The 144179-nt window shown below is 44.9% G+C and overlaps 1 protein-coding gene and 1 long non-coding RNA gene across 2 annotated transcripts; one reads left to right on the top strand and one right to left on the bottom strand.

Annotated features, from left to right (window-relative positions):
* Window positions 1-60728: 60728 nt before the first annotated feature.
* Window positions 60729-131474, top strand: MAU2 (MAU2 sister chromatid cohesion factor). The gene is made up of 19 exons (XM_040417414.1): window positions 60729-61006; window positions 63057-63074; window positions 64007-64072; window positions 66662-66757; window positions 66840-66934; window positions 82927-82954; window positions 89601-89756; window positions 93240-93386; window positions 97074-97164; window positions 97852-97955; window positions 98040-98117; window positions 98346-98411; window positions 103377-103460; window positions 107454-107503; window positions 123523-123600; window positions 124014-124125; window positions 124784-124874; window positions 126189-126316; window positions 129656-131474. The coding sequence occupies exons 1-19, from the start codon at window positions 60755-60757 to the stop codon at window positions 129728-129730; spliced, it is 1815 nt and encodes a 604-aa protein (XP_040273348.1). The 5' UTR covers window positions 60729-60754; the 3' UTR covers window positions 129731-131474.
* LOC120989362 lies at window positions 65631-71880 on the bottom strand. Its single transcript, XR_005776257.1, has 3 exons — window positions 71776-71880; window positions 66399-66400; window positions 65631-65650 (listed from the first exon to the last, which is right to left on the bottom strand). It is a non-coding gene; the product is annotated as an uncharacterized LOC120989362 (long non-coding RNA).
* Window positions 131475-144179: the final 12705 nt, after the last annotated feature.

Below are 144179 nucleotides of genomic sequence, written 5' to 3'. Positions count from 1 at the left end.
TGGTAACCGATCGGAGCCCCAGGATTACACTGCTGGGGCTCCGATCAGAAGCTGCCACTGCCACCAATTAGGAGGAGGGGAGGGGACCCTGTGGCCACTGCCACCAATGATTTTAATACTAGAGGGTTGAGGGGGGGCACTGCGCCACTAATGTTTTTAATACTGGGGGGGGGGGGGCGCACTGCGCCACCAATGATAATTAACCTTTAATACAGGAGGCGGGTGCCAGTAGCAGAATCACATAGCTGGGAGCTGCGATCAGCGGCAGTTAACCCCTTAGGTGCCGCTATCTGATTCTGCTGCCGACACATGTATTTTTATTAAATGTTAACTTTCATTGGTGGCGCAGTGCGCCCGCCCCTCCTCCTCCCGTCTCTCCTCATTGGTAGCGCGGCACAGGGGGGAGGGAGAGAGTGACTCCTTCTCCCCTGTCCTGCTGAGAAGAACACTGTGCGCGCTGACAGCAGCGCGCTCATGTTCTCTGATACTAGGCTGCGCAGTAGCCGTATCGATACAGTGACAAAAGTATCGATTTGGTATTGATATTTAGATACCCGCAACAACCCTAATCCAGAGGTAGGACTGGTTCATGGTTCCATACAGTGCTCAGCCTTATTCTATGACTGTTATACTCCATATTATGGCAAGAACCACTCAAGTATAGAGAAACGACAGTCCATCATTACTTTAAGACATGAAGGTCAGTCAATCCAGAAAATTTCCAGAACTTTGAAGGTATCAAGTATTCAGTATGAATCTACAATGTAGAAAAAAAAAAAGAAAAACCATGAAATTAAAAGGTGTGGCCACACTTTTGACTGATATTGGACTTGTACACTGCCAAGCCTAATATTCATGTGTGTGTAACCCTAAAGTTCTGTGCCACAATTCTGTGTGTAACCATTAAAGGAGTCCAACTTTTTTTCCATCATGTGCACTGCTGCAGCCAATGACTCAGTGGTGACGTGTCCCCAAGGGGCATGTGACCCAGTGTTGACATGCTGCTAATAGTGAGATCACAGACGTCCATGCAAGCGCTGTGTGACAGCTCATCACACAAGTCTGGAATGGTGGCCAAAAAAAAGGAGAAGAAGCCTCAACTTAAATATCATCATGAGAAGCGTTGGCTCGAGTTTGCAAAAAGGTACAAATAGTGGACAGGAGAAGATTGGAAACGGGTGATTTGGAGTGATGAGACGAAAGTCAATAGACTGGGCTCTGATGTGTGCAAATGCGTCTGGAAGAAACAAGGGAAAAGGGGACTAATGAATCAAGAAATTGTAGTAACTGTCAAGTTCGGTGGAGGAAGCTTGATGATATGAGGTTGTTTCACAGCCAAAGGCATTGCATACTTGACCAGGATCGATGGTGGTCTCAATGCTGAGCTATATATACTACAAGACGAGTTACTTTGTACACCTGAGTACAACCCAAAGCATACGTCAAGAATGGTAAAGAAATGGTTCAATGACAATGAAGTAGAGGTGCTGGATTGGCCCCCACAGTCCCCAGACCTCAACCCAATCAAATACTTAATGTAGTTTGAGACTGGCACTCCTCCGTATGGGATAAATATCAATTGTGGCAGTAATTATCTGAATGGTTCACAAGATTTAATATCACATAAGATACAATCTTAAAATACAAACATATATTGAGACCCTAAATTGCTGCAGCAAAAATGTTGTTAAAAAATCCCCAAAAAATGCTTAAAAAAATTGTGCATCTAAAAAATCCAATAAAATCAAATGTATCCAAACGTCCAAAAGGAGGGGGAACCATACGTCCTGAATGAGAAATAATAAATGTTCTTGCATAATCACCATTTTAAGATTGTACCTTATTTTTAAGATTGTATCTTATGTGATATTAAATCTTGTGAACCATTCAGATAATTACTGCCACGATTCATATTTATCCCATACGGAGGAGTGCCAGTCTCAAACTACATTATTTATACTCTCCTTTGGTTTGATTTGAGTGAATCAATCGAGACTAGAGCACCCATTCCAGAATTGTCAGAGGGGTGAGCATTTTGTCTATACTATATACCCAATCAAATACTTGTTGGTAGAGTCGAAGAAAAATTTGTATTCTTACCCAAGTGAGTCGACCAGTATACACCAACATTGGGACCATGTAGAAGAGACCTGGGAACAGATTTCGGTCGAGACGTGCTTTAATCTGATCAAGAGCATGCCCAGAAGGATTCAGGCAGCATTGAAAGCCAAAGGTGGATTTACAAAATACTAACAAAATAATTAAAATTTTAGGAGCAAAACTGTAGCAATGCAGTTACATGACAAGAATCTGCATAACTAATCATATGCTATATAGTTGCAAGTCCAGTTTATGCATGAGATATCCATAAAATGACGGTACTCTCACGTTTCAGGCTGTAGTGGATGGCGAGATTTTGAATGTCTGTGTTTTATGGATAAGTTGTCCAGAAAAAAAAAAATCTACTTGGCAACCATGTCCCTAAAGTGCACGTGTCCATCACTGACCTCTGTGCTGAAGAGCTGGCCACTTACTTGAGAGATAAGACTGGTAACATTCAGCAGGAAATAATCTCCCAGTCCCCAACCAGCTTCGATCTTTCTTTCTTTTTTTGTAATACAAACATTCCAAGACCCTACTGATAAGGGTACTAGCGTTAATATTTTCCAGTATTGAGATCCGTCATAGGGCCTCAATATCGAAAAAAAAATGCTTCCGTTTTGTCCCCATTCATTGTCAATGGGGACAAAGCGTAACTCAACAGAACGGAATCTTCCAAAATGCATTCCGTTCCGTTCTCATACCGGAGAGAAAACCGCAGCATGCTGCGGTTTGCTTTCCATCCTGGGATGCAGAGCAAGACAGATCCGTCACGACCCACAATGCAAGTCAATGAGGACGGATCGGTTTTCTCTGACACAATTGAAAACTGATCCGTCCCCCATTGACTTTTAATGAAGTTCATGACGGATCCGTCTTGGGTATGTTAAAGATAATACAACCAAATCCGTTCAAAATGGATGCAGATGTTTGTATCATGAGTAACGGAAGCGTTTTTGCTGAACCCTGCCGGATTCAGAAAAAAACACTAGTGTGAAAGTAGCCTAAGACAAAGGGGATAAATACAAAATAAACAAAAAGACCAAATCCGCCAATTTACCTTCCCTTCCCCACACGAACAGCACCCACCCAGCATCACAAGATAAGGTCTCATTCACAGACGGGCACGTACTATTGACACCGAGAGATCACATATGCCCACATAAAGACCTCAGTATTGGGAAAAAAGAAGAGAGGAATAAAAAAAGGATTGCATCACAAAGGACAGAAAATATGTCTGTATCCCCTCCTCAACTTTTAGCAAATCACAGTACTCTGAGTCACTCATCCGAATACCCAACAGCCGTCGTGATGGAAGTCCCAGTGTTGCAATCCATGAACCCCATATAGATTCAAACTTTTTGTCTACCCCCCCATTTATGATATCAATAGGTCTAATCCAATATTTGGCTATTAATTGTCTGTAAGCTTCACAGAGTGTTAAAGATGGTCCCATAGACAGAACTTCAAACCATTGTGCATCTTTAAAGGGACCCACGTGCCGCGTCCATTTATCCTGTGCTTGCAAGGGAAATTGCCTATGATAAAATGAAAAAATAAATAAAAATAGAAATTACCCCATTAGTCCCTCCCCTAGACTTTACCTGCTCTAATAATAGTGAGGTATGAATAGTGAGATCTAATGTTTTACTCTGAACATCTAAGGCATGACAGAATTGTAGATATTGAAAGAACAGGGAGTTCGGGAGCTCAAACTCTGACTTCAGCTGATCGAAACCTTTAAGTAGGCCAGTGGAGTACAATTGAGACAACCAGTAAATGCCATTTTTCTCCCAAATGTTAAACTCAATCAACTCTTTTACTTCTTGTAGTTTATGATTATTCCAAAGGGGGATAAGAGCATTACACCCCAAGATTTTATCGAGAGCCTTTAGAAAAAAGAATCAAACTTGGGGCATTGTTGTGGGGCGGATAACAGAGTCCAATTTTAATATATATGCCGGTGGCCTGCCTCCCATCATGCCCACAGACATCATGTTGCAAATTGTGTCCCAATTCCTAAATTGTTGGGCTTGTGCGGCTAAGAAGTATAACCAGGGGTTAGGTATCGCCAATCCCCCAAAATATTTACCTCTTTGTAAGGTTTCCAGGACGTTTAAGAACGGCAGCAATAGCACCAATTGGCCCTACCAATGAAAGAAAGTGGGAGCTTACACCAAGTGGTGATTTTCTGAGCACTTTTAGCCAGTAATAAGAGCAAATTAAAAGTGATATAATCCTGAGGACAAGAGAAACCTGTATACCTAGGTATTTAAAGATGGATGCCACCTCAAGTGGAGCTATATATTCCAGATAGGACTCAGACACAGGGTCCAATAGAAGCAACACTCACTTATACCAATTAATAGAAAGGCCAGAATAGGTGCCAAAAGTCTGCAATGAGAAGCAAGGCAGTTGACAGAGGACCTTCCACATTGCCAAAAAAAGCAGCATGTCATCTGCATATAGAGCATTTTTTTCTTCTCCAGCCATATCGCAAAGCTGTAATGTCCTGATTAAGCTAAATCAAATGGGCCAGAGGTTCTGTGGCCAATGTAAAGAGTAATGGCGACAGTAGACACCCCTTATGGGTACCCCTTCCAGTACAAAGGATTCAGGAAGCAAACCATTAGTTCTTATACGGGCCCTAGGATGGCCATACAACAGCCTCACCCACGATGTAATTCGGGGTCCAAAACCCATAGTCTATACCACTCCTCACAGAAACTTCCACTTGACGCTGTCAAAAGCCTTTGGCACATTGAGTGAAAGAATCACTCTACCAACAGAATCATCACTGGCCAACTGCATGTTAAGGAACAGTCTCTGGATATTAGTTGCGGTATAAAGACCGTCTGATCTCCATGGACAAGGCAAAGGATAACCTTCATTAATCTGTTGGCCAGGACTTTAGCTAGAAGTTTCACATCTGTACACAAAAGGGAAGCGAGACGATAAGAGTCTGGTTGAGTGGGATCTTTACCCAGTTTAGGAAAGATTATTATTATAGCCTGCTCCATTAAGCTAGGTAACCTCCCCTCAATAACAGCTAGATCAAATACACCAAGAAGTTGAGGCAATATGAAATCCTTCTACTTCTTGGCTTTCTCGTTTGGTAGACTTCTCAAGGCCTCTTCCAGTTGGAGAGGTTCCTCTAACCCTGCCTTCTACTCTGCAGTCAAAACTGGCAGCAGAACAGTGGCAAGGAAGTCACATATTTCTTCTTCACTATACTGCAATCTAGAAGTGTAAAGCAATCTATAGTAATCACTAAATACCCTCAAAACATCCAGGGCCTTCACCACAGTCCTACCCTCCGAGTTTGAAGACATCCAGTATAAGAAGAGCCCTGCTGAGCTTTGATTATAGTGGCCAGGAGATGACCTGCGCTTTTCCCTTCTTCAAAATATTTTTGCTTCCAGAAGAATGTTTATATTTGGCTGTTTCTAGCAGGTGTTCTCTATATGTTTCTTATGCCTCAATCCATTGGGACCTATTAGATTCAGTGGGGGATTCTACATATGTCCATTTATTGTCCGTAACTCTAGATCATAAAGTATTCAGCAATTCTCGATTTTTAGACTTATGACCACTGATGTTCTTCTTTCTGTCCTCTTTCGAAAATTCTGTTATAACACCTATACTAAAAAACATCTTTTGACCTAACCTGTGCTCCTAATGACCAGCCTGTTTCTAACCTCCCCTTCATCTGTAAACTCCTGGAATGTCTCTTCTACTATCTCTTAATAAGCTACCTTTCTTCAAATTCTCTTCTTGACCCCTTACATTCTGGTTTTTGCCCCCTCCACTCTAAAGGAATTGTCCTGACTAAAGTGTCTAACTATCTTCTGACAGCAAAAAGGAATGGCAACTATTCTCTACTGATTCTTCTGGATCTCTCTGCAGCATTTGATACGGTGGACCACAAACTCCTCTTTGCCATGCTCCACTCAGTTGACCTTAAAAAACTGTTCTCTCCTGGTTCTCTTTCTATCTCTATGGCCGCTCCTTTAGTGTATCATTTGCTGGCACTACTTCTCCTCATCCTCTTGATGTTGGGGTTCCACAGAGTTCAGATCTTGGTTCTCTCATCTTCTCTCTCTTCATAGCCCTTATTGAACAGACTTTCAGTTGATTTGGTTTTCAGTACCATCTCTATGCTGATGACAACTATATACTTCATGCCCCAACATCACCCCTGCTTTACTACAAAACACCAGTGATTGTCTGGCAGCGCCCTCATCCCCAGTCTTTTAGTTGTTTATTATCCTGTAATTTTGTGATGCCTTTTGATTTGTTCCTGAACTCTCTGAATTGTAAAGTGTTGTGGAATATGGTGGCACCATATAAATAAAGATTATTATTATTATTATTGTAAGATATATTGTGTCTTATTAGACCAGTTGTTCATATATCTGTTGCAGGATAGGATTATGTAGAAGGGAACTCAACATATGGAGTCACATAGAAATCGGATGATTCGAATATATTACGATTTATTGAACATAATCTAAAATAGACGACAATGGCAATATAAAATCAGCAACAATGAAACAAACAACCATAAAATACACTCCATATGTTGAGTGTCCTTCTACATAATCCTATCCTGCAACATTTCTAATCTTTTGATTTGGGTGCATCAATCTCAGTTGAAGCACCGTAGAAATCCTAAATCAGTGTGAGCCGCCCCATATACTCTATATTGTTCATATATTTGTTTTGATTTCCTTGCTGTCTGCCTAAGGACTATTTCACACAAGCGAGTCCATTGCGCAAATTACGCTCCGTCAGGGGCGTAACGATCGCGGTCGCAGGGAGTGCGACTGCGACCGGGCCCGGCGGGGGGAGGGGGCCCGCTGTACTAACATGTAATGAAGCGCTGTGAAGGGGCCCGGCATGAAGTACAGTGACAATGCCGGGCCCCGTCAGGGCGCTCCATTACATGTTTAATATGAGGCAAGGTGGGGGAGGTTTGCGCAGAGGGGGTGGGAGGAAGAGGGAGGACGCGCGCACTCACTCACATACACTCGGCCCGGCAGTTCTTGTCACTGCCGGGCTGTCTCCAGATCATCAGTGAAGCAGGAGCTCTAGCGCTCCCTCTGCTGGCCGCACATCGGGCTGCTGGCTGTGGGAGGAGCTCTGAAGGCCCAGGAAACTGCCTTTAGTACAGCCAGCAGCGCGATGTGAGTGTGGCAGCGCAACATCAGGGAAGAGGGTAAGTATGTGTTTTTTTTTTATTTTCCTAACACTGCAGACTGGGGGCAAAGGGGAAGGGGGGGGGGGTTGATGGGCACAACTAGAGTGAGGGGGCACAAAAGTGGGCATCTCTACTGAGGGGGCACCTAATCTGCCATAACTACTGTGAGGGGGGCACATAATCTGGCATAACCACTGTGAGGGGCACATATGTGGGCATATCTAATGTGAGGGGCACATAATCTGGCATAACCACTGTAGGGGGGCACATATCTGGCATAACTACTGTGAGGGGGGCACATATAAAGGCATAACTATGAGATGGCACATATAAAGGCATAACTACTGTGAGGGGGGCACATAATCTGGCATAACCACTGTGAGGGGCACATATGTGGGCATATTTAATGTGAGGGGCACATAATATGGCATAACCACTGTAGGGGGCACATATCTGGTCATAACTACTGTGAGGGGCACATAGTCTGGCATAACTACTGTGAGGGGGAACATATCTGGCCATATCCACTGTGAGGGGCACATATCTGGGCATAACTACTGTGAGTGGGCACATATCTGGGCATAACCACTGTGAGCGGGCACATATCTGGGCATATCCACTGTGAGGGGCACATATCTGGGCATATCCACTGTGAGGGGCACATATCTGGCATAAATACCGTGAGGGGGCATATATTTGGCATAACTACTGTTAGGGGGCACATATTTGGCATAACTACTGTGAGGGGCACATATCTGGGCATAACTACTGTGACAGGAACAAAGGTGGGCATAACTGCTGTGAGGGGCCACAAGAAGGACATAACTTTTGTGAAGGGACCACAAGGTGGGCTTAATTACTGTGAAAGGCCACAAGATGGGCATTACTACTGTGAGGGGCCACAATGTGGACATTAGTACTGTGTGGTAGCACTTAGGGGAAATGTCCTAAATTACCCTGCTATACATTGGCATAGCTCAGTCTACCAGGCCAGCAGAGCGCCCCCAGCTGGTAGTTTCACAGGGGTAGTCACCATCCCTTCCTTATGTGATTATTCTTTTTTTTTCTATCACCACAGGGACCTTGTTCTGGATCCAGCGGACATCACACCGACGCCAGCGACACCCTGGATGAGGTAGGACCAGATTTTATTAGGATTGGGTGAGTGTAGCCATGCATTGGGCTCTTTCACACGAGCGGATCCCGTGTGGCTAATCTGCTGTGTGAAAGAGAGCCAAGCCCCGCTCCGGACAGCAGAGACACCGAGCAGTAACATGATTGATAATGCTCCATGCCTCTCTATGATCGTTTTGCTACAAAATCACGGTGACCACTTTATCTCCCTGTGATTTTTTAGTAAAAAGGTCACAGAGAGGCACGGAGCATTATCAATCGCGTTACTGCTCCGTGTCTCTGCTGTCCGGAATGGGGCTTGGCCCTCATTCACGCAGCGGACTAGCCACACGGGAAAGCCATTAGTAAGAAAATCTGCCGCTTCTTTATAAAAATCGGGGGGTAGGGGGGCCCCGATACAAAGTTTGCACTGGGGCCCATAACACTCTAGTTACGCCACTGCGCTCCGTGTATGAGTGTGATCCTCCGTTCTGTACTTGCAGGAGCGCACGTCATTATCATAATTTATAATGCTATGTGCCTGAAAGCTTTATGTCACCATTGTGACCAAGATTTTGCAAATAGGACAAGAACTTACTGTCTTGTTGCCATTTGAGACAAGGCTTACCACTTCACTGCAGCTCCTAATAGCGCATGGTGCTGGGTTTTAATCCAGAGTGAAATAAGTGTGGCCATACACCTCATATAGCTGTAGCTGTTAACTGACCGAACATTCAGTCAACAGCTTGTAAGAGAATACACGGTGCAGGATTAAAGCTTCTGTTCCTGCATTCTAATAGGATTGGGTCAGGTCTCCAGCTGTCACCGACAGCCGGGGAACCCGAGAGTAGACAGAAGCAGTTTATTACCACATTTGCCTTCTTCTTTTATTGGCGTATTGCACTCTTACTGATAAGAATATGGCTATGCCACTTCCTCTAATGAACCCAGCGGCCATGTGATTGCAGGGCGTTCTCAGGCAGGGCAGAGCTGCTGAGTCTTAGCAGACCCATATCACGTCAAGATGTGTAAAATGCCACCAGAGGGGGCTGTTTTTCCCTGTAACTGAAAAACAAAAATAACAAAAAAAAAGTGTAAATGCCCCCCAGAGATCTTTTAATGACCTTTTAGAAAATATTATGTGCCAAAAATATATTTTAAAAATAAGTTTAAAAAAAATGTGTTAAAATACAAATAAGAGAAAAACATAAAAAGAAAACTCAGCCAACCAAAACTGTCACACAGTCGCCACTTTCACACGAAACTATACATATGATGTATCCAAACAACCGACATAAAATAGAGAAGCAATTTTAATAATTTCATAATTGTAATAATTTCTGTCAGTTTGCATATTTAAAGAGTAATAAGAGGAGAAAAACAGTGATAGTAGCAAGACTGGTGGTTATAGTACTCACTCATTCTGTCTCTCCTCTGAGCCGTGCAGCAATGGGAAGGGCACACTTGTTCTTTTCTTCAGGGCACGTGCACTTGGTGTTAGTGGTTTTGAGTTGCAAGGAAGGGTCCCTTGGTGTCGCCACAGATATCAGTTCAGTGTAGAAGTGCAGGGAATAATGAAGCTAAGTTAACAGCAAATAATTCTATACTGAAGAATTAAAGGCTATGGGCACCGTTGGGAGCATTTTTTTTATTATTACATTGTACTCGTTTTGAGCAAAAAATAATTTTTCCAATTTGTCTTTATTAAAAATTTGCTGCCCCTTTTTCTGTACAGCCTTCAGATTCTCCAGTACCAGGCTCTGTGCTTATACTGTTTCCCATCAGGCAGCTCAGCTGACAGCTTCTTATTTTTGATATCCTGACCTCATAAACACTCATTATAGCTCAATTCCTATCTTACTGAGAAGAATATGGCTTAACTAAGTTTTTAGTGAGTTGTTAGTTTGCTGTATGGGATAAATATTTTTTATACTTTAATAGTACGGGGGCTTTTGCACGTGATGATGCCCATGATGTTTCTTTTTTATTTTTTTATTCTTTAGCTATTTTTATTTTGTGGAAGTGAAGTGATTTTAATTTTAATATTTTTTAACATTTTTCTAGATTTTAAAAAACATGTTCTTTTTTAATTTTTTACACTTGTTAGGCTGAGTTCCCACTTCAGTTATTTGGTCAGTTATAGTGAGCCAAAACTAGGTGCGGGTCAAAAACACAGAACAGGTATATATCTTTCCATTACACCTGATCTCTGAGTAGGCTTCACTACTGGTTTTGGCTTGCAATAACTGATGGAAATAACTGATCAAATAACTGAAGTGTGAACTCAGCCTTAATAGTTCCTGTAGGAAACTTAAATAATCAATCATCACATTGCTTCTCTCATAGACACCCGGGACCCCTGCCGATCAGCTGTTTCAGAAGGCAGCGGCGCTGGCAGTAGCGCCGCAGCCTTCTCGCTGTTTACCGCAGGCCCAGTGACGTCACGACTAGTATCACTGGCATGGGCGCGGCTAAGCTCCATTCAAGTGAACAAAGCTTAGCCCCGGCCAGGTGTCACGACTGTGACTGATCCAGACAGGTCTGGGAGGAGAAGGTCGCAGCGACTTGCTACTCGCGATAGCTTGTGAGTTTGCTCCGTGGTTCAGGGTATGTCATCTGGGTTTTGTGAACCTTTTTGTCCTGACTGGGAGTTTGTAGGCATCCTTCTCAGGTGAGTCCTGTCTGCCACTCCCAGCTACTATATTAGTTTCAGTTTCACTTGCAGTCATTGCCAGATATAGTCCTTACTTCCAGTGCTACTCTGACCTTGGAAGGAGATCGTTTGATGGTGTTGCTGTGGAGCTCTTGTCCAGCGTGGACTGTCGTGTTTGGGATCGCCTTCTCTGCTCGTGACTGGATAAGTCTATCTCTGCTGTTGTTTGTTTGTTGCTGTCTTCCCCTGTTGTTTTCCTAGACGTGAGTGATGGTGACTAGCGCTCCCATCGGCCTTTCCCCAGTCCAGTCTTGTTAGGGCGACTGAGGGTTTAGGCATCCTGCTCGCCGCACGGGTTCACACCCCGTCTAGGGTATCAGGGCAGACAGGTGCCAGCTTAGGGTTAGTCAGGGGTGGCCATTCTATTTCCCATCCGTAGATAAGGGTCCCCCTTCCCCTCCGTCTGGTGCGACACGACTGCTGCTGGGATAGCGGTCGTGACAGTATATCTGGCCTTTTAAAAAAAAAAAAGTGACATTTCTTTTTTTTTTTTTTTTGCTTGCTGTTTTGCTTTGTATTTTGTCTGTTCCACTATGGATCCGGTTTCGGTTTTGGCGAAACAATTACAGGGGTTATGCCTTGAAGTGGCAGGATTAAAAGCAACAGTGCTGCAGCAGCAATCCTTGGGTTCCACCGCTGCTACGGGAAACCAAGGTACTCCTGAGCCAAAAGTGGCTTTACCTGATAGGTTCTCAGGAGGGAGAGACCAATTTGTAACCTTCAGAGAAGCTTGCAAATTGTTCTTCAGGTTACGCCCTAGATCCTCCGGCGGTGAGGAACAACGGGTGGGCATTGTAATTTCTCTCCTGCAAGGAGATCCGCAGGCTTGGGCTTTCTCCCTACCATCAGACTCTCCAGCCTTACGATCAGTGGAGGAGTTTTTTGAAGCCCTGGGTCTCGTATATGATGACCCGGACAGGGTCTCACTGGCTGAGTCTAAGCTACGTAGACTTCGGCAAGAGAACTGGTCTGCTGAACTATATTGTTCCGAATTCCGTAGGTGGGCTACTGATACGTTATGGAACGACTCGGCCCTTAGGAGTCAGTTCTGCCAGGGGTTGTCTGAAAAATTAAAAGACGCGCTGGCGGAACCATACCAGAAATCATTGCTAAAGTTCACTATATTTACGGCATGGAACTACTGATTGCAAAACAACTTTGCCGGCTAGCAAGTGTCAGCGTCAGGTGGCGAAATATATCCAAACACTATCCATCTTTGCCAAATCTACAAGTGTAGAAGATGTATACCTTAATTCTAATGCTTGATTTTAACTGTGGTGCAATGTTTATGTTTATTATTGTTTGTTTGTTGGTCGTCTTCTCACGGCCTTGTCTTTTTTTTTTCTTTAATATAAATGAAAACTTTTCATCCGATGTCTTCTATCCTGAATACTTGTAATGTGATGAACAAATTATACTGTAATTTACGGTAATATGTCACTGTGGAAGATGTTGTATGCTTCAATTTTCAAATAAAAAAATTTGTGAAATAAAAGACGCGCTGGCGGTATACGAGGTCCCTGGGTCTCTTGAGGCTGCTATGTCTCTGTCCATAAGAATCGACAGACGACTCAGGGAGAGACTATTAAATTTTACGGAGGCCTCTATAGGGCAGGGATCGGTCTGTTATGGTCCAGTCGAACCAATGCAAATAGGGGGCGCCACTAGACGGGTGAATCCTCCTAAGTTCTGCCGTAGGTCAGAGGTTTGTTTTCGTTGTGGGGGGAGGGGTCATTTTGTAAAGGTTTGTCCCTCAGAACCCAAGAGACCACAAACAAAGGAGCCGCCGGAAAACTAGAGTCCCCAGATTGTGCGGAGGAGAACAGTCTGGGCGTATTCGTTTCCTCCATACGCATGTCTCAGTTTTTGTTGTCCGCTACCGTTGAGGCGGGCAATAAAACTGAGATCTGTTCCGTCTTTTTGGACAGTGGGGCGGGGGTCAACTTGGTGGATTCACGGTTTGCTCAGGCTCTGGGTTTTACTCCGGAACCGGTATGCAGAACTATTCCTGTTTTTGCCATCGACTCCTCCCCTCTTACTCAGAGAGAGTTAACTCAGATCATCCATAATATCCATCTGCAGGTAGGGGACCTCCATAAAGAGCATATCTCTTGTTATGTCCTGGACGGTCTCCCGGCTCCTATGGTATTGGGGCTTCCCTGGCTGGTGACTCACAATCCAGTGGTGGATTGGCAGGCCGGGGAGATTGTGGAGTGGAGTGAACATTGTAAGGACAACTGCTTGAGTAGTAGGTGCTCTACACTCTCTGTAACATCTTTACCTGCCTTTCTGTCAGATTTTATGGGGGTGTTCTCTGAGAAGGGTTGTCAGGGGTTACCACCTCATCGTCCATATGATTGCCCGATTAATCTATTACCTGGGGCAAAACTACCTAAAACCCGGTTATACAATCTTTCCGGCCCGGAGAGGAAGGCTATGAAAGATTATATTTCGGAGAGTTTGGCTAAGGGACACATCAGACCCTCTTCTTCACCTGTGGCTGCAGGGTTCTTTTTCGTTAAAAAGAAAGATGGGGGCCTACGTCCTTGCCTGGATTTCCGGGAATTAAACCGGATAACTATCCGAGATCCCTATCCTCTTCCTCTCATTCCCGACCTCTTTAATCAGGTTGCTGGTGCTAAATGGTTCTCCAAAATGGATCTCAGAGGAGCCTATAACCTGGTTCGCATCAAAGAGGGGGATGAGTGGAAGACGGCTTTTAATACTCCGGAAGGGCATTATGAAAATCTGGTCATGCCATTTGGTCTTACTAATGCGCCTGCGGTATTCCAACATTTTGTCAACAATATTTTTAGTCACCTTATCGGGAGATTTGTTGTGATATATCTTGATGACTTCCTGGTCTATTCCCCGGATCTGGATACACATAAGATCCATGTGAGACAAGTGCTGCAGATATTAAGGGCCAACAAATTGTTTGCTAAGTTAGAAAAATGTGTGTTCGCCGTAAAAGAACTGCCATTTCTGGGGTATGTGTTGTCAGATTCAGGTTTCCGCATCGATCCAGAGAAAGTCCGGGCGATTATAGACTGGGATCTGCCTGAGAACCTGAAGGCATTGCAAAGCTTCCTGGGGTTTGCCAATTTTTATAGAAAATTTATAAAGAACTATTCCTTGGTGGTCAAGCCACTGACGGACATGACCCGAAAGGGATCCGATTTTTCCAAATGGTCACATGCAGCCAAAACTGCCTTTGCATCTCTGAAGGAGAGATTCACCTCGGCCCCTATTCTCGTACAGCCAGATGTCTCGCTTCCTTTTATTGTAGAGGTTGACGCATCAGAGGTGGGGGTGGGAGCGGTACTATCTCAGGGCCCGTCCCCTGGTGAATGGCGTCCGTGTGCTTTCTTTTCAAAGAAATTGTCTACTGCAGAAAGGAACTATGATATTGGCAACAGGGAACTTTTGGCTATTAAGTTGGCTTTTGAGGAGTGGCGTCATTTTTTGGAGGGGGCGGTTCATCCCGTCACGGTGATTACTGATCACAAAAACTTATTATATCTGGAGTCTGCTAAACGTCTCACCCCTAGACAGGCTCGGTGGTCGTTATTTTTTACTAGGTTTAATTTTGTAATAACCTATCGCCCGGGGGCAAAAAATACTAAGGCGGATGCATTGTCTCAAAGTTTTCCTGGAGGGGGTGATGTTGAGGTACCAGAGCCCATTTTGCAAAAGGGGGTGGTGGTCTCTGCATCACACTCAGGTTTGGAGGGGAGGGTGTTGGAAGCTCAGGGGGATGCCCCGGCCTCCTGCCCCTCGGGTAAACTGTTTGTGCCAGAAAATTTACGACTGGAGATACTAAAAGAACACCCTAACTCCACACTGGCAGGACACCCAGGTAGTAGGGCAACCTCTGAGTTAGTGTCTCGTCGGTTCCGGTGGCCTAAATGGCGCCAGGAGGTGTTGAATTTTGTGTCTGCATGTGCTACCTGTGCTCGTTCTAAGGTAGATCATACTCGTCCGGCAGGGCGTCTTTTACCTCTGGCCATCCCCAACAGGCCTTGGACGCACCTGTCAATGGATTTCATTACGGTATCTACCAGTATCAGCGGGGAAGACTGTTATTCTTGTAGTTGTTGACAGATTCAGTAAAATGGTGCACTTTATTGCTCTTGCCGCATTGCCTAATGCTAACACACTGGCTCAGGTTTTTATTGACCACATCGTGAAGCTTCACGGGGTCCCTTCCGATATTGTTTCGGATCGTGGTACCCAATTCGTTTCTAAATTTTGGAAAGCTTTTTGTTCTCGTTTAGGGGTTCATCTGTCGTTTTCTTCATCTTTCCATCCACAGTCCAACGGTCAGACTGAACGTACCAATCAAAACCTAGAGACATATTTGAGTTGCTTTGTTTCCGAAAATCAGGAGGAATGGTCATCTTATTTACCGTTAGCCGAGTTTGCCATTAATAATCGTCGTCAAGAATCCACCGATAAGTCACCATTTTTTGGTGCATATGGTTTCCATCCTCAGTTTTGTACGTTTAGTGAGGGGGGGCCGTCTGGGATTCCCGAGGAGGAACGATTTGCGTCTTCACTTTCTTCAGTGTGGCAGAGTGTGCAAGAAAGTTTGAAGAGAATTGGTGGTAGATACAAACGTGCGGCTGATAGGAAGCGCTCTGAAGGTCCGGACCTTGGGGTGAATGACTTGGTGTGGTTGTCTACCAGAAATATCAAGTTGAAGGTTCCCTCGTGGAAATTAGGTCCGAGATTTATTGGTCCTTATAGAGTAATTAAGATCATTAACCCGGTGGCTTTTCGTCTGGAGCTACCTCAGACTCTAAGGATCCATAATGTCTTCCACAGATCTCTGCTTAAGAGATATGTAGAACCTCCTGAACCATTGCCACTACCGCCTCCACCGGTGGTTGTTTATGGCAGTCTTGAGTTTCAGGTAGAAAAGATTGTTGATTCACGATATGTTCGTCGCTCTCTTCAGTACCTGGTGCACTGGAAAGGTTATGGTTCCGAAGAGAGAATGTGGGTTCCAGCATCAGATATAAAAGCGGACAGACTCATTCGGGCTTTTCATAGCTCCCATCCGGAGAGGCCTGGTCTTGAGGGTCCAGGGGCCCCTCGTAGAAAGGGGGGTACTGTCACGACTGTGACTGATCCAGACAGGTCTGGGAGGAGAAGGTCGCAGCGACTTGCTACTCGCGATAGCTTGTGAGTTTGCTCCGTGGGTTAAGGGTATGTCATCTGGGTTTTGCCTTGTGAACCTTTTTGTCCTGACTGGGAGTTTGTAGGCATCCTTCTCAGGTGAGTCCTGTCTGCCACTCCCAGCTACTATATTAGTTTCAGTTTCACTTGCAGTCATTGCCAGATATAGTCCTTACTTCCAGTGCTACTCTGACCTTGGAAGGAGATCGTTTGATGGTGTTGCTGTGGAGCTCTTGTCCGGCGTGGACTGTCGTGTTTGGGATCGCCTTCTCTGCTCGTGACTGGATAAGTCTCTGCTGTTGTTTGTTTGTTGCTGTCTTCCCCTGTTGTTTTCCTAGACATGAGTGATGGTGACTAGCGCTCCCATCGGCCTTTCCCCAGTCCAGTCTTGTTAGGGCGACTGAGGGTTTAGGCATCCTGCTCGCCGCACGGGTTCACACCCCGTCTAGGGTATCAGGGCAGACAGGTGCCAGCTTAGGGTTAGTCAGGGGTGGCCATTCTATTTCCCATCCGTAGATAAGGGTCCCCCTTCCCCTCCGTCTGGTGCGACACGACTGCTGCTGGGATAGCGGTCGTGACACCAGGCCAGTTATACTTGTCGTGACGTCACGGATCTGAGGGAAATCGAAACAGCTGATTGGCAGGGGTCCTGGGTGTCGGATCCCCACCGATCAGATGCTGATGATCTATCCAGAGGATTGATTATCAGTTTAAAAGAACTGCAGAACCCCTTTAAGGCTGTATTAGACAGACCAATTTAACAGGTGATTGCCGGGAAGGAAGCGTTCCTTCCCGTCATTCATCTGCTCTCTAGAACTAATGCCAAAATGGGTCTCCTATTCTAATTATTTAGACACCTATTATTCAAAACTCCTCCAAATAGTTCCAATCCGTTCCATTCAGGCTAGTGTTATCTCCACACATATATGGGCAGTGTTGACTTCACACTGCTCCTGAGCACTTGTCATACCTAACCAGCAACTCAATTTCAACTCTGCGGTACATCACAGATCTCAGAGAATTCATTTAATAACGAATGGTGCACCATTCGTAATATTTTACAAAAACACTGGACAGTGGTTCAGACGGACAGAGATCTTGCTGTATCTCTGCCATCATATCCACAAATTACATGGAAAAGATCTTGCAATTTACAAGATATATTGACAAACAGTCACTGTATTCCATATATACCAAAAGGGATGTTTGGGAGCAGAGGTCTCAAATGGGGATCATTTTCCTGTGGTACATTTCCAGCTTGTAAATATATGATTCGTTCTACCACTTTTTGGGACTCCTCTAAAGGGAAGGAATACAAAATCGTACATAATATTACATGGAAGCAGTTATATATCTGATTACTTGTCCTTGCGACCTAATCTACATTGGGATGACTACAAGAGCTCTGAAAGTACGCATTTTGGAACATGCAAATAAAATCCAGGCTGCTTCGGAGGTTCTTGAAAAGGATGTGGATGGATTGCAATCCATCCCTTTTCACTTTCGTAAGTACCATGCTTGTAACCCGAGAGATTTGAAAGTGAGAGGAATAGATAGGGTTAGATTGGGGTCCAGGGGTGGTGACCTTAAACGGGCCTTGTTACGTAAAGAAACTAAGTGGATAGTACTATTGGATACCATGACCCCTGGTGGTCTGAATGGATCGAATAGCTTCAAATCCTTCTTTTAATTTGTGTGAATTTAAATTTCGGAGTATATGTTCTATGTTTTTAATTTTTGTGTGTGTATATATATTCTTTTAGGTTTTTCCTTTGATTGGATGTGGTGGAGGACATATACAGTATATATCTGAATGGAAGAAATAAGACAATAAAAAGAATAAAACATGAAATTGTATAAAAAGAAAAAGGAAAAGAGAAAAAAGGAAACAAAGAAGGAAAGAAAAAGAAAAGGACAAAAAAGAAAGAAAGTGAACATCTGTGTTTATCTTCTATTTATTCTATAATCTATCTTAGGGAGGAGATATTGATATACCTGTCTAGATAAGACTACTTAGTATATTAGTAAGTAGGTTTTTGGTGACGTCTTTCGAAGACTTTTATATATTTTTTTTCACGCTTTTGTCTTGGATGTATTACTTCACTCGCCCGGTACCATTTTGTTGGTCCCTGATGATTTAAAGGGGTTGTCGGGGATTGAGAAGATTGGAGTATGTGTACAACAATGCCCCAAATGTTATAATCATGCCTGTCCTACCTTTACCCAACATTTCTAATGTCCAGTTTTCAAATCTCCAACTCTCAGCCGGAAGTGCTGTGTTTCCAAGACTCAGTGACGTACCAGGTCCCTTTCTGCCGAGCGAAGCCTCTTCTTCTGCTTCACAGGGAGCCTGGTGACGTCACCCTCAGCCACATGAATTATTGGATGGGCGGTGACAAGGTGGCAACCAACCGCGCTAAGCCACGCCCCTCTGGTCCGATGATGTCACCGGGCAGGGCGGTTTTTTTATGAATGAAGGAGGCAGAGCAAGGAATATTAATGAGGGGGCGGAGTCACAGCAGAGATGATAGTCATTTGAAACCACGTGATGCCATGCTGCGTGGGCAGTGCGGCAGGAAGGTAGGAAAAAATAAACATAGATGTAAACAATGCGTGGGGGACTGTTGGAGCCACGTAGAAATGGTGAAAATACCTAAAAACATATGGGGTACCTTGATTCAGCTGTTAATAGTGAGTACACTTTTAAAAAAAAATGTTAATCCCGAACAACCCCTTTAACCACATCCATCAATTATTGTGCACACATTTTTTATATTTTTTATTTTTACAATTTCTTTTTCCATTTTTTCATATATTTTTCACTTCATTAATTTTTTCACTATGTATTTACTCCAAGCACTAATTGCACTTTAATATAAAATAAAATAATTGAATGATACGTATTGAATCTAGTACACTTTGGGTGCACCGGCCCTTTCCCTCCTATGTAAATTGGAATGTCAGTCCTTATACTAAGTATGTCTCATTTAAGAAAGATATGGGTTTGCACCGTATGTTAGAATTGTGTCGATGTCCTAATATTTATGGCCCTGACTGTAGGTGCAACCTCATGTGATTCTATTTTGTGTCCCCACCTCTTCCTATATACCCCGTTCTATCTATTGTAACCACCTCCTGATGAAGCCTTTGAGCTGAAACACGCTTCGAGGTGTCTGTGCTTGGGGCGGCATTCCAGTTTTTCAGCAGATCATGTATCTGGGTATGTCCTATATGAACTATAATTGTTATCTTTGTTATTTTTAGGACATATCCCCTTGATATCGGCAGGTGTTTGATTTATCATCAATATATACGCTACTATATGTCTGCGATGTTGCTTTATAACCATGGATATTTAGCATAAAGATGCAAACTAGTTATTGTTTATTTGTGTAGTATCATTTATTTCATTAATACATGGTTCAGCGACATCGTTATGAGACACAGTTTGTATAATATATAATAATATATAATATAAGAGTCTAATTATATCCCTTCTGTGAGGCATTAGTAACTACTTTTATAGAATTGTATTTATTAGTACTGCGATCTTTTCAGCGTCGCCTGCATTATAGACTATTTTAGACAGTTATCTCTGTACCTGGTATTACGCCCCTGGTTACGCTCTTTGTATCTTTTTTCATCATGTCGTTTCTGTCCTATGATTGATTATTTATTTATTTTCATTAATAAAGTGTGTAATTATTTGTACATGTTAGTCCCATTGGTTTTCTTTGTGGATATAGAGGTTGTTTGACTGGTGACATGACTGTAAACTTGGACTATTAAGACGAACTGGTTACACACATATGGTGAAATTTCGTTTATGGTCTTTTGTCTGGAAAATGTCTAGTATAAAGAGTTTTGCATATAGCATCTAGTGTTATTCTTTCATTTTAAAGTGCACTAAAGAGACATGCAACATCCTTGATTGCACGTTTTGTAAGACAGCTCCATGTAAAACATGGTATTGGACTCTTAATTGGAAGCCATGTAAACAAAGTCCAGCCGGAAGGATTAGAGCAGCAGTGCTGAAGGGGTTCAGACTGGTGATTATGCACTCTTTTTTATTTTATTTTTTAACACTTGTAAGTAGGGGAACATGGAGCTTGTGTGTGTGAGTTCTAATGTGATGTCATGATATTACGGATCTGGGTTCCTGTGTCATGATGTCACAACGTAGCCTGCTTGATTTCTGCTATTATCATGTCTCAATTGTATTGGTCTTGGTACTACTGCAAAGATGTCACACTGATGACCTGTGGTTTACTATTATAATGTCACATTGGTGCTGATTTGGATTCTACTATACTGATGTAGCAGTGGCGCTGGTTTGGGTCTCCTAAAATGATATTGAAATTGTAATATAAAGGTGCTTGACTGCGTTATACTGTTATGATCTCACAGTGGTGCTTTTCTGGGTTCCACTGTGATCTTGTAACAATTGAGTTTCTCTGGGTTCTACTGTGATGATGGCACAACGGTGCTAAATCAGGTTCTACTATGATTTTTCAGTTGTACCGATTCTATTGAGATGAAGTAATGTCACAGTGAAGCATGTCTTATTCTGCTTTGTATACATAACAAGTTCTTCTGTGATGATGTCACAATCTTGCTACTCTGGGTCCTATTCCTATGTTATCACACTTGTGTTGGTTCGTTTTCTACTATATTGAGGTCAATATATGGCTGCCTTAGGTCCTGCAGTGATTATGTCTAAATACTTACTTGCCTGGGTTGTACTATGATAATGTCACATTTGTAACGATCTTCAGATCTACTACTAGTAGTAGTTTGGGTTCTACTGAGATAATATTACATAGCTGTATTCTACTGTAATGATATCACATGTTGCTGGACTAGATCCTTCTATTATAATGTCACAATAAAACTGAACTGGTTTCTACTGAAATGGTGTCACATTGGTGCTTGCCTGAGGTATAGTATGATGATATCACAGTCATAATGTTCAGGGTTCAACTGTAATGATATCACAATGGAGCATGTCTGGGTTGTTTATGTTCTACTATGATGCTGTCACATTCTTTATTATTTGTGTCCTACTGTGATGTTGTCACATTGGTAATTTCCAGGTTCTTCTGTAAAACAATAGAATATGAACTGCTGGACTCCTTATAATGCAAATTAAGATAAACTTTTATTCACTGAACACTGCAATGTTTTAACGCCACTGAGTTTTTTCCAAGCAACATAACACAGTGGCCCACAATAAAGATAACATAAGCTTAGACTGGCTGTCTAGACCTGCACCAGATTTATCACAATGGCTCAGGCTGGATAAATGTGGTGCAGGGATAGACACTTTTCACCGACTCTGTACCAAATATTGGCTTACTTTGAAACAGATTTTTACAACAGAATTGTGCCAAAAGTTTGACACAAAATAAAACCTCTTAGGTTTTCATGTGAAGCTCTGCCCACTTTCTGCTAAGCCAGACACCCTCATCGACCATGTCAGAAAAAAACTATAGAACTCTATATGTGCCAATTTGCCCCACTTTTTTAAATTTTTGGCGCAAACACATTAGTAAATCTAAGCCAGTAGACAAAGGAAATGTGATGCCACATATTAATTATGTAAACTATTAGAAGTTTTATAGAAAAAACATGTACATATTGTTAATTCACTTGCTCACATGTTGCAACATGATTTCATTTACATACAACCAGTACCAGGAGAAATCAGGAGAAGCGACCATGTAAAAGATCAACAGAAAAAAAAAAAACTTGACAGTCTCAGAGGACAGTTCTCACGTCTGTGTATGTGCTAGATCACAATAGGGAGAGTGGCCATTATATTAAAAATTTAACTGGCTGGCTAACAATATTAAAAGAGAGGCTAAGGCTGCCTTTGCACGCAGCAGATTTTGTTGCAGAAATTTCTGAAACTGGTAATCAGTTCCATTCACCTGAATTGAAGCCTCAGGTGAATGGAACAGATTTTCAGTTGCAGAAAATTTCTGTTACAAAATCTTCCACACGTGAAGGCATCCTAATCAATCAGGGACTCCTTGTTGCAATGGCAGTCTGTGCCAGCCGCAGTCCCATTTCTGTGGGCTGGCATGGGCGCCATATGACTCACCCTGCTTCTCCTTCTGTTCTGGATCCAGCATCCCATGTGTCTTCTGCAGGCCATGGCCCATGCTTCAAGGACTTGCTCTAGGCTGCAAGGCCCAAACATCAGACTGGGATGACTGGGCCTTCTGCTGGCTCTGACCTCAGCTGCTGGACTGCAGGAGATCCCAGGACCCTGTCTTATGAAAGCACCTGTGGTTTGTATGTCCTTACGGTGCACCTACCCCTGGATTTCAATTGTGTGGCTGCATTGTTAAGAGCTTGGTAACCCGAGATACCATTACTTGACGGACCTCCATTACACTGGGCAGAACGACCACCATTACAAAACTGTCTGAACTTTACGTTAAAGGATGAATACCAGGTGTAACAGATCTCCTGGCACCCCGACTGGGTATCTCCGTTGATGGATGCTCCTAGTGCTTTCCGAGGACTCAAAGCAACTACCTATTTTTCCCTTTGTAGAATAATGAGCCAGGGGGGTCTCCATAAATCTGGGTCCATAGTCCATAGGAAGGAGGCTTGCCTTTAGGCCTCTCCAGCAGCCCCAGTGACTGTTCAGTCTGTTACATTTCTCCCCTCCCAACAGTAGACTAACCAGATACCAGATCCCCAACTGGTCTGGACCTGTGTTAGTCAGACAAGATGAATGCAGAACTTCTTCCAACTGGTCCTCTTGACTCTTCTGCAGGAGAGTGATGCCACCCATATTATCTCCTGGGTAACCAAACTGCCGCTGGGGAGAGAGATCGGCTACCTCTTTTCCCTGGAACGCCTTCCGCCGCTGGGGAGATCGACCGATTGTCTCCTCTCCCTGGAACGGTGCTGGGTGGGGGTGCGACCATCTCTACTCCCAGTGATGCTTGCTGCTGAGATGATGAACCGACAGTTTCCTCTCTCTGTGACATGGGCTGCCGCTGGGTAGAGAGACCGGTTGTCTCTTCTCTCATTATAATACACTTCCGCCGGGGATCTGGGCCGGCTGCCCAACATCCCTGCAGGATCTCCACCTGCCGACTGTGGGTCCTCCCATAGTGCCTGATATGCATCATCCAGCCAGGTCTCCTGCCATACCAGAGACTTGCGCTCCGACACCCACCCCTTCAGTGGCTGCTCTCCCAGTAGAGGCATTCGCAGCTCTTATCGCATCTGCAGCCTCTGCTCCTCACGTCCTCCATGGCCTCGTGCCATACGCCTTTCCGGACTGCATCCCTGTAATCCGGGTGATTCTCCTCTTCCTCATGGAACGCTGTCCAAGAACTAGCTGATTCCATGCTGCTGTTGCCAGCGGCGCTATACGAGTACTAGCTTTGGCCTAAATATAAATCCACAAATGGTGTCTCCGAGCTGTTTCTTCTCACACTAGGATGCCATCCCACTGTTGCCACCACTGTAACGGATCTCCTGGCACCCCGACTGGGTACCTCCGTTGATGGATGCTTCTAGTGCTTCCCGAGGACTCCAAGCACTCCACTTGACACCGTAAGCACTGCCGACCCCACGAACCGCCGCAGCTTGGTTGGGATCTCGCCGTCTTCTACCCACCCTGGACCTACGACAAGACTTCCAGATTCCAGTGGGTGCACCTCTCATCCTTCAGAGAGCAATGCAGGAACAAGCTCTTACAAGACTTCATGAAGGGTAGAACAGGACATTTAATGAGGCTACATGCCAGCCTTTTATGCAGGTCTTCCAGCAAGGGACAATCCCCATGGGGACCTTGTGGAAGACTGAGACAGTTTTTACATAAACCAATCACATGCAGTTACAGGCAAAAAACACACACATGTGATACAATTAATCAACACAATGGGATAACATACGGTAATTATTTACAGGCAGACACCTTTGTAGAATAATGAGCCGGGAAGGGGGGGTCTCCATAGTTCTGGGTCCATAGTCCACAGGAAGGAGGCTAGCCCTCAGGGTTCTCCAGCAGCCCCAGTGACGGTTCAGTCCGCCACACCAGGGGACTGCCAGGATAATTGCCTTAGGTCTAGCCCAAAGTCATGCCGGTTAGTTGGCACAGTGGTTCCACACCCACTGTCCATAACACAACTCTTCCCAAAAAGCCTGACTGCCACAGAGATGTCAGCTTACCCACACTCAGTGGCGTACCTACCATATAGGCAGACCACGCAGCTGCTATGGGGCCCGTGAGGAAGGGGGGCCCGCAGTGGAGGAGAGTCCCCGCCCCTGTCTATCTTCCTAACTGTCTCCCGTCTGCTAGCCCCGCCTCCTAGCTTTGCCTCCCGCCTGCTTGTCCTGCCTCCACCTGCTAGCTCCGCCTCCCGCCTGATTCCTCTGGATTGCCACAACCCCGCCAGTAATGAAGTAAGTGACGACTTGTAGTTGAGGACAGTGCAGAGGTGTATGTGTGTGGAAGGGGGGAAGGTCACTCAGCTTTCCCAGGCTATTCCTCTGCACATATGCCATTCAGAACAGGAGGAAAGCTGGGTGCTATTATGTAATGTGAATTAGCTTTCCTAATGTCCTGCATGGCACAAGTGCAGAGGCATGAGAAGATATGAGGGTAGGTGGGAGTTGTGTAACTCAGCTTTCTCAGACTATTCTCATGTCTCTCCACATGTGCCATGCAGGACAGCAGAAAAGCTGGGTGCTATTACATCATGTAATGTCACTCAGATATCCTGCTATCCTGCAAGGCATAAATGTAGATAATAAGAACATGGAAAGGCAGGGGGGAGGGGTTCATCCAGCTTTCCCAGAGACTCATGTCTCTGCACATGTGTCATGCAGGATAGCAAGTAATGTCAGTGTCTCCCAGCTGTCCTGCATGACACAGAGGACGGGGAAGGGGGGCACTCCATTCATTAAACTTTTCCTATGTCTTTTCTCATGTGCATGTGCCATGCTGGACAGCAGGAAAGTTGGGTGGTATTACATCATGTAATGCCCCAGATTCTTGTCAATATATGCTGAACACTGCTGGAACCTACCGGATCCCATTCACTATAATGGGTCTGTTGGGTTCCAGCGTGAGTACTGCCATTTTGTAGAGCAAAATACTGCTGCACTAGGCGGGGCAGGGGAGAAGTTAGGAAGGGTAGTGAGAGGAGCCAGGGCGCATAGTGGGAGGGACTAGGAACGGGCATGGGGGCCCAATTTAAATTCTTGCTTGGAGGCCAAGAGAGGAGGAAGCAAGGACGGTGCAGTGAATAAATTAAATGACATAGTGGAGGGGGCGGCGCCGTTTGATATATGCAGTTAAAAATCTGTCTTTTTGTAGACTGTCCCTCCTGAGTTCCATCAGCTGAGGGTTCATGTGAATCCTTATCTCTGATCCCCTGACCTCATAAACACTTACAGTCATGTGAAAAAATTAGGACACCCTTTGAAAGCATGTGGTTTTTTGTAACATTTTTAATAAATGGTTATTTCATCTCCGTTTCAACAATACAGAGAGATTAAAGTAATCCAACTAAACAAAGAAAACTGAAGAAAAGTCTTTTCAAGATCTTCTGTAAATGTCATTCTACAAAAATGCCTATTCTAACTGAGGAAAAAGATAGGACACCCTCACATGTATTCCCTCTTAAATTGGCTCAGATCTCACACAGGTATATCACACCAGGTGCACATAATTAGTAGATCGTTACTCTGCATGTTGAATGAGGCTTGCCCTATTTAAACCTCAGACATTTAGTTTGGTGTGCTCCTGACTGTTGAAGTGAGAGTGAGCACCATGGTGAGAGCAAAAGAGCTGTCAGAGGACTTCAGAAAAAAGATTGTAGCAGCCTATGAGTCTGGGAAGGGATTTAAAAAGATCTCAAAAGATTTTGAAATCAGCCATTCCACTGTCCGGAAGATAGTCTACAAGTGGAGGGCTTTCAAAACAACTGCCAACATGCCCAGGACTGGTCGCCCCAGCAAGTTCACCCCAAGAGCAGACCGCAAGATGCTAAAAGAGGTATCCAAAAACCCTAAAGTGTCATCTCGAGAACTACAGCAGGCTCTGGCTACTGTTGATGTAGAAGTACATGCCTCTACAATCAGAAAGAGACTGTACAAGTTTAACTTGCATGGGAGGTGTGTAAGGAGGAAACCTTTGCTTTCCAAGAGAAACATCGAGGCCAGACTGACATTTGCCAGCGATAAAGTTGACAAAGACCAGGACTTCTGGAATAATGTTCTTTGGACAGATGAGTCCAAAATTGAATTATTTGGACACAACAGCAGAGGACATGTTTGGCGTAAACCAAACACAGCATTCCAAGAAAAGAACCTCATACCAACTGTGAAGCATGGAGGTGGAAGTGTCATGGTTTGGGGCTGCTTTGCTGCAGCAGGACCTGGTCAGCTCACCATCATAGAATCCACGATGAATTCTACTGTGTATCAGAAGGTGCTTGAAGAACATGTGAGACCATCAGTTAGAAAATTAAAGCTGAAGCGGAACTGGACCATGCAACATGACAATGACCCAAAACATACTAGTAAATCAACCAAAGATTGGCTGAAAAAGAAGAAATGGAGAGTCCTGGAATGGCCAAGTCAAAGTCCAGATTTGAATCCCATTGAGATGCTGTGGGGTGACTTGAAAAGGGCTGTACGTGCAAGAAACCCCTCAAACATCTCACAGCTGAAAAAGTTCTGCATTGAGGAGTGGGGTAAAATTTCCTCAGACCGATGTCGAAGACTGGTAGATGGCTACAAGAACCGTCTCACTGCAGTTATTTCAGCCAAAGGAGGTAACACTCGCTATTAGGGGCAAGGGTGTCCTATCTTTTTCCTCAGTTAGAATAGGCATTTTTGTAGAATGACATTTACAGAAGATCTTGAAAAGACTTTTCTTCAGTTTTCTTTGTTTAGTCGGATTACTTTAATCTCTCTGTATTGTTGAAACGGAGATGAAATAACCATTTATTAAAAATGTTACAAAACACCACATGCTTTCAAAGGGTGTCCTAATTTTTTCACAAGACTGTATATTCTAAACTCTTATCAAACTCATAAGAATATGGCTTGGAGGACTACTACATGGGTGGATAGAGCAGATAAGAAAATACCCTTAGGAGTAGCCTCAAGCCAAATCCACACAGTGGATCCACGTCTACTTCGTAAGGCCTCTTGTCCACGAACGTAAGGGCTCCTTGGCCGTCCTGTGGACCGCAAATTGCAACCGTGGGGAAGCTGCATGCGGATCGCAGACCCATTCATTTGAATGGGGTCCGCGATCTGTCCGTTCCGCAAAAAGATAGAACGGAATGGAAGCACGGAACGGAACACCACAGAAGCACTGCGTAGTTCTTCCATTTTGCATCCGTGATGCGGAATGCACATGGCTGGTGACCTGTGTATTGCGGAACCTCCGTGTGCGGTCTGAAGCACGGGCACGGAGCCCTTACGTTCGTGTGAAAGAGGCCTAACATGGATCTTCTGTAATGATGTCACAAATGGGCAGGCATGAGTTCTGCTGCAATGATGTCACAACAGTGCTTTTCTGTGTTCTGTTGCAACAATGTCACAAGTGACCTGACAAAATAGTCCAAATTGTTACTGTGATGATAGTGGTGTATTAATATAGTAAACAATAGCACAGCGCCATGATGTTTCGCATACATAGACTAAACTAGAAAAAGAGATACCATAACACAGCCGCACCTCCAAGCATAAAACATGATTTATTAAGACAATAAAAACCATGGATTCATGGAACAAGCCCCACTGATGGGTAAAATAATGTACTACAATACATCCAAAGTCACAATGCAATGGACAATTCTGCCACAAAATAACAGTGAAATGCCTGCAACTCCTGGATGAAATACTTATCATGCAACACAGTGTTAGCACATGGAGAGTCAGAAGCCCATCAGTGAGGAGAGCAGAGAGCCCTTACGCGTATCGCTAGTTCAAAGACTAGCTTCCTCAGAGGTCCATATGAATCCGAATGACTGTTTCAACATTTTTATCATCAACATAATTACTTCATAATTAAACAAAGCTGTGGTCGAACTTATCAGAAAGTCTCTCCTAGGGAGGGAGCCAGAGAAGGGGCGGCAGATGGTGTGTGTTACCTAAAGACTCCCCAGTGCATGGTCGCGCGCAGATGCAAATGCCGGTGTGAGCCGGCGTGTGGTAAAAGCAAGTGCGCCTGCGCAAGATGGCGCCCAAACTGGAAGTCGGCGCCACGATGCATTCCAAAGACTGGAAACGCATCCCAGCGCCGACGTCACCTTCGGCCGCCAGCCTGCGCCAATACATCCAATGGAACGCAAGCAGACAAGGGGCGCATTGTAGCGCAGTGGAACGCAAAGGGCAAAGGTGAATATTGTTAATGCAAACATTGCTATGGAGCCATATAGTATTTGTCAATAAACAGATCGGTAACAAGAATCGAGACAAATATTATTAACACAATTTAGTGTTGTGAATCAATCACTAGAGGGCAATTACATGATAATACAAACAATATAGTTTTAAATAAACAACCGGCATATCCAAATTGTGGGCCATAATAGACCCCCAGCAAGAGCAATACTACATACATGTGTCAAACAATACATGATCAATAGTGACTACATAATTATATATAGATAGGCCATTGGGCCGTGATGGACCTGCAGCAGGCACAATGATTTATAAAAAATCAAAACACATTATGATTAAACACAAAAAGTTAAAATATATATAAATAAATATATGCATGAGCAGATGGTGCCCTCAATGACAGTATTCCTAATTGGCTTAATTTGTACAATTATATACCCCAAACCATATCTTGCACCCCCAATAATGACTGTTGCCCCGAGTCCAAAAATGAAAAATGATAAAGAATAAGCGTTGAAAAGTATAGAGATACATATCAATGGACTCAAGGTTTCAGCGAACCAAGGGATGGGGGACCATGCACTGAGGAGAAAGTGGGCCACGCAAGCAGGCGCAAAAGAATAGGAAGAGGACCAGCACACACACATCTAAATGCTGGATGCATATGCAATAAACAATTAATTCGTTCGAGCAGAGTAGACAGTTAATTAATTCGAGCAAAAGTACACACCATTACAATATTATAGGTAATTCCATAAAATGTCCAAAATATAGACAATACCATAGGTACAAAGGGTGTCCCACTAGGGTTGAATATACTCCAGTGGCCAGGGGTAATTAAAGTGCTGAGTGCTATCCATTGTGCCTTAATAATTACAAAGAGTGAACAATAATAAGGGAGAGCAGGGGGGAAGGATCCACAAATTCTTCATTCCTGCATTCCAGTGTCATCAGGTCTTTTTGAACCTAAAAAAAGAGAACAAACATAGTGGAAGTGAAAACAAACATAATAAAATAAACTAGGTGATACATACAGTACAGACCAAAAGTTTGGACACACCTTCTCATTCAAAGAGTTTTCTTTATTTTCATGACTATGAAGGCATCAAAACTATGAATTAACACATGTGGAATTATGTACATAACAAACAAGTGTGAAACAACTGAAAATATGTCATATTCTAGGTTCTTCAAAATAGCCACCTTTTGCTTTGATTACTGCTTTGCACACTCTTGGCATTTGTCAGGGAACCATGAACCAGACGTACAACAAGAGATAAGTGAAAATAGAAGGCTTTATTGAAAATAAAGCTGTAAAGCAAAAGTCCAAACGGATGGTGAAACCGAGCAGAGTCTTTGCGAAGCCAGAGGTCAGGAACCAGAAGGGTAGTCAGACGAAGCCAGGATCAGGAACCAGCAGGGTAGTCAGACGAAGCCAGGATCAGGAACCAGCAGGGTAGTCAGACGAAGCCAGGATCAGGAACCAGCAGGGTAGTCAGACGAAGCCAGGATCAGGAACCAGAAGCAGCAGCAGTCTTAGAAGCATGTGAACACAAGAGGACCAAGCAAGGAACTGAAGCCACAGACCTCCTATATATATGAGCTAGGCATCCAGCTCCTCCCAGGGGAAGGAGGAGCCGCAGGGTGGAAGGCTACAAGAAACCCAGGACCCAAGATGGCCGCCAGCACATGTCAAACGAAGGAGAGCAGCAAGCAGGTAAGACCATGACAGTACCTCCCCCTCAAGGGCCCCTCCTCCGCGGAGCACAAAACGGTTTCTGAGGGAAGCGTGCGTGGAAGGCTCGGAGCAAGGCAGGAGCATGGACATCTGCGGAGGGAACCCAGGAACGCTCCTCTGGACCATAACCACGCCAATGGACCAAAAACTGCAACCGACCGCGGACCAGGCGTGAGTCCAGGATATTGCTCACCTCATATTCCTCACGATTGCCCACTTGGACCGGACGAGGCCGAGGAACCGAGGAAGTGAAACGATTACAAACCAGTGGCTTCAACAGGGAGACATGAAACACGTTGGAGATCCGCATGCCAGGAGGAAGCGCAAGGGCATAGGCTACCGGGTTTACCCTGCGAAGCACTCGGAAGGGACCAACAAAGCGAGGCGCCAGCTTGGGAGTGGGCACTCGAAGGTTGAGGTTGCGGGTGGACAACCATACACGGTCTCCGACCTGGTAGGAAGGAGCAGGCGCTCGTCTGCGATCAGCCTGGAATCTCTGGCGCTGCGCAGAGACCTCAAGGGACTTCTGGATCTGTACCCAAGAAGCACGTAGGACGGAAAGGTGATCCTCCACAGCCGGAATATCCTGGGGAGAGAATACCTCCGGTAACACGGCAGGTTGGAACCCATAATTGGCCATGAAGGGAGACGTCCCAGAGGAAGAGTTCACCGCCGTGTTCCTGGCAAACTCAGCCCAAGGCAGGAGGTCAACCCAATTGTCTTGGTGATCGGAGACATAGCAACGAAGGAATTGCTCCAAGGCCTGATTGGATCGTTCTGCGGCCCCATTGGACTGAGGGTGGTAGGCCGAGGAGAAGGAGAGATGAATCCCCAACTGGGAGCAAAAGGCGCGCCAGAACCTGGACACAAACTGACTCCCCCGATCCGAAACAATCTCCTTAGGCAAACCGTGCAACCGGAAGACCTCCCTGGCAAAAATCGTGGCCAACTCTTGTGCAGAGGGTAACTTCTTGAGAGGAACACAGTGGCACATTTTGGAAAACCGATCCACAATCATGAGAATGACCGTATGGCCTCGGGATGCAGGGAGGTCCACAATGAAATCCATCCCCAGGTGTGACCATGGGCGCTCCCCGGTGGCTATGGGTTGCAGAAGGCCCAACGGAAGGTGCCGAGGGGACTTACTCTGGGCACAAACGGAGCATGCCGCTACATATGCGGCGATGTCGGAACGTAGGGAAGGCCACCAGAACAGACGTGAAACAGCCCAGGACAGCTGATTCTTTCCAGGATGCCCCGCGGTCTTGGAGTTATGGTAGGTTCGCAACAACCGAGTGCGCAACTCCTCAGGCACAAAACATCTGCCGTTGGGTCTCCCAGAGGGAGCACCAGATTGAGCCGCCAAAATCTGCTCACCCAGGGGAGAGGTCAGGCTGGTGCGAATGGCGGCCAGGATCTGATTCGGAGGTATGACCGAAGTCGGAATCGACTCCTCCCTGGACAGCTCGGAGTACTGCCGTGATAAGGCATCCGCCCTGATGTTCTTGGAACCGGGTAGGTAGGAGACCACGTAATTAAAACGTGACAAGAACAGAGCCCATCTGGCCTGACGTGGTGTCAATCTCTTGGCCTCAGAAAGGTAGGTCAGATTCTTGTGGTCCGTCAGGATGAGAACCGGAACCAGCGAACCCTCGAGCAAGTGCCTCCATTCTTTAAGGGCCTGCACGATGGCCAATAACTCCCTGTCACCAATCTGATAGTTGCACTCCGCGGAAGAAAGTTTCCGGGAGTAAAACCCACAAGGAAGCAGAGGACCCTCTGGTGTTCTACGCTGAGACAGAAGGGCGCCTACTCCCGTCTCAGACGCGTCCACCTCGAGGACAAAGGGCAACCCAGGGTTGGGATGCGACAGAATCGGAGCCGACACAAAGGCGGACTTTAGGGCCTCAAAAGCTCGGATGGCCTCGAGCGGCCAGACCTGGGAATTACTGCCCTTTCTGGTCAGATCCGTGAGAGGCTTGGCCAGCATGGAAAAGTCCCTGATGAACTTCCGATAATAATTGGCGAAGCCCAAAAAGCGCTGCAGGGAACGAAGACCACTGGGCTGGGGCCACTGTAAGACAGCCGAAACCTTCTCAGGATCCATGGAGAACCCCTCAGCGGAAATGATGTAACCTAAGAAGGTTACCTGGGATCGGTGAAATTCGCATTTCTCAAGCTTACCGAACAGCTTGTTCTCTCGTAACCGTTGCAACACTCGTCTGACATCCAGAATGTGGGCCTCCATGGATTCAGAATATACCAAGATGTCATCCAAATAGACTACCACACACTGCTGCAACAGGTCACGGAAAACATCGTTGATGAATTCCTGAAAGACTGCGGGCGCATTGCACAACCCAAAGGGCATAACCAAGGATTCGTAATGACCGGTCCTGGTGTTAAACGCGGTCTTCCACTCATCGCCCGCCTTGATCCTTACCAGGTTATATGCCGCCCTCAGGTCGAGTTTGGTAAAGACCGTGGCCCCTTTAAGGCGATCGAACAGCTCGGAAATCAAGGGTATCGGGTAAGCGTTCTTGATCGTGATGCGATTGAGACCCCTGTAATCGATGCAAGGCCTCAACTCACCGCCCTTCTTTTTCACAAAGAAAAATCCAGCCCCTGCCGGGGACGAAGATTTGCGAATGTGTCCGCGTGAAAGCGCCTCCCTCACGTACTCCTCCATGGCCTCATTCTCCGCTACCGACAGTGGATAGACTTTGCCACGAGGAGGAACGGCACCAGATTGTAACTCTATGGCACAATCGTATGGGCGGTGCGGAGGTAGGGCAACCGCGCGCACCTTATCGAATACATCCCGGTACTCCTCGTATTCAGGAGGCAACAGAGAGTCCGAGGAAGTACACAGCAACTTGACAGACCCATGGATGCAACTAGCCCCACACTGCGGTGACCACGAGAGGATCTCGACCGATCTCCAATCGAAAGTCGGATTATGTTTCTGGAGCCAGGGGTACCCCAAGACCACCGAGTAGTGTGGAGACGAAATAACCTGGAGGCAGACCGACTCTCTGTGAACGGCACCAATGGCTATCCCCACTGGAAGGGTCTCATGAGTCACGTGTGGCGGCAGAAGGGGTCTGCCGTCTATCGCCTCAAGAGCCAGTGGGGAACCTCGAGCCTGCAGAGGAATGGAATTGGCGGCAGCGAACACACTATCAATGAACAAACCACCAGCACCAGAGTCCACCAACGCCTGGGTCGTCACCGAGCCCCCGACCCAGGAGAGGACAACAGTGATCAGTGGTTTGTCAACACGGGAAACCGGGGACGAGGAGACTCCACCCAAGATCTGCCCCCGACAGGATCTCAGGGTACGAGCGTTTCCCGGACGGTTCGGACATGCCAACCGAAAATGCCCACCGAGACCACAGTACATGCATCGGCCCTCGCGTCTCCGGAGTGCCCTCTCCCCCTCGGACAGGCGAGCAAACCCCAGCTGCATGGGTTCACCCCCAGACAAGTCATCCCCAGGAGGCGTGGGAGGAGAGGGAGGCACGGGTGGGACAGCAAACGTAGGCACCAATCTGTTAGAAGACCTCCGCAGGTTCTCCTTAAAGGAAGGTCTCTCCCTGAGTCTGGTGTCAATCAAAATCAGGAAAGAAATAAGAGACTCGAGCTCAACTGGTAGGTCCTTAGCTGCAACCTCATCCTTCAAGGCATCCGAGAGACCATGAGAGAAAGCAGCGACCAGAGCCTCATTATTCCAGCCCACCTCTGCTGCCAGGGTACGAAACTCAATGGCGTATTCAGCTACGGATCGTGAACCCTGTCTGATGGACATAAGGAGCTTCGCAGCAGAGGCAGCACGAGCCGGCACATCGAATACCTTCCGAAGAGAAGCAACAAAACCGGAAAACTCGGCAACCACCGGATTGTTGTTCTCCCATAAAGGGCTGGCCCAGGCCAAGGCCTTGTCCGAGAGCAGCGAGATCAAGAAGCCCACCTTTGATCTCTCAGTAGGAAAGGCATGTGGCAGCAACTCGAAATAAATGCCCACCTGGTTAAGGAAACCTCGGCACTGAGTTGGCTCTCCCCCAAAGCGCTGTGGAAGAGGGGCAGAACCGGTCATACCCCGAAACACCACAGGCGCAACAACAGGTGTCGGGGTAGACTCTGGCGCAACAACCGGAGCGGCAGTAGGAGCGAGCCCAGGAGCGACAACCGACCCATCGGCAACGGGAGCGAAATGAGCCGTGCGTTCAAGCAGGGTTTGCAACGCCACAGCGAACCGACCCAACAGGTGATCCTGCTGATCAAGTCTGGCAACCAGCGTGGGTAGCGAGGATGGCCCTGTACCGTCAGAATTCATGGCTTGGTCCTAATGTCAGGGAACCATGAACCAGACGTACAACAAGAGATAAGTGAAAATAGAAGGCTTTATTGAAAATAAAGCTGTAAAGCAAAAGTCCAAACGGATGGTGAAACCGAGCAGAGTCTTTGCGAAGCCAGAGGTCAGGAACCAGAAGGGTAGTCAGACGAAGCCAGGATCAGGAACCAGCAGGGTAGTCAGACGAAGCCAGGATCAGGAACCAGCAGGGTAGTCAGACGAAGCCAGGATCAGGAACCAGCAGGGTAGTCAGACGAAGCCAGGATCAGGAACCAGAAGCAGCAGCAGTCTTAGAAGCATGTGAACACAAGAGGACCAAGCAAGGAACTGAAGCCACAGACCTCCTATATATATGAGCTAGGCATCCAGCTCCTCCCAGGGGAAGGAGGAGCCGCAGGGTGGAAGGCTACAAGAAACCCAGGACCCAAGATGGCCGCCAGCACATGTCAAACGAAGGAGAGCAGCAAGCAGGTAAGACCATGACAGCATTCTCTTGATGAGCTTCAAGAGGTAGTCCCCTGAAATGGTCTTCCAACAGTCTTGAAGGAGCTCCCAGAGATGCTTAGCACTTGTTGGCCCTTTTGCCTTCACTCTGCGGTCCAGCTCACCCCAAACCATCTCGATTGGGTTCAGGTCCGGTGACTGTGGAGGCCAGGTCATCTGGTGCAGCACCCCATCACTCTCCTTCATGGTCAAATAGCCCTTACTTTCAAAGTTTTCCCAATTTTTCGGCTGACTGACTGATCTTCATTTCTTAAAGTAATGATGGCCACTAGTTTTTCTTTACTTAGCTGCTTTTTTCTTGCCATAATACAAATTATAACAGTTTATTCAGTAGGACTATCAGCTGTGTATCCACCTGACTTCTCCTCAACGCAACTGATGGTCCCAACCCCATTTATAAGGCAAGAAATCCCACTTATTAAACCTGACAGGGCACACCTGTGAAGTGAAAACTATTTCTGGGGACTACCTCTTGAAGCTCATCAAGAAAATGGCAAGAGTGTGCAAAGCAGTAATCAAAGCAAAAGGTGGCTACTTTGAAGAACCTAGAATATGACATATTTTCAGTTGTTTCACACTTGTTTGTTATGTATATAATTCCACATGTGTTAATTCATAGTTTTGATGCCTTCAGTGTGAATCTACAATTTTCATAGTCATGAAAATAAAGAAAACTCTTTGAATGAGAAGGTGTGTCCAAACTTTTGGTCTGTACTGTAGGTCTGTTCAAACAAGACAGAACCTATGTATAATAGTCAGTGAAAGTGAGCTCCTCATTTAGACCCGCTGGGGCCTGTGAACCTGAACCAAGCTTGAAAATCCACCTTCATTCTGAACGGAGCAAACTCTTAGAAATATGTGTGCCCCTGATATTACCCCGGACAATATCCAGCCCTACCACTCGTAGGTCATCATACCTACCATCATGGTAGTCCAAAAAGTGGGTTGCCACCGACGTTAGGGGTTTCTCCCCCTTGCTTTTGTCCCGTGCCGCCAGCCGAATATTCGAAGTGTGCTGTTGTGTTCTCTTCCTGAGTTCCTGCATGGTTTGGCCCACATAGATCCTATTACAGGGGCAAAGAAGGGCATAGACTACATTCCTGGAGCGACAGTTAACATAATGTTTGAGCTCCACCCTGCTATTCTCTCCATAGGAAAAGCTATCAGAATTCAGCATAAATTGGCAGATATTACAATCCCCACAGGGATATGTGCCTTTCAATCTACCCGTAGTAACAACCGGGCGTTGGAAATGGCTACGTACAAGGGTGTCTTTGAGATTTGGTGCCCTCCGTGCTATGATCCTGGGTTTATCATCAACATGCGAGGCTAGTTTACCGTCCGACCGAAGTAGAAACCAATGCGTATTCAAGATTTTATAAAGATCAGACCACTGGTTGTTGTACCTAGTGATCACACGTACTTTGTTGTCCCGTGATTTGATCTTGGGTACGTTTGGACTCCTTGGCCCTTTCAAATGCCCGGGATACAACCTTTTTAGGGTAGCCCCTCTCATGCAATCTTAGTGATAGATCTTGTGAAGCCTCCCTGAAGTCACTCAATTCGGTGCAGTTGCGTCGTAGACGTAATAACTGACCCCTGGGTATACCCTTCTTCAGGTGTGCCGGGTGGAAACTCGCAAAATGGAGTAGATTGTTAGTTGCAGTGCTTTTGCGAAACAAAGATGTCACAATCCCAGAGTCCCTCAATTTGACTCGGAGATCCAGAAAGTCAACTTCAGTATCTGAGATGTTATATGTTAAGAATATATTCAACGGGTTCTCGTTAAGATGGCCAATAAAACGCTCACACTCCTGTCTAGATCCCTGCCAAAAAAAGATAATATCATCAATAAAGCAATACCAGCCCACCACATGATCTCTGAATTGATCCAATGGGTACACCCGTGTGGCCTCCCACCAACCTAGGAAAAGGTTGGCATAGGAAGGCGCACACCGTGCACCCATGGCAGTACCAGAGATCTGCCTGTAAAAAATATGATCAAAAACAAAGTAGTTATGTGTGAGCACAAATTCTAATAAACTCACCAGGAAGATGTGGTAGGCTGGGTCGCTAGTAATTGAATCAGACAAAAAGAACTTGACAGCGGCAATTTCATCACTATGGGCAATGTTGGAGTACAATGACTCGACGTCACATGTGACCATCAGAATGTCAGGCGGCAAGACAACATCCCTTAATTCCTGTATCAGGTGCATAGAATCCCGGATGTATGACTTGAGGCCCAGAACGAAAGACTGTAAAAAGAAGTCCAAATAAATACATGCTTGTTCACATAGGCCCCCAATGCCTGCCACAATTGGGCGGCCAGGTGGATTCTCAAGATGTTTGTGCACTTTAGGCAACATATAGAACGTGGGTGTAATGGGACAACTCACCTCCAAAAATTGGAGTTCCCGCTTGGTAATAATCCTGATGTCAAACGCCCTCTTTAGAAGTTGTTCCAGTTTTTTCTTAAATGTTGTGGTGGGATCTGTTGGGATGGGGGTGTAGAAAACTCTATTACCCAGTTGACGTTTGGCTTCATTCATGTACATCCCCATATCCCATAATACAACGTTCCCACCTTTGTCCGCTTCCTTTATGACACAGGATTTGTTTTTTTGGAGTTGTCGAATAACATTGGACTCTGCCACGGCCATATTTCTCCCCTTGATGGTATTCTTTTGTAGTTTATGGACTTCTTTGCAAAGTGGTAGGATCAAGGATGGAAATCTCTCAATAGGATTGATTTTTATAAGAATCTAACGCACACAGACCATTAATGGACGATGTCCTTAAAGGGTTTCTATCACTTCGTTTCACCTATTTAGCTTTCAGACACTAGCGATCCGCTAGTGTCTGCTTTATCTAACCATCCTAATATAAGAGCTTATTGTCCTGCCGTTTAGCTAAAAAAATAACTTATATAGATATGCAAATGAGCCTCTAGGTGCTATGGGGGCGTGAGTAGCACCTAGAGGCTCCGTCTACCTTAACAAACTGCCGCCGCCCAGCGCGTCCCTCCAGCCCGCCCATCTCCTCCGGAATGCGATGCTCCTCGTATTCGGCGCATGCGCAGTGAATGTCTGATCGCTTCCCTGCTCAGACATCTCCACTGCACCTGCGCCGATGACGTCATAGCGCTCCGAGGAACAGGCGCAGTGGAGATGTCTGAGCAGGGAAGCGATCAGACATTCACTGCGCATGCGCAGAACAGAGACGCGCACGGAGAGGATCGCTTCAGCTGGAGATGGGCGGGCTGGAGGGACGCGCTGGGCGGCGGCAGTTTGTTAAGGTAGACGGAGCCTCTAGGTGCTAATCACGCCCCCATAGCACCTAGAGGCTCATTTGCATATCTATATAAGTTATTTTTTTAGCTAAACGGCAGGACAATAAGCTCTTATATTAGGATGGTTAGATAGAGCAGACACTAGCGGATCGCTAGTGTCTGAAAGCTAAATAGGTGAAACGAAGTGATAGAAACCCTTTAATGGTCTGTGTGTGTTAGATTCTTATAAAAATCGATCTTATTGATATGTAAATCACCTCTGTCAGGAGCCCAAGGGGTTGTCCCACGATATGTTGGAGCCCAGCCGCATCCATCGATACGGAGCCCAGCACCGCCTACCACTTTATTCACTCCCTGTCAGTTCTTCTCAGTGCCGTAATCTCGCGCAGGCGCAGTGATCACTGTAGTCTGCTTCCGTGCGGACTACTGGCATCGGCTTCGACGAGTCAACTGCGCATGCGCCGGCTCCCTCTGCGCGAGATTACGGCACTGAGAAGAACTGACCTCAGGGATAGTGGAGTAAATAAATTAAGTGGTAGGCGGTGCTGGGCTCCGGATCAATGGGCGCGGCTGGGCTCCAACATATCGTGGGACAACCCCTTGGGCTCCTGACAGAGGTGATTTACATATCAATAGGATTGATTTTTATAAGAATCTAACACACACAGAGCATAAACAGTGGGATAATTTTAAACACTGCATGGAAATATCGCTATAGCGTTAATCCTGGTGACAGAATCCCTTTAATATCATATTCGATAGCCATTTGTACGGCTTTGTACACGGCGGTGAGTTCTGCGACCTGGCTACTTTTGGGACCGATTTTGTATCCAGCAGACATATCCGGGAATATATTATTCCATACAATTCCGACACCTGCAACCAGTGTACGCTCAGTTCCTATATCCGGATGGAAAGAACAGCCGTCTACATATACATATGGTAATGATTTGCAGTACTTCTCTTCAAGATTTATATGGAGATGAAGATTGCTCTTCCCGGAAATCATTTTCTGGTGACTTATCTTTACGTTCCGCCTTGGAACAATCATGAAGTTCAGCTAATCCTTGGGCAACTGGGTTCTTATTATTTTGTTTATACCTGATCTCCAACGCCCATCCCATTAAGGACATCGTCCAGGCGGTTATCCTGCTGCTTGACAGATTTCCATCCTTGATCCTATCACTTTGCAAATATTGTAGTGGTTGATGTGCAGTTTCCACAATGATCTTTTCGTCTTGAATAAAGCTCCTGAAATATTGCAAAGCCCACACTGTTGACAATAATGCTTTCTCACAATTATTGAATTTGATCTCAAACGGTGATAAGGATTCACTGGCATAGGCGATGATCTTGTTCAGGTTTTCCTTTTTCTGGAAAAGGACTCCACTCACGCTTTTGTCAGTGAAACCGAAGAAAGGTCTTCCACCCTCTGGATAGGCAAGGCATGGGGCCTGGACAAGCCTTGCCTTGAGTTCCTTCACAGCTTGCTCATGATGCTCAGTCCATTCCTATTTCACTCCTTTCTTCAGCAACTGCAAAAGAGGTTTTGTAATTTCGGCATAATTATCTATGAACTTACGGGAATAGTTCATCATACCCAGGAATGATATCAACTCCTTGAGATTTGTAGGTGACTTGGTATTGATCACTGCCTCCACCTTCTTCTTCTGTGGGTTGATTCCATCAGCAGTGATTTTGTGTCCTAGGAAATTAACCTTGGCACGACACCATTGGGCCTTCTGCAAAGAAAGTTTCACACCAGCTTTTCTCAGTTGGGTTAATACATGCCTCAGTTCTGCAATGTGTTCCTCAAAAGTCGTGCTTTTGATTAGAATGTCATCCACATAGGATAAGGTACTTCGTTCAGTGGCTTTAGGGATTGCCTTATGCATAAACACAGCAAATTCATGGCCCGCATTTATGTACCCGAAGGGTAGTAGGGTCCATGCATATTGTTGCTTTCCAAATGTGAAGGCCAGTTTGTACTGATCCCTTTCGTCCACTTTAATCATCCAATATCCTTGCGCACAGTGAAGGGCGGTGAAAATTTTGGATCCTTGTATTTGTGCCAAACATTGGTCAATATATGGCAAGGGCCACCCGACATGTAAACACGTTTGTTTAATTGCTTTAGGTCCGAGCAGAGACAAAATTGACTACTGGGTTTGAGGACTCCAAGTATCGGATGGTTGAACGAGCTATGTATCGGACGGATGATGCCCCTCCTCTCCAGGTTTTTGACGATTTCCAATAGTGACTGGTAAGCCGCCAGCGGAAGTCGGTATTGTGGCGAAACCAACCTCGCCACTGGGTAGTGGAGAAGCCTGGTTGCCAGCCTCTTGCCCCAGGATTATGGGCCCTCTCATCAGCCCATGCTAAACTTAAACCCCATGGCGATTTGACTGTGTTTGTGGCATCTGAGCGCTGTTTGGATATATTGAGCGCTCAGATCCAAGCCATCTAGGGATATGTTAAATGTCTATGTTTACTGTAATGGTTGGGACATTGTATATTTGAGTAGTGATGTCTGTCCTATTGTCTCCACGTGTGTATTGGCGATTTCCCTTTGTCCTGAGAGATAATTGAATTACTCATCGGTTGTCTCCAGGACAGAAGACATTGTGTATTCTCCTGCCTGTGATAATGACATCAACCCATTGTGTAAGGTAATTGTATCATAGGCAGAGGGGAGGATTTTGTGTAGGAGTGTTTTACTGTATTGTACGTGTTTATTGGTTGTTTTCACAAAACCCTGTGGGTGGTACTAGTGTGTAACAATGTTATATAAGAACAATAAACACACAGCTCTGGCTGTCCACTGCTTTACCCTCAACACGGAGCCTCGTCTCGTTCTTGGGGGGATTCCCTGTATGCTGTTAGAGACTGATTGCTAGGAGTGTAAGCCGCTTGGGTGCGTTTCCTATTCGTCTGCTAGCAGCTATTCGTGAGGTTCCGTTCGGGAGTTTGGAGTATTCCCTTGTATGCCGTTACAGGTATTGTATGACAAAGACAGGGGGTGCATTAGGATCTGTCTGGATTCTTGCAACATGTAGGTCTGTTTCTCCACAGTCATAAAAATCCTTGGCAAACATGTCCTGGAATTCTGTGAAGAGCTCCTTTAGTTGTTGACGCTCTGACTCATTGGAGCATGCGTTAGCTATAGAGATTTGTTCTTCCACCCACTCCTGATATTCTGGAAATATCTCACTAGTTAAATCATTTTGGGTGTAGCGTACCTTATCATGTCCTTGTTGGCATGACTCCTTTTCATCGATCTCATGGTTGAAAACCAATGATGACTCTTCGATGTGGCCTGTACCTTCTTCAGAACTGAAAGGATAAAAAGAGTGGATATTGAATAACCCCTCTTGTTGAGGAAAAATGTTGTTCCACTACCTGTTCTTCTGTTAGGTATTCATCAGGAATAAGTCCAATGACCTCATTCTGGAATCCAAAAGTATAGTTGTCACCGCCAGTTCTGTGAGAAGGTCTGGCAGACGTTCTTCTCTACCTCTTGCATGACGTTCTTTGTTTTGTTTTCACTTTGTCATCTCCTTTCCTTCTCCCAGGTGTCACCTATTTAGACTAATTGTCTCCCTTTATATTCCCTCCCATACTGTCTCACTTTGCGGTTTATACTACTTCCTGGATGAGGTGTTCACTGTTGGAGGCTGCTGCTGCTGTTTGCTAAGATAAGTCTTTTTCTTTATTTGTGTTTCCTTGCTGGCTCGATTCTAGGTGACCCTGACTCCGTCCGTATTAAGTGCAGGGAGCTGGTGGTCGTGTCCCCTCACTATTATAGGGTCTTCAGGTGTCACACAATCTTAGGTACGTGGGCATGCAATCGTCTACCATTCAGACCCTTGCATGGGCATAGCAGTCAGGGAGAGCTCTTAGGGTTTTATAGGGCTCACCCATATGCTCCTTAGTTTGGGATCAAGCCAGTCGGATGTTTATTTATAAGTTCTAGCTATCTGCAACATCATCCGTGACAATAGTACTCTGAATCCATAGCTAGACCAGTTATGGTGTTCTTTTGCAGGGATATGCTATGGGGAGCCATGTTATGGATTATCATGTGCAATGGATCCTGATGGATGTTTATTATAGGAGTGGAGTGGGCTTTATCTTTAGGCCGAGTTGCTGCATCCAGTTGGACAAACAGATCAAAGCATCTGCGTTCTTCAAATTTTGTCCCTTGGTTTGCATCCTTCAGGTAATTTAACCTCATCAGCAACCATAATACTCATGGCATAGGGCATCTGTTGTCCCCATCTTAAAGCTTGCTCTACACCCTGGAACCCCTCTGGGTCTCCCGGTAATCTGGACCATAGATTATTATTGACCAGATCAATTTGCATGGCAAATCGGTGTAGAAGGTCGTTAGCTATATACATATGATGCCGTGGTTCATTTAACACGACGAAAACGTGTTCTGTAGTCTTACTTCCTATGAAGATAGACAAAAGACATCTTGCAACCACATTATGACTCTGGGAATCTTCATCCAGATCATGAACCCAATGGTCCTGTGGAGAGGAACTTTTAATCATTTTAGGATTGGTAAACTCTTTGAAGAGTCTGAGGCTTATGTAGCTGGCTTCGGATTTCAGATCCAACTTGGCTATATTGTTCACCTGTATGGGAATCAATAAATTGTCATTGACCTTTTCAATCCATACCATGGATTGAGTATACTTGGCCAGGTCCGCGACTTCGTGATTTCCCCCTTCAAGCGAAATAATCAATATATCCTCATCCAAGGTTACCTTTTCCATTCTGTCCTTCTGGATGGTAATGATATGAGCGACACCGTTGACAGCTTCCTCGGGCTTACCATTTTTCAGGATCTTAACATCTGGCGTTTGACTGTTCCTAAAATGAACTTCAACAGAGTTAGGCCTCTCTTCAATCACATGACAACCACGTTGGGTTAGTGCATTGCAAGAGTATTCATAGGCAATGGCTGCCTTCACCTGAGTCCAAACTGCTTCATTAATGAAGTCTATTATGGAAATCAACCTTTTCAGAAGGTCAATTCCTATGATCAGCCGATCATATGGAAGGTCCACAATCAGTGTGGGGTGTTTAATTGTCTTCTTGCCAATTCTAAATGTTAACCATGATGTACCTTTTACCTGCAAAGCGTCTACACCTACACTTATCAAAGACCCATCGAAGGATTTAAATCTCGGTCTCTTTGCTGTTAAATCCAGAACCTGTTGGAAATAACTATGTGATAAGATGTGGCTTGTGATCCTGTATCAATTAAACCCCTGATCGGCCCGATAAGCTCATCTTGAAGATAAGAATCCACAAAATATCGGCCTTCAACCTGAAATAAATCACATAGGAAGTTAGGATGTTTATTTATTTCATGTGACCTCTCTGCAGCGTCGCGACCTCTGGTGAATCCTTGACATTCCTGCTGCACGGAGCAGGAGTAGTAGCCCCCACATTTGGGGAAAACTGGACTATGTCACAGTTTATAGACGGTTCACAGCCTGACCCTGATACGATAGGATCACTTGTTGGATAGGACACAGGATTGCAGGGATTGACATGATTAGCCTGCAAGATAGATAACATATTAGACACCTCATCCCTGGCCACAATTTTAGGGTCAGGAACACTACAAGGCAAAATAGGATTAGAAATCAATTTAGATTCTTCCTCAACTACCTTGATAACCTTGCGTTGGCCTGGGCTCTGACCCTGCCCTATTTGCTTTATGGGGCTGAGCTGGGACCTGGAATTGCCCCTAAAAAATGTTCAGGGTTGTTAGCCCAGCGGCCCAGGCAGCTGCCCCTATCCGCAATGTGCGCCCCGTGGTCGTGCTGAGGCCCGCAATGCACGAACACAGTCCGTGGGACAGCCACAGCGGATCGCTGACCCATTCACTTGAATGGGTCCACGATCCGGCCGTTCCGCAAAAAGATAGGACATGTTCTATCTTTTTGCGGAACGGAAGTACGGGACGAAACCCCACGGAAGCACTCCATAATGCTTCCGTAGAGTTCCGTTCCGTGCTTCCGTTCCGTACCATTCCGCATCTCCGGATTTGCGGACTCAATCAAGTGAATGGGTCCGCATTCGTGATGTGGAATGCCCACGGAATGGCACCTGTGTATTGCGGATCCGCAAATGCGGTCCACAATACAGCAACGGGAAGCACACGTTCGTGTGCAGGGGGCCTTAGACAGATCTCTATCAGCATTAACTATAGTACGGCTTGATTTGCCTGTCTGCTGAATTTTGGAATAACGGAGGTGCAACTCCTCCAAGTCACTTTTTGCCTTTTGATATGCATCATGGCTATGATCAAGTTTGTACTTCAAGTCCTTGATCGTTGCCTCTGCGGATTTTAGTTCTGTTTCTAACTGGAATACATAGGTCCGCGTTTTCATTATAGCCTCATATCTATCTTGTGAAAGAGTACTGACCGCTAACAATGCATACAAAACAGGTGGCAATGTGCATAAAAGGTGTTGGTCCTTCTTGTTATTATCTTGTAATACATCAATATACACTCACCTAAAGAATTATTAGGAACACCATACTAATACGGTGTTGGACCCCCTTTTGCCTTCAGAACTGCTTTAAGTCTACGTGGCATTGATTTAACAAGGTGCTGATAGCATTCTTTAGAAATGTTGGCCCATATTGATAGGATAGCATCTTGCAGTTGATGGAGATTTGAGGGATGCACATCCAGGGCACGCAGCTCCCGTTCCACCACATCCCAAAGATGCTCTATTGGGTTGAGATCTGGTGACTGTGGGGGCCATTTTAGTACAGTGAACTCATTGTCATGTTCAAGAAACCAATTTGAAATGATTCGAGCTTTGTGACATGGTGCATTATCCTGCTGGAAGTAGCCATCAGAGGATGGATACATGTTCTTATTCTGTTTACGCCAAATTCGGACTCTACCATTTGAATGTCTCAACAGAAATCGAGACTCATCAGAGCAGGCAACATTTTTCCAGTCTTCAACAGTCCAATTTTGGTGAGCTCGTGCAAATTGTAGCCTCTTTTTCCTATTTGTAGTGGAGATGAGTGGTCTTCTGCTGTTGTAGCCCATCCGCCTCAAGGTTGTGCGTGTTGTGGCTTCACAAATGCTTTGCTGCATACCTCGGTTGTAACGAGTGGTTATTTTAGTCAACATTGCTCTTCTATCAGCTTGAATCAGTCGGCCCATTCTCCTCTGACCTCTAGCATCCACAAGGCATTTTTTCCCACAGGACTGCCGCATACTGGATGTTTTTCCCTTTTCACACCATTCTTTGCAAACCCTAGAAATGGTTGTGCGTGAAAATCCCAGTAACTGAGCAGATTGTGAAATACAACAACCATGCCACGCTCAAAATTGCTTAAATCACCTTTCTTTCCCATTCTTACATTCAGTTTGGAGTTCAGGAGATTGTCTTGACCAGGACAACACCCCTAAATGCATTGAAGCAACTGCCATGTGATTGGTTGACTAGATAATTGCATTAATGAGAAATAGAATAGGTGTTCCTAATAATTCTTTAGGTGAGTGTATGTCAGGTATCTATGAACCAGGCCACTTGGCTTCCATATATCCCCACGTTCTTCCTTGGCTCTTTACTGCAGCTCATTAATCCATTCATTTATATCTTTATCAATTTTACCCCATGAATGTATATATTCAACAATGTTATGGATCAGCTGCTCTGGGTTAGATGGACTATCAGCTGTAGCACGGCCACTACCCGGGTCACTGCCTATTGCACTCATGTTTCTGATCAATAATTAATACACAGATGCAAAACCACTCTGGATAGACAAGAATAAATATGGGACCCTTCACTATTTGCACAAACAATGAAAGAATTATCTTGATCTCGGTGGGACCTCCATTTATGTCGAATATCTTCTATATAAAAAGAATCTTCATATAAAAGAGAGGATCCTTCAGGCGGACATAATCGCCTCTAAGTTCTTTTATCGAGTATCTTAATTTGATTGTGCAAGCAGTGAAACAAAGGGACAATTGTCTATGCAAAAATATATATGTAATTTATTATACACAATACAAACCAAGAATATAAAATGAATACAATTGCAAAGACAAACAATGAAGCTGTAAAATAATACCCAAAATATGCCACACGGTGGTGGTAACACACCACTATCTCACCAGCACAGTACAACTTAAAGTTACTTATGACAAAATGCCAATGTTATACTTTTAACAAATAGACCAATGATTTATATACCAGGAGAAACTTAAGATCTTCTGTTTAGGCTATAACAAAACACGGATTAATACAGGAAAAATATATGTTATTCCTTGATTCTGTTTCCCTATGACCAATCAAAAATATGATATTAAGATGATAAAATGTCCAGCTCGGCAATCAGACTACGGAATATAACTTCCAAAGGGTTGAGTCCTCTTTTCAAATAATGCCAGATCTTTCATTAGAAATATGCATCTTTGCTAAGAGAATAATCAGCATTATAGAGGTGCCTAACACTATACAGTCAGGTCCATAAATATTGGGACATGCATAACATTCCACTTCTTTCCCTTAAAAAACTCTTTGGTTGCTTTTGCAGTATGCTTTGGGTCATTGTCCATCTGCACTGTGAAGCGCTGTCCAATGAGTTCTGAAGCATTTGGCTGAATATGAGCAGATAACATTGCCCGAAACACTTCAGAATTCATCCTGCTGCTTTTGTCAGCAGTCACATCATCAATAAATACAAGAGAACCAGTTCAATTGGCAGCCATACATGCCCTCGCCATGACACTACCACCACCATGCTTCACTGATGAGGTGGTACGCTTAGGATCATGAGCAGTTCCTTTCCTTCTCCATACTCTTCTCTTCCCATCACTCTGGTACAAGTTGATCTTGGTCTCATCTGTCCATAGGATGTTGTTCCAGAACTGTGAAGGCTTTTTTAGATGTCGTTTGGCAAACTCTAATCTGGCCTTCCTGTTTTTGAGGCTCACCAATGGTGTACATCTTGTGGTGAACCCTCTGTATTTACTCTGGTGAAGTCTTCTCTTGATTGTTGACTTTAACACACATACACCTACCTCCTGGAGGGTGTTCTTGATCTGGCCAACTGTGGTGAATGGTGTTTTCTTCACCAGGGAAAGAATTCTTCGGTCATCCACTACAGTTGTTTCCGTGGTCTTCCGGGTCTTTTGGTGTTGCTGAGCTCACCGGTGCGTTCCTTCTTTTTAAGAATGTTCCAAACAGTTGTTTTGGCCACGCCTGTTTTTGCTATCTCTCTGATGGGTTTGTTTTGTTTTTTCAGCCTAATGATGGCTTGCTTCACTGATATCGACAGCTCTTTGGATCTTGAGAGTTGACAGCAACAGATTCCAAATGCAAATAGCACACTTGAAATTAACTCTGGACCTTTTATCTGCTCATTGTAATTGGGATAATGAGGGAATAACACACACCTGGCCATGGAACAGCTGGGAAGCCAATTGTCCCATTACTTTTGGTTCCTTAACAAGTGGGAGGCACATATGCAAACTGTTGTAATTCCTACACCATTTACCTGATTTGGATGTAAATACCCTCAAATTAAAGCTGGCGGTCAGCAGTTAAAGCACATCTTGTTCGTTTCATTTCAAATCCATTGTGGTGTATAGAGCCAAAAATTTTACAATTGTGTCGATGTCCTAATATTTATGGACCTGACTGTATATTCCCACAGTATGGGAACTTTTGGCTATATACCGAGAGAAATATCTTATTAATATCACGAGCAATAAGCACAGTATACGTTACCGGGTCAAAGGTAGACAGAGTTTCAGATGGGACCAGTTCTCAAGAACTTTCCTTCATAATATAATGCAAGTTTCTTTTGGTATATGTTTCTTGTGGTCATCTTCCTTTGCAAGTTTTTCTTTTTGGTCAGAGCCCCTGATGCTCTGCACACCTTATCTAAGAATCATCCCCTTCTGGATTAGGGATTTCCAATCAGGTAAGGTGGGTGTATTGACATGCTAATAATACAATGATGTCATATTAACCCTTGAAATGGTATAAAGAAAAATGGTAAATGATGTAATATTGTCCATCTGCCTCCAGATGGCACTGTTGTAACATCAGACTTTTAAGTGAAAACATACATAACGTGGCTTTATTTTATTATGTACCCTTTAACCTTTCTCAGCGTATATCAAAGAGGAGGGATACTTCTCTGACACTCTGTGGTAATCTTTACAGACTTACTGGTACTATTATGATTTTCCAAGACTCTTGAATGTATGGGTTTGATAAGAAATACAATGGGCCTTACACTTGCACCGTGGGTTTGTATATCTAACTGTCCAAGCTATTGAGTAACGACACCTGGAATAACATTAGCTTTTCTGAGAAACTTCCATTAGTAGAAAACCTTAGTGCTTTCTATACCTTCTAAGACTATGTCCACCCAGTGAGATACACACGGCATAAAGTATACCATAATATTTGGTTATACTATATATATCTATATTGCATATTATACATGAATTATTGATATGTTCATACTAAAAAGCTAAATAAATGCACACATGAATATATATAATACTTGTGAATATATGAATAGACATCACACACCAGATATGTCTTAAGGATATAAATTCTTATCTTGTCATAGCATAGCCATGAAACAAACATTGTTCCCTTCAGACAGACATGTCTGGAGAAACCAGTATACTCCCTATAGATAAACCCATATCTTTTAGCAATAACTTTTAAAATACAATGTCCTTTATATTCACCATAACTCTTATATAAACTGAACTTGCCATGAACTCATCTTGGCCTCTTCAGCCACATAACAGAACTTTAGTTCAAGCTGATTTCATTCTTAAAGGCAATGAGCATTCATTTTGGCTATAATATCATTAGATAATACTGTACACTTATGAAAATGCACTACAGTGAATAAGGTCCCCCTGTGTGCAATTAAAGTGTCACATAAAGTGAGTATAAATACATCCATTCTGAAAGGTCCTTAAGTCTGCAAAAGACCCCAATCCAATTGAGAATCTGTGGCATGGCTTGAAGACTGCTATACACCAATGCAACTCAAAGAGGAAGCAGAGTGGTTCAGTGGTTAGTACTGGTGCCTTCCATCGCTGGGGTCCTAGATTGAAATACCATAAAGGACAACATCTGCATGGAGTTTGCACCTTCAAAGTTGTAGGCACATTGCATAAATGAAATGGTTAAAATGCGACAAAACCAAAACTTTTAATTCTAGGTTGTAATGCACTAAACGACAGACACCAAGGGGAATACTTTCACAAGGATATAGATTATTCTATCATGATGTCACAATTTGTGCTGGCCATAATTCTACTATGATTATGCCACAATTGTGCTTCCTGGGTTATATTCTGATGATAGCACAGTAGTGCTCTTCTGGGTTTTACTGGGAAAAATTGTGCTTGCTTGGGTTCTATTGTGATTCTGTCAGAACTATACTTATTTTAATAGTTATGAGATTGTTGCTCACCTCTACTGGGTTCCAGTGGCCATCCAGTTGCTAGGTGGCTAGACATTACTTGTTCTCCTCATGTGACTGGTTTTGCTGCTGGAATCTGTTGCTGGTTCTGTGCCCTGTTGCTATGCACCATGAAGCTTCTTCTGGCTGTTTCTGATGAGCTCATTAGAAGCTCTCTCCCTGGCTAAGAGCGGTGCGCTCTGATTGGATGCGCTCACAGCCAGGGAGAAGAGAACCGCCCCCAGCAAAACTATGAGTCTCCCCCTAGTATAACCGAGTTGTCTCATTATAATTTAAGGCGCTGAAATCAACGCGTCCAACAGCGGACAAACGGGGGGGTCTTTGGAAGAAAAAAGTGCCATGGCATCAGTGGGGGCTGCCCTATAAGGTGACCATAATTAGACTAGGGCTAAACTGATGAAAGGTCCTCTTTAAGTGTCTTCTTCCCCTTTTGTTTATTGTGTGGGTTTTCTTGTGTTGCTCTTTCCCCTGTCATTTGTGTTTAGGCCTGAGGGAGACTCCTGTTCATCCTACCATTTGGAGGAACAGGTTGTTTCTTGTCCTGACATTAGTACCAGGGTCCTACAGGGTGAGTTAGGACTTTAGGTTCTGGTGTATGAACTCACCTACCTTCAGGGTCAGTTCATACTTGCAGTCAGTCAGGACTTTGATTAGGGTTTTTCTAGGAGGTGTCCAGCTCCTTTCCCTAGTTTCCAGGCCTTTTCCCATCACCCCTTTTCCTCCTACGTTCGGTGCTGGTTTCCCTCCCACACCGAAGAGTGACAGTGCCATATTTATGATGCACCTGTTCCACTTTACTAACTCCGAAGTCTGATTTTTTTTATTACAATTTTTGACATTAAAATTATGTCCACATCAAAAGAAATGTGGGGTATTGCTCTTTGCATGGGAGTGATTGACGCATGCGTATTGGGGGAGGCATGGAGGCCTGTTCAAAGTTTTGCTGTGAAACCTTGAGATTTGCGTACACCCCCACAGCCATTTCTCTCATTCATTGCCTGGTGAGCAAAGTTCTACCTTACTGGCTTCTTGTTCCTAGTGTTTGCTCCTCTTTGTGACCTTGTCATTGTCTGTGGTATTCCTACTTTGTCCTTTGGATATCTTACCTATAACTTGTAATACTACTCCTGATTCTGATTTACGGCTATTCTCAATGGTGTTCTTGTTTTGTCCATTGTATACTGTGCATGGTTCCTGTACTGCTTTCCTGTTGACAACAAATGGCTCCTTTTCTGATCACAGCTCACTCTAACAGCGCTGCCACAAATCCATGATTGGGAATTCTAATGCAGCAAAGTCCTCACCTCCTCCAAGGGATTCCTTAGACGCAGCACCCCAGTTCAGTGTGCGCCAAATGGATTCTGGGCTTAGAAAATCCATTCAATACATAACCATAACACCAATGTCACAATGGTCCTGCTCTGTATTGATGTCACAGTGATGCTGGTCTGGGCTCTATGGTGAGGATGTCACAGTTTTCCTTGCCTGGATTCTACTGTGATGATTTCACAATGGTGCTTTCCAGGGTTCTCCTATGATAGTGTCACAATGATGCTGTCCTGAGTTTTACTTTGATGATGTGATAATAGTGCTTGTTTAGGTTTTGCTTTTATGATATAACAATGATTCTTCTTTGGGTTCTTCTATTGTGATGTCACAATTGTGTTTACCTGGGTTCCACTGTAACGATGTCATAATGGCGCTGCTGTGATTTTTTCTGTCATGATGTTACAATGGAGCTGGCCTGGGTTCTGCTTTGACAATGTCACAGAGGTGTTTCCCTTGGTTCTACAGTGATGATGTCATAGTTGTGTCAAAGGGAACCTGTCACCGGGATTTTGTGTATACAGCTGAGGACATGGGTTGCTAGATGGCCGCTAGCACATCTGCAATACCCAGTCCCCAAAGCTCTGTGTGCTTTTATTGTGTAAAAAAACCCGATTTGATACATATGCAAATTAACCTGAGATGAGTCCTGTACGTGAGATGAGTCAGGGACAGGACTTATCTCAGGTTAATTTGCATATGTATCAAATCGTTTTTTTTACACAATAAAAGCACACAGAGCTATGGGGACTGGGTATTGCGGATGTGCTAGCGGCCATCTAGCAACCCATGTACTCAGATCTATACCCAAAATCCAGGTGACAGGTTCCCTTTAGGTTCATCACTGATGTCAAAATGGTGCTTGCCTGGGTTCTATTATGATTTCACAATAGAACTGGATTTGGTACTACTGTGATGATGTCACAGTGGTGTTGGTCTGGGTTCTTCTGTGATGATGTCACAATTGTGTTGGTCTGGGTTATACTTTGATGTTACAATATTGCTAACCTGATTTCTACTCTGATGATGTCACAGTGGTTCTGGCCTGGGTTTTACAGTGATAATGTAACAATGCCTATGATCAGCACTGCCATGAGGATAATAAGGCCTGGCCACAAAGCTTAGTAACTTTAGAACTTCACAGGAGGGCCCCAGCTGTAGTCTGGAGAAAGGAACAGGCTCTGCGGTGTAATGGACTTGTTCCTTTAACTCCCCAGCAGTCACTTTTTTAGTGTTGATATTGAATTTATGTTTGAAGTAAATATACAGTGGGATGCGAAAGTTTGGGCAACCTTGTTAATCGTCATGTTTTTCCTGTATAAATCTTTGGTTGTTACGATAGAAAATGTCAGTTAAATATATCATATAGGAGACACACACAGTGATAATTGAGAAGTGAAATGAAGTTTATTGGATTTACAGAAAGTGTGCTATAATTGTTTAAACAAAATTAGGCAGGTGCATAAATTTGGGCACTGTTGTCATTTTATTGATTCCAAAACCTTTAGAACTAATTATTGGAACTCAAATTGGCTTGGTAAGCTCAGTGACCCCTGACCTACATACACAGGTGAATCCAATTATGAGAAAGAGTATTTAAGGGGGTCAATTGTAAGTTTCCCTCCTCTTTTAAGTTTCTCTGAAGAGTAGCAACATGGGGGTCTCAAAACAACCCTCAAATGACCTGAAGACAAAGATTGTTCACCATCATGGTTTAGGGGAAGGATACAGAAAGCTGTCTCAGAGATTTCAGCTGTCTGTTTCCACAGTTAGGAACATATTGAGGAAATGGAAGACCACAGGCTCAGTTCAAGTTAAGGCTCGAAGTGGCAGACCAAGAAAAATCTCGGATAGACAGAAGCGACGAATGGTGAGAACAGTCAGAGTCAACCCACAGACCAGCACCAAAGACCTACAACATCATCTTTCTGCAGATGGAGTCACTGTGCATCGTTCAACCATTCGGAGCACTTTACACAAGGAGATGCTGTATGCGAGAGTGATGCAGAGGAAGCCTTTTCTCCGCCCACAGCACAAAAAGTGCCGCTTGAGGTGGGCTAAAGCACATTTGGACAAGCCAGCTTAATTTTGGAATAAGGTGCTGTGGACTGATGAAACTAAAATTGAGTTATTTGGCCATAACAAGGGGCGTTATGCATGGAGGAAAAAGAACACAGCATTCCAAGAAAAACACCTGCTACCTACAGTAAAATATGGTGGTGGTTCCATCATGCTGTGGGGCTGTGTGGCCAGTGCAGGGACTGGGAATCTTGTCAAAGTTGAGGGACGCATGGATTCCACTCAGTATCAGCAGATTCTCTCGACCAATGTCCACGAATCAGTGACAAAGCTGAAGCTGCGCCGGGGCTGGATCTTTCAACAAGACAACAACCCTAAACACTGCTCAAAATCCACTAAGGCATTTATGTACAACGTTCTGTAATGGCCATCTCAGTCCCCAGACCTGAATATAATTGAAAATCTGTCCATGCTCGAAAGAGAGCTGTCCATGCTCGGAAGCCATCAAACCTGAATGAACTAAAGATGTTTTGTAAAGAGGAATGGTCCAAAATACCTTCAACCAGAATCCAGACTCTCATTGGAACCTACAGGAAGCGTTTAGAGGCTGTAATTTCTGCAAAAGGAGGATCTACTAAATATTGATTTCATTTCTTTTTTTGTGGTGCCCAAATTTATGCACCTGCCTAATTTTGTTTAAACAATTATAGTACACTTTCTGTAAATCCAATAAACTTCATTTCACTTCTCAAATATCACTGTGTGTGTCTCCTATATGATATATTTAACTGACATTTTTTATTGTAACAACCAACGATTTATACAGGAAAATCATGACGATTAACAAGGTTGCCCAAACTTTCGCATCCCACTGTAGTTTGTGCACAACTCAGAAGTGTAGTGACACATGCACAGTCGGTATTTGCGCTGCTCTGCACTTGTGCCGCTACTTGGAGCAACAGTGTAGGCACAATATTGATATGGTCAGGTGAGATGTCTGACCCTGCCAATCAATGGGGTGTTAGGTCTGCAGTTCGTGCCCACACCATCCTGAGGGTCCCTGGGTATTTAAGACACCCTCTCCAGGCAGCGGGTGCCTGAGCTTTAGGGCTCATGCATATGATAATACTTTCTCAATGCACGGGCACTGGCCGTGTGCACTCCATATTGCAGTGCGGACCCCCTGACTTGAATGGGTCCGCGATCCGCAAGATACGGCCAAAGATAGAACATGTTCTATCTTTTTATGGTGTGGAAGAACGGACACGAAAGCCAGCGGAAACGCTTCATAGTGCTTCCATGGGCTTCGGATCTGTGCCTCGGCTCCGCAAAAGATAGGTGAAGTCCTATCTTTGGTTGTATCTTATGGATCGCGGACCCATTCAAGTCGTTTACTTTTTTTGTAAATAGTTATTTTTTGTCATTTTTAACCTAAGGACAAGGGTGTACAGGTACGCCCTTATGTCCTGGTACTTAAGGACACAGGGCGTACCTGTACGCCCTGTGTATTTCTGATCACCGCAGCGCGGCGGGCGGTGATTGGAAGCCGGTGCCTGCTCAAATCATTGAGCAGGCACCTCGGCTAAATGCGCGGGGGGGTCCCGTCAATTCAGACCTGCGGTTTCTGGCTTTTACCCATTGCGGTGGCGGCGTGTGGTGGTGCCATCGGGTCCCCATGCGGCTGTAGGGGGGACCCGATGGCATGGAAGGCAGCGCGATGCCTAAGGAAGGCATTGCGCTGCCTTCCATTGACGAGCCTGTGAGATCCAGCCCCCTCGATCTCACAGGCCAGAAGCTGTATGAGTAATACACACAGTATTACTCATACAGCCAATGCATTCCAATACAGAAGTATTGGAATGCATTGTAAAGGATTACACCCCCAAAAGTTCAAGTCCCAAAGTGGGACAAAAAAATAAAGTGAAAAAAATTTGAAAAAATAAAGTTTTCCCCCCAAAAAATTTAAAGTTTCAAGTAAAAATAAACAAAAACGTCATTTTCCCCAAATAAAGTAAAAAAAAGTTTAAAAAAAATGGTAAAAGATAGGGGGAAAAAAAAGTATACATATTAGATATCGCCGTGTCCGTATCGACCGCCTAAGTACAACAGCAAGTGATCAAAAAGGCGCTTGCCCACCAAAATAGCACCAATCTAACCGTCACCTCATCCCGCAAAAAATGAGCCCTTACCTGAGACAATCGCCCAAAAAAAAAAAAAACTATGGCTCAGAATATGGAGACACTAAAACATCATTATTTTTGTTTTAAAAAAGCTGTTATTGTGTAAAACTTACATAAATAAAAAAAAGTATACATATTAGGTATCGCCGCGTCCGTATCGACCGGCTCTATAAAAATATCACATGACCTAACCCCTCAGATGAACACAGTAAAAAATAAAAACTGTGCTAAAAAAAACATTTTTTGTCACCTTACATCACAAAAAGTGTAATAGCAAGCGATCAAAAAGTCACACGCACCCCAAAATAGTGCCAAAAAAATATATATCTCATCCCGCAAAAATCAAACCCTACCCAAGGTAATCGCCCAAAAACTGAAAAAATTATGGCTCTCAGACTATGGAAACACTAAAACATGATTTTTTTTATTGCTTCAAAGATGAAATCATTGTGTAAAACGTACATAAATAAAAAAAAAGTATACATATTAGGTATCGCCGCGTCCGTGACAACCTGGTCTATAAAAATGCTACATGATCTAACCTGTCAGATAAATGTTGTAAATAAAAAATAAAAACGGTGCCAAAACAGCTATTTCTTGTTACCTTGCCTCACAAAAAGTGAAAAATAGAGCAACCAAAAATCATATGTACCCTAAACTAGTACCAACAAAACTTCCACCCTATCCCGTAGTTTCTAAAATGGGGTCACTTTTTTGGATTTTCTACTCTAGGGGTGCATCAGGGGGGCTTCAAATGGGACATGGTGTAAAAAAAAAACAGTCCAGCAAAATCTGCCTTCCAAAAACCATATGGCATTCCTTTCCTTCTGCGCCCTGCCGTGTGCCCGTCGTACAGCAGTTTACGACCACATATGGGGTGTTTCTGTAAACTACAGAATCAGGGCCATAAATATTGAGTTTTGTTTGGCTGTTAACTAGGGTTGTCCCGATACCGATACTAGTATCGGTATCGGGACCGATTCCGAGTTTTCTCTGCGGTACTCAGCCGCCGATACCCCGCCCCGATACATAAATAGAATACTATGGGCGTAACTAGGGGCGGGGCCCGGTGCAGTCACTGTACTCTTACACCGGGCCCCGCCGCTCACCGAAGTATTTATAAACGTGAATCCTTATCCTGTTGTTAAGTTGAACTAACGCTGCCCTCTCCCATGTTCCCATGTTCCCCTGTATCCCCACAGCACTTACTTAAGCTTCCATAGCAGGCAGAGCAGACGGCAGCAGTAACGTCACTCACTGACGTAGAGCGCCTGCTCCGCCCCCTTTATGAGTGAAGCAGGCGGAGCAGACGCGCGACGTCAGTGAGTGACGTTACTGGTGCCGTCCGCTCTGCCTGCTATGGAAGCTTAAGTAAGTGCTGTGGGGATGCAGGGGGATACAGGGGAACATGGGAGAGGGCAGCGTTAGTTCAACTTAACAACAGGATAAGGATTCACGTTTATAAATACTTCGGTGAGCGGCGGGGCCCGGTGTATTGGGGGACACTGTTATGAGGGGGATCTGTGGATGACATATAGCAGTGTCATCCACAGATCCTCCCCATAACAGTTCCATCCACAGATCCCCCACCAAATAACAATGCCATCCTCAGATCCCCCCACCCCATAACAATGCCATCCACAGATATCCCACCCCATAGCAGTACCATCCACAGATCCCCATAACAGTGCCATCCACAGATCCCCCATAACAGTGCCATCCACAGATCCCCCATAACAGTGCCATCCACAGATCCCCCATAACAGTGCCATCCACAGATCCCCCATAACAGCGCCATCCACAGATCCCCCATAACAGTACCATCCACAGATCCCCATAACAGTGCCATCCACAGATCCCCATAACAGTGCCATCCACAGATCCCCCATAACAGTGCCATCCACAGATCCCCCATAACAGTGCCATCCACAGATCCCCATAACAGTGCCATCCACAGATCCCCATAACAGTGCCATCCACAGATCCCCATAACAGTGCCATCCACAGATCCCCCATAACAGCGCCATCCACAGATCCCCCATAACAGCGCCATCCACAGATCCCCCATAACAGTGCCATCCACAGATCCCCCATAACAGTGCCATCCACAGATCCCCCATAACAGTGCCATCCACAGATCCCCCATAACAGTGCCATCCACAGATCCCCCATAACAGTGCCATCCACAGATCCCCCATAACAGTGCCATCCACAGATCCCCCATAACAGTGCCATCCACAGATCCCCCATAACAGTGCCATCCACAGATCCCCCATAACAGTGCCATCCACAGATCCCCCATAACAGTGCCATCCACAGATCCCCCATAACAGTGCCATCCACAGATCCCCCATAACAGTGCCATCCACAGATCCCCCATAACAGTGCCATCCACAGATCCCCCATAACAGTGCCATCCACAGATCCCCCATAACAGTGCCATCCACAGATCCCCCATAACAGTGCCATCCACAGATCCCCCATAACAGTGCCATCCACAGATCCCCCATAACAGTGCCATCCACAGATCCCCCATAACAGTGCCATCCACAGATCCCCCATAACAGTGCCATCCACAGATCCCCCATAACAGTGCCATCCACAGATCCCCATAACAGTGCCATCCACAGATCCCCCATAACAGTGCCATCCACAGGTCCCCCATAACAGTGCCATCCACAGATCCCCCATAACAGTGCCATCCACAGATCCCCCACATGACAGTGCGTCATCCACAGATCCCCCAAAACGGTCACATGACATTTAAAAAAAGTATCGGTATTCGGTATCGGTGACTACTTGAAAAAAAGTATCGGTACTTGTACTCGGTCCTAAAAAAGTGGTATCGGGACAACCCTACTGTTAACCCTTGCTTTGTTACTGGACAAAATGGATTAAAATGGAAAATTTGCCAAAAAATTGAAATTCTGAAATTTCATCTCCATTTGCCAATAACTCTTGTGGAACACCTAAAGGGTTAACGACGTTTGTAAAATCAGTTTTGAATACCTTGAGTGGTGTAGTTTCTTAGATGGGGTCACTTTTATAGAGTTTCTACTCTAGGGTTGCATCAGGGGGCTTCAAATGGGACATTGTGTCAAAAAAAACAGTCCAGCAAAACCTGCCTTCCAAAAACTGTATGGCATTCCTTTCCTTCTGCGCCCTGCCGTGTGCCCGTACAGCGGTTTACGACCACAAATGGGGTGTTTCTGTAAACTACAGAATCAGGGCCATAAATATTGAGTTTGGTTTGGCTGTTAACCCTTGCTTTGTAACTGGAAAAAAATTATTAAAATGGAAACTTTGCCAAAAAAGTGAAATTTTGAAATTGTATCTCTATTTTCCATTAATTGTTGTGGAACACCTAAAGGGTTAACAAAGTTTCTAAAATCTGTTTTGAATACCTTGAGGGGTGTAGTTTATAGAATAGGGTAATTTTTGGGTGGTTTCTATTATGTAAGCCTCACAAAGTGACTTCAGACCTGAACTGGTCCCTAAAAATTTGGTTTTAAACTTCTAAGCCTTGTAACATCCCCAAAAAATAAAATATCATTCCCAAAATGATCCGAACATGAAGTAGACATATGGGGAATGTAAAGTAATAACTATTTTTGTAGGTATTACTATGTATTATAGAAGTAGAGAAATTGAAACTTGGAAATTTGCAATTTTTTACAAATTTTTGGTAAATTTGGTATTTTTTTTATAAATAAATAAAAAAAAAATTTTACCTTATTTTGCCAGTGTCATGAAGTACAATATGTGACGAAAAAACAATCTCAGAATGGCCTGGATAAGTCAAAGCGTTTTAAAGTTATCACCACATAAAGTGACACTGGTCAGATTAGCAAAAAATGGCCTGGTCCTTAAGGTGAAATAAGGCTGTGTCCTTAAGGAGTTAATGACCAGCCTGTTTTGGGCTTTACTGACCAAGCAATTTTTTTTCATTATCGCCTTCCAAGAGCTATAACTTTTTTATTTTTCCATCTATGTAGCTGTATGAGGGCTTGTTTTTTTGCGGGACAAGTAGTAGTTTTTAATGGTGCCATTTTGGGGTACACATAACTTAGTGATTAACTTTTATTAACTCTTTCTGGGAGGGGGATAGGAAAAAACAGCAATACTGCCACTGAGTTTTTAATTTTTGCGATGTTTTTACTACTTTTGCGCAATAAAACCCCCTTTTTTTTATTGTTTTGCATCGCAAGACCCATAACTTTTTTATTTTTACGGAGCAGTGTGAGGATTTGATTTTTGTGGGACGGCTTGTAGTTTGCGTTGTAATCATTTTGGAGCACATAACACTTTTTGATCACCTTTTATTCCGTTTTTGGTCACAAATAAGCAAAAATCAGCAATTCTGGCTTTTTGCGTTTTTTAATTTTTATTTTACATGATAATTGCGTAATGTGGGTCGTTACAGATGTGGCCATACCAAATATGTGGAGATCATTTTTTTTCCATTGAAAAGCATTTTTCTCAGGATCAACACCTGATTTGAAACACGTCACTGGGGATGAGCGAATCGACTTCGGATGAAACATCTGAAGTGATTTGCATAAAACTTTGAATACTGTACAGAGCGAGCTCTCCGTACAGTATTAGAATGTATTGGCTCAGATGAGCCAAAGTTATTACTTCGCAAAGACTTTGGGTAATAATTTCAAAAATGAATTTCTACTGTTAAAAACCTTTTCCGAACTTCGGGTTCGGTTCCAACTTGCCTAACACAAGTCTATGCTGGCCATATACTTCTATTCTGAACGAAATTCTTAGTTAACCCGAACCTTGTACGCCAAACTTGAAAACATTAGTTCCCTCCACACTACTGGTAACATGTTCAGTATCTGACCTATAGACATGTATTACTTATAATCTTTATAGTTCATTATAGTTTTCCAATTTGTCCGGAAAACATGTCGTCTGTCCGTGATTTTTGGATAATTTGCCCCAAAATAAAAATAATAATTAGGTTGACAACCCTGGCCATAGTAAGAAACGGACGTGGTTCTCTGCTCCAAACTAGGAGAGCGCTAAAGACAATGCCGGGACCACAGCTCCCAGAATGCACCGCACTCTCGCGAGTCTTCAGCCGGAGGCGTGGCCAGGGCCTTGTTGTTGGTGTCAGTGATGGCGGCTGCGGCGGTAGTAGCTCCGCAGGCTGAGGCCTCGGAGTCCTGGTACTTGGCGTTGCTGGGTTTCGCAGAGCACTTTCGCACTTCTAGTCCCCCGAAAATCCGTCTGTGTGTGCACTGCCTGCAGGCCGTCTTCCAGTTCAAGCCGCCGCAGCGCATCGAGGCCCGGACTCACCTGCAGCTCGGCTCCGTCCTGTATCACCACACGAAGAACAGCGAGCTAGCCCGTCAGCACCTGGAGAAAGCGGTGAGCGGGGGAAGGGGGGCGCTGGGGAAGAATGGGAGCGGCTCCGGGAGGTAGAGGGAGCTGCAGGGGACGTGGGTGGCCCCCTCTGCTGACTCCTGCCACCCTCTGCTCCATTCATCGCCCATTACAGAGCATTGATGGAGTGTAATACAGTCACCTGAGAATGGCAGCTCTTCATTGTGACATTCCACACCCTGGGTGGCACTTTCTCATTACCTATTCTATAGATCCATAACTGTCCACACTACCCATTCACTTTAGTCTACAGTTTATCGAAAAAGGACAGTTTCAACCCAAAGGATCATTCGTCTGGTGAAGTGACGCCCCATTGGTTATGTTTAAAGAAGGTTTCTGAGGCACTATAACTGATAACCTACCCTCAGTATCTGATCGGTGGGGTCCGAGACCCTGCCCATCAGCTGTGTGAGAAGGCAGCGGAGCTCCGGTGGGTGCCACGGCCTTCTGTCAGCTTTTCCTAGGTCAGTGATGACACGTTCATCGGTCACGTGGTCTAGGCGCAGCTCAGCCCTAATAGAAGTGAATGGGGCTGAGCAGGACACCAAGCACCGCCGCTACGCTATGTACGGAGCTGCGAGAAGGCACCAGCGCCAACAGGAGCGCCGCTGCCATCTCGAACCGCTAATAGGTGGGGGTACTGTGTGTTGGACTCCCACCGGTCGGACACTGATGACCTATCCTGAGGATAGGTCATCAGCTGGAAAGTCTTTAAAACTCTTTTCAATGGTCATCTGATCTTTCTGTGGAGAAATGTCCTCCTCATCCTTCACTTGGTGTCATTGGACGTGTATGACCAACCGTAATGACGAAGGTGGACTAAAATGTGTATGGCCGTGTCTGTGAAATGTCCGTTCACCAGACAGGCGGTCATCCAGCATCCTTGGCCACCTTTAGAGCCTTTCTCGGAGCCAGTTGGCTTCTGTTCACCTTCATTCTGTTGCTATGCTATTTTACTCCCGGGAAACGGTCAGCTACAAGGGTGTGCTCCCACTTTATGGTTTGAATGCAGGGTGTGAATGCTCCCTTATGCTTTCACTGCATCATAGGAGTATTCAGCAATTATAGTCTATTCACGGGGTGGACCATAAACGCTTCATACCTGTGGGTCCCATGCCTGGAACCCTTCATCAGAAGAACGGGTGACATGTCAGGACCGCGGCCAACGAGGATTGGCAAATGGCTATCAGTTACAAGGAGAGGCGAGCCGCAACGTTCTCCAGTTCTGGTAGACATGTATAACATTTCCTGTGGGTATTCCATACATCTTGAAGGCCAGAATACACCTTTTTGTGAGTTGCTAAAACCTTCGGACTGTATGGATGCTCTGGCACATGTCATGTCTGGAAGTCTTTGCATATGCTCCGCATGGAGTCCAGATGTGTGCTGCGACCACAGAATGAGCTGACAGCTAGGTGGTCTTCATTTGGAAGGGTACTTTCACACTAGCGTCGCGGGATTCCGGCAGGCAGTTCCGTCACCGGAACTGCCTGCCGGGTCCGGCAATCTGTATGCAAACGGATGGCATTTGTAGACAGATCCGGATGCGGACCCGTCTCACAAATGTATTGCAATACTGGATCCATCTCTCCGGTGTCATCCGGAAAACCAAATCTGGTATTTATCTTTTTCACATTTTTAAAGGTCTACGCATGCGCAGACCGCAAAACCGGATCCGTTTTTCCAGAACACTTGGGGCCGGATCCGGCATTAATGCTTTTTAATGTAAAATAATGCAAGTGTTCCGGAATTTTGGACGGAGAAAATACCGTTATTTTCTCCGTCCAAAAACCGTACAGTGGCTGAACAGAAGACATCCTGATGCATACTGAACGGATTGCTCTCCACTCACAATGCATTAGGATAAAACTGATCAGTTCTTTTCCGCTATTGAGCCCCTAGGACGGAACTCGATACCGAAAAAGAATAACGCTAGTGTGAAAGTACCCTGAGTTACTTGCCTTTGTAATGAGGTGATGTTGGATGATATTTATGGACGGTTACTAATACAAGTTTTCCTGCTTTTGTTTTTCAGTGGTTAATTTCTCAGCAAGTATCCTTTTTCTGTGTTAGATGATCAGGTTCCCAGTGCAGATATGGGGCTCATTTATTCTTGTGTGTGCTTGCCCCTTCCATATTCAAATGTAATCTGATCTCCAGAATATAAGTAAGATTAAAGGGGTATTACAATTATATAAAGTGGTCCCCTATCCTCGGGGTCTTACCGAGTGCAGTGCTCGGCTATCTCCAGAACTCCCATAGAAACGAATGGAGCGGCCACGCACATGCCTGACTGGCCACGCCATTCATTTCGGGTGGTGTACTAATCCCCTGTTCTTGTGATTGGTGCTAGTCCGAGCAGTAGGACCCCACAGATCTAATAGTTATCCCCTATCCCAGTGATGGCTAAGCTGTGGTGAAACTACGACTCCCAGCATGCTCCATTTGTTTCTAGGGCGTTCTGAGAACAGCTGAGCAAGTGTACATCTTGGGAGTTGTAGTTTTACCAGAGCTGGAGTGCCAGAGGTTAGCCATCACAGCCCAATTTTGTGGTCCGCTACTTTTTAAATTTTTGCACGAAACGGCATGGTGATGGTGTGATCGGCCTTTTATTTACCATTGTGACCAGGGAGTAAGGTGTTTTTTGAGAAACTCCGTTGATGGTGGCATTGTACATGTGAATGAACCCATGAATGATCAGCTGCAATGTGGGCAGGTGTTCATGTGTTCAGTTTCCGCACAGTCGAGGCAACAGGCGAATTCCAAACTACCGTTTCCCTGGTTGGGCTACAGCAGGCCCCGGTGGTTAAACTTCCCCGGTGGGGAAACATCTATGTTCCTCTAGGTGTATGGGCTTTTTTTTTTTAGACAAATGCAAACCACAATACAATAATGAATATGGCCAGGTCACACATTATTCCTTCTCACTTTTGAGAAAGCAGAGCATATTCTCTTATGTTTTCTAGCTTAACTTGCCGCCCTCAGATTCCTCAGTTTGAAGATGTTAAGTTTGAAGCTGCAAGCCTGCTGTCTGAGCTGTATTGCCAGGAGGTGAGTTCCTAGCATTGCGCTACGTGATGGGAGACGTCTCGTGTATCCTTACCAGAATGATAATGACAGATGAAATGATTATGTATTGTGTGATCTTAGATGTCAGTGAGACCTTTCCCTGGCTCGGGGTCAACTGGTCAATAAAGGGGTTACTTGACTTATACAGTCACAAATGTTAGAAAACCAAAACACAAGACTCCTTTTTCTGGCACTCCAACTGTGCTCCGTGTCTTTATTCACAAGGCTCAGCATGTGACCGCTGCAGCCAATCTGTCGCCTCATTGTGCCACCAGGGCAAGGGAGAGGCAAGTTTTATAATATATATATATATTTTTTTGGAGATACCTTTAGGGAAACAAATTTTAAGCTGTGGTCATTGACTGTGGTCAAATGGAGATCACGTGGAAAGTGGCCTCCCCATAGAAATGCAGGCATCCTAACAGCAGGGTGTCCTCACATGTGGTGCTGCTGCTGCTTCAAACTGTGCTGGGGTTTTCACGCAAAATTACTGGGGAATATTGGGACAAAAATCATCGGGGGAAACACTATAGCCCAAATGTAATCATGTATCTGCATAGAAAATCTATGTAAAGAGAAGCGCAATTCAGTGCATCTAGGGTTTCTGCACTTTTTCTCTGACATGTTCGACAAGGGAGCGAGACGTAGGGAAAAGTGAGCGCAGCTTCTCAGGAAAAGGCCAGAACATTTTTAGGTTACTCCAGCTGACTTGTGCCTTCTGCCCAGAAGTGGTCATTGTTTCACCTGATCATCGGTTGAAATTGTGTCCGTGGCAGACTTTCAATAAGTTAGGGCTCTTTCACACCTGCGTTATTGTCTTCCGGCATAGAGTTCCGTCGTCGGGGCTCTATGCCGGAAGAATACTGATCAGGATTATCCTAATGCATTCTGAATGGAGAGTAATCCGTTCAGGATGCATCAGGATGTCTTCAGTTCCGGTACGGAACGTTTGTTGGCCGGAGAAAATACCGCAGCATGCTGCGCTTTTTGCTCCGGCCAAAAATCCGGAACACTTGCCGCAAGGCCGGATCCGGAATTAATGCCCATTGGAAGGCATTGATCCGGATCCGGCCTTAAGCTAAACGTCGTTTCGGCGCATTGCCGGAGCCGACATTTAGCTTTTTCAGAGTGGTTACCATGGCTGCCGGGACGCTAAAGTCCTGACAGCCATGGTAAGTGTAGCGGGGAGCGGGGGAGCAGTGTACTTACCGTCCGTGCGGCTCCCCGGGCGCTCCAGAATGACGTCAGGGCGCCCCAAGCGCATGGATCATGTGATCACATGGACACGTCATCCATGCGCATGGGGCGCTCTGACGTCATTCTGGAGCGCCCCGGGAGCCGCACGGACTGTAAGTATACCGCTCCCCCGCTCCCCGCTCCTACTATGGCAACCAGGACTTTAATAGCGTCCTGGGTGCCATAGTAACACTGAAAGCATTTGGAAGACGGTTCCGTCTTCAAATGCTTTCAGTACACTTGCGTTTTTCCGGATCCGGAGTGTAATTCCGGCAAGTGGAGTACACGCCGGATCCGGACAACGCAAGTGTGAAAGAGGCCTTACTGATCCACTCTCATGTTTACGGGACTAGACAAATTCTCTTATTGAAGAAAATGGGTTCCTCTGGTTGAAAAAGACTTGCTGCTTCTTCTAAGTTCTCATTTGTTACTGATAAAACTGTACAATGTAGGAGTTCATGTTTCGTATGTGAAAATGATTCCCATAGTTGTCAGCCAGGGTCTGTGGATCTGTGATAAATCGTGTTGTCTATGGCCAGCTTTACCGGTTTTGTTCTGTTTTGCGGACTGCACATTGTGCAGTATACCAGGTATTTGCTTTCCGCTGCCCCATAAGAGGTAGAAAATATCCTATTCTTGTCCGTTTTGCGACATTTCGTACGAAGGATGGGGTGTGCAGAATGGAAAGATGCAGGACGCACATAGCTAGTATGCGTGTTTTGTGGATCTGCAATTTGCGGACTGCCAAGCAGATACGTCCATGTGCATAAGGCTAGGTCTACACGACGACATGTGTTGCGCAACAATTTTTATAATGGTAGTCTATGGTGTCGCACTGCGACATGCTGCGACTGCGACGCGACAGTTGCAGAAAAATACATCTTGAATGTTTTTGTGTTTTTTTTTGCAACTGTCATGTCGCAGTCGCAGCATGTCGCAGTGCGACACCATAGACCAGGGCTGGCCAACCTGTGGCTCTCCAGCTGTTGTAAAACTACAACTCCCACCATGCCCTGCTGTGGGCTGATAGCTGTAGGCAGACAGGGCATGCTGGGAGTTGTAGTTTTGCAACAGCTGGAAAGCTGCAGGTTGGCCATCCCTGCCATAGACTATTATTCTAAAAATTGTCGTTATGGCCATCTTACTGCCTTTGTGCTTTGGTTTACTATAGGTTTTGAGCCTAAACACAATATACTCTTATATGGTGGCAGGGCAGTTATTCTCTCATACATAATATTTCATGGCTAATTCAATTGTTTCTGTAATGTGCGCAGCTTTTCAGAAAGTGTATAGCGGTATCAATGTAATATTCTGACTACACATGTTCTGTCGCAGAATTCCGTGGATGCCGCCAAGCCTCTTCTACGTAAGGCAATCCAGATCTCTCAACAGACGCCATACTGGCATTGCAGGCTTCTCTTCCAGCTCGCAGTGAGTGATTTATAGTTAAAATAAACTCAGTCATGTTCGGGAAAAGTCGTCCACCGTTAAAGCTTGTTATTACCATTTTCAGCAACTTCACACACTTGAAAAAGATTTGGTGTCAGCATGCGATCTTCTTGGAGTTGGCGCAGAGTACGCACGTGTGGTGGGCTCTGAGTATACCAGGTAAAATGTCTGTATTATTCGGTATTATTTTATAGGTTGTTTTCATTGTATTACTGAGATGCTATGCATTCACATGGTACTTGTTAAAGGGCATCTGTCAGCAGATTTGTACCTATGACACTGGCTGACCTGTTACATGTGCGCTTGGAAGCTGAAGACATCTGTGTTGATCCCATGATCATATGTGCCCGCAATGCTGAGAAAAATTATGTTTTAATATATGCAAATTAGCTTCTAGGAGCAACGGGGGCGTTGCTGTTACACCAAGAGGCTCAGCTCTCTGCAACTGCCACACTTTTTGCATTTTGACTGGCCCCCACAGAGTGATTCTTATTACACCATGCCCTTTCCATCAAAGGGGAGAGGGCACAGCAGTTAGCCCCCTTTTACACGAGCAAGTTTTCTGTGCGTTTGCGGGGCGTGACGTGAACACATCGGACCCGCAGTGAATCCTGACCCATTCATTTCAATGGGTGTGTGTACATTTTATTTTTATTTTTTTCACACATCAGTTCTGTGTTTCGTGAAAAACTCAACATGTTCTGTATTCTGCGTTATTCACGCAGCCCTGGCCCCATAGAAGTGAATGGGGCTTCAGTCAAAAACGCATTGCATCTGGAAGCAAGTGCGGAGCTGGATGCAATGTGTTTGTCACTGATGGTTAATAAGAGATGTTTGTAAATGTAAACCTTCAGTTTTTTTTTATCAAGCGTGTGAAAAAAGCATCAAAACGCATTACACCCGCACGGAAGAAACTGAACGCAATCGTAGACAAAACTGACGGAACCTGCTTGCAAAATGGTGCGAGTTTCACTGAACGCATCCAGAGCCAATCCGTCACACGTGTGAAAGAGGCCTTTCAGAGAGAGCTGAGCCTCTGACTAATGGCAATGCACCTATTGGCTCTGCTGACAGATGCCCTTTAATCCAATGTAGAACTGAACATGCTCAGTCTGCTGTGGCATCGGAGTGTATACTGTGGGTGCGCACACTAATGCGTGGATGAAGTCATTTGTTTTTCTGTTTCCTGTAGTAAAAATGGCACCGTTTTTATTGTACATTTGCAGTTTTATTGAGAATGGTGAAAGGGTGTAAGATATATAATATACTCCCAAAAAAATCAGTCATTGTAGTTAAGGATATTGTGCACTTGTTTAGTAAAATGCTCCTAGATTACTGTATTTTTTTGGACTATTAGACACTTTTCCTTAATCTTGTGCTGCTATCTTCTTGTGCATCTAATAGTGCAAATGCCGAAGCTGGAGACTGAGTTCTTTACTAAGTGACGGCTCCTGGCAATGCAGATGTGAGGGCACATACATTTTTCCAATGGAACTCCATGGTGATGGATCCACTGTATGGCATCTGTCTGAGGCATCCATTAACGTATACATTTTTTTTTGCGTACGTATGACAAAAAAATTATTCTGTAAAATGTGACTGCTTTGTGCATCAATGTGTGTATTGTGCATACAGGATAAATGTGTGCTGTCTGTCGTGCCCGGACCTTTGTAGTCATGCCAACCTGTCCATGCTGTGCACAGGACAGGTCATTCCAATAAGGGCTCATGCACACGGCCTTTGTTCAGCTGTGTGCACCCTGCATCATGGATGTGGACCCATTCACTTAAATGGGTCTGCAATCCGGAAGGTCGGTGCGGAACGGAGGCACAGAACCCTTTGGAAGCACTATGGCGTAGGGTTGCACCGGGTATGAAATTATTGATACTTTTGTGCCGGTATCGATTCGATACCGGGATTTGCCTTTTACCAATGCTAGCGCGCCATGTTCCCTCAGCAGCACATGGGAGAAGGAGTCACTCTCTCCCTCCCCCCTGTGCTGCGGCACCTGAGGGGTTAACTGCCGCTGATCGCAGCTCCCCGTCATAGTCTGGGTGGCGGCTATGTGATTCTGCTGCTTGCACCCGCCTCCTGTATCTGTATTAAACGTTAATTGTCTTCATTGGTGGCGCAGTGAGCCCCCCCCCCCCCCCCCCGTATTAAAAGCATTGCTGGTGCAGTGTGCCCTTTCCCTCCCACCCCAGTATTAAAGTCATTGGTGGCACAGTGCGCCAACCCCCCCAGTATTATAATCATTGGTGGCAGTGGCCACAGGGTCCCTTCCCCTCCTCTTCATTGGTGGTGCAGTGGCAGTTGTGATTGGAGCCCCAGCAGCGTAATCACGATGCTCCGGTTGGTTACCATGGCAGCCAGGATGCTACTGAGGCCCTGGCTGCCATGGTAAGCTCCTTGCTGCCGTGTGTGCAAAGCACAGGGTGAATAGGACAAGGCATTAAAAATCCCAGGTTCTAGCCCCTAATGGGGTAAATAGTTATTAAATAAAAAGTATAAAAAAAAAATATATAAACAATAAATGAACATATTACATAACGTCACGTGCGAAAAGTCCAAACTAATAAAATATAAAAACCTATGCGGTGAACGCCATAACGGAAAAAAAATTAAATAAAAACTGCGCGATTCGCCATTTTTTTAGACACCTTGTCCCCCCCAAAAAATAGGATAGGACTGTTTGATTATGGTACCGGACGTTTCATAAAATGTGGAATACACGCGGCTTTTTGGTGTGTGTGTGTGTGTGTGTGTGTGTGTGTGTGTTTTTTTTTTTGTTTTTTGTTTTTTTTTTGCGTGGTATCGAGTATCGCAATACCTTTTTTATGGTATCGAAATCAAATAAAAATTTAGGTATTGTGACAACCATACCTATGGAGTGCTTCCGTGGGGTTTCTTTCTTTACGTGCCTCCGCACTACTTTTTTGCTTTTTCGGACCGTCGGATGTGGATCGCAGACCCTATTCAAGTGAATGGGTCCGCGTCCATATGTGGCGGCCCTATGGCTTTTACACTATGTACTGTATATACAGTAATTTTGTGCTTCTAATTGTGGGTGTGTCTTATAGTCTGAATACTATGGTACTTATTTAGTCCAGAATAATTGAAATATTGTTAAAGGAAATCTTGCAGTTTAGGGCCCATTCACATGTTTCTGGCAGCAGCCATGTGATCTCCCTCTCCCATTGTTTTCTGTGGGAGACATTGCTGCCCTTGGCACTGTGTCCGGACAGATACCACTGGAAGCTGCAGCGGGTGTACATTTGTGTTTTAAACTATGAGCATCCAGAAACCATAGGGGTTTCTGCCATGAAGTATGTAGTGGATTTTGCACAGGCAAAATCAGCTGTGTGAACATAGCCCTACAACACCAGCATGTGACACCTCATTAGAAAAACTCTTCCAAAGTGTACTCCAGGCATGAATCTTTTTTCACAGAAATTTCAGCACATATTCCCTGGTGAAATACAAATAAAATCGTTTTCAATGTGATTCCACGTTGCCATTCTTATGGCCACGTATTGTTTCCACACAGATTTGAAATCGGAGTCAAGAAGTGACATGTCATGTTTTTTAGTGGAAACCACAGCAGTTTAGCCCATTGAATAGGGCTAATCCACATGCTGACCCACGACATTTCAAACTTTAAATCCACAGAAGAAATTTGAGTTTTCTGGTGCACATTCCACGTTGGATATTTCCACGTGACAATAAAGTCTTGTAAACATACCCTTGTCTAGCAAACTATGTAAAAGTAAGGCTTTTGGGATGCACAATTGCATAATACCATGAAGTCCCCAAATATTTTTGCATCAGATTTGCCAGGGGTTTGCTGTGTTAACAAACGTTAAATGGGTTTCTTCATCTTTAAAGAGGACCTTTCATGGGATTATGTGTTAGAAACTGGTATGCTTACCAGATAGGGCAGCCCCTACAGATGCCAGCACTTTTTTTTTCTAAAATACCCCTCCGTTACAGCACTGTGTTCCCAGCTGATTTTGGCCCCTGATATGTTAATATAATGAGACAGCCGGGTTTCTTAATGGGCGTCTCCTTCCCAGTGGACTGATTATAGGACTACTCTAGTTTGGCTAATAAAATATGCAGACTACATGACTATATACAGCATTTGCTTTGGATACGAATAGCTGCAATAGTTATATAATGAGCAGAAAGATCCATTAAATTCACTGTAAAACTAAGTAAGTATAAAAAAAGTATATAAAAAAAAAAATCTGTAATCCCATCAATATTAAAATCTCTGGTACCAGACATTAATTCGGTTCTTCAGTGTCTAAACCCTTTCACAATCCTTAAAGGGAGTCTGTCACCACATTTGGGCATATTAGACTGATCAAATAGTGTTATATGTGCCACCCAGAACTTAAAAACGGTACCTTTGATGTATGTAACAGAGTTTTCTTTTAGCTGAAAATGAACTTTAAAGATTATGTTAATGAGCCCTCTCAAGTGCCCAGGGCGGCGTCTCAATCCTCCGAGCCCCAGGAAGCACCTCCTCAACGGCTCATAACCCCGCCCTCCGTGTGCCTCTGCCCGCCCGTTTACTCCCCTCCTCTGTCCTTTTCCACTGCAGCTGCGCGGTCAAATTCGTAGCGGGCGCATGCGCAATATTGAAAGGATAGATACCCAGTTGATGTAAGAGCGCCTGTACATTTCAGGATTGTGATAAGAAGGGGTGAGGTCTCCCCCATTGTTGAGCACACTGGCCAGGTTGTTTTATCAGAGGGGGTTTTTTTTGTTTGTTTTTTCCTATTGCCGTGATAAAATTTTTATACTGTGAGAGTAGAGATAATCCCTTCTACAGTGCTAGGTGTAAAAGAGATTTCAGTTTAGGCGCATCCCCAGAACATGACGGGGTTATCATAGACTTAAATCGCTGGTCTATAATAAATTCCCCCATTAAAGGGGTTGTCTCACTTCAGCAAATAGCATTTAATATGTAGAGGAAATTAATACAAGGCACTTACTAATGTATTGTGATTGTCCATATTGCTTCCTTTGCTGGCTGGATTCATTTTTCTATCACATTATACACTGCTAGTTTCCATGGCCACGACCGCCCTGCAATCAAGAATCTGATGGATTGTAGGGTGGTCGTAACCATGGAAATGAGCAGTGTATAATGTGATGGAAAATTAATCCAGCCAACTAGGGCTGCAGTAAACAAATATTTTAGTAATCGAGTATTCTATCGATTTTATATTTCTCGATTCATCAAGTAATCTAATAAGAAAAACCTTCTTAAAATAATGTATTGCTTTATAAAAATGTCCCCCTTTCCCAGTGCCATCAGTTCAGCAGCCCCTCCATGCCATGTTCCCCAGTGCCCCCATGATGGCACTGCCATCAGCCCCTCCATCCAGATTGCCATGATGTCCCCCTTCCCCAGTGCCTCCTATGCCATCCACCATGTCCCCCAGTGCCATCAGTTCAGCAGCCCCTCCATGCCATGTTCCCCAGTGCCCCCATGATGGCACTGCCATCAGCCCCTCCATCCAGATTGCCATGATGTCCCCCTTCCACAGTGCCTCCTATGCCATCCACCATGTCCCCCAGTGCCATCAGTTCAGCAGCCCCTCCATGCCATGTTCCCCAGTGCCCCCATGATGGCACTGCCATCAGCCCCTCCATCCAGATTGCCATGATGTCCCCCTTCCCCAGTGCCTCCTATGCCATCCACCATGTCCCCCAGTGCCATCAGTTCAGCAGCCCCTCCATGCCATGTTCCCCAGTGCCCCCATGATGGCACTGCCATCAGCCCCTCCATCCAGATTGCCATGATGTCCCCCTTCCCCAGTGCCTCCTATGCCATCCACCATGTCCCCCAGTGCCATCAGATCAGCAGCCCCTCCATGCCATGTCCCTTAGTGCCCCCATGATGGCACTGCCATCAGCCCCTCCATCCAGATTGCCATGATGTCCCCCTTTCCCAGTGCCTCCATGTCTCCCACTCCCCCAGATCAACCTTCCAAGTGCCTAATCACAGGTGCCCCCATTAACCCCTCTACCTCCCCCAATACTTTTATACATGGCAAATCATAGGTGCTCCCATTAACCCCTCTAACGCCAATAACGTTATACATGCCAAATCACAGGTGCCCCCCGCCAATAACTTTATACATGCCAAACCACAGCTGCCCACATTTCCCCATGCCAAATCACAGGTGCCCCCCGCCAATAACTTTATACATGCCAAATTACAGCTGCCCCAATTTCCCCATGCCAAATGACAGGTGCCACCAATTTACCCCCTCCCCCCGCTAACTTTATACTTACCTTTCAGTGCAGAGTGCGCCGACACACTGAGTCCGCAGGAGACGCGTCTTCATCCCAGCATGCACTGGGGACCTGACGTCACACGCAGCGTCATCCAGCGCGCTGACGAGTGAACGCAAGGTCCTGCAGCGCGGTGCTGACGGGAGGCCATAGAGCAGTGAGTGAGAAGCTTAATTTCACTCGCGCTCCGTGGTCATGTGATTTAAACGAATCCTCGATGCAGAAAAACTGCCTCGATTAAATCGATGAATCGTTTCAGCCCTACAGCCAACAAAGGCAGCAATATGGACAATAATAATACATTAGTAAGTGCCTTCCTCTACAAAATAAATGTTATTTGTTGAAGAGACAACCCCTTTAAATTTTCTGCCTACTTAAGCCTCAGTCACACGTCAGTGTTTTGGTCAGTGATTTCCATCAATCATTGTGAGCCAAAACCAGGATTGGACCATACACAGACATAAGGCATTAGGGAAGGATCTGCACCTGTTCTGTGTTTAGAGCTGCTCCTGGCATTGGCTTATAATCACTGATGGAAACCACTGACCAAACACTGTGTGAATGAGGCTTTAGTCTGTACTGCCAAGTGCCCAGGTTGGATTTCTGTTAGGTGCTCTCAGCATTGATTGGTTTCAGAGCCCCTCCCCTCTGCTGAGTGACAGCTGTAACATCCAACCAGGAGAATAGTCCAGCTGTTACACAGAGCAGATGGGAGGGTCTGTGAAGTGGCTCAGTGCAGAGAGCGCCGGCTAGTGAAGTCCAGGCCCTTGAGTTAGTAGTCTAAGGGTCCATTCACACGTCCATGTGTGTTTTTTGCAAATCCGCAAAACGCTGACATCGGTATTGTGCATTCTGCATTTTGCAGACCGCACATCGCCAGCACTTAATAGAAAATGCCTAATCTTGTCCACTATTGCGGACAAGAATTGGAATTGCGGACCAAGAAGTGCAGGTCCGCATTTCCGGATCCGGGCAGCACATCGTGCGGCCCCATAGAAATGAATGGGTCTGAAATTCCATTTCGCAAAATGCGGAATGGAATTGCGGATGTGTGAATGGAGCCTTAAGGGAATCACTCAGAACCCGTTCATTTAACTCGCCTCACATTGCGCAGTTAATAGCGATTGCGGCATCTGTGGGGTCAGGTAGAAGGGGGTGGGGGGCACTCCCTCTGCCTTCTGATGGGGGGGCACCAATTGGCTACCAGGATAACCTGGGGCATTCTGAAGGTTTCCAGACTTGTCATGGTTAACTGCCTGTAAAGCCATGCACAAGGCACAGCTCAAGCAGGCAGTGTCTCGAAATACCATAGACTGAAATACTACGTGTGAATGGACCCTTAGACCCCTTTCACACGGGCGAGTATTCCGCACTGAATCCTGACCTATTCATTTCTATGGGGCTGTGCACACGAGCAGTGATTTTTACGCATCACTTGTGCGTTGCGTGAAAATCGCAGCATGCTCCTCTTTGTGCGTTTTTCAGGTAACGCAGGCCCCATAGAAATGAATGGGGTTGCGCGAAAATCGCAAGCAAGTGTGGATGCGGTGCGATTTTTCACGCACTGTTGCTAGGTGATGATCTGGATGGGGACCCGATCATCATTATTATTTCCCCTTATAACATGGTTATAAGGGAAAATAATACCATTCTGAATACAGAATGCATAGTAAAATAGGGCTGGAGGGGTTAAAAAAAAATAATAAAAAATGAACTCTCCTTAATCCACTTGTTCGCGCAGCCGGCATCTCTTCTGTCTTCATCTGTGAGCAATAGGACCTTTGATGACGTCCATGGTGATGGATCATGTGATGAACGCAGTGACGTCATCAAAGGTCCTATTGCTCACAGAGGAAGACAGAAGAGAAGCCGGCTGCGCGAACAAGTGGATTAAGGTGAGTTAAATTATTAGTTTTTTTTAACCCCTCCAGCCCTATTGTACTATGCATTCTGTATTCAGAATGCTATTATTTTCCCTTATAACCATGTTATAAGGGGAAATAATACAATCTACACTACAACTAACCCAAACCTGAACTTCTGTGAAGAAGTTCGGGTCTGGGTACCACAGTCGGTTTTTATCACGCCTGTGCAAAACACATTGCACCCGCGCGATAAAAACTGAACATAGGAACGCAATCGCAGTCAAAACTGACTGCAATTGGGTACCTACTCGCGCGGGTTTGCCGCAATGCACCGGGACGCATCCGGACATGCCCGTGTGAAAGAGGCCTTAGAGTAAAATTTATTCTCTCAACTCCTGCTGGGAAAAGCTCAACAAGGTATATTTGTACTGCTCCCCCCCCCCCCCCCCCCCAGCCTTACCTACTGCTGTCACTGCTGATAGATTCCCTTTAAATTCTTTTGTGTAGTTCTTAACTAGCACTTTAGAATTAGAATGGTGTGGGAGCGGTGGTAATTGTTCTGTGTGTTTGCTGAATTCTGGATGGACTGCTAACTGCTAAGCTTCAGTCTGTTGGGATGAGAAATGCTGATTTATCTTCTTTTCTGCCCCTGCTCAGTTGAAGTACAAACATCTGGTGACTATTCTACTATGTCTTTGGACAGGGCCCATTTTTGTACTCTCACACTCTCACACACACACACACACACACACACACACACTTCATTTACTACCTCTTGTATTGGAAAACTAGAGAAAAATTATGTTGTGGGTTGAAACTGGAAAAAAATAACAGTTCCACTAAGGTTTTTAGGGTTTTGATATGATTTCAGTGGCTGCAAAAAATGACATGATGTACTTATTCTGTGAGTCATTACAATTACGCCGATACCAGATACCATATGTGGTTTTTATTTTTTTTACTACTTAAAAAAAAAAAAAGAAACTTTTAATAATTAAAACCTTTGTGAAAATAAGAATTTTTTATTTGCATCACCATTTTCTGACCATAACTTTTTTTTATATTTCAGTCTACAGAGCTCTATGGGGGCTTTTTTATTTTTTTTGCGGGCAAACTGTATTTTATTGGTAGTAGTTTGGGGTACGTATGACTTTTTGCTCCGTTTTTATTAGGGATGTCCCGATACCATTTTTTTAAGACTGAGTACAAGTACCGATACTTTTATTTAAGTACTCATCGATACCAATTACCGATACTAATTTTAACAATAAAATACACACACATGTATTTTCTGACCACTGACCAACCAAAAGGCCCAAAAACAGAACTATAACATTCCAAGGAGACGTTATACTACCGTATGGGGGCAGCCACAAGGAGACGTTATACTGTATGGGGCAGCCACAAGGAGACGTTATACCGTATGGGGGCAGCCACAAGGAGACGTTATACTGTATGGGGCAGCCACAAGGAGACGTTATACTGTATGGGGCAGCCACAAGGAGACGTTATACTACCGTATGGGGGCAGCCACAAGGAGACGTTATACTACCGTATGGGGGCAGCCACAAGGAGACGTTATACTACCGTATGGGGGCAGCCACAAGGAGACGTTATACTACCGTATGGGGGCAGCCACAAGGAGACGTTATACTACCGTATGGGGGCAGCCACAAGGAGACGTTATACTACCGTATGGGGGCAGCCACAAGGAGACGTTATACTACCGTATGGGGGCAGCCACAAGGAGACGTTATACTACCGTATGGGGGCAGCCACAAGGAGACGTTATACTACCGTATGGGGGCAGCCACAAGGAGACGTTATACTACCGTATGGGGGCAGCCACAAGGAGACGTTATACTACCGTATGGGGGCAGCCACAAGGAGACGTTATACTACCGTATGGGGGCAGCCACAAGGAGACGTTATACTACCGTATGGGGGCAGCCACAAGGAGACGTTATACTACCGTATGGGGGCAGCCACAAGGAGACGTTATACTACCGTATGGGGGCAGCCACAAGGAGACGTTATACTACCGTATGGGGGCAGCCACAAGGAGACGTTATACTACCGTATGGGGGCAGCCACAAGGAGACGTTATACTACCGTATGGGGGCAGCCACAAGGAGACGTTATACTACCGTATGGGGGCAGCCACAAGGAGACGTTATACTACCGTATGGGGGCAGCCACAAGGAGACGTTATACTACCGTATGGGGGCAGCCACAAGGAGACGTTATACTACCGTATGGGGGCAGCCACAAGGAGACGTTATACTACCGTATGGGGGCAGCCACAAGGAGACGTTATACTACCGTATGGGGGCAGCCACAAGGAGACGTTATACTACCGTATGGGGGCAGCCACAAGGAGACGTTATACTACCGTATGGGGGCAGCCACAAGGAGACGTTATACTACCGTATGGGGGCAGCCACAAGGAGACGTTACACTGTATGGGGGCGGCCACAAGGAGACGTTATACTGTATGGGGGCAGCCACAAGGAGACGTTACACTGTATGGGGGCAGCCACAAGGAGACGTTACACTGTATGGGGGCGGCCACAAGGAGACATTATACTGTATGGGGGGCAGCCACAAGGAGACGTTATACTGTATATGGGGGCAGCCACAAGGAGAGGTTATACTGTATGGGGGCAGCCACAAGGAGAGGTTATACTGTATGGGGGCAGCCACAAGGAGAGGTTATACTGTATGGGGGCAGCCACAAGGAGAGGTTATACTGTATGGGGGCAGCTACAAGGAGACGTTACACTGTATGGGGGGCAGCCACAAGGAGACGTTATACTGTATATGGGGGCAGCCACAAGGAGACGTTATACTGTATGGGGGCAGCCACAAGGAGAGGTTATACTGTATGGGGGCAGCTACAAGGAGACGTTACACTGTATGGGGGCCACAAGGAGACGCTACTGTAAGGAGTCAGGACAACATTTTTTGAAGCCCCTCCTCAGTATAATAGTCTTGTGGCCACCATACAGTAATGTATATTTCTTCTTGCCCTAATGCCTGCTTTTAGAGATCAATGTGCAGCTTGCAAGCAGGAAGGGAAGGACCAGGCCATAGAAGACAGACACTATCACCTTTAGAGGGACTCGCTCCTGGCAAACACAGCTCTGCTGCAGTGAATGCAGTGGAGCAGACTGATGTAATTACAATGTATAGTTATTGCAGGGACTCAGAGAATCGTCTGAGAGTTTATTAGTTAAAAGAATCTAATGAGTCAGAGACTGTGTCACCGAGTCCGTGCCAGGCTTCCTGCTCTGCTACATGCACCCTGTACACACCCAGCTCCACTACATGCTATGCTAATAATGCCCCCCCCCCTTCCCCCGGACGGACTTACAGGGATCCGCAGAGCAGGAAGCCTGGCACGGACTCGGTGACACGGTCTGTGACTCATTGGATTCTTTTAACAAACTCTCAGACGATTCTCTGAGTCCCTGCACCCTGTGCTGTGAGTCAGTGCTGGTTGCCTCTGATTGGTTGGAGGGAGGGGCGGAGCTAGCTTCCACTCTAGGCTCCAATTACACTGCCTGCTGCTGCCTCTGAAGCTGTTAGCTGTGCGAGATGCAGGGGCAGGCCGCGGACAGACACAGAAGCGGCGCACAGGTATCGGCAGTGGTATCGGGGACATTTGCACGAGTACATGTACTCGTGCAAATGCCCGGTATCGATACCGATACTGGTATCGGGATCGGGACATCCCTAGTTTTTCTGCAATATTTTTGGGGAACAAGGAGGCCAAAAATGGTAAATTGATTTTTTTTATTTTTTTTGATATTTAAATAGTTTAGTATTAATAGCTTAATATTGGGACACAGTGATACCAATTATGTCTTTTTTTATTATTTTTTTTACACCTTTTAGTCCTGGTAGGGGACTTGGAACATTTGTTCTTCTGATCACTTGTCCCATAGACCAGAATAGAATAGTATTTCAGTCTATGGTATTTCGAGACACTGCCTGCTTGAGCTGTGCCTTGTGCATGGCTTTACAGGCAGTTAACCATGACAAGTCTGGAAACCTTCAGAATGCCCCAGGTTGTCATGGTAGCCAATTGGTGCCCCCTTCATTTAACTGTGGGGCACCCATCAGAAGGCAGAGGGAGCCCCCCCACCCCCTTCTACCTGAACCCACAGATGCCGCAATCGCTATTAACTGCGGAATGTGAGGGGGGGTTAAATGAACGGGTTCTGAGTCATTCCCTTAAGGCTCCATTAACACATCCGCAATTCCATTCCGCACTTCCGGGTCCGCAATTCCGATCCTGAAAAAAATAGAACATGTCCTATTCTTGTCCGCAATAGCGGACAAGAATAGGCATATTCTCTTAGTGCCGGCAATGTGCGGTCCGCAAAATGCGGAACGCACATTGCCGCTGTCCGTGTTTTGTGGATCCGCAAAACACACACTGATGTGTGAATGGGACCCTAAGTATAATGATGTACATTATTATGCATTAAAGGGGTTGTTTGGGGTTCAAACCGACAACTCCAGTGCTTGGAACAGGTGCCCCATTAAAAAAAAAAAAAAAAAAAGCTGACCTGTCCGCAGCTCCATAGTTTCCATGCCGCGCTAGAAATGGCTTTAGGCTACCATCACATTTGCGTTTTTAATTCAGGTTTTGAGAGCTGGCAGAGAATCCCAAAAACCTGAATTAAACTGATCAGTTTTGTCCTAATGCATTCTGAATGTTGAGCATTCAGTTCAGGATGCATCAGTTCAGTCCCTCTTATGTCTTTTGGCCAGACAAAATACCGCAGCATGCTGCAGTGTTCTCTCCGGCCAAAAATACTGATCACTTGCCGGAATGTCGGATCCAGCATTAATTTCCATTGAAATGTATTAATGCCGGATCCGGCCCCAAGTGTTCCGGCAAAACGGATCTGGTTTTGTGGTCATGCGCAGACCTTTTAAAAATTAGAAAAAAAATAAATACTGGATCCTTTTTTCCGGATGACAACCGGAAAGACTGATCCGGTATTGAAATGCATTTGTGAGACGGATCCGTCTCACAAATGCATCAGTTTGCGTTCGGATTGCCAAATTCCGGCAACGGAACTGCCTGCCGGACTCCTCTGCCGCAAGTGTGAAAGTACCTGTAGTTGTTGAAAGTCAATAGTCTGTCATCCGTTTTTTTTCTGTAGCGTGACTTTGGCTACTTTCACACTAGTGTTAATATTTTCCGGTATTGAGATCAGTCATAGGGTCTCAATACTGGAGAAAAACGCTTCTGTTTTGTCACCATTCTTTGTCAATGGGGACAAAACATAACTGAACAGAATGGAATGCTCCAAAATGCACTCTGTTCCGTTCTCATACCGGAGAGCAAACCGCAGTTTGCTGCGGTTTGCTTTACGTCCTGGGATGTGTCCTCGTAATGGCCCCCAATGCAAGTCAATGGGAATGGATCCGTTTTCTCTGACACAATAGAAAACAGATCTGTCCACCATTGACTTTCAATGGAGTTCATGACTGATTCGTCTTAGGTATGTTAATGGATGCAGATGGCTGTATTTTCAGTAACTGAAGCGTTTTTGCTGAACCCTGCCAGATCCAGCAAAAAACGCTAGTGTGAAAGTAGCCTAACATTGATTTTCATGCCTGATCAGGTTTGTTCATTTTTGATTTAATACAACTGAATCCGGCCGAAACTGAGCCATCAGGATGTATTAAAGGCGGTATATCGGCCAGTACACTGGATGAGGTAAGAGGCTTACAGGGCGGGCCAAGCAAAGGCTGGGGAAGGGTTATGTGAGAAGACGGACGAGCTGCCTGGGCACTTACAGCCCGAATGCCGCCCCTGGGCACTTGCGAGTACATATGAATAAAACAGTTTTTTCCTCTAGTCAACATCAAAACAAAAGGAAACTGATTCCATTTGACTTATCTATAGTTATGCTACAGTACTATGTAAGCAGTGTATAATGGCATACTGTGGTGACAGACTCCTTTTTAAATGGCACAGATCCTTTTAATTCAGGGTTTGAGTTCCTCTGACGGATCTCAAAACTTGAATTAAAAACGCAGATGTGAAAGTAGCCTTAGTCACTGGCCTCAGCAGTCATATGTGCTGGAACGACACGACGCTAGAAGTAACGTGCTATTTAACTACAAGTGGCCGCAAAGGCAGTGATTGGCCTCAGCAATCACAAGATAAAGCCTGTCTGGTGGGGACCAGAAGTGACCAGGAAAAGGGTAGCACCATGTTGCATCAGATGGTCCCTGGTGACCAATTTATTGTTCTCTTTGAGAAAGCATTTACCATGCCTGACGTCTGTTAACACCATAATTGCCTGATCATACTGAATGTTGCTGCTGTAGGCAGCTGGACCCCATAAAGTGATCTTTCTTTTTAACCACCACCGGGTATAAGGTCTAGGGAGAAGGTATTGGTGACTAGGTCATGTGGTCATTTATCGCTCAAGTCATGTCCAGATTGTCTGTGAGGCAATAGATTGGGGTGGTCACTCTGCAGGCATGAGAAATGATGTCTTGCATGACTGCTTATTTCACTGTTTATTGGCCTAAATGTACCAGTTCTAGTTCATCAGTGTTGTACATGGACATCTTGTAGCCTCAGTTTTACTGAGGCTAAACTTATTATTAAGCATCCATTCACACATCCGCAGGTGTTTTATGGTCCGCAAACTGCGGATCCGCAGAACGAGGGGACCGGCCATGTGTCCGCATTTTGGGGACCGCACATGGCCTGCACTATGCCTATTCTTGTCATGCTCTATCTTTTTTGCGGGGGCTGCGGAATGTAACTATGAAATGAATGGGTCCGTACCCATTCTGCAAAATTGCAGAACGGATGCTTACCCGTCCATCTGGACGTGAGAATGGACCCTAAAAAGGTTGACTTATTTCTGAAGGAATTCTATAGCAGAACCAAAGTTGAATTCATAGAATTTTACTGTTCTTGTGTATATATAGGGTTGTGTGCAGAATGTGGAGGCTGTTAATGTGTTTTATTGAGTCTAGGAACTGTGAAATACTGTGCTCTCTATCTAAAATGGGGAGACCCTCTCTACTGATTGGCTGAAAGTAGTAACCTTACGTGCTCCTACTCCTTTTGAACCAGGGTCCAGTTGGGGGGACCTTTCAGTGGCTAGGACTCTGTCAACTTCTCTGTAGGCTGGAATCGTACGTGCAGTTTTTGAAACCAAGCCAAAAGTGGATCCACTTCTGACTTTGGCTCAAAAGGCAGCGTCAAAAACAGCGTATGTGATTCTACAGGCAGCATGTGCACTGCTGAAAATCTATGAAATTCTCTTTGCTCCAATATATAAAGTATGCCTGTGTATGTATAGTATTACTATATTTATAAACTGCTCCATATTTTATTACCAATTTTGCCTCCAATCTTAAAGGGGATCTCCAGGAATAATTTAAAATCGCAGCCAGCAACCTGTCCTAGAATGTTACACAGCTGCCTGGGAGGCGAGGGGGTGGTGCTTCACTACTCTGGCATTTGCATGTACTACATATTAGTGATGGTTCCTGTCAGGCTGCTCAGCCATGATGACATATCATAGGAAGGAGCACATCATTACCATCTACTGTAGAGCAGTGTAGTGAGGCCCCGCCACCTCACCCCCATAGGCAGCTCTTAAAGTGGAGGCAACCAATCCTGCTCACATTCTAGGAGAGTTAGCTGGCAGCCATTTTAAATCGTTCTCAGGCCCTTTAACACCAGTAAATATAATCTATTGATATCTGCTGTGTAAATTTACAACATTAACAGTGACCAGAGGACACGGCTGGCCGCATATTTCTAAGACACATCCTCCTGTGGCAGCCCACATAAGCACACAGTTTTTCGGAAAAATCGTGCAACCGTCGGATGCCACTGGTTGGCGTGGTTTGGCTGCAAGTGGGCAGCAGTCCAGTCTGACCATACCCTAAAACTGATGATCATTTTATATTTTGTTTTCTTCACAGAGCATTGTTCTTGCTGAGCAAAGGAATGGTAAGTATACATTTCGTAGTCATAAGATCCTAGCTGGAGTTGAATCCAAACCCACGAGGTTGTAAATTATTATAGTATTTAGTTGGGTTAAACTGGTGATCCTTTTAAAGGGGTTTTCCGGTAATTATTTTTTTAGCAATACTTAGTACAGAGCCCGCAAAGAGGGTGCATTGCTAATGCACAGCCGCCCTCCCTTCTTTTCTATGCTAGCTATGAAAATATATGAGCGTCGGCTTAGCCATTTCCATCACCCTTATAGAAATGAATGTAGCAGTGGCTGTGCTTTCGCTGTGCACTTCCCATTCATTTCAGTGGGACTTTGGAAAAAAGGCAGGTGTGCCGCTCTGCTTTTTTCAGTGCTCCCATAAGAGCTCAGTCTGCCCCCTGGCACTTTGTGGGCTCCGTTCTAAGAATAGGTGTTGGACCCTCACCTATCAGACATTGGGGTCCTATCCTAGCAATCTGCCCCAAATGTCCGAGATGGGAATACCCCTTTTAAATTTGCCAATCCTTTTAGTTGTCACTAGCCATAGATAATGTACATGATAGAGCAGGGCTCGACAAATCCCAGGCGCCAGGTCGCCATGGCGACTAGGAATTTAGTCCTGGCGCTTGGGTATTTGTCAGCCCGTTTTCAAAGGTGCCCGGGCGATGGGTGCGGAGCTGCCGTTCTGTCCGGAGGCAGCACCGTGTGAAACAGCTCCGTCACAGCACACAATAGCAGAGACGCTGGCAGCAGGGAGGGGAGGGGCTCGGGAGGAGTGTAATCTGATCCTAGAGTGGAAGCTGCTTCTGCCAGCCCCTCCCCTCCCTTCCCACCAACCAATCAGAGCTGAGGCAATGCAAGGACTAGCAGCTCTGAGTCACTGACACAAGTACAGGGAGTCTAAAGAATCGAATGAGTCACAGGTTAAAAGAATCTAAAGATCTGACTCATTCGATTCTTTGAGTTAACCACCTCCCGACCGCCTAACGCACGGATGCGTCCGGAAGGTGGTTGATTCATTCCTCCTGGACGCATCCGTGCGTCATCTCGCGAGACGCGAGATTTCCTGTGAACGCGCGCACACAGGCGCGCGCGCTCACAGGAACGGAAGGTAAGAGAGTTGATCTCCAGCCTGCCAGCGGCGATCGTTCGCTGGCAGGCTGGAGATGTGATTTTTTTAACCCCTAACAGGTATATTAGACGCTGTTTTGATAACAGCGTCTAATATACCTGCTACCTGGTCCTCTGGTGGTCCCCTTTGTTTGGATCGACCACCAGAGGACACAGGTAGCTCAGTAAAGTAGCACCAAGCACCACTACACTACACTACACCCCCCCCCCCGTCACTTATTAACCCCTTATTAGCACCTGATCACCCCATATAGACTCCCTGATCACCCCCCTGTCATTGATTACCCCCCTGTCATTGATCAACCCCCTGTAAAGCTCCATTCAGACGTCCGCATGATTTTTACGGATCCACTGATAGATGGATCGGATCCGCAAAACGCATCCGGACGTCTGAATGAAGCCTTACAGGGGCGTGATCAATGACTGTGGTTATCACCCCATATAGACTCCCTGATCACCCCCCTGTCATTGATTACACCCCTGTCATTGATTTCCCCCCTGTAAAGCTCCATTCAGACGTCCGCATGATTTTTACGGATCCACTGATAGATGGATCGGATCCGCAAAACGCATCCGGACGTCTGAATGAAGCCTTACAGGGGCGTGATCAATGACTGTGGTTATCACCCCATATAGACTCCCTGATCACCCCCCTGTCATTGATCACACCCCTGTCATTGATCACCCCCCTGTAAAGCTCCATTCAGACGTCCGCATGATTTTTACGGATGCACTGATAGATGGATCGGATCCGCAAAACGCATCCGGACGTCTGAATGAAGCCTTACAGGGGCATGATCAATGACTGTGGTGATCACCCCATATAGACTCCCTGATCACCCCCCTGTAAAGCTCCATTCAGATGTCCGCATGATTTTTACGGATGCACTGATAGATGGATCCGATCCGCAAAACGCATCCGGACGTCTGAATGAAGCCTTACAGGGGCATGATCAATGACTGTGGTGATCACCCCATATAGACTCCCTGATCACCCCCCTGTAAAGCTCCATTCAGATGTCCGCATGATTTTTACGGATGCACTAATAGATGGATCCGATCCGCAAAACGCATCCGGACGTCTGAATGAAGCCTTACAGGGGCATGATCAATGACTGTGGTGATCACCCCATATAGACTCCCTGATCACCCCCCTGTCATTGATTACACCCCTGTAAAGCTCCATTCAGACGTCCGCATGATTTTTACGGATCCACTGATAGATGGATCGGATCCGCAAAACGCATCCGGACGTCTGAATGAAGCCTTACAGGGGCATGATCAATGACTGTGGTGATCACCCCATATAGACTCCCTGATCACCCCCCTGTCATTGATCACCCCCCCTGTCATTGATCACCCCCCCTGTCATTGATCACCCCCCCTGTCATTGATCACCCCCCCTGTCATTGATCACCCCCCCTGTCATTGATCACCCCCCTGTCATTGATCACCCCCCCTGTCATTGATCACCCCCCCTGTCATTGATCACCCCCCCTGTCATTGATCACCCCCCCTGTCATTGATCACCCCCCCTGTCATTGATCACCCCCCTGTCATTGATCACCCCTCTGTAAGGCTCCATTCAGACATTTTTTTGGCCCAAGTTAGCGGAATTATTTTTTTTTTTTCTTACAAAGTCTCATATTCCACTAACTTGTGTCAAAAAATAAAATCTCACATGAACTCATCATACCCCTCACGGAATCCAAATGCGTAAAATTTTTTAGACATTTATATTCCAGACTTCTTCTCACGCTTTAGGGCCCCTAGAATGCCAGGGCAGTATAAATACCCCACATGTGACCCCATTTCGGAAAGAAGACACCCCCAGGTATTCCGTGAGGGGCATATTGAGTCCATGAAAGATTGAAATTTTTGTCCCAAGTTAGCGGAACGGGAGACTTTGTGAGAAAAAAATTAAAAATATCAATTTCCGCTAACTTGTGCCAAAATTTTTTTTTTTCTATGAACTCGCCATGCCCCTCATTGAATACCTTGGGGTGTCTTCTTTCCAAAATGGGGTCACATGTGGGGTATTTATACTGCCCTGGCATTCTAGGGGCCCCAAAGCGTGAGAAGAAGTCTGGTATCCAAATGTCTAAAAATGCCCTCCTAAAAGGAATTTGGGCACCTTTGCGCATCTAGGCTGCAAAAAAGTGTCACACATCTGGTATCGCCGTACTCAGGAGAAGTTGGGGAATGTGTTTTGGGGTGTCATTTTACATATACCCTTGCTGGGTGAGAGAAATATCTTGGTCAAATGCCAACTTTGTATAAAAAAATGGGAAAAGTTGTCTTTTGCCAAGATATTTCTCTCACCCAGCAAGGGTATATGTAAAATGACACCCCAAAACACATTCCCCAACTTCTCCTGAATACGGCGATACCACATGTGTGACACTTTTTTGCAGCCTAGGTGGGCAAAGGGGCCCATATTCCAAAGAGCACCTTTAGGATTTCACAGGTCATTTACCTACTTACCACACATTAGGGCCCCTGGAAAATGCCAGGGCAGTATAACTACCCCACAAGTGACCCCATTTTGGAAAGAAGACACCCCAAGGTATTCCGTGAGGGGCATGGCGAGTTCCTAGAATTTTTTATTTTTTGTCACAAGTTAGTGGAAAATGCTGATTTTTTTTTTTTTTTTTTTTTTTTTATACAAAGTCTCATATTCCACTAACTTGTGACAAAAAATAAAAACTTCCATGAACTCACTATGTCCATCAGCGAATACCTTGGGGTGTCTTCTTTCCAAAATGGGGTCACTTGTGGGGTAGTTATACTGCCCTGGCATTCTAGTGGCCCAAATGTGTGGTAAGGAGTTTGAAATCAAATTCTGTAATAAATGACCTGTGAAATCCGAAAGGTGCTCTTTGGAATATGGGCCCCTTTGCCCACCTAGGCTGCAAAAAAGTGTCACACATCTGGTATCTCCGTACTCAGGAGAAGGTGGGGAATGTGTTTTGGGGTGTCATTTTACATATACCCCTGCTGGGTGAGAGAAATATCTTGGCAAAAGACAACTTTTCCCATTTTTTTATACAAAGTTGGCATTTGACCAAGATATTTCTCTCACCCAGCATGGGTATATGTAAAAAGACACCCCAAAACACATTCCCCAACTTCTACTGAATACGGAGATACCAGATGTGTGACACTTTTTTGCAGCCTAGGTGGGCAAAGGGGCCCATATTCCAAAGAGCACCTTTCGGATTTCACAGGTCAATTTTTACAGAATTTGATTTCAAACTCCTTACCACACATTTGGGCCCCTAGAATGCCAGGGCAGTATAACTACCCCACAAGTGACCCCATTTTGGAAAGAAGAGACCCCAAGGTATTCGCTGATGGGCATAGTGAGTTCATGGAAGTTTTTATTTTTTGTCACAAGTTAGTGGAATATGAGACTTTGTATGAAAAAAAAAAAAAAAAAAAAAAATCATCATTTTCCACTAACTTGTGACAAAAAATAAAAAATTCTAGGAACTCGCCATGCCCCTTACGGAATACCTTGGGGTGTCTTCTTTCCAAAATGGGGTCACTTGTGGGGTAGTTATACTGCCCTGGCATTCTAGGGGCCCAAATGTGTGGTAAGGAGTTTGAAATCAAATTCAGTAAAAAATGACGAGTGAAATCCGAAAGGTGCTCTTTGGAATATGGGCCCCTTTGCCCACCTAGGCTGCAAAAAAGTGTCACACATCTGGTATCTCCGTACTCAGGAGAAGGTGGGGAATGTGTTTTGGGGTGTCATTTTATATATACCCATGCTGGGTGAGAGAAATATCTTGGCAAAAGACAACTTTTCCCATTTTTTTATACAAAGTTGTCATTTGACCAAGATATTTATCTCACCCAGCATGGGTATATGTAAAAAGACACCCCAAAACACATTCCTCAACTTCTCCTGAGTACGGCAATACCAGATGTGTGACACTTTTTTGCAGCCTAGGTGGGCAAAGGGGCCCATATTCCAAAGAGCACCTTTCGGATTTCACAGGTCATTTTTTACTGAATTTGATTTCAAACTCCTTACCACACATTTGGGCCCCTAGAATGCCAGGGCAGTATAACTACCCCACAAGTGACCCCATTTTGGAAAGAAGAGACCCCAAGGTATTTCGTGATGGGCATAGTGAGTTCATAGAACTTTTTATTTTTTGTCACAAGTTAGTGGAATATGAGACTTTGTAAGAAAAAAAAAAAAAAAAAAAAAAATCATCATTTTCCGCTAACTTGTGACAAAAAATAAAAAGTTCTATGAACTCACTATGCCCATCAGCGAATACCTTAGGGTGTGTACTTTCAGAAATGGGGTCATTTGTGGGGTGTTTGTACTGTCTGGGCATTGTAGAACCTCAGGAAACATGACAGGTGCTCAGAAAGTCAGAGCTGCTTCAAAAAGCGGAAATTCACATTTTTGTACCATAGTTTGTAAACGCTATAACTTTTACCCAAACCATTTTTTTTCTACCCAAACATTTTTTTTTTATCAAAGACATGTAGAACTATAAATTTAGAGCAAAATTTCTATATGGATGTCGTTTTTTTTTGCAAAATTTTACAACTGAAAGTGAAAAATGTCATTTTTTTGCAAAAAAATCGTTAAATTTCGATTAATAACAAAAAAAGTAAAAATGTCAGCAGCAATGAAATACCACCAAATGAAAGCTCTATTAGTGAGAAGAAAAGGAGGTAAAATTCATTTGGGTGGTAAGTTGCATGACCGAGCAATAAACGGTGAAAGTAGTGTAGGTCAGAAGTGTAAAAAGTGGCCTGGTCTTTCAGGGTGTTTAAGCACTGGGGGCTGAGGTGGTTAAAAGAACTGTCAGTCAGACTCTAGAACAGTTTACACTGAGGCTGATGCTTTTGCAGCAGTGATAAGATTAAGTGACAGGACACTTGAATTAACCCTTTAGGATCAAGTTTGAATTAACCCTTTAGGATCAAATTGGCTTCTCAAGGAGATCTATATGTTAAAGGCATCCCTTCTGTCTCATTCAGTAGCTATAGAACTAAGGGTACTTTCACACTTGCGGCAGGATGGATCTGGCAGGCTGTTCACCCTGTCGGATCCGTCCTTCCGCTGTTTCGCCGGACCGCAGCTCTGTCCCCATTGACTATAACGGGGGTGGAGCTCCGGCGCAGCACGGCAGTGCATGGTGAAAGGCCGCCGGACTAAAAGTACTGCATGTCCAACTTTTTAGTCCGGCGGCCTCTCACCGCGAACTGCCGTGCTGTGCCGGAGCTCCACCCCGTCCCCATTATAGTCAATAGGGTCCGGGGACGGAGTGGCGGTATATGTAACATGGCATACAGCATTATTGGGGGGGCTCTATGGAGAAGTGGGGGGGGGGAGCACTATGGGGGCACCTACTAGGGGCTTTATGACGCGGCTCCGCCTGGCTCCTAACTTTTTTAGCTGGCTCCTAGATTCCAAGGAAATTTGTCAAGCCCTGTGATAGAGCACGACAATTAATCTGTACCTGTCTAATGACATAATTGCATCTTTAATTTCTACTTTAGCTTTTGCTGATGGAACGAAAGCTACAAGAAGTACACCCCCTGCTCACTTTGTGTGGACAGATTGTGGAGAATTGGCAGGGCAATCCCATTCAGAAAGAGTCTTTACGGGTTTTCTTCCTGGTTCTTCAAGTGACACATTATTTGGATGCAGGACAGGTATGATTGAAAGTATCGGCCTCTTTACGCATTTCTATGATCACTGAAATCCAGGGAACCTGATACTTAAAAAGCATGATCCAAGAATAATAATCATTTTAAGGAGATGTGTTATTAGAAAATGATCTACTGTTTAAATTTAAGATATTTTAATTAAAAAAAAAAAAATATATATATATATATATATATATATATATATATATATATATATATATATACACACACACACACACTCAAAGAATTATTAGGAACACCTGTTCTATTTCTCATTAATGCAATTATCTAGTCAACCAATCACATGGCAGTTGCTTCAATGCATTTAGGGGGGTGGTCCTGGTCAAGACAATCTCCTGAACTCCAAACTGAATGTCAGAATGGGAAAGAAAGGTGATTTAAGCAATTTTGAGCGTGGCATGGTTGTTGGTGCCAGACGGGCCGGTCTGAGTATTTCACAATCTGCTCAGTTACTGGGATTTTCACGCACAACCATTTCTAGGGTTTACAAAGAATGGTGTGAAAAGGGAAAAACATCCAGTATGCGACAGTCCTGTGGGCAAAAATGCCTTGTGGATGCTAGAGGTCAGAGGAGAATGGGCCGACTGATTCAAGCTGATAGAAGAGCAACGTTGACTGAAATAACCACTCGTTACAACCGAGGTATGCAGCAAAGCATTTGTGAAGCCACAACACGCACAACCTTGAGGCGGATGGGCTACAACAGCAGAAGACCCCACCGGGTACCACTCATCTCCACTACAAATAGGAAAAAGCGGCTACAATTTGCACGAGCTCACCAAAATTGGACTGTTGAAGACTGGAAAAATGGTTTCTTGAACATGACAATGAGTTCACTGTACTAAAATGGCCCCCACAGTCACCAGATCTCAACCCAATAGAGCATCTTTGGGATGTGGTTGAACGGGAGCTTCGTGCCCTGGATGTACATCCCTCAAATCTCCATCAACTGCAAGATGCTATCCTATCAATATGGGCCAACGTTTCTAAAGAATGCTATCAGCACCTTGTTGAATCAATGCCACGTAGACTTAAGGCAGTTCTGAAGGCAAAAGGGGGTCCAACACCGTATTAGTATGGTGTTCCTAATAATTCTTTAGGTGTGTGTGTGTGTGTGTATATATGTGTGTGTGTGTGTGTATATATATATTTATTTTTTTTAATCCATGTCGTTATCTATATAAACCAGAAGTCTTGCAGTTTTCATTCTAGCTGCCACTAAGCCTGATAAGATGGCACTTTCTGCTGTGTACAGATCAATTTTCAGCAGTCATCAAATTGTCATCACAAGCAGAAGTACAATGAAAGATAAAACACAAGATCATACCCTTCATTATAGATGATAGTCACATACCTCTTCCCCCTCCGTGCACAGTGGTCTCTGCGAAGGTCACAGAGCATGCCTAGAAAGCATTCACTTTCCATTGAAATCAATGAACATCTTAAATCTACTGGTCCACATGGCTGTGGTAAAGCATGTGTTTGAATGCTGTTAACAGCTCAGGCGGAGTGGCTACCCTCATAATAATGTATAGAAAATCTACAAACCCAAAATAAAAACGGGTGTAAAAACTATTTCACTAATGTTTCACATAGTAGAAAAAAAAGATGCATTCCCTTTAAAGGGGTTGTCCGGGATTGGGGACATTGGTGTAAGTGTACAACAGTGACATAAATATTACACACATGCCTGTCCTACCTTTGCCACACATTTCTGATGGCCTGTTTTCATATCGCAAATTCTTAGCCGGAAGTGCCTATTTTCTTATAGTCAGTGACGTACCGGGTCCCTTGCTGGAGAGCGAAGCCTCCTCTTCCGCTTCGCAGGGAACCTGGTGATGTCAGCCTCAGTAATTATGCAGAGCGCACAGAGGGGCGCTATGTAGGCTGGAAGACATTGTGCTAAGCCACGCTCCTCCGGTCCGGTGACATCACCGGGCATAGCGCTTTCTAATGAATGAAGGAGGCAGAGCACTATGCTACTTAGCATAGAAAACTCCCATGTAAAATAGAGGCTAGTGGGACTAGGAGGAGTTTAGGGGCGTAACTATGGGGGAGGACTGTGCGGCTTGAGGCGGGATATGAATCAGGGGAGCGGATGCACGGAGGAGTGGATGATTTGCAGCTGGAGGCGGGATATGAATCAGGGGACCGGATGCACGGAGGAGTGGACGATTTGCAGCTGGAGGCGGGATATGAATCGGGGCAGATGCATGGAGGAGTGGACGATGTGTGGCTGGAGGCGGTATATGAATCGGCGGATGCACGGAGGAGTGGACGATGTGTGGCTGGAGGCGGGATATGAATCGGGGCGGATGCATGGAGGAGTGGACGATTTGCAGCTAGAGGCGTGATATGAATCGGGAGTGGACGATGTGCGGCAGGAGGCAAAATATGAATGAGGGGGGCAGATGCAGGGAGGAGTTGATAGACAGCTGAAACCAGGAGATGCTGCGCTGGGACCCGCAGTGTGGCAGGCAGTTATCACACACATAAACATTGATGTCAACAATCAGTGGGGACCGTCGGAGCCATGCAGAAGTGGAAAAAATACCTAAAAACATCGGGGGGGGGGGGGGGGGTCCTTGACTCTATTAATAGTGAGTGAGCTATTTAAAAAAATAAAAATTTGATCACGGACAACCCCTTTTTAAAAAATTAACTTTTCCCTTTCTGACCATACAGCCTTAGCTTATGTACTTTTATCATCTAATTTAGCATTTTTCTGGATCATTAGGTTTTTGTTGTTTTGTCTGTTATTCGCTTGATGGAAAAACCAATAAAACTCTTTAAAAAGAAAAATATTAATGCATCCATTTTAATGTTTTTTTTTGTATTTTTTTTTTTTTGTGTAGTTTATAAAACAATTGAGTAACTTTACAAAGCAGTATCCTTCAAGTCTATTCATATGAGCAAATTTGACATATTCTATGGCCCAATTATGGATTTATCTTGCCTGAACTCCCAGCGTCCTATATCCCTATGATGCTGTGAGTTGTTTTAATTTAAAACTGTGGATGGGCCGTGACTAGTGTTGATCGAATCAAGCTTCGGATCATCGATCTTAAGTAGATTTGGTCAAACACTTTGATTTTAATTCTGTCTCTGTACAGCATTAAAATTTATTTGCTCCATGGAGCTTAACGTCGTTTTACCTGAAGTCACGGTTTAAAAAAATTTTAAATTAGGAATACGAAGTCTGGCTTGGTACCAGGAGGGTACCAAACCTGACTTTGCTCAATTCACTTACGACTAGCCGTGACACATGGAGTAGTACAGACAGAGAATATGCCCTAAATACACGTGTAAGAATGTATGAGGGAATATCTGAAAACTCTGATGAAAAGGAATGCCTCAGATGTTGCTAAGTAGGATTCACCGTCCAGTGGCATTCTAGATCCTGCCACACACATTGATTGCTGTCAGTCTTCTGTACACTCATATTTTTTTTAAATTGCTCTATTGTAGGTGAAAAGTGTGAAGCCATGTCTCAAACAACTACAACAATGCATTCAAACCATTTCAACACTTCACGATGATGAAATTTTACCCAGCAATCCAGCTGATCTCTTCCACTGGCTGCCTAAAGAGCACATGTGTGTCCTAGTTTACCTGGTAAGTGTAAAATGAAAATGCTTACGCACTATTTCCATTACCATAGCTTTTATTTGTAGGTGTCTTTACTCTGACATCCATGCTGCGCATGCATCAACTAAAATGTACCGTTATTTGTTTAAATCAATGCTAAGGCCTTATTCACACAGCATAATTCTGGGCAATAGTTTGCATCAAGCCAAAATCAGCAGTTAAAAAAAAAAACTTGCCACAATTGATCAAAGATTGACCAATTGTAAACTCCTAGTGGTGCTTAGTCAATGATCACACAACCAAGGTGGTGCCCCCTTTATTTTGGGCTCAGCGGCATGGTCACATTAATACCCGATGGCATCTCCCTTTGCCCTGATGCAGGCTGCCACTCTGGCTTGACAAGTCATACAGATGCTGGGTGCCCTTGTGGTATGTCAGAACCTATAGTTCAGCCAAAGTTGTTGGCTGCTGTATATGGGAGATCTGTTGTCCCATCCAGTCTCAGAAATTCTGGGTGGGGGAGAGATTTGCCGATTAAACTGGAGAGGGGAGCTGCTGGATACCTTGAAGAGCACATTGTGTGGAACAGCTTTACCTTGTTGGAACACCACGTCTTCTGAGTAAAAAAGGCAGTAGGACTGATCTCATGATGTCCTAGACATACTGAAGGCTGATTAGTGTTCCTCCTATGAATACCAGACAGAAAAAGCCATGGTCCTGTGTGTTTGAACACTATATGCGTGATGGGAGTAGGTGTTCTTCAGCCTTCCTGCAAACTGATACGTTTTAGACGCCGGTCTTAATAACCCCTCCGCTGGCAGTGGGTCCGCCGAAGTTATAAAGAGGTGCTGCTACATAACTTTGGCGCATCCACCGCTGATCTAAATCTACGCCAGCCACCAAATACAGGTGAATTTTTGTTGGTAAATGACCCCCTGCATTAGCAGCAGGTTTTTATTTATTTTTTTCATTTTCTAGTAGTGTATATAAGAGGTGCAATTTTTTTTTTTTTTTTTTTTTTTTTTTTTTAAATTGGAGAATTTTAACTTACAAATATTCACCAAAATACTGCTGTGCAAGGTCTCTATCACACAAATCTGGTTTGGCGGTTTTGCAATTAAAAAATTTAATAAATGCCTTGGCCCCAAAAAACAAGACATTTGTGTCATATGAAATTGATGTGCCATAAAAGTTACATGTGTGTGCGTATATTTCATCTATTTCATTTAATGTTTGTGTGATAGTGACAGTATCCACTATAACAGTGACATCTACAGTACTCCGCCCCCTTAACAGTAACATCCACAGCGCCCTCCCCTTTATTAGTGACCTCCACAGTACCCCGTCTCGTTAACAGTGACCTTCACAACACCCCGCTCCCTTAACAGTGACCTCCATAGCGGACTGTCCCCTTAACTGTGACCTCCACAGTTCTCTGACCCCTTAACAGTGACCTCCACAGCAGCCGTCCTTTTATTAGTGACCTCCACAGTACCCCATCTCCTCAAGGTCTCATGTTGTTTTCTCGGCCTCCGTTCCGTTTTTTTTGCGGATAGGATGAGGACCCATTCATTTCAATGGGTCAGCAAAAAAATGCTGATAGTTCATCTGTTTGTGTTCCGCGTCCGTTGTTAGTGTTTCCCTTCAGCAAAAAAAATAGTGAATGTCCTACTTTTTTCACATTTGCGGACAAGGATAGGCATTTATTACAAGGGATCTGTGGAAAAAAACGGATCCTCCAAATAAAACGGATGCCGCATACGTTTTTTTGGCGGACACAAAAAAACAGTCGTGTGCATGAGGCCTAACAGTGATTTCCACAACAACCCGTCCCCTTAACAGTGGCCTCTACAGCAATCTGCCCCTTAACACTGACCTCCATATTGGACCGTCTCCTTAACTGTGACCTCCACAGCAGCCTGCCCCTAGGGTGGCCGGACAGTCCGGCTTTCAGACTCGCTCTCCTCCGTCCGGCGCAGGGCCTGGACAGACACAGGGATGTTCTTTTGAACAGCTCACTCTCAGAGAGCAGCACCGTGCTGTGTGAGCTGCAGGGAGAAAATCACCCTCTCACCCCTGCAGCTGGCAGAAGTTGATTTTTACCTTCAATTTTTCAATCCCCCGTCGGCTGCGGAGTGGGGGGGGGGGCCGGGCGTTGCCTAACTGGTTAGGGACGTGGCTTAGTGGGACCTGGGGGCGGATTTTTTAAGTCTGTCTTTTGAGGGTGGCCTAAATGGCCACCCTACCTGCCCCCTGAACTGTGACCTCCACAGCACTCCACTCCCTTAACAGTGTCATCCACAGTGCCCTGCCCCTTTTTAAAGCTAACCTGCAGCACTGAAGAAAAATGGCTGGGTTGTTATGGAAACCTGGAGTAAAACTGTGTGTATGTGGAGACTAAGGCCCCTTTCACACGGGCGAGTATTCCGCGCGGATGCGATGCGTGAGGTGAACGCATTGCACCCGCACTGAATACCGACCCATTCATTTCTATGGAGCTGTTCAGATGAGCGGTGATTTTCACGCATTACTTATGCGTTGCGTGAAAATCGCAGCATGCTCTATATTCTGCATTTTTCACGCAACGCAGGCCCCATAGAAGTGAATGGGGTTGCGTGAAAATCGCAAGCAAGTGCGGATGCGGTGCGATTTTCACGCACGGTTGCTAGGAGACGATCGGGATGGAGACCCGATCATTATTATTTTCCCTTATAACATGGTTATAAGGGAAAATAATAGCATTCTGAATACAGAATGCAAAGTAAAATAGGGCTGGAGGAGTTAAAAAAATAAATAAAATTTAACTCCCCTTAATCCACTTGATCGCGTCCCGGCATCTCCTTGTGTCTCCTTTGTTGAATAGGACCTGTGGTGAGCATTAAATACAGTTACAGGACCTTTGATGACGTCACTCCGTTTATCACATGGTACGTCACATGATCTTTTACCATGGTGATGGATCATGTGATGACCGGAGTGATGTCATCAAAAGTCCTGTAACTGTATTTAATGCTCACCACAGGTCCTATTCAACAAAGGAGACAGAAGTAGATGCCGGGCTGCGATCAAGTGGACTAAGGTGAGTTAAATTATTTTTTCTTTTTTTTTTAACCCCTCCAGCGCTGTTTTACTTTGCATTCTGTATTCAGAATGCTATTATTTTCCCTTTATAACCATGTTATAAGGGAAAATAATACAATCTACAGAACACCGATCCCAAGCCCGAACTTCTGTGAAGAAGTTCGGGTACCAAACATGCGTGATTTTTCTCACGCGCGTGCAAAACGCATTACAATATTTTGCACTCGCGCGGAAAAATCGCGGGTGTTCCTGCAACGCACCCGCACATTTTCTAAGGGCTTGCGAGCTTCTATTGGCTGATGAGGGACATATGACCGTGTGTATGGCAGTTGGGATATGAAGAGAAAGACCTGCAGCTTCTATTTTTGGGGAATATGTCAGGAATGGTACGTGCTAGAGAGCTGAGACCTGATCTAAAACCTTCCCGGACACCTGATGTATCTATGTGCCAAATTTGGTGATTTGTAAATGCAACGGTGCGGATTCCTTTAGCGGACATTCATACATACATACATACATATACATACACACACATATACTCAGCTTTATATATTAGATATATATGTATTTGCAGCTTCTTGGGTATACTCTTTAAATTTTCATGTGTTCTTTTTATTCTTTTGTATACGACAGGTGACAGTCATGCACTCCATGCAGGCAGGATATCTTGAGAAGGCTCAGAAATACACAGATAAGGCCCTAATGCAGCTGGAAAAGCTCAAAAGTAGGTTTAATTGCCTCTTTAAATAGCTGTTATATTGTGTTTAAAGGGAATTTGTTGCGTTAAATCCAGATATTGACACATTATTTAATTTATGAACATGATAATGTGAGCAACCATCTTCTTTGAGCTGCTACTCACAGCATTTAGAAATATGCATTATTACAGCCACCTGGGCCATAAACACAGTAAACTGAAGCAGGCGCATTGTCTTCTAGGGGAAATATTCTAGGCATCCTCTGTGCCCTGTAAGAGGTCACTCTACAGGGAGGGAGTAGATAGACTACCAATCACGTATTGTGAATGGTGGATCCTGTGTTATCTTTATATAGCTTTTATTGTAATAATGAGATGAGTGTTGAAAATTGGTCTATACACAACAGGAAGTCTCAACGTATTAGGCTTAGTGGCTAGTGCGAAAACTGCAGGATTTAGGACTTTGAATGGAGTGTGATGCTGCTCCATTCATAGACTGTGGGACAGGACTTTTGTCTTTCCCTTTATGGATCAATATTATATTGTGCTGATATTTCTCATATACCCTTAGGCAGAAATGTTATCAAACTGCTAAATATGGCAGTAGATATCGAAGCTCAGTGCCACTGCCTTTTGTACATCTAGCTGTTACCAAATCAAACAGCACCACAGACTACCGCTGTCATGTGCCTTTCTCATTTTTTCCCATTGCAGTGCTGGATAGCAGCCCGATTTTGTCCTCCTTCCAAGTAATTCTGCTGGAGCACATAATAATGTGCCGTCTGGTGACAGGCCACAAAGCCACCGCCTTACATGAGGTAAAGATGGAATGAAGGTGCTTGTAATCATATTTGTAAGGACTGGTACATTTATCACAGTTGCTTTACGTTTTCCCCTCTTAGATCTCTCAAGTCTGCCAGTTATGTCAGCAGTCACCCCGGCTTTTTTCTAACCATGCGGCCCAACTTCACACGCTGCTGGTAAGTGCTGACCACACGTCAGTCATTTGGTTGGCTTGATAGTAGAAGTACTACCATTTTGGAGATGTGCCATCTCCCAGCATATTAATTATTATTTAAGAGATACACCTATCGTACATTTTATAAAAATTTTTTTTAATAGAGTACTACTCTTTTTTTGCATCACGTTTCCTTTTATGACTGGTTATCCGTATTTCTGATGGCTTCACCACTTTTTGTTTTACTCAGGGTTTATACTGCATCTCTGTGAACTGTATGGATAACGCAGAAGCACAGTTTACAACGGCGCTGAGGGTGAGTTTAAACTTTCTACATTTGATCAATATCATGATTCTGTGGACCCATATTGTACCTCTGGTTTTACCCAAAGACCGTTTCTCGTTCATTCCATTGGGGGACACAGACCATGGGTATAGCTTAGAGATATTACTAGGAGGGACACTATGCAAAAAAAGAAGCTCCTCCTCCTCAGGCTATACCCCCAGGCACCTCCAGGAGAACTTCAGTCTTTGCTTAGTGTCCGTTCAAGGAGGTTGACATTTATTCTTCTCCTGTTTGTTATTTTTTTCTGGTTTCAGATGGGGACGCAGGTCAGCATTGCGCTTTCCTGGCCCCTGTGGAGGGTCTGCCACGGTCTTCTGAAGGTTCCTGGCTACCTCCCATTCCCCCACAGAAGAAAAGTGGATCCAGGCTCGACATGTTAGCTCTGGCATCCCACCAGCTGCTGGGACACCTGCTGCCTACCCTCCACCAGAGCACTGCTCTCCTTGATTGGAGTCAGACGTCTGAAGAGGTGAATCCCTGCTGGTCTGGACATCGAGGGAGCATGCTGTGCAGATAAGTATTGCCTGCTTCAATCTCCCTCCTTTCCCCCCCCTCCCCCCACCCCTTCATGTCGTCTGTCTGGCGCTCTGTGACCTGAGGTGAGCTAGAGAAGGACCGGCTGGGGGCATTTTTTCCCGTTGGGAGGGGGCCCTTCTGGGGAGGGCTGGTGATTCCACTGATACCTGCCTGCAGCTCAGACTATGGCCGCACCGGCGGCAATCTTGGCACTGAAGGAGTGTATTTTATCTTATGGCCGCTGCGCTCTCTGCAGCTCCCGCCGGCCTGCTCCTCCCGATATTAACCCCCGCTGCGCCGTTTCTGGCGAAGGGGTGTATTTGAAGTGCGCGCGCGCGCGCGCGCTTATTTCGCGCGCTTATTTCGCGCCGCAATGACGCGTCCAAGGGGGCGGAGCCTCGGCGTCCAGCTCTGTCTCTCCCTACGCCGGAGACTCTGCTGGATTGCGGCCGTGCAGCTCCTCAGTTCTCGGTGACCGGAGACTTCTGCTGTTGCCTGGGTGGTAGGAATTGCAGCAACCTGGTAGGAAATCTTTTTTGGAATACCATCATGCCTAAACCTGGGGCCCCTAAGCCTTCCAAGGCTTCCTCTCAGGCTCCACTGGAGTCATGTAAAATATGCCTTAGGCCTTTTTCTGTCACTGGTTCCTGTGACTCATGCCCTGCTCCCGGACAGGATCAGCCTCCTTCTCTTGCTCAGCCCGGTCCTCCCTCTGCCCCTGCGGATCCAGCGGTACCCGCCTGGGCCTCCGCCATGTCTAATGCGGCAGCTGATCTGGCCTTAGTTGCCAAGGCAGCCATGTCCTTCATGGAGCGCATGGCGGCTACTACTCCAGTGGCATCCACCACTCCATCCCCTCTCAGCGACTCTCACAGAGGGCGTCTGACTTCTAAAAGGCAGCGTGAGCGGCAGCATTCCTCCTCGGATGACTCCGCTTCTCCCCCTCGCCTTGAGGCATGCCCGGTTGACTCTCCCCCTCGCAGGGAGCGCAAATCCGATGGGGAATTGTCCGGATCGGACGAAGTCACGGAGCGGGAACCCCTGCCTAAGCTTTCCACCATGGTAACCGAGTTGGTGGCAGCTGTCCGTGACACTTTTAATATACAAGGGGATTCTCCTCCCTCCACTAGTCGGGAGTTCTCCCTTTTTCCACCCAAGAAACAGGAGTCCGCCGTGTTCCCTATTCACGAGGAATTCACTGCGGTCCTATCAAAAGCTTGGGATCGACCTAATCAAAAATTTTCGGCCACCAAGCGTATGGATACGCTTTATCCTTTTCCAGCTGACACAGTGGAAAAGTGGACTTCTTCCCCTAAGGTAGATCCTCCGGTGGCCAGGTTAGCCAAGAACACGGCCCTTCCCGTCCTAGACGGTTCCTCTCTGCAGGATGCGGTGGACAGACGTTTGGATTCACTTTCCAAGTCCATCTTCTCGCTGGCGGGCGCTTCCCTGCGACCGGCCTTTGCGTCGGCTTGGGTCGCCAGAGCCCTTACAACGTGGTTGCAGCGCCACCACCAGGATCTGTCAGAGCAGGACGCCTCTGCAGATACTCTGGATTTTATCATCCAGATGTCTCAAGCGTCTAAATATCTCTGTGAGGCTTCAATGGACATCGGCTCCCTCTTTGCCCGTATTTCGGCCCTCTCTGTCATTCAGCGCAGGGAGGTCTGGCTGAAGGTGTGGGATGCTGATGCCTCATCCAAGCGATCCCTCGCTAACCTTCCCTTTGAAGGGTCCAGGCTCTTTGGGGCTCAACTATTATCGCACCTGGAAAGCCTTCCTGGTGTTTTGTGAGAAATCGGGCTACTCGCCCCTACGTTTCTCTGTCCCAGTGGTGCTGTCTTTTCTCCAGTCCGGCCTCGACATGGGTCTGTCGCTCAGTTCTTTAAAGGGTCAGGTTTCTGCTTTGGCTATCTTTTTTCAGAGGTCCATTGCCTTTTTGAGACCTGTAAAAACCTTCCTGCAGGGGGTGGCGCATTCGGTTCCTCCGTATGTGCCTCCCTTGCCCCCCTGGGATCTCAACTTGGTTCTGCGCGCCCTTCAGGCGGCGCCTTTTGAACCTCTGAGGGAGATCTCTCTGGTTTTACTCACCTGGAAGGTAGTTTTTTCTGGTGGCCATAACCTCCATCAGGCGAGTTTCGGAGCTGGCCGCACTTTCCTGCCGGGAACCTTTTCTGGTCTTTCACCAGGATAAGGTGGTGCTCAGGCCGGTGCCTTCTTTTTTGCCCAAGGTGGTTTCTCCCTTCCACCTTAACGAGGATCTTGTCCTGCCCTCTTTTTGTCCTTCTCCGGTGAACCCCAAGGAATGTGCTCTCCACTCCCTGGACGTCGTCAGGGCCCTGAAGGTGTACCTGGGGGCTACCGCTTCCTTCCGGCGTTCAGACTCTCTCTTTGTGATTCCTGAAGGGTCCCGTAAGGGCCTGGCGGCTTCCAAGGTCACCGTGGCGCGGTGGATCCGTTCCGCTATTGCTGCGGCATATCGCGCTCGCGGCCACGTTCCGCCGTCGCGGATTACCGCTCACTCCACAAGGGCAGTGGGTGCTTCCTGGGCTAGACGCAATCGCGCATCCGTTTCCCAGTTGTGTAAGGCGGCCACTTGGTCGTCCTTACATACTTTCACAAAGTTTTATCAGTTACACTCTCTGGCCTCGGCTGATGCTGCTCTTGGGCGCAGGGTATTGCAGGCCGTGGTTCCGGTTTGACTACTGGACGTTTATTCCTGGCGGTGTTGGATTTGTTCTTTTTTCCCACCCCATGGACTGCTTTGGGACGTCCCATGGTCTGTGTCCCCCAATGGAATGAACGAGAAAAGGAGATTTTTGTGAAACTCACCTGTAAAATCTTTTTCTCGTAATTTCCATTGGGGGACACAGCTCCCGCCCCCTTTTTTGGTTTACGCCTTAGGGTGTGCTGTGTGATGGTTTCCATAATGTTTTGTTTCCGTTCTCCTTCTCCTACTGCTTTTGCAACGACTGAAGTTCTCCTGGAGGTGCCTGGGGGTATAGCCTGAGGAGGAGGAGCTTCTTTTTTTGCATAGTGTCCCTCCTAGTAATATCTCTAAGCTATACCCATGGTCTGTGTCCCCCAATGGAAATTACGAGAAAAAGATTTTACAGGTGAGTTTCACAAAAATCTCCTTTTTTCTTTCCTCGCTTGAAACTTCATGAAGAAAGTCTGCCGTGCCATAATGCAGAGCATGACTTAAAGGGGGAGATTGATCAAACTGGTGTAAAGTAGAAGTGGCTTAGTTGCCCATCGGTGGAATCTGATTGGTTGTTTTCATTTTTCACAGCTCCTTTGGAAAATGAATGGTGGAATCTGATTGGTTGTTATGGGCAACTTACCCAGTTTTACTTTACACCAGTTTGATAAATCTCCCCCAAAGTGCCTGTTGGTCTCCACTATAGATCTGTAAAGCAGTCTGTGAACACAACATTGCCTTGTGCATGAGTTTGGAGAGTGTACACCAGAATAATGGGCAGGATGTGCTTCCTTTTTCTGTTATGTAATTATGTTTCATAAGCGGTGTTCCCTCTAAGCCTTGGCAGCTGCTGAGCGGGGTCGGGTTAGAGATGGGCAATGCTTAGTCAAAGGTTGGCGACAGAAAAATCAAACGAGATAATCGTCAACACATTGGCCAAACATCGAATCTAGCGTACTAGCTATCTCCTGTATATATTTATGTATGTACAGCCGGTATAAGTTATACATCTTCTTGTACATAGTGATATGGACCATGTTGGTATAACCTGGGCAAGTGGGCATCTCCTGTATAATACAGGCGATACCTAGGTCATACCAGCATGGTCCATATAACTACAAGATGTATAATTTGTACCAGCTATACATATATAATTATGTACAGGAGATGAGATGCCCTGGTTATACCATCATAGCCCATATCACTATATACAATGAGGGGCCATCATCCTAGTGCTAGCAGGGAGTAACAATGCGACCGGTGTAGTGCTGCTGAGTGCATTAACTCTTATTGCTGAAGCTGAGCGGACAGCCTGGCTGACACTTCCTCATACATTTACCCTGACCTGAAGGGAGAAGAAAAACACCACAAATCATTAGAGACTCACTCTAACATCTAAGATGGCGGCGCCGCCTCTTCCATGTTACCTAGCGCTGCTGCTGTGTGCTCTGCTCAATCCTCCTCTTCTGGTTAGAAAAAGGAGGAGGGGGCAGCAGCAGCAGCACGGCAGTATGGGGTAGGCGGCGCCCCGCTGAGCAGCATACAGAACGTCCTCTAGGACATTTTGCCAGCAGTCTGAGTGGACATTAAAAACTTGTGAGTGGGGGCACCATAATTGCTCCGCACCCGCACAGCTTAGAAGGAACACTGTTGAGAAGTATATACAATATGGTAGCTTTCACCCGTGGGCTGTTGACAGACTTGACCTCTCTTTACAGCTCACCACACACCAAGAGTTATGGACTTTTATAGTGACAAACTTGGCAAGTGTTTATATTCGGGAAGGAAACAGACAACAAGAGGTGAGTTGCCTTTTGAAAGAAGAAATTACACTTGCATCCCACCATCAAAATGCCAGTTTTTTTTAAATAAAAGTTAAAACTGAGTTTGTCCAGAGAGGCAAATGATACATTTGCAATACCTCCAGGACAACTGAAGTGTACATATAATATATATCACCACACATCTCGTTCTGGATAACTACAACCTCATATGAACAACACATTCCACTGTTTCATTATTCATTCTACAAAAATGAAACCCAAAAGAAAAAGCCATGTTAAAAAAAAAATAGTTGTACACCCCAGGAATCAATAGTTTGTGGAACCACTCTTCTTTACAATGTTCCTTCAGTTCATTGAGGTTTGTCAGGATAGGTCATCAATATCTTATCGGTGGGGGTCCACACTCTTCATTACGCTGCATTTCGTCTAGGAAGTGCAGTGTAATACAAGTACACTACACCACTGCTCCACAGAAGATGAGGCATGGAGCGCGCCACCTTCTCATCTCACAGCTGGTCCGTCACCTGGCAACCCCACTGATCTGATATTGATGACTTATCCTGTTGATATGTCTTCAATATTAACGGCTGGACAACCCCTTTTAAAGGGAATCTGTCACCTGCTTTTACCATTTTAAGCTGTCACCATCGCCATGTTCACTAAAGTACCTTATTACCAGCAGTCGTCTTCTTACTTTATTGTTTTGTCCTTTTGATAAAAAAAGCCCTTTTTATGATATGCGAATAAAGCTCCAAGGTGCCCAGAGGGGTGTTTTTTTTTCCCTTTCCGGTGCCCAGTGACTCCCCCCTGCAGTGCCCAGCCCGCCTTAATTTGAATCCCAAGAACGCCTCCTGATCCTCAAATAACCTCCCACACCCTGGCAAACGGTTCCGCCCTCTCCCCACGTCATCGTCTACCTTCTAGAAATGCCCCGTCCTTCTTCCTGTAGGCGGCCAGAAAACTCGTGCAGGCGCAGTACCGCCTGCGCGATCATCAACCTCCTCAGGGCAACAGTGCTCAGATTACATCACTGGGCTCGGCGCATGCCCAGTGAGACTTTTGAGGTTGTTGCCCTGAGGAGCTTGATGATCGCACAGGCCGCAGGTGGTACTGCGCCTGCGCGAGTTTTCTGGCCGCCGACAGGAAGAAGGACGGGGCATTTCTAGAAGGTAGACAATGACGTGGGGAGTAGGCGGAACAGTTTGCCGGGGTGTGGGAGGTTATTTGAGGATCAGGAGGTGTTCTTGGGATTCAAATTAAAGCGGGCTGGGCACTGCAGGGGGGCATCACTGGGCACCGGAGAGGGAAAAAAACTCCCCTCTGGGCACCTTGGAGCTTCATTAGCATATCGTAAAAAGGGCTTTATCAAAAGGACAGAACAAAATAAAGTAAGAAGACGACTGCTGGAAATAAGGTACTTTAGTGAACATGGCGATGGTGACCGCTTAAAATGGTAAAAGCAGGTGACAGATTCCCTTTAATTCCTATGGAAGCGGTAAGGGTGCTGGCACACATTAAAGCTGTGCTGCGATTTTGCCTCACGAAAAATGCAGCACAGTCGCGACATGTGCCAGCACCCTAATGCCAGTTCCACACAAGCGTATTCGGTCCAGGAAACGCCCCAATTTATGATGCTTTGAATTAGGGGTGCACCGAAATGAAAATTCTGGTCCGAAACCGAAAATTCAGGATGCCCTTGACCCGAAACCGAAACTGCCTTTTTGCCCAAATACTTTTAAAATACTTTTTTTTTTTTTAATGATTTTATTAATAAAATGAAATTCATCTGTGGGTGGCGCTGTTATGGAGAGGGGGATCTGTGGGTGGCGCTGTTATGGAGAGGGGGATCTGTGGGTGGCGCTGTTATGGAGAGGGGGATCTGTGGGTGGCGCTGTTATGGAGAGGGGGATCTGTGGGTGGCGCTGTTATGGAGAGGGGGATCTGTGGGTGGCTCTGTTATGGAGAGGGGGATCTGTGGGTGGCGCTGTTATGGAGAGGGGGATCTGTGGGTGGCGCTGTTATGGAGAGGGGGATCTGTGGGTGGCGCTGTTATGGAGAGGGGGATCTGTGGGTGGCTCTGTTATGGAGAGGGGGATCTGTGGGTGGCGCTGTTATGGAGAGGGGGATCTGTGCACTGTTATGGAAAGGGGATATGTGCACTGTTATGGGCATAACAGTGCACAGATCCCTTTCCCCATAACAGTGCACAGATCCCTTTCCCCATAACAGTGCACAGATCCCTTTCCCCATAACAGTGCACAGATCCCTTTCCCCATAACAGTGCACAGATCCCCCCTCCCAATAGCAGTGCCATAGACCGATCCCCCTACCCATAACAGCCCCGGCCCTGCTGCTCACAGCATCACTCACTGCATCTTTATTTTACCTTACAATCGTGACGCTCCAGTAACTAACAACTCTGCAGGCAGAGCGGAGGCCGGCGTAACGTCACTTACTCACGTGACGCACCTGCTCCGCCCACTTTATGAATGAAGGAGGCGGAGCAGGCGCGTCACGTGAGTAAGTGACGTTACGCCGGCCTCCGCTCTGCCTGCAGAGTTGTTAGTTACTGGAGCGTCACGATTGTAAGGTAAAATAAAGATGCAGTGACAAAGTAAACCGCCCGCCCGCAGATGGTGGGTGACAAATCCCACACCCCATATTTTCGGCCGATATGTAACAATATCGGCCGAAGTGGATTAGGTGCATTTTCGGCCGATATTTTCGGCTGCCGGAATTTCGGTGCACCCCTACTTTGAATACCTGCCTCAGAGAGGGTCTACTGAACTATACTGACTACAATTCAGTAGACCTGCAGTAAGACAGTAATTCGCCACATCATAAATTCTTTTGATGCTGCAAGTTCAGAGGAGCAGTGTTCAGCTCAAGAAATGTCTCCTAAACAGAGCATGGTTCCCAGACTGAATAGACTTGTGTGAAACTGGCCTAAGGGTGTGCCTAATTTTTCACACTCTGCTTCTGCTATATGGCCTAGTTTTTGTTGAATAATAACATGGTGGAATCTGTTCTTTTGAGGTTGTACTTATCTAATCTGAAGACCGGGGTTTTCTGTTTTTATGTCCTGATAGAATTCAAGGAGTGTACTTTGTTTTTCTCATGGTGGTTTGTGTATGTATATATTATACATGTGTGTAAAAATATATATTTTTCACTTCAACAAATGGCATTTATCATGTATTGCAGAGATGCCCAACCTGTGGCCCTCCAGCTGTTGCAAAACAACAATTCCCAGCATGCCCTGACAGCATACAGCAGGGCATAGTGGGAGTTGTAGTTTTACAACAGCTGGAGGGCCACAGGTTGGGCATCCCTGATGTAGAGAAAGTTAATACAAGGCATTTACTAATGTATTGTGATTGTCCATATTAACCCCTTCTCTGGCTTAATAAAAAAAAAAAATTCCATCACATTATACATTGCTTGTGTCCAGGGGTTATGTCCACCGTTGCAGTCCAGCAGTGGTGGGCGTGCTTGCGCACAATAGGAAAAAGCGCTGACCTCTCAGGTGGCCTGGACTGTGGTAGCACGCATTCGCAGCAGCTCCTGTCTCAGCCTCCTTGTGTGTGTTCTGCAGCGGTGGCCATAACCCTTGGAAATGAGCAGTGTATAATGCGATGGAAGATTGTGACATTAAAAGCGGATTCCTGCTATTAGTTTGGATTTTTGGGACTATGCCAATGACTTGTGGATTTATGGGAGGTGCTCTATGATGAGCTACTGAAGAGCATGGGGCCTTTATACTGTTCTTTTTCAGAGGCCCTGCATGCATAAACTGTGAAGTATGTATATGATACACAGCTGCCTTGGTCGCCCAGGTCTCCAGTGTCTTGCTCCAGGCTCTGATACCAGCAGACCTTTGAGAACTGCAACATCCTAATCCAAAGACATGTTCCAAAATAAGAATGGCAGATGATGCCGATATCTCCTGCATTCCATATATCAGTGAAGTATCGCACATTGTATGTCTAATTTTGTATTTTTGTTGTTCAGCTTTATAGTTTACTGGAAAGAATTAACCCAGATCATAATTTCCCTGTGAGGTAAGACTTTTTCAAATCTACTTGTCTGATTTCTGTACTAGAAGACTTGACCCCTTAGTGACCAGCCTGTTTTGGGCCTTACTGACCAAGCGTTTTTGTTGTTTTTTTTATCGTTGCCTTCCAAAAGCTGTAACTTTATTATTATTTTTTTGTCTATGTAGCTGTATTAGAGCTTGTTTTTTGTGGGACAAGTTGTAGTTTTTAATGGTGACATTTTGTGTACACATAACTTAGTGATTACCTTTTATTAATTCTTTCTGGGAGAGAGATGGAACAAAAAACAGCAATACTGCCACTGAGTTTTTATGTTATAAATAGGGATGAGTGAATCTACTTCAGATTAAACATCCGAAGTCGATTCGCATAAAACTTTGTTCCAATACTGTACGGAGTATTAGATGTATTGGCTCCGATGAGCTGAAGTTATTACTTCACGAAGTCTCACGAGAGTGCGCATAAAAAAAACATTTCCCGAACTCTGGTTCAGTTCCACGGTACAATATTGCTCCGTACAGTATTGGAACAAAGTTTTATGCAAATCGACTTCGGATGTTTCATTCAAAGTTGATTCGCTCATCCCTATTTATAACCTAAAAACTCAGTGGCCATTTTGCTATTTTTTCCATCTCTCTCCCAGAAAGAGTTAATAAAAGGTAATCACTAAGTTATGTGTATTAAGTCGATTAGCTCATCCCTAGTTATAAACTTTGTGGCGTTCATTTTTCCGCATGCATAACAATATCTTTATTCTTTGGGTCAGTACGATTACAGCAATACCATATAGTGTGTTTTTTTTTTTTTACGTTTTACTACTTTTGTGCAATAAAACCCCTTATTTAAAAAAAAAAATAATCTTTTTGCATTGCTGTATCCCGAGACCCATAGCTTTTTTCTTTTTCTTTCTATGGACTTGTTTGAGGGCTTGATTTTTGTAGCACGACGTGTAGTTTTTATTAGTATCATTTTGGAGTAAATAACACTTTTTGATCGCATGTTTTTAAAGGGTTTTCTCACTTCAGCAAACAGCATTTATCATGTAGAGAAAGTTAATACAAGGTACTTACTAATGTATTGGGATTGTCCATATTGCCTCCTTTGGCTGGATCAATTTTTCCATCACATTATACACTGCCCGTTTCCATGGTTACGGCCGCCCTGCAATCTAGCAGCGGTGGCCGTGCTTTTACACTATAGGAAAAAGCACTAGCCTATGCGCATGGTCCCGGCCACCAGAGAGGCCATCGCTTATGCCTATATTGTGCAAGCACGACCACCACTGATGGATCGCAGGTTGGTTGTAACCATGGAAACTAGCAGTGTATAATGTGATAGAAAAATGAATCCAACCAGCAAAGGAAACAATATAGATAATAACAATATATTAGTAAGTGCCTTGTATTAACTTTCTCTACTTAATAAATGCTATTTGCTGAAGTGAGATATCCCTTTAATACAAGGCAATACAGGGCAAGGGCTGTTTTGTTTCCATTGACACTGCTAGGCGGAGGAGTGGAGTAAGTATAACCTGTATGAAGTGCCTGGGCATTTTGGAGGGAATTATAGGGGTTGGATAACCCCTTTAAACCTCATCTGCCACTTCTCTGCCCAAGCCTCCAATTTATCCAGATCCATCTGTAGCAGTATACTGTCCTCTTCTGTGTTAATTACTTTACACGGATTATTATCAGCATAAATTGGTATTCGACTGTGCCATTGCTTGTCATAAACTATGATACTATAGTATTATAGTCTGTTATGCTTGTGACCTTCTTGCTAAGCCCTGCTAGTGGCGGGGCTTAATATAAAGATAACAGTTGAAGGCCTGGGAGTCTTCAGAAGGTCCCAGTCTGCCATGACAACCCTTCTGCACGCTGCAATTTCACATCTGGGGGAGAGGGTAATTGAAGGAGCACACTCATTTAAAAAGAACATCACCATGATATGCAATGCAATCTGCAGGCAGTATATTAGAGCAGGAGGAGCTGAGCAGATTGATATTTAGTTCTATGGGAAAAGATTTGATATCTGTTCTTTCTGATATCGGTTGTAGATGGGGGCCATCTTTTCAGTAATTGATAGTGTTCCCTGTGTACACCAATAGCTGTCAGTCACTGATAAGACGTCCCCTGTGTACTCAGAATAAGAAGAGACTTAAAGTGGTATTCCGGTAAAGTAACTTAATTTCTGAAAAACTGCATTAAGGCTGCAAGCTGTGACCCAACCAGGACCCATACCTATACATATATCCAGAGTTTCAAATTACCTTGCAGTCTGTTTGTCTAGCTCCTATGTGAGCCTGCAACACACTGAGAGTATCATGGCGCCTGATCTTCCCTCACAAAACTACAATCCCCACAATCCCTAGCTCTCCTGCTGAGTGTTGATATTTGGCTGCCTGATATTACAGTCCAGTCACGCCCCCTCTACTCAGTAATCACCAGCACACTGAGCATGCTCGACCTAACAAAGGCTCAGAACTACAGGTCGATACCATGGTAATTTATAAGGAAACACAGTGGGTAATGAGGAAAAAAACTACTTTTTATAACTACTGAATGGTAAATATGTGAAATTTACATTTATATTAGGTAATTATTGATTAATTGGTCTACAACATAAGTTATATTTATGGTAATCGAAATACCTCTTTAAAGGGGGTATTCCAGGAGTTGAGTTATCCTCCATCCACACGATAGGGGCTAACTATTAGATCAGTGGCGGTCTTACTGCTGGAACCTCCACTGATCACAGGAATGGTTACCTATGGATAGCGGATAACTTTCTTGTGAATGGCACTGGGGGACACAGCACCATGGGTATATACCCAGCTACCACTAGGAGGCGACACTAGATGACAGAAAAGTTGGCTCCCCCCAGGTGGGCTATACCCTCTCCACAGCCACTAGGCTATTCAGTTTTAGTCTAGTGTCCATAGGAGGCAGCCCTGACCTGCTTTTTTTCCTGCCGGTCTCGCTGCTAATTTTATTTTTCCTCTTCTGCAGGTTTTCACCTGCTGCGGGCGGGTGCTCCATCGTGGGCTGCCACTTTAGTTGCACCCCCTGCGGGCGCATACTTTGCCGGTCACCCAGTCCCCATTACTACATCAGTGACTTGCCGGCATTCCCACGGGCCCTGTGTTGTCTGCCGATGGGGTGGCCGTCTTCAGGCGCGCAGGGTAAGTACGACACCCCCCCCCCCCCCCCCTTCTGAGGGGCACCAGCTAGGCAGGTCTTGGTCATATTGACCATCTTCCTGATAGCCAGGGCGTCTAAGTCTTTGGGGCCCTTTCTCTACTGGAGGGGCCCTCACCAGGGTGCACGATGCGTGGGGGACTCAACCCTGGCCTTGAAATTTGCTTTAGCCCAGTTTTCTTCGCTACTCCAGGGAGGCTCCCCACTGGGGCCTGCCTCATTTTCTGCAGTGGAGGGCTCCCTGCGATGGGTACTGGAGCCCCGGGCCGACCATAGCATTAATTTAGGGCCCGTTTTTTTTCCCCGGCCTACTTGGCCCCGCCCCTTTTTCTCCCGGGCTTCAGCCCAGCTCCTCCTTTCCCGCGGGAGGGGCCCTCACTCCCGGCATGCGAGGACTTCTCTAAAGGGGTGGTCTCTCCTGCAGCTTCTGAGGGAGAAGCTTATCTTGTCTCCTCCATCCCGGCAGCGTCTTTGTGACCTTACTGCAGCTGCTGCAGCACATCTTGGCACACAGCACCTAGGGTCTGGTAGGGTAGTCTCTTATTTTTGACCCCAGACCCCCTCATGATGCCCTTGGCCCCCTCCGCTGTGTCGGCCCCTCTTGATTGGGCCGCCTCACTTTCCCAAAACTTGGGGATCCTGGCCAGCCTCTCCCAATCCCTTGTTGAGTCACTGAACTGCTGTCTGTCCAAGTTGCGGTTACCTCTACCCTCCACAGGGTCCTCTCCGCAAAGGATGGGGCGTGCTTACGCTCAGACACCGGGTTCCGCAAGGGGTATTTCACAGAACATCCTCGCGGATGGCACTTCCTCGGGTCATCCCCAGGACAGGCCTGAGGCTGGTGACGAACCCTTACCTGCCACTCCATCAGTTGCCTCTGGGGACACCTCTGCACTGATGCCCTCGGAAACAGAGCATCAGGCGGTCTTCCACCAGACAGAATCTCTGAGTGGTCTAATACAAACGTCCATCTAGGAACCTCCCCTAAAGGAAACAGGGTTGGTATCCCCTCTAGTGGATTTCAGATGGCAATCCCCTGGCTTCAGGAGGTTCTTGCAGGTAAGTCAGACGTCAGTGTTTGGCATGCCAGCACATCTACTCTCCGGTATGTACACCTTCCCCTTAACAGGGGGGTACTAGTACTTCTGCCAATGGCTGTATCACAACAGACCGATCTACGCATTGGAGTGTGTTCCCACCAGGTCGCCATTCTGTGCTGGTGTGCGGCACGTAATCTTATTATAGGGGGTCCCCGTTCTGGGCAAGCTTGTAGCTCCGTGACGAAATGCATGTACCAGCTCCAGCCGCTGTCGCTGTTACAGTGCTCCAGCCAGCCATATTTCTCCCCCTCTAGGCGAGATATACAGGCCACCTTCAATTGCCTGCATTACAATTGCCCCTGCCTGGTTCTGGACTGCACCCTGCAGTCACCTTTCTCCCTTTATAGGTAGTTACCTGCACCGTCTCCAGATGCTGTAGCCATGACTCCTGTCTGGTTTTATGGTGTACCATGCGGCCCTATTTCTCCCTTCCCTGGCGAGATATAGAGGCCTTTTTCAATTGCCGTTGCTATTGCCCCTGCCTGGTTCTGGAGTGCAGTGAAGTACCTGCATCATTTCCAGATGCTGTAACCATTACGCCTGTCTGGCTGTAATGTGTGCCATGCAGCCCTATTTCTCCCTTCCTAAGTGAGATATAGAGGCCATTTTCAATTACCGTTGCAATTGTACTTGCCTGGCCATAGTGTGCACCACGCAGCCACTTTGCTTCCTTCTTAGGTAGGGCACCGACACCATCTCCAGATGCTGTAGCCATTACTCCTGTCTGGCTCTATGGAGTACCATGCGGCCCTATTTCTCCTTACTTGGCGAGATATAGAGGCCAACTTTGTTTGACGTGACCATTGCACCTATCTGTTTATTATGTGCACCAAGCAGCCACTTTCCTTCCTTCATAGGTAGAGTTCCTGCACCATCTCCAGATGTTGTAGCCATTACTCTTGTCTGGCTCTATGGTGTTTCTTGCGGTCCTATCTCTTCCTTTCCTGGCGAGATATAGAAGCCACTTCTTCAATTGCCGTAGCAATGGCGCCTTCTTGGTTCTAGTGTGCACCAAGCAGCCATCTTGCTCCCTCATAGGTAGAGTACCTGGACCATCTCCAGGTGATGTATCCATTACTCCTGTCTGGCTCTATGGTGTTCCATGTGGCCCTATTTCCCCACCTTTCCAAGCGAGATATGGAGGCCCTTCACTTGCCGTGATCATTGCACCTACCTGATTATAGTGTGCGCCTGTCTTGGTCTATGGTGCACCATGCGGCCCTGTTTTCCCCCTTCCTGGGCGCAGTTTAGGGCCCTTTCTAATGCGGTTGCTGTTGCACCTCTCGGATTCTAGGGTGCACCATGCAGCCACGTTGCTCCCCTCAAGTGGAGTACCTCTACCACCTCCAGGTGCTGTACTCATTTCACCTGTCTGGTTTTACCTCTGCACTACACAGCCGTATTTCTGCCTTATAGGTGCAGTGGCTGTAACATCGCCAGATACTGAAGCATTCCCGGATGCTGTGGCTCTGTTTCCATTCTCAGAGTGTAACGTGCAGCCACTTTACCCCTATTATAGGCGGGTATTTGCCTTATTCCAGGTGCTGGGCCCTATGCTGCAATCTCTGGCCCATACAGTTTCTGTATTACCGGGTGCTTCCTTCCTCCGGGCTCTTGTCTGTCCTACGGAGTGATGTTTCCATCCCTATTCGCTGTATTCTTTCCTCTTTTCTGGTTATAACACTCATCTAGCACCCCGTTACTGTCGTGCTCGAGGGTCTACTCGTACCTTCTCAGTGCACTACAACTTACCATCCTGGTTACAGCATGTACCTGGTAAACCATGTTTCACTGGGGTGGTCCAGTTTTCCCCCTTGGTTGGCCTAGTGTTGCGACTGTTAGATCCAGTGTATGGTTGGCTTTTTTTTAGATTCGACCAGGGTGGTCCACAACCAACCACACTCCCTTCACCATGGGCAGGTGGTTGTTGGTTTTGTGCTAGGTTTGCTCCTTGTCAACCCTGTAAAGTACTACTGTATGCTGCATAGCCGTGTTTCACCATGTTATGGAGTACTCGCGTTATTGTCTCTCTGCTTTCTTTCCATGGAGTGGCCTATTCCTGGTAGTTTACAGTAATCACCACTGGATCTATCCTGCAGGGGTACGGCGTTTTGTCGGCACCAGCGCGACTGCAGTTTTCGGGCATCGCTGTAGGTTCTCCAACATACAGAATGTCTGGGTGGTCAAGGACACATTGTTGGACGCCCTCTCTGATATGGCTGTGACAGGGCTACTGAGTGCCACTCACCTGCTGGTGGGTGGATTTGTCAGCTGCTTGCTCGAGTATCGGCCCCGTAGTTCACTCATGGTCCGGGTGTTCCTTGTACCCCCTTATTTTCTCTGATTAGTTGTGCTACAGTACAGGCAGTTCCTTTGGGCTTTGCCATCGTCTGCACCTGTCGGTGTCCTTTCTCTTCCCTTGTGGTTTCAGTGTGCTGGTTGGATGCTGGTTTCTACATGTCTGTGTAGTCCCGCCTGGTTTTCTAAGGCGTCTTCTGCATCCTTTCTAACGTATGGATGTCTAGCGTTTCCGTAGCAGGATCCAGGCTGCTTTTCCTGCCCCTTCCGGGACAGCGTTTATACAGTTGCTAGTCACTATGCTTGGGCTGGTTAGTCAACCATGGTCAATGTTTTTTCTCTTTTGGTGGATTCATTTTATTTTTTCTCTTATGGATTCTCATCTTGCAGCATCCTTCTCTAGGCAGAGAGCTCTGTTACCAACACACGTGGCAGTACTACTCCCCTGTTTCTTCAGGGGAGCCCTGGTTCTTCCAGATCCTTACTCTGGCTCTCTAGTGCAGTCTTGTTTACCTCCTGGTTCTCGTGCAGGACATCTTCCCTGCTTCCTGTCCTCTAGCGCTTTATTTCTCTCACCTTGGGTGGAGCTGGGTGTTTTCCTTGTTCCTTCTGGCAGGCCTTGTTCCCGGGCACTTGCCCTTGGGATCCTTACGGTCTCCCATTTTTTTCCTTGGGACCATTTCATGCTGGTTCTCTCCTGGTCCTGTTGGGTCACATGGTTCTCCTGCACCTATGCACCTGACTTATGCATAGACTTTTCTATCCCACCCTCGGGAACTGCTTTGGGACGTCCCATGGTGCTGTGTCCCCAATGCCATTCACGAGAAAACTGGATTTTTGTACTCGCCGTAAATTCCTTTTCTTGTAGGATGCATTGGGGGACACAGATCCCACCCTTTTTTCTGGTCTCTTCCTGTCACCGGGTTGCTGTTCTCGTTTCATTCCCCTGTCTAGGACATGTTGGTTCTTCGCCTTTGTTTCTCTCTCCTACTGCTTTTGGTATAAACTGAATAGCCTAGTGGCTGTGGAGAGGGTACAGCCCACCTGGGCGCAGCCAACTTTTCTGGTATCTAGTGTCGCCTCCTAGTGGTAGCTGGGCATATACCCATGGTGCTGTTCCCCCCCCCCCCCCCCCCCCCCCATGCATCCTACGAGAAAAGGATTTTACGGTGAGTACAAAAATCCAGTTTTTAACAACTGGAATACCCCTTTAACCACCTCCGGACCGCCTAACGCAGGATCGCGTTCCGGAGGTGGCAGCGCTGCGCACAGTCACGCATATATGCGTCATCTCGCGAGACTTCCTGTGAACGCTCGCGCACAGGCGCGCGCGCTCACAGGAACGGAAGGTAAGAGAGTTGATCTCCAGCCTGCCAGCGGCGATCGTTCGCTGGCAGGCTGGAGATGTGGTTTTTTTTTAACCCCTAACAGGTATATTAGACGCTGTTTTGATAACAGCGTCTAATATACCTGCTACCTGGTCTTCTGGTGGTCCCCTTTGTTTGGATCGACCACCAGAGGACACAGGTAGCTCAGTAAAGTAGCACCAAGCACCACTACACTACACCCCCCCCCCCCCCCCCCCCCCCCCCGTCACTTATTAACCCCTTATTAGCCCCTGATCACCCCATATAGACTCCCTGATCACCCCCCTGTCATTGATTACCCCCCTGTCATTGATCAACCCCCTGTAAAGATCCATTCAGACGTCCGCATGATTTTTACGGATCCACTGATAGATGGATCGGATCCGCAAAACGCATCCGGACGTCTGAATGAAGCCTTACAGGGGCATGATCAATGACTGTGGTGATCACCCCATATAGACTCCCTGATCACCCCCCTGTAAAGCTCCATTCAGACGTCCGCATGATTTTTACGGATCCACTGATAGATGGATCGGATCCGCAAAACGCATCCGGACGTCTGAATGAAGCCTTACAGGGGCGTGATCAATGACTGTGGTGATCACCCCATATAGACTCTCTGATCACCCCCCTGTCATTGATTACCCCCCGGTCATTGATCAACCCCCTGTAAAGCTCCATTCAGATGTCCGCATGATTTTTACGGATGCACTGATAGATGGATCGGATCCGCAAAACGCATACGGACGTCTGAATGAAGCCTTACACGGGCGTGATCAATGACTGTGGTTATCACCCCATATAGACTCCCTGATCACTCCCCCTGTCATTGATCACTCCCCCTGTCATTGATCACTCCCCCTGTCATTGATCACCCCCCTGTCATTGATCACCCTCTGTAAGGCTCCATTCAGACATTTTTTTGGCCCAAGTTAGCGGAATTATTATTTTTTTTTCTTACAAAGTCTCATATTCCACTAACTTGTGTCAAAAAATAAAATCTCACATGAACTCACCATACCCCTCACGGAATCCAAATGCGTAACATTTTTTAGACCTTTATATTCCAGACTTCTTCTCACGCTTTAGGGCCCCTAGAATGCCAGGGCAGTATAAATACCCCACATGTGACCCCATTTCGGAAAGAAGACACCCCCAGGTATTCCGTGAGGGGCATATTGAGTCCATGAAAGATTGAAATTTTTGTCCCAAGTTAGCGGAAAGGGAGACTTTGTGAGAAAAAAATTAAAAATATCAATTTCCGCTAACTTGTGCCAAAAAAAAAAAAAATTCTATGAACTCGCCATGCCCCTCATTGAATACCTTGGGGTGTCTTCTTTCCAAAATGGGGTCACATGTGGGGTATTTATACTGCCCTGGCATTCTAGGGGCCCCAAAGCGTGAGAAGAAGTCTGGTATCCAAATGTCTAAAAATGCCCTCCTAAAAGGAATTTGGGCACCTTTGCGCATCTAGGCTGCAAAAAAGTGTCACACATCTGGTATCGCCGTACTCAGGAGAAGTTGGGGAATGTGTTTTGGGGTGTCATTTTACACATACCCATGCTGGGTGAGAGAAATATCTTGGTCAAATGCCAACTTTGTATAAAAAAATGGGAAAAGTTGTCTTTTGCCAAGATATTTCTCTCACCCAGCAAGGGTATATGTAAAATGACACCCCAAAACACATTCCCCACCTTCTCCTCAATACGGCGATACCACATGTGTGACACTTTTTTGCAGCCTAGGTGGGCAAAGGGGCCCATATTCCAAAGAGCACCTTTAGGATTTCACAGGTCATTTACCTACTTACCACACATTAGGGCCCCTGGAAAATGCCAGGGCAGTATAACTACCCCACAAGTGACCCCATTTTGGAAAGAAGACACCCCAAGGTATTCCGTGAGGGGCATGGCGAGTTCCTAGAATTTTTCTATTTTTTGTCACAAGTTAGTGGAAAATGCTGATTTTTATTTTTTTTATTTTTTCATACAAAGTCTCATATTCCACTAACTTGTGACAAAAAATAAAAACTTCCATGAACTCACTATGCCCATCAGCGAATACCTTGGAGTCTCTTCTTTCCAAAATGGGGTCACTTGTGGGGTAGTTATACTGCCCTGGCATTCTAGGGGCCCAAATGTGTGGTAAGGAGTTTGAAATCAAATTCTGTAAAAAATGACCTGTGAAATCCGAAAGGTGCTCTTTGGAATATGGGCCCCTTTGCCCACCTAGGCTGCAAAAAAGTGTCACACATCTGGTATCTCCGTACTCAGGAGAAGTTGGGGAATGTGTTTTGGGGTGTCATTTTACATATACCCATGCTGGGTGAGAGAAATATCTTGGCAAAAGACAACTTTTCCCATTTTGTTATTCAAAGTTGGCATTTGACCAAGATATTTATCTCACCCAGCATGGGTATATGTAAAAAGACACCCCAAAACACATTCCTCAACTTCTCCTGAATACAGAGATACCAGATGTGTGACACTTTTTTGCAGCCTAGGTGGGCAAAGGGGCCCATATTCCAAAGAGCACCTTTCGGATTTCACAGGTCATTTTTTACAGAATTTGATTTCAAACTCCTTACCACACATTTGGGCCCCTAGAATGCCAGGGCAGTATAACTACCCCACAAGTGACCCCATTTTGGAAAGAAGAGACCCCAAGGTATTTCGTGATGGGCATAGTGAGTTCATAGAAGTTTTTATTTTTTGTCACAAGTTAGTGGAATATGAGACTTTGTAAGAAAAGAAAAAAATAAATCATAATTTTCCGCTAACTTGTGACAAAAAATAAAGTTCTATGAACTCACTATGCCCATCAGCGAATACCTTAGGGTGTGTACTTTCCGAAATGGGGTCATTTGTGGGGTGTTTGTACTGTCTGGCCATTGTAGAACCTCAGGAAACATGACAGGTGCTCAGAAAGTCAGAGCTGCTTCAAAAAGCGGAAATTCACATTTTTGTACCATAGTTTGTAAACGCTATAACTTTTACCCAAACCATTTTTTTTTTACCCAAACATTTTTTTTTTATCAAAGACATGTAGAACAATAAATTTAGAGCAAAATTTCTATATGGATCTCGTTTTTTTTGCAAAATTTTACAACTGAAAGTGAAAAATGTCATTTTTTTGCAAAAAAATCGTTAAATTTCGATTAATAACAAAAAAAGTTAAAATGTCAGCAGCAATGAAATACCACCAAATGAAAGCTCTATTAGTGAGAAGAAAAGGAGGTAAAATTCATTTGGGTGGTAAGTTGCATGACCGAGCAATAAACGGTGAAAGTAGTGTAGGTCAGAAGTGTAAAAAGTGGCCTGGTCTTTCAGGGTGTTTAAGCACTGGGGGCTGAGGTGGTTAAATGTATAAATTTAAATTATTATATTTTTTTGGACCTTTTTATACAAAACTACTCTATTATATAATATTATATATATAGATATATAGATATATAGATATATAAATATATATATATCTACCAGTTTTCGCCCTCCTGCCCAGGTCATTTTTTGCAAATCTGACATGTCACTTTATGTGGTAATAACTTTGGAACACTTTTATTTATCCAAGCCATTCTGAGATTTTCTCGTGACTCATTGTACTTAATAATAAATTTCATCATAAATTTGAGTCAATATATTTCACCTTTTTATTTATGAGAAAATCCCAAATTTACAAAAAAAAATTGAAAAATTTGCAATTTTCTAAATTTCAATTTCTCTGCTTTTAAAATAGTGATACCTCATAAAAATATTTATTACTTAACATTCCCCATGTTTACTTTATGTTGGCATCACTTTGTAAATGTCATTTTATTATTTTGGGACGTTAGAAAGCTTCGAATTTTAGAAGCAATTCATAAAATCTTTAAGAAAATTTCCAAAACCTACTTTTTAAGGACCAGTTCAGGTCTGAAGTCACGTCACTCTGTGGGACTTACATAGTGGAAACCCCCCATAAATATCCCGTTGTAGAAACTACACCCCTCAAGTTACTCAAAACTGATTTTACAAACTTTGTTAACCCTTTAGGTGTCCCACAAGAATTAAAGGAAAATGGAGTTGACTTTTTCTAAATTTCACTTTTGGAAGATTTTCCATTTTAATCCATTTTTTTTCTTTAACACATCGAGGGTTAACAGTCAAACAAAACTCAATATTTATTACCCTTATTCTGTGGCTTACAGAAACGCCCCACATGTGGCCGTAAACTGATGTAAGGGCGCACAAGAAAAGGAGCGCCGTATGGTTTTTGGAAGGTAGATTTTGCTGGACTGGTTTTTATGGTTCAATTTGTTTTTATTGAAAACCATATACATTTGAAAACATGCAATATGAGCTAGTTACATCTGAGTATATGCAATATGTGGGCATTACAATAGTACATAGCTGGACTGGTTTTTAGATGCCATGTCCCATTTTGAAGCCCCCCTGATGCACCCTTACAGTAGAAACTCCCAAAAAGTTACCCCCATTTTAGAAACTAGGGGATAAGATGCCAGTTTTATTGCTACTATTTTGAGGTACATATGATTTTTAATTGCTCTATATTACGTTTTTTGTGAGGCAAGGTAACTAAAAATGGCTGTTTTGGCACAGTTTTTATTTTTTACAACATTCATATGACAGGGTAGATCATGTGCTATTTTTATAGAGCAGGTTGTTACGGACGCAATGATATCAAATATGTCTGCTTTCTTTGTTTCGGTTTTGCATAATGAAGCATTTTTGAAAAAATTGTTTGTCTCCATTTTCTAAACACCCTATTTTCTAATTTTTTTTTCTGCCAATCGTCTTGTGCAGGGGCTCGTATTTTGCACGAAGAGTTGACATTTTTAGGCTACTTTCACACCTGCGTTTAGGTCGGATCCGTCTGGTATGTGCCCAGACGGATCCGCACCTATAATGCAAACGTTTAGATCCGTTCAGAACGGATCCGTTTGCATTACCATGAACAAAAAAAACAAAAAAAAAAATTTTTTTTTTTTTTTTTTTTTTTTTGTTCATGATAATGCAAACGGATCCGTTTTGACTTTACATTGAAAGTCAATGGGAGACGGATCCGTTTGAAAATTGAGCCATACTGTGTCATCTTCAAACGGATCCCTCCCCATTGACTTACATTGTAAGTCTGGATGGATCCGTTTGCCTCCGCACGGCCAGGCGGAGCCCTGAACGCTGCAAGCTGCGTTCAGGTGTCTGCCTGCTGAGCGGGGCAGAGGACAAACGGAGCCAGACTGATGCATTCTGAGCGGATCCGCATCCATTCAGAATGCATTAGGGCTGGACGGATCCGTTCGGGGCCGCTTGTGAGCCCCTTCAAACGGAACTCACAAGCGGAGCCCCGAACGCTAGTGTGAAAGTAGCCTTATTGGTACCATTTTTTGGTACATGTTTTTTTTGATCATTCATTACTACTTTATGGGGCAAGGTGACCAAAAAATTGGTTGTTTTGGCGCAGATTTTATTTATTTTTACAGCGTTCAACTGCAGGGTTAGGTCATGTGACATTTTTATAGAGCAGGTCGTTACGGACGTGACAATACCTAAAATGTATACGTTTTCTTATTTATGTTTTACACAATCATTTTTGAAACCCAAAAAATGTTTGTCTCCATAGTCTAAGAGCTATAGCTTTTTTATTTTTTGACCGATTGTCTTAGGGTCTCATTTTTTGTGGGATAAGGTGACTGGTACTATTTTGAGGGGCATACGCCTTTTGATCGGTTAGTGTTTCTATTTTTGTGATGTAAAGTGACAAAAATGGCTTCTTTTGACAGTTTTTTTATTTTATTTTTATGGTGTTTATCGGATGGGGTGGATCATGTGATATAATTATAAAGTCGGTTGTTACGGACGCGGTAATACCTAATATTTGTGGGTTTTTCTTCCTTTTTTCTATTTTTTTTATTATAAAATCAGGGGAAAGGGTCTTTTTTTCTTTTCTTTTTTTTTTTACTTGAAACTTAATTATTTATATTTATTTTTTAACTTTATTTCTGTCCCACTCTGGGACTTCAACTTTTGAGAGTCTGATCCCGTCTGAAATGCATTAGATTACATCTGTATTGTAATGCATTGCCTGTATTACACTGTGCATTTATCAGTATACCCATATCATTTGACCCATTTGCCTCAGTATACCACATTTGCTTTGGTGATCAGATCCAGCTGTCTCTGGCTTATTTAAACCCTGGTTGGGGAAGGAAGCCAATAGAGACGCTGAATAGGTTCTCTCGATGGCTAACTAGACACTCCCCCTATTCCAGTGAATGCAAGACTCATCATGGGCCGGTGGGAATATTTGGTTGACCCCTGCTTTTATACTGTGCGTGCATAGTAGCGAAAGGTTCCTGAAGTATTGGGGGTTGTCATTTTCAGGATTGTTGCCCCGCTTTATCGCATCTGGTAGAGCCAGTGCAATAAGACTTGTGCTATTGTGCATTCGAGCTGAATAGGAACCACTGAAGTTCAGCCTAAGGCCTCATGCACACGGACGTTTTTTTTTGCGGTCCGCAAAACAGATTTCCGTTGATCCGTGACAGTTTTGTCGTCCGTGGGTCTTCCTTAATTTTTGGAGGATACACTGGCCACCAATAAATGGACAGTAATACAGGGGAGGGAGGGGGGCCCACTGGCCACCAATGAATGGACAGTAACACAGGGGAGGGAGGGGGGGGCCCACTGGCCACCAATGAATTTAAAACTAGGGAGGGAGGGGGGTGTGCCCCCTCCTGCCTGGCAGCACCTGATCTCTTACAGGGGGCTATGATACACACAATTAACCCCTCAGGTCTGGCACCTGAGGGGTTAATTGTGCGGATCACAGCCCCCTGTAAGAGATCGGCTGCTGCCAGGCAGCAGGGGGCAGTCATGTACACAGTTCATGGTATATTCTAACTTGAAGCGTCCCCATCACTATGGGAACGCCTCTGTGTTAGAATATACTGTTGGATCTGCGATCCGTCTGTGTGAAAGTAGCCTACGGCCACGGATCACGGACGCGGGTGCCAATCTTGTGTGCACCCGTGTTTTTTCACGGACCCATTGACTTGAATGGGTCCGTGAGCCGTTGTCCGTCAAAAAAATAGGACAGGCCCTATTTGTTTGACAGACAGGAAACACGGATCACGGCCGCGGATGAACAACGGTGCATTTTCCGCGTTTTCAACTGACCCATTGAAAGTCAATGGATCCGCAGAAAATCGCGGAAAACGGAACAACGGCCACGGATGCACACAACGGTTGTGTGCATGAGGCCTTAGGCTACATGTACACGACCGTATGTATTTTGTGCTTTGTTTTTTTTTTGTTTTGTTTTTTGCGTATCCATTGTAACAATGCCTATGCTTGTCCGCAAAACAGACAAGAATAAGACATGCTCTATATTTTTTGCGGGGCTACTGAAGGGATTTATGGATGCGGACATTTTTTGCAGACCCATAGAAATGAATGGGTACACATCCTATCCACAAAAGAACGGAACAGACAGAGAAACAAAATACGTTCGTGTGCATCCTATCCTTGTATATATGACCCCTATAAGTACATCCTGCAAGGTTAATTCTGATAAATTATGGCGATATTTTATATAGTATTGTCTATTTTTCATTTTTAGATTTATTAAGTGATGTTTTCGTTTTTTTCCTCTTTGGTCTACTATATTTTTCTGTTTTATTATAGAATAATTTAGGCTACGTTTACATCTCCAGTAACCGGATCCGGCAGGCTGTTCTGGCGGAGAAAAGCCTGCTGGACCTCACCGGATCCGGCTTTGACATGTTGCCGTTCACCGCCAAAGCCCATAAACTCTAATGGGAACCGTCCGCTTTCCATGCAAAGCATTTTATCCAGCCAACACCCAGCACTCATTCCAGATCCCATTAGAGTCTATGGGGTCCAGCGGTGCATGGCAGTATCTGGCAATGGCGAATCCGGTGAACTCTGACAGGCTGTTCCCTGCAGGATCAGGTTACTGAAGATGTGAGTATAGCCTTAGCTGTGGCATTCTGATACGTTGCTAACCTTTACCACCGTAACATATTTATCTATTCACTCCTACAGCTCGCACTGTCTCCGTGCTGCTGCCTTCTATATACGGGGGCTCTTTTCTTTCTTTCAAGGCAGATATAATGAAGCAAAGTAAGTGGTTATTTTTTACACTCGGTTGACTAGCACATATTTGCGCATAGCCTCATGACTGAATTTCCCATAACAAATTCTTGTGGATATGAGTCATCGATTTTGATATTTCTTCATTATTTATGTGCTTATGTTTTACCATTCAACATACACATGTGCACTCTGCTTTAGGAGTAGGTATCTGGAGATCATCGTCCCTTTTTATATGGCCTGGCCTGCTAATAAATTCCCAGGTCATTCAGTATGTGGGGCTAAAGTCATGTGTGTAATGTGTCATCTTGCACCATGGGGGTAACAGACCACTGGATAAAGGGATCTTGAGAATTCAGTTGTGAACTTCTTAAAACACTTTGACTGTCTTTTGGTGGGTTGTTAGCTATAAGTTGATTTGAAATATTTCTCTACATTTACAGGCGATTTCTGCGAGAGACTTTAAAGATGTCAAATGCTGAGGATCTGAATCGATTAACTGCGTGCTCTTTGGTGCTTCTTGGCCACATCTTCTACGTACTAGGAAATCACAGGGTATGATACAAAGGCTGGATTTTTCCCATCAGATCAAATTGTACAGACTTTATACGCTGGTCTATGATCTTCCCTGCGCTGCTCTCATCATAAATTAGGCACATCTCCTTCAGTCTGTGCACCTAAACTGAAATCTACAGCAGCTCAGAGCTGCCATAGATTTCTGCCTTCATTTTCGCCAGAAAAATGTGAAGTGGCAAGGGTAGTGTAGAATCGCCACTTGCTATAAAGTTTGTTGCAAGTGCCTTAAAAAAATAAATAAAAAAAACACGGGGATTGCGGAAAATAAATTTAAGCAGGCAAGTGGTGTGGGGGGAATGATAAATTCCCCTCTAGAGGTTCAGGGACATATTTCATTGAACCTTATGTAGCAAGACCATAAAACCCCCTAGACCTCATAATTTTGCTTTATGGTAGACATATAGGTCAATAGCATCACTGTATAATTTAGCCATACTGGCAAGTGACTTGCATAAAGTAGTAATGGTTAGGGTGCCCGTAAATTATTTTCTTTCTTAGGTCAGTTGTTTCAAGATGCTGAACTATTTAATTAGTCATTTACTGGTCATGAATATTGTATTGTCTTCCATAGATTTTAATGCCACTAGAGACATCCACAGTCTTCTCTGTGCTATAACCTGTAACGTTTTAAATTCAGGAGAGCAACAATATGGTTGTTCCAGCCATGCAGCTGGCTAGCAAGATTCCAGATATGTCTGTACAGCTATGGTCATCCGCTCTGCTTAGAGGTAAGATGGAACCCTTCATTTTTCTTTAGTTTACACTTTTTCCCCCCTAATTTTATGTTTACAATTAAAGACCCAATTTCCGTATTACTAAAAAGTTATTTTTCTCAAGAGTGGTTCAACAGAGGTGCATAAATAAGGTATCGTTTTATTGTGAAGGATCAACCGTATTTTAATAGGGTTGATCATGTTTTGACAGATGCTCTTTAATTCGGGGCCGCCTTCTATTAAGGCCTCATGCACACGGCCGTTGTGCGGCCGATCCATACGGCGGCCAGAACGGATTGATACCCATTTAACTTGAATGGGTCCATGAATAGAACAGGCATGGGCAGAAACACCACAGAAGCACTCCGGATTGCGGACCCATTCAAGTGATGCAAGAGGCCTAATTCAGAATACTGTTTAAGGGGTCATTCACACAAACGTTTTTTCTTTCCGTGTTCGTTCCATTTTTAAAAAAAAAAATTGCAGACCGTATACGGAACCGTTCACTTCAATGGGTTCGCAATAAAAAACGGAAGTTAAGGAAACAGAATGCACATGGAGTATGTCTGTCTGTATTTCCATTAAACAAAAAATTATAACATGTCCTATTGTCCGCATTACGGACAATGATAGTACTGTTCTATTAGGGGCCAGCTGTTCCGTTCCACAAAATACGGAATGCACACGGATGTCATCTGTAAATTTTTGCGGACCACAAAATACATACGGTCGTGTGCATGAGCCCTAACTGTGATGGTGCAGTGTAATTACAGCTTCCTCTCTCATTCACTTCTGGAACAAGTGGGTGAAGACCATGGCAATGTGCTCTCTTTAGTGTTTATCTGCACGCCATCTCCCTTGTATCAACAGGGCAGTGTAAATACACCTTTCTCTCTCATGCAAGTACGTGAGAGAGGAAGCTGTAATTGCACTACATCGCTGCTACAAGGGAGATGGCGTGCAGCTGAATACTGAAGGGGATGCAGCGGCCTGAGTTGGACCCTCAGTGATCTGTTATTAATGACCTATCCTGATTATAGGACATCAATATCCCGACACTGCACAATCCTTATAAAGAGCCAGGGCAGGAAGTAGTATACATGGAGTGACTTAAAAAGTACGTCCGGAAAACTGTCCGCCCCCCCCTTTTTTTTTATTTTTATTATTTTATTTAATTTAATTTTTTTCTTTTTTTATAAAGACAAAAATACATGTAGCTTGTTTTAGTGAAAAATTGTTGATCAAAACCAAGTAATGGTTAGCTGAAATTTCAGCATTGAGTAGTTGAATTGGTGTCTTTCTAGTAAATCCATTTCTTGTGCTATGCAGACCTGAATAAAGCATGTGGAAATACAATTGATGCTCATGAGGCTGCACAGATGCACCAAAACTTCTCCCAGCAGCTGCTACAGGACCACATAGAAGCCTGCAGTCTTCCAGAACACAATCTCACAACGGTTAGTGTTTCACCATTTTTTCTTTTTTTTTCTTCTTTGACCTACAAGGTAAAATTTTGAACAAAATTGCAGTTTTCTTTTAACTTTATTTTTAACTTTATTCTAGTATATTGTGTGTAATTTCACCAGTGATCTTCTAATTGCTGGGTTACAGATTGGCAGGATAAGGGGTTGCTCAGTATGAGCAACACCTATTTAAACTCTGCTGTATACGGCAGCAGTTTGGAATTGATCGTTTGCAGCAGCACATGAAAGAACAATTTTCTCTATTTTCTAAGGCTACATTCATATATGCACTAAAGGTAATCCGGTAGTCTGTTCCATTACAGAAAGACTACAAAAGTTACCATATCCAGCTTAGCTAGAAACCACTGGATCCCCATTGACTATAATGGGATCTGGTGTCTTTCTGGCATAAATGCAGTTGTTTTTTTTTGGACAGATAAATACCGCTATGGTATTTGTCTGACGGAAACCCACCGGATCCCATTATGGGGATCTGGTGGTATCTAAGCTATGCTGGATATGTTAACTCCGGTTGGTAGTCTCTTCCTTAGTCAGATAAGACTACCTGATTATAGTTAGCGCAAATTATGTGAAACCTTGTATAAAGAAAATTAATCCTTGTGCTTTTCATTTGTGATGATGGGCTGCATAAATGTAAGATTTATGATTTGCTTAAATTTATTTTTGGTTTTGTAGTGCTGACACTGACTCCTTCATTGTTACTTTAAATGTGTGTGTGTGTGTGTAGTCCGTCACTGTGCTACTGGAAAGCACCGCTATAATACACTGCTCAAAAAAATAAAGGGAACACTTAAACAACACAATGTAACTCCAAGTCAATCACACTTCTGTGAAATCAAACTGTCCACTTAAGAAGCAACACTGAGTGACAATCAATTTCACATGCTGTTGTGCAAATGGGATAGACAACAGGTGGAAATTATAGGCAATTAGCAAGACACCCCCAATAAAGGAGTGGTTCTGCAGGTGGTGACCACAGACCACTTCTCAGTTCCTATGCTTCCTGGCTGATGTTTTGGTCACTTTTGAATGCTGGCGGTGCTTTCACTCTAGTGGTAGCATGAGACTGAGTCTACAACCCACACAAGTGGCTCAGGTAGTGCAGCTTATCCAGGATGGCACATCAATGCGAGCTGTGGCAAGAAGGTTTGCTGTGTCTGTCAGCGTAGTGTCCAGAGCATGGAGGCGCTACCAGGAGACAGGCCAGTACATCAGGAGACGTGGAGGAGGCCGTAGGAGGGCAACAACCCAGCAGCAGGACCGCTACCTCCGCCTTTGTGCAAGGAGGAACAGGAGGAGAACTGCCAGAGCCCTGCAAAATGACCTCCAGCAGGCCACAAATGTGCATGTGTCTGCTCAAACGGTCAGAAACAGACTCCATGAGGGTGATATGAAGGCCTGACGTCCACAGGTGGGGGTTGTGCTTACAGCCCAACACCGTGCAGGACGTTTGGCATTTGCCAGAGAACACCAAGATTGGCAAATTCACCACTGGCGCCCTGTGCTCTTCACAGATGAAAGCAGGTTCACACTGAGCACATGTGACAGACGTGACAGAGTCTGGAGACGCCGTGGAGAACATTCTGCTGCCTGCAACATCCTCCAGCATGACCGATTTGGCATTGGGTCAGTAATGGTGTGGGGTGGCATTTCTTTGGAGGGCCGCACAGCCCTCCATGTGCTCGCCAGAGGTAGCCTGACTGCCATTAGGTACCGAGATGAGATCCTCAGACCCCTTGTGAGACCATATGCTGGTGCGGTTGGCCCTGGGTTCCTCCTAATGCAAGACAATGCTAGACCTCATGTGGCTGGAGTGTGTCAGCAGTTCCTGCAAGACGAAGGCATTGATGCTATGGACTGGCCCGCCCGTTCCCCAGACCTGAATCCAATTGAGCACATCTGGGACATCATGTCTCGCTCTATCCACCAACGTCACGTTGCACCACAGACTGTCCAGGAGTTGGCAGATGCTTTAGTCCAGGTCTGGGAGGAGATCCCTCAGGAGACCGTCCGCCACCTCATCAGGAGCATGCACAGGCGTTGTAGGGAGGTCATACAGGCACGTGGAGGCCACACACACTACTGAGCCTCATTTTGACTTGTTTTAAGGACATTACATCAAAGTTGGATCAGCCTGTAGTGTGTTTTTCCACTTTAATTTTGAGTGTGACTCCAAATCCAGACCTCCATGGGTTGAAAAATTTGATTTCCATTTTTTTATTTTTGTGTGATTTTTGTTGTCAGCACATTCAACTATGTAAAGAACAAAGTATTTCAGAAGAATATTTAATTAATTCAGATCTAGGATGTGTTGTTTTTCTGTTCCCTTTATTTTTTTGAGCAGTGTACATTGACATGAACTCGTATCCAGGAGGTCTTCTCCAATATGTGCACACGGCTTACGAGTCCTGTCAGTGTAGTACAGCGTCTGCACAACCGTGGAGCAGGCGAGGATGCACATACAAAGTATCAATGCCGTGTCAGCAGTGCTACTCATGTAATACAGCAGTTAATACTGAATGGGTGAGGTGACAGACTGTCTTTTTTAAATGAGCGTTTGTGAGCTCTCAGAAATGCAGAGCTAAAGGTGACAGATCGAGCGCTCAGATGGGTCCTCTGATGGATTTCACTGTGAGTGAGGAAACCAGCCTGTAATACATGTGAAAAGATGCAGGTTGCAGAGGACAATTGGTGGAAAACTTTTAACAAAGAACAATTGGATACATGTTTTTAGATCAAAATAAACAATATACTAATGAAAAAATAGCATTCAAAGGTGTCCATAGCCTGAGGGGGTGTTGACGTTTGAGCTTTTGCACCAACCCCACAGCCGCAGTGATGGCAATGCACCCTTGCGGCACGTGATCCGGTGATGTGACACGTTATCATTGCAGTCAGTCATTGGCTACATTGATGGTCACGTGACCCTGCGTCAAACTGGATATTGATGCAGGGAGACCCGGGAACTGCAGAGCTGGTGGGGCAGTGATGGAGCCATAGCCCAGCAGCGAGGATCAGGTAAGTATGATTACCACTGCGTGTCCAGCCGTTTGTGTTCCTCCATGTGAATGGAAGATGGACAGCTTCGTTCAGCTCTGTGGGACTTCCAGAGAGAGTACAAAAGCTCAGCTATTTCTAGCAGTCCCATAGAAGGAATAAGTTGTTGTAATGGTGCAGCATCTTTTAAAGTTGATTTTGGCATTTTTATCCTCCTAGAGCTGTTACCATCGGAGCCTATGATAAGCTCCAGACTGTTAGTAGGTTTTGTTTTGTGTGAGGGACTTGAACTGAGTTTTGTTTTTTCTTTTGCAGTGGACAGACGGGTCACCACCTGTGCAGTTTCAGGCTCAGAATGGCCCGACTACCAGCCTGGCTAGCCTCTTGTGAAGACAAAGTCCTTCAGTGTATAACGGACAGACCCAGCACTTGCTGTAGAGGATTTTTCTCTTCATCCAAAACTGTGGAGAGTCTACAACTGCAAGAAAATGCACAATGCAGTTGAGATGAAGGGATGTTTTGTTCTGGACTTGCAAACAGGATGGAAAGGAATTTTATGTCCTCCGTTCAGTGACTCTGGAATTAAGAGACCGATCTATCTACATGCTGCAAAATTTTGACACTCCCTTGTCTGCAAGTAATTGCTCCCCCCGAGTGTATGCTGCGTGGAAAAGGTCAAGCTTTCCCAACAGCACGATAAGGGGTTAAATTACCTTGGAACAATATTTTTGTGCTATATTTAATATCTGCCTTCAGCTTTGTTTCCCTCTACTGAATAGATTTAACAGAGAAGGGCATTTTTTAAATTTTATATCCATAAATATTATATATATATAATACTTAAGTTTATCAATGTTTTAAAACTTTTCTGTGCACAAAAATACGGTTTTGTTGGGCTAGGGGAGGTTTATTCTTTCCCTCTTTCATTCCCCCTTTTGGATAAATTATATTTTCACGGGAATGGTTTTGATATTTGATATAGTTTTGTAGGCAAGCATTACACAGCCGTGACGACAGCATAGAGGTGGCCAAAGGATTAGGCATCAAGTCATGTGACTTAGGGTACGGCCACACGGTCAGGCTTCTTCATGCAGTTTTGGAAGACAAAACCAGGAAAAAGTTAAAAAAAAGAGAAGTAGCCATATCTGTCCTTTATACTTTCTCTCCTTTTATGATCCACTCCGGATTGTGGCGGTCACACTGCATTAAGATACCTGACCGTGTGGCCGCATCTTCAAGTAACTTGAACTGATCAAGGCATGTCGTCTTTTAATTATCATGAAGTATTTAAGTTTATTTATCATGGCAATACTCATAAGTATTCATACTCAAGAGCTCTACAGATGAGCCTAGTGATTGTGGTTCCAAAGCTCACATGTTTCGGCATCATTGTGTCACCATGTTAACCCCCTGGATAAGATGAGCTCTTCTCAATTAATTGCGTATAATGGCGGTCCTTCATACATTTTTATTTGATAACCTATGGTACCTTCTGCATGAAGGTTTATACTTTTACAATAGAAGGCATCTGTACAAACACTGGAGGTACTGGATGTGTCCAGCAAGGTAGCAGTCACCTCCTGGAGACATTTTGTGAAGGACATGTCTCTTAACTTGTTTACAGTTTTATCCTGTGTTTGTCATGGTCTTGTGCCTTTTTATTAAACGATATGAGGTGTCAACTTCTAACAGCATTCCACCGTGTAAATCTACATTGAGTAACTAGGCAAATGCTTTACCGTATTTTGTTTTGTATCTGGTTTTTATTTTCCGTTTATATCCAGAGCTGTGGTCATCACTTGGGATGAGCGAATCTACTTCGGATGACACATCCGAAGTCTATTTGCATAAAACTTCGTTCCAATACTGTACGGAGCAGGGGCTTTGGTAACAGGAAGTAGAATTCTGACTGCAGCTTTGGGTGTGAACTAAGAAAACGCCCTATAACCAAAAAAAAAGCAAGGTATTTTATTTTTATTTTTTTGTAATAATATGTTGAGATAAGAACAGACCAACATGTGTAAGGGCTCATGCCCACGATCGTTGCCCCGCCGTGGCCGTATTGCGGCCTGCTCACTTGAATGGGTCTGGAGATACGGAACCCCACGGGAGTGCTTCCGTGGGGCTCCGTTCCGTGTTTCCGTTCCGCAAAAAAGTAGTGCATGCACTACTTTTTTGCGGTGCGGACTGTCTGATGTGGATCGCGGACCCCATTCAAGTGAATAGGTCCGTGATCTGCATGCGGCTGCCCCACGGTCGTAGCCATGCATTGCGGACTGCAGCACAGGCACTGAGCGCTTATGCTCATGGGCATGAGCCCTAAAAGGGAGTCTGTCACCGGGAAACCTGGGTACGTTGTCTTGTAGGCCTAGCTCAGCTGATAATGATACATTTCAGTTAGCTATCCATAGCTTCTGTACTTTAATCCACATGCAAAGGAGTAGTTGTGTGCACTGAGAGCAGGCCCAAGCCACTTTGTGCAACCTTGTCCCTCCCTTTCCTTCTTGATTGGACCAGACAAGATGACACTACAGGAATGTGGCGCTGGCAAACAAGCCCTCATATAGCTCTGTAGATGAAAAAAAAATTTAAGTAGTAAAACATTAAAACAAAACTATAATTCGTTTTATGTTAAAGGGAACCTGTCACCGGGATTTTGTGTATAGAGCTGAAGACATGGGCTGCAAGATCGCCGCTAGCACATCCGCAATACACAGTCCCCATAGCTCTGTGTGCTTTTATTGTGTAAAAAACCTGATTTGATAGATATGCAAATTAACCTGAGATGAGTCCTGTCCCTGACTCATCTCACGTAAAGGACACATCTCAGGTTAATTTGCAAATGTATCAAATCGCTTTTTTTTCCACAATAAAAGCACACATGGCTATATGGACTGGGTATTGTGGATGTGCTAGCGTCCATCTAGAAACCCATGTCCTCAGCTCTATGCACAAAGTCCCAGTTCCCTTTTAATAAAAAAACTATTTGGAGAGTTGAATGGTACCATTGAAAAATACTTGTCCTGCAAAAAAAAAGTTATGGCTTTTGCAAAAACAGAGAGGAGTGGGCGGGGGGAACAAAAATTGACCTTGTCCTGAAGGAGTGAACAGTGAATTTCCTGGTGTCAGATTCCCTTTAAACATTTTTTGGCACCTTTTAGACTGAAAATGCTCCCTGACATCTAAAAGCTGCCCAGAATGCCTATAGTTAAACACATTTTTTTTAAGATTATTTATTAAAACTGTGTCAGTTAACCAGGAGACTATCTCACCTCATTCTTTTCCATCATGCATATTCGGGCTTCTCTTCCTGTGGTTTGTGCTCACAGATTTTAAATTGGTGCTCCGATTTCATAGTGAAGCATTTTTAGTTTCCATTGAGTAGTTTTGACATCCCAGGATTAGAGTGACTTCTTTAACTTCCCAGCCACTGTAGACTATCTTTTTTTTTCTTTTTTCTTTTTTTTAACCTTCTGGAATAAAATGCGACTGCAGTATTTTAACAAGTTTGCTTGTCTTGCATTACCTTAATTTAACAGAAGTGTAAATTTCCAGGATAGTGTTACTGTATAGTATCTGTAAATATACCGTAATCCATGATGATAACATGGCTGTGTAGTACTGCTAAGAACATCAGCGAGCCGGTGTAGATAGTGGTTAAGTGTTCTTACAGCTGCAATATGGACCTGTTACATTTCTCAGTCCTTGAAGTCGGCAGCTTATAAAAGGGTGTATTTATGATGAGCTGCTATTATTCACTAATGTATGTAAATGCTCGTGGAGGTTGGAGAACTAGAGGTGTGACATGGAGACAACCAATTTTCTGGATGTGAGTGTGCAAGTGCCTGTGTGAGCGTTTTTTTTTTTTTTTAATATTGATGTATGGGTGTATCAATTTTGCTAGACTCAGATTTGGCTAGTGAGTTTGTACCGTTTGCCAGTGAAGGTATGTAAGCTATTGAAAGTAAGGATATTTCTTGATATGTTCGGTCTTCTAATATAGGAACCTCAATATTCTGATAGGGTGGGTCACAACAGATACTGTATCAGTTTTAACCTTAGCTGTCACATTTTATGTACATAAAGTAGACAAAATTTTGTATATAAAACAATTTCCATAGGAAATGTATTTTTATAAATCATTACTTCATGTTAAGTGGTAATTATGGTTCAGGTTTAATCTGTACAAATGATCTTGACTTCACTTATGTGTTTGCGCTCGTCTGAAGCTTGTGCAAATCTAGGTCCGAATGCTTAGGGGGGTTGTCCCATCTCGACATTTATGGCATATTGCTTGGCTATGCCACAAATATCAGATGTGGGTCCTGTCTGCTCCTATTCCCAGAATGGCTCCCCTGAAGTGAAGGAGAACACACGGCTCATGTATAGTGTCCTCTGCATTGACTGCTATGGGACTTGCCGAATGAGTGTGCTCTGATATTTTTGAAATTGCCATAGCATGAATTGAGAGCAAGCACCAGCCAACTTTCAATTCACTGCTATGGGACTGCAGAAATAGCTGAGCCATTGCAGTAAATGGTGGGTGGGCTAGTCTCCCTTCAATTCAGAGGCCTTCTGGGACCCACACCTTTTTTGACATGTGTGAAATATCCTAGGGATATGCCATAAATGTCGAGATGGGAACACCGCTTTTAACTTCCTCAGTGGAAATGATAGGTGTAGTTGGCATATGGAAGGAGGAGAGACTACAGGTGGCTGAATGCAACTTGACAGAGTGAAAAGGGAGCATTCCCCGTGGCAGTAAATTAAATTGATAACCATTCTTTGTCTGCCGATCAGCATTGTCACCATGATTGCAGTGTGTAAATGGCCTCTGAACGACCACTCCCTTGCAGGGAACATTTTATTTTTACAAAGTACAATGCAGCAAAGAAGATAAGAATTAGCTGTCCTAATAAAATATCTGTATAAGTAGCTAACTTGAACCAAGCTCAACCTATCCCTCTTAAGGTACCTCTACACATTACATTGTTGGCTGAACCTGTCAATTTTGGTGAGACCAGCCAACCATGTTTATGGGGATGTCTCAACTCTTCCCTGTCAGCAGATGTTGGGGAAAAGGATTGGGCATGTTGTATTTGTATGTTGAAGCTTTGTTTTCATGGTAGAGTTGCCGCCAGAGATGTTTGGCAGCAACTTATTCCCCTCTTCCTATTGAGTACACATGCATGCTCAGCCGACCTGAGCATACATGTGCATAGGAGCATCGAGAAGATTAGCTGTTGACAAACACCCGTCTGATGTGTATGGGAACCTAGTGACATGGGATGATGATCTACCGATCCAGCTTATTTTAGTTGTCTGCTGTTAACACTACAGACATCAGATTCTTATCAGTGGCCTCATGTCTATGGCCAGGTTAACAGATATATTGTAATTGGTCTAATAAATAAAACATTTGTATTTCTTTTCACAGCCTAACACATTAGGCCACACAAACATAGTGTAAATGGACTGCACAGAGTAAAGGCTATACTACACCGCGTGATGTACGGGCAGTGCAAGCGCCAATGGTTAACACATCCATCTGTGCTCATTTGCTCCAGCCTGATTACACAGACCAGTGCAAACTGAATGTGAAGGGAACAATTCGTTTCTCCCTCATTCAGTTCCATTCATTATCGGCAGCACATCTAGGGACCTAACCTGAGGATAAGTTTTCAATAGTTAGAGAACCTGTCACCATTTTGCTCTTTCTGAACTTAAAACCACCCCCGAGCACAACCACCAGTGGCTGATAGCTCTCTATATACACACTTGCACAGGCAGTCCTGTATCAGGTTCTCTTTAACTCCTGGAAAACCCCTTTAAAGCCTCTTCTAAGGATGTGAGCAGCATATCCCATATGTTGATGGTTAGTTATGCCTTGTCCATTTTATTAGTTTTTTTTTTATATAACTTGTCCTGCTTGCTGTAGTGTTCTGAAACTAAAATAGTGACACCAAGGTAACATAAACTTAAGATATTTTACAAACCAGTGAAAATGGTTCACTCTTTTTTCACTCGCATTAGGCTACTTTCACACTCGCGTTTAGTGCAGATCCGTCATGGATCTGCACAGACGGATCCGTTCAGATAATACAACCGCATGCATCCGTTCAGAATGGATCCGTTTGTATTATCTTTAACATAGCCAAGACGGATCCGTCTTGAATACCATTTGAAAGTCAATGGAGGACGGATCTGTTTTCTATTGTGTCATAGAAAACGGATCCTTCCCTATTGACTTACATTGTGTGTCAGAACGGATCCGTTTGGCTCAGTTTCGTCAGACTGACACCATAACGCTGCAAGCACCGTTTTGGTATCCACCTCCAGAGCAGAATGGAGATTAATCAGAGGCAAACTGATGTATTCTGGGTGGATCCTTTATCCATTCAGAATGCATTAGGGAAAACTGATCCGTTTTGGACCGCTTGTGAGAGCCCTGAACGGATCTCACAAACAGAAAGCCAAAACGCCAGTGTGAAAGTAGCCTTACTCTTCATGCATAAGTGGTGCTTTACAGGAAGGAAAAAAAATATAGATTTTTGTATGGTGATCCTAGGTACCTGGCTCTCACTGTCCTCCAATTGGCCCCCTGCGAACACAATCGGTAGGGTGTTATTAGCGTGCCTGTCAGAATAAATATAGGAATATTACAGTGCATAGTAAAAGCAATCTGTTAATCGCATGTTCAAGAACCCTAAGGGGACTAAATAAAAAGTTCAATAAGTCTTTTAAAATATTAAAAAATATATATAACAACCCTTTTCCCATTTCTTGCACATATATAATCTGCAATGACCCAGTCTATTAATGCATTCACCATGTGGGTTAATTAAGAAAAAAAAAATCCCTAATGCCCAGAGTTTTATTTTTTATTTTTGTCACCTTGCCTTCCCCCAAACAGTTGCATAAAAATTGTCAAAAAGGTCCTATGTACGCTAAAATAGTATCAATAAAAACTATAGCTCACTCTGGGGGGGGAAAAAATGAGCTCTCACATAGCCCCTCCAGCAGAAAATTAAGTTATGGGTGTCATATTGTGTCAACGCAAAGCATTTTTATTTATAACGGTAGTAAAACATGACACATCATGCACTGATGTGCTATACCAAGCTTTGGCTGAGCTGAGTGGGCACAGGCTGGAGCAGTGATATGTGCTCCTGCCAGTACTGAGCTGGCTGAGGTCTTTATTCCTGCAGAATTGTGGAAACTATACACCCTCACATGTCAGTGGGGTACAAGTGTACAAAAGCGCTAAAGACAACCTGAACATCAGGTGTCTTTTTTTTGGTAGTAAAATCAATAAAATGAGTTCCAGGGCTTTTAGAATAGATTAAAATAGTTATATAAAAGATTAACCCTTTAAAAAAGTTTTCCTGCTTTGGTCTGATTAGGGTCAAATCTCTTTTCATGGCACACAATATTCTGCTCCAGTTCAGAGAACCACATATTAATCTGAAACGTGGCTGGCTTTACATTTTGGGATCTCTTATCTGTAGCTGCAGAGCAATTAGTTGCCCATAATCTTGCTGCAGGGACGTAAAATGCAGATTAAAAAAAACTGGTTTGTAGAAGATTCTCTACAATGTTAATTATAAATCTACTGTAATGTCTTTTTAGTGCAGTTGCAGAGATGTTCCATCAATTTATCTACATACCCCACATACTGTACTTTTTTTTTTTTTTTTTTTTAAGGCACTGTTCACTTTATTGTCATGGGTTTGGTTCATAACAGCCATGATTGTTGGTGGGGTGCACTAACTTCTAAAATTGTCAGGTTTCTGTTGGGTTTACAATATTTTTGATGGAATGAATAGCACTACAGACTGTGCTGTTCATGGAGCCAGAAATTCTTCAACCCTGACAAAAACCTAAAAACACCATTGTGAACAGAGCTTCGATGAAAGTATGAAAAACACATGGAAAAAGATGACTCTCCAACTTTATCCTCCTTCCCTATGCTATAGGTACTTGGATTGACTGAAATTTGGTGATGGAAATAATGTTTACCTGCTTTTAGGGTTGCCTGGAAGATTTTATTTGATTCAGGGGCAATTTTCTTAAACGTTTTTGTAAGATCACCAAAAAGACGTAGTAACTTCATACAGCCCTAATGTGGAATTACATTCTGTTCTTTTTCATTAGTTTTACCTTATGTAATAGGGCCTCATCTGTCCATCAACTTTTTCTGTATAGTTCGCATTTGTCATTTTAATTCAGTTCTGGAATGAAACGAAAACTATATTTTCTTGTGTAGATAGTGTAAAGATGTTTGTATAGAAAATAAAGATTACGTTGTATCTTTAATTTGCCTACATATTTATTTTAGAGTATACAGGTTTGTCCAGAATTAAAAAAAAAAAACTTTAATGGGTGTCAATTATTGCAAATCGGTAACTACTAATCCAGCAGAGGCACTTCAAGGACACACTTCCCAGCTTCTGCATTTGTTTCCTGATGCTTGGGTAGTGTGGTCTACAAGGGCTGGTCTTCTGGTCCATCCCAGCAGGACAACTTGCACAAAAGGTGGGATCTGAGCAGCAGATGCCTATCCACTTTCCAAGTTCAAGTATAACACCTGGCATTTCGTGCAACCATGAACTTTTACCCACTGTTCAGACACCGGTTCAGCAGCCAGTGTACAATCCTACACTGATTCTAGGGCTCCCCGGGAATCTCAATTTTTAGAGTAACTTACTCCCTGGCTGGCATTCCTGCTGTTTGTGAGTACGTTCTTTACTATGGGTTAGCTCATATTGTGGGGCAATACTTTACCCCTTCTCAACACATTAGCTTAGTTTTGGGATTCTTATGTTGAATGTATCACTCTTTGGCTCTATTCACACGTCCGTAATGTGTTTAGCAGATCCGCAAAGCACGGACACTGCAATGTGCGTTCCACATTTTGCGGACCGCACATCGCCGGCACTAATAGAATATGCCTATTCTTGTCCGCAATTGTGGACAAGAATAAGACATGTTCTATTTTTTTCGGGAACGGAAGTGCGGATGTGTGAATGGGGCCTTTAGGTGAAGGATGGGGCTTAAAAAAGACGTTCAAAGAAATGTGAAACGCCCTCTATACAACATGCAAAAATACGTGATGCCAAAAATGTACTGGAAAAGTTGTCTTTGAATCTACATCCCTCCCAAAAAGTATAAGCCAGATGGTCTGGTGGATAGTGTCTTAGAAATAGCAGTCTGTGTTCTTTCACTTCCCAGTGCACTGTGGAATCTTCTGACTCCGTCAGAAGGGGACCTTCAAATTTAATGGGGAAAATTTATCAAGCCCCATACTCCAGAATTTTGGTTTCAAAAAGTCGCAAAATATGGTTTTGCAACTTCTTTGGCCTATTTGCACAAAAAAAAGTTTGAAAAGTGGATGGGACTTGCAAGCTAAAAGTTATGTTGAGAGTGCTGTGCTTCATGAGGGGCTAGGACTGGGATGACAATTATTTTTATAGACCAGTCACATTAATGAAACCCTACAAGCGAATATCTGCTCTATACTTGGTTCTTCGAAAACAGTTCGGGATTGCGACAGCAGGTTTCTTGTGACCCAGAGCTCACTTTTGCTATGATTCTCAATGCCTTTTTTTTTTTTTTGGTAATCTCCTATTGGTAGATGCTTCTGAAAGTAATGTGTAGAGGCCATATTTCCCCTTTTAAGGAATTTTCACAAGTGAAATGTACGAATTGCAGGTGTGTCCTGGAATAGGATATTCATTTTCACCAGCGCGTGCACACAAACACACTCCACTCAACATGTAGACAGCTCAATAAGTTATTTTTGGACAGTTACCCGACAGACTCCCTTTTTCCCCAATATAAAAAGTACTCCTCTTTAGTATTTCTGCTACTGCCCACAAGACCATCCTACAGACCTGATTGAACTCAGATGTCCCAACCCTTCATCTATTGATAGAGAAGATGGGGTTCCTTTTGTGAACGGACTGGATAAATGCTTTTCTTTAGAAAATAAATCTAGGGGCAAAGTTTTGTTTAAAACTTGGTACCATAATAATCAAATCTAGAAGCAGAACATCTCTACTCTACAGCCTAGTACTTAGAACAGTCACTTTATATTTCTGCATTTTCCTTGTTACTTTAGAACCCTCCTTTACAGACAGGTGAACTATCTCTATACAACTGCACTACCTTCCAAAATATGGCAGTGGCCATTGTCACCATAGCTTGTAAAGGACCACCCCTTCTTACTACATGCAATGTAGTGGACTACTATGATTATAATCCCCAGGAGGTTCTTCCCTATGATATTCATTACCACACCTTATTGCTCGTTACTTCTCCCAATCTCCCCACCCCATGATGTAGATCTCACCTTGATAAAATGCAGGACTACCAGTAAGCCAGCATCGATGTTTGTGTATGACCTTCCCTCTCCTTCCAGTTTCCTGTTTGTCTTGTTCTACGTGACAATGAAAACATGCTGGAAAGAAAAAAAAAAGGATGGGTGGAAAAGGTGGCATGGTTAGCAAGTCAAACTGATTTAAGCCAGATTTATCATTTGCAACTTTTTGAAAAGTTGCAAAAATTCTCACAATCTTATTCAACAGGGAAACTTGGCACAAAGGTGCATCGTCCCTAAATCATTGTCTTCTTTCAGCTCACATAGAGATGGTGATAGTTATTTGCAGATTTATCCCAGGCTAACTTTTTCTTCCTTTGTTTATCCGGACAACCCTAAAGCACTGGACAAAAACACTACATACAGTATGCTTTTTTTCTTCTGCCAAAGGTCCTGAAGGAGATAGATGACAAAGCCACTGCACTCTTGATAACTCCCTTCCAGACCAAAAGATCATAGTTTCCTCTTCTGCTTTAGCTGCCCAAAGGAACGTATTAGAGGCCTCCAGACAGGAAGGACCTTTGTTATCAGGGACTGGTTCTGCATACTTAAAGGGGTTGTCTCACTTCAGCAAATGGCATTTATCATGTAGAGAAAGTGAATCCAAGGCACTTGGTGATCTGCTCCAAAAATGGAGTGGAAAAGAAACGAAAAAGAACCAATTTATTGTGATTGTCCATATTGTCTCCTTTGCTGGCTGGATTCATATTTCCATCACATTATATACTGCTCGTATTCAGGGGTTAAACCACCCTGCTTTTTACTCAGAAATCCTGCACAAAATCATATAAACCTATAAATCACAGAGCTCGGCTTCTCTCCCTCTATCATCTCCTGCTTTCAGTTAGGCAACAGTACTCACCTGACAGGTTATATCATCTCAGGCATATTGCTAGTATATACCACCAATGTCAAATACGTGCGGGTCCCACCTCTAGGACCCATTCCTATCTCTAGAATGGGACCCCTAAAAACGCATGTGCGGTGTGCTCTCCCTTCACTTTTAAGAGAGTTCTGATACTAGCCAAACTCCTATAGAAGTAAATGGAGAGCGCACAGCTCATTCGCTTCCATAGGAGTTCTGACTCTGCTACATCTGGTAGTCCCAAAGCTGGGAATGGAGGGTGGCCGCACTTGTTCCACTACCACTACCCGTGTGCCTTCCGCAATTTACAAAACGGACGGCCCTTTATAGAAATGCCTATTCTTGTCCGCAAAACATAATTTTTGCGGGGCCACGGAACGGATGCAGACAGCACAGCGGCCCCATTGAAGTGAATCGCTCCGCACCCGAGCCACAAAAAATGCAGCTCGGATGCGGCACAAAACCACGGTCGTGTTAACGAGCCCTAAGACGGAGGTATGTGTTCAGTTCCATCCTTCAACTGCCAGCAGCAGAAAGACAGGCCCCCTGAGAAAGGACACACCCCTAAAAGGGTTGTTTCACTTCAGCAAATAACATTTATCATGTACAGAAAGTTAATACAAGGCACTTACTCATGTATTGTGATTGTCCATATTGCCTCCTTTGCTGGCTGGATTCATTTTTCCATCACATTATACACTGCTCGTTTCCAGGAGCTATGACCACCCTGCAATCCATGAGCGGTGGCCGTATCTGCTGGCTGGTGCTTTTTCCTATATTGTGCAAGTACAACCACCGCTGATAAATTGCAGGTGTGGTCGTAACCATGGAAATGAGCAGTATATAATGTGATGGAAAAATTAATCCAGCCATTAAAGGAAGCAATATGTAAATATTAAAGTAAGTGGCTTGTATTAACTTTCTCTGCATGATAAATGCCACATGCTGAAGTGACACAGCCCGTTTAACCTGTTCCGGACACATGACGTACCGGTACGGCATACTGTCCCAGTACTTAAAGACACATGACGTATCGGTACGTTATGTATATAGTTCCGATCACCACCTTGGCTCACAGTGTCGGCGATCGCAGCAGACCGCAGGTCAATTCAGACCTGTGGTTTGCTGCGTTTCTGGGTTATTTGGGTCTCTGGTGACCCGATAACCCGGAACAGGATGGTGATCGGTGGTGTGATAATACACCACCAATCACCATCCTGAGAGGTGATGGTGACATCACCTCTCAGGATCGCTCTCATTGGTCAGCTGGGCGGGCGGGAGGTTCAAATTACCACAGCGCTCCTCTCCTCCTCCTTTTGTGTTCGGTAGCCGAGGAGAGAGGAGCGCTGCACGTCGGATCGCCAGAGCTGCACGGATCTCCAGCCAGCACCCAGGTAATTAGGGAAAGGTTAGGTTAGGCAGGGATATTTTAGGGAAAGTTAGTGAGAAGAAAAAAACAAAAACAATTTTTGATTGTATCACCCTAAATCGGGTGTCTGGGGTCCACAGCACAGCTGTGTGACCCTAGACCCCCAGGGGTGCTGCAGCTTGCCCCCTGCCCCCGGTGTGACCCTAGACCCCCCAGGGGTGCTGCAGCTTGCCCCCCCCCCCCCCCCCCCCACAACTTTTTTTTGGGCGCAAGCAGTAATTTCTTTATTTGTGTGCGTACACTGACTGTGGCCGGCACTCTTGGCGTCCGGCCACTGTTAGCGCATCGCACACCCCACCGCTGATCAAATTACCACAGCGCTCCTCTCCTCCTCCTTTTGTGTTCGGTAGCCGAGGAGAGAGGAGCGCTGCACGTCGGATCGCCAGAGCTGCACGGATCTCCAGCCAGCACCCAGGTAATTAGGGAAAGGTTAGGTTAGGCAGGGATATTTTAGGGAAAGTTAGTGAGAAGAAAAAAACAAAAACAATTTTTGATTGTATCACCCTAAATCGGGTGTCTGGGGTCCACAGCACAGCTGTGTGACCCTAGACCCCCAGGGGTGCTGCAGCTTGCCCCCTGCCCCCGGTGTGACCCTAGACCCCCCAGGGGTGCTGCAGCTTGCCCCCCCCCCCCCCCCCCCACAACTTTTTTTTGGGCGCAAGCAGTAATTTCTTTATTTGTGTGCGTACACTGACTGTGGCCGGCACTCTTGGCGTCCGGCCACTGTTAGCGCATCGCACACCCCACCGCTGATCAACTTCGGACGGTTAATTTTTTGCTCTTTTTTTATTGTCTGTTAGGTTTAGGGTGAGTTCGCGAACACCCGTGCCCCCACACACACACCAAATAAAGTTTTCCATACACACACACACACACACACACACACCAAATAAAGTTTTCCATACACACACACACTCACTCACTCACTCACTCACTCACTCCCCTATGGCCCGCCGGATGTTCTCGGCTGAGGAGGCATACACCCAGCTTGCCTCCGAGTCAGAGAGTCCCAGTGAGGACAAGGATGACCCCACTTTCCTTTTGTCATCCGCGTCCTCCTCATCATCTAGCGATAATGATGACCCCCCAAGGCGGAGCAAGGGGACCGCCATGTTTGGGACCCTGTGGCCCACCCTAGTACAAGCAGCTCTGGGGCTCGTACTAGTGTTCTGGCCCACCAGTTAAATCCACCGGAGCCCCCTCTGGTATACCCCAGAGCGTTATGAGCCCGTGATTCCTGATTTTGTAGGCCAACCAGGAATCCAGATTTCCACAGTGGGCTTCACTGAATATGACTATTTTAGTCTTTTTTTCAATGACCACTTTGTAAATCTAAGGGTGGAGCAGACAAACCTGTACGCCCAACAGTTCGTTACTCAACACCCGGGCTCCTTTTTGGCTAGGCCCGGTGGCTGGACTCCGGTCAGTTCAGCCGAGATGAGGACGTTTTGGGGCCTCGTGCTGCACATGGGCCTAGTCAAGAAACCTAGTGTCAGGCATTACTGGAGTGGGGACGTCCTCTACCAGACCCCACTTTACAGTACGGCCATGACACGCTCCCGGTTTGAGGCCATCCGGAAATGCCTGCATTATTCAGATAATGCAGCATGTCCCCCCCAAGGTGATCCTGCCTATGACCGCCTGTACAAAATCAGGCCGGTCATCGATCACTTTGGGGCCAAATTTGTACAGGCCTATGTACCTGGAAGGGAGGTCGCGGTTGATGAGTCTCTCCTTGCTTTCAAGGGGAGACTCCTTTTCCGCCAGTATGTTCCCTCAAAGCGGGCGAGGTATGGCGTGAAGCTGTACAAACTTTGTGAGAGTACCTCAGGGTACACTTACAAGTTTCGTGTGTAGGAGGGGGGACCTTATGCACCCACTGCTAGATAAGGGTTACCACCTGTACGCGGATAACTTTTATACTAGTATCCCCTTGTTCCAGTCCCTCGCCGCCAGATCCACGTCCGCTTGTGGTACCGTGCGGAAAAATCACGGAAGCCTCCCTACCCACCCCCTCCAGGTACCTATCCCCAGGGGTGAGACCCGTGCCCTTACCAGTGGAAACCTGTTGCTGGTCAGATATAAGGACAAGAGGGATGTCCATGTACTGTCCACAATTCATGGTAACGGCATCACCCCTGTCCCTGTCGAGGTACCGCGGCAACGG

Source organism: Bufo bufo, chromosome 2 (genome assembly GCF_905171765.1).
Source record: "Bufo bufo chromosome 2, aBufBuf1.1, whole genome shotgun sequence".
Lineage (NCBI taxonomy): Eukaryota > Metazoa > Chordata > Amphibia > Anura > Bufonidae > Bufo > Bufo bufo.
Note: the sequence above shows the minus strand (reverse complement) of the source record. Positions and strands in the feature narration are given on the sequence as shown.

Excerpts from the sequence above, each read along its gene's own strand:
- MAU2 (XM_040417414.1), top strand. The coding sequence starts at position 60,755 with ATGGCGGCTGCGGCGGTAGTAGCTCCGCAGGCTGAGGCCTCGGAGTCC. Across the intron at positions 97,956-98,039 it reads AAGCCACCGCCTTACATGAG|ATCTCTCAAGTCTGCCAGTT; the intron begins GTAAAGATGGAA and ends TTCCCCTCTTAG. Across the intron at positions 103,461-107,453 it reads AAGGAAACAGACAACAAGAG|CTTTATAGTTTACTGGAAAG; the intron begins GTGAGTTGCCTT and ends TTTGTTGTTCAG.